Source organism: Hyaena hyaena, unplaced genomic scaffold (genome assembly GCF_003009895.1).
Source record: "Hyaena hyaena isolate Hyena2069 unplaced genomic scaffold, ASM300989v1 scaffold_387, whole genome shotgun sequence".
NCBI classification, from domain to species: domain Eukaryota; kingdom Metazoa; phylum Chordata; class Mammalia; order Carnivora; family Hyaenidae; genus Hyaena; species Hyaena hyaena.
The window spans coordinates 797,306-941,484 of record NW_024081019.1 but is presented as its reverse complement, the minus strand read 5'-3'; the positions used below and the strand labels follow the sequence as shown (position 1 = coordinate 941,484).

Here is a 144,179-nt window from a genome sequence, read left to right as displayed (position 1 = left end):
TGTTCGCTGGCATTGATGAGTCTACATATTCCTCGTGCCCATTTGCTCCACATGCAAGGGGGTAGGGGTGCTCCTTGGAATTGTTTGTTTCATTTCTCTTGGCTGAGACAAGGAAGCAGGGAGATGCACCCTCCAGTCAAAACTCTGCATCGAGTGGTATGACTTGAGTGGGAAAATAAAGGGAAGAGCCAGGATCAGATGGACCTCTTTTCCATCTTTGCTTTCCACTTGCCCCTCTTCCTATTACATACCCCGTCCAGATCACCCTTGCTAATAACTGATATGTATCCTGTACTTTGTCAATGTTCATCTAATCATATGTAAACTTACAGAGAGGGGGATGTATGTGAGTGTATATGTGACAAGAGACGAGAGTGTTTGTTGTCTTAAAAACGGGATCATACAATAACATATTTCTACCCATCTTGCTTTTCTCATTTAAAGTATCTCAGCTAAACATGGGTTGTTTCTTCATAAATATGTACCTACAATTTTAAATGGAGTATTTATTTCAGCAAGACTTTATCTATAGGAGCCCTGTGGGGACTGGGTTGAGGATATTTGTCTCCAGCAAGTGTTTACATTTCCTTTACCTGGGGTTACTACCAGCCTAAGTCTATTTTCTTTTGTGCAATATTGTATATTAGAAAAATGTACGTATTTATATGTTATACATATTGAATATTATAAGCTCTACTTTATAGTGTTCCAGAGTAGACAGGTAACGTGAACTGGGGACTCAAACACAAGCAAAGCAAACCTTCAGAAATGAAGGCTTAAAACAGATTTCTTTTTTTCTCCACCCAAACCCAGGATAATATAGATAACGTTTCGGGGTTTTCTTTCTCCTTGTTGGTAGAGAAAATTTCCTTTGGCACATTCATTCACAAAGGTCCTAGCTTTATACAGGGGTTTTAGTTCCAGTTCTCTAGTGAACCACGCCTGAGGCCTGTCCCCCAGAGTGTTTAAAACCTAGTTACTGAGGGGCACCGGGGTGGCTCAGTTGATTGAGCATCTGACTTCAGCTCAGGTCATGATCTCATGGTTCAAGAGTTTGAGCCCCATGTCAGGCTCTGTGCTGACAGCTCAGAGCCTGGAGCCTGCTTTTCATTCTGTGTCTCCCTTTCTCTCTGCCCCTCCCCAGCTTGTTCTCTCTCTCTCTCTCTCTCTCAAAAATAAATGAAACATTAAAAAATTTTTCAAAATAAAAACCTCGTTACTGAGATCAGCATCCCCACTGCACTTCTTTAGCACCCTAAGAGGTTCCTCTTAATTTCCTGCAAGCTCAGCTCTGCACTTAACTCTTTATCAATTATTTAACTCTTTATTTAACTGCTTTATCAATTATTCCAGGAATTTATAAGATGAGTTTTTCAGGATACCTATTCCACCGTACAGATCAGATGGAAGTCAGAAGCCTATTAGCATAGCTGTGTCCATTAGATGCACACCCATCTTCCGTGCATTGGATGATTAAGTCATCATGCTTGTGCGGCTCTGGATACTTTCCAAAGTGCCTTTCAGGCCCATTATATTCTTTGGTAAACTAAACAACTCCATAAGCTAGATACTACAGGTATTATTATTTTTTCATTTTATAGAAAAGGAATAGATGCCCAGAGAAGTTAAGTGTCTTACCTCACAGGGACCAAAAAGCAAAGTGGAGGCAAACTGGAAGTAGCATCCTGGTTTCACCCACTGTCTTTCCCTGGTACCACCAGGCTCCTATCACAGCCATAGACTGACTGATCCCCTGGCCTCTCATGAATTCTTCCACCACACTTCTTGAGCTCCTACTGTGAGCCATACCCAGGGTCAGGCACTGGGATTAAAAAATGGAAGAAAAGGGGGTGCCTGGGTGGCTCAGTGGGTTAAACGTCTGACTTCGGCTCAGGTCATGATCTCACGGTTCATGGGTTCAAGCCCCACGTTGGGCTCTGTGCTGAAAGCTAGCTCAGAGCCTGGAGCCTGCTTCAGATTCTGTGTCTCCCTCTCTCTGACCCTCCCCTGCTCACGCTGTCTCTCTTTCTCTCTCTCAGAAATAAATAAAACATTTTTAAAAAATTGAAGAAAGGAAAACCCTTCCTAGTGGCTCCTAGGCTGGCAGGAGAAAATAAAGTAAAATCCTCAAATACAATACACTCAGGTACAAACTGTAAAGTTTAAGGAAGAAAACGCAAATTTGCACAGATGCCATTGATGACCTCTTCTTCTAGTGTATGCAAGAGGGGGAAAAATGCTATTCAAAGCTGGCTGCAGACTTCCTCTTGTTCAGCAAAACATATTGATGTTTACACTAAAACCCCTCCATAATGCAAAAAATGGAATCCAGAAATCCAATTGCATGGAATGCTGAAGTTGCATTATTGCAAGGTTAAGAAAAGCAATATTTTTCAGAAGGGTTTCCAGTTACTGTATATCACGCAAGCATGTGGGACTGTGGAAGCACGCTTTAGAGCTGTTTGGTTTTCTTGACCTAGACAGGGAGGCGTGGAGACACACTCTCCAGTCAAAGCTCTGTGTAGGGTGGGTGTGAGCTGGTTGGGAAGAGAGGGAAGAGTCAGACTCTAACTGACCAGCTAGCATAGCCAGAGTCATGGCCTCCTTCCTCTGGAAGACAGGCAGAGCCCTGATGGGAATGCTTTACTTAAACTGATCACAAAAGAGTCACTTCCTCACTCCACCACATCCCCCACCCCCACAAGTGTTGGGATTTAAAGTCCAGCTGGGCAGGAGCACCTGGGTGGCTCAGTTGGTTAAGCGTCCTGGCTTTGGCTCAGGTCACGATCCCAGGGTTTGGGAGTCTGAACCCCATGTTGGGTTCTGTGCTGACAGCCTAAATCCTAGAACCTGCCTTGGATTCTGTATCTCTCTCCCTGCACTCCGCCTCTCTCTCAAAAATAAATAAACATTAAGAAAAAATTTTTAATAAAACCTGGCTGGGCAAAGGGTGGGAAAAATTGTCAGTTGTGCTATATCTGAATTTCATCATTCCAGGGCAACATTATTGCCAGGTTCTATTGTATTTAACTGTGAAAAGGTAAAGCTCCAGCATATCAGCTGGGGCAGAAGGGGGACTGAGGGAACTAGAAAACTCTCCATAAAATGTAAGAAAACTTTTAAGGGGCAGGGACGGTGATAGTAGGTTGGAAAGAGAAAAGAGCAAAGCAACAAGAGGTAGGTCAAGAGACAATGTGAAGAAAACAAGGGAGGAGTTTAATGTATAGTTTTTAAAAAAAAATTTTTAACATTTATTTATGTTTGAGACATAGGGAGAAACAGAGCACAAGCAGGGGAGGGGCAGAGAGAGAGGAAGACACAGAATCTGAAGCAGGCTCCAGGCTCTGAGCTGTCAGCACAGAGCCCGACAGGGGGCTTGAACCCACTGTGAACGAACTGTGAGGTCATGACCTGAGCAGAAGTCGGCGCTTAACCAACTGAGCCACCCAGGCGCCCCTAATGTACAGTTTTAATTTGTTTGCTGTGTTGAGCTCAATGTTGCCCACCTCTTCTGTCTGTAAAACAGTCTGTAAACTGCTCTGCCCACGATGTCAGGTCAGTGGTACTTTGGACAACCATGGAATCAGAGCTGTGTTCAGTGGGGCTGCCGCGGGGTGATGTGCAGGCAACAGCAGGTAGAGGGAAGAAACAGAGAGACAGCACCACAGAATCTGGACACGGGAAACTTGCAGTGGGGGGGAGGAGTGTGCATGGCCCACTAGTTAAACTGATAAGGGGGGCTCAAGCCCATCCGGCTTAAGCATTCAGTAAAATTCAGAGAGACGTAAGAGAACACTCAAGCCTAAATGAATGCATTATAAAATCTGAATGAAAGACAGTTTTCTAGGAAAATGTAATTTGCCTAAAGATTCCTCAGAAGAAACCAAAACTCTTGAGTGGTATCCAGTTTCTTGAGAAAAAAGAGAGCAAGTTGTCAAAAATTGCCCCTCTTACATACACACACCTCAAAAAGCACCAGGCCCAAGGTTTCAAAAAGCAGGTAATTTCAATAGTATTTGAATTTGTCTAGAATATAGAAAGAAAAACTTCTTTTCGTAAATAGAGTATAACATTGGTATCAAAACCTGGTAAATATTTCACACATGGTAAAAACTAAAGACAAATCTAGGGCGCCTGGGTAGCTTAGTCGGTTAAGCGTCCGACTTTTCGCTTGGGTCATGATCTCGCGGTTCGTGGGTTCGAGCCCCGCGTCGGGCTCTGTGCTGACTGCCAGCTCAGAGCCTGGAGCCTGTTTCAGTCTGTGAGTCCCTCTCTCTCTGACCCTCCCCTGCTCACGCTGTCTCTCTCTCTCTCCTAGAAATAAATAAAACATAAAAAAAAAAACCTAAAGACAAATCTCACTTCATATCTATGCAAAAATCCTAAATAAAATATTAACCAACAGAAAGTAACAGCACATCAAAACAATAATATGTCTTATCTAAGTAAAGTTGATTCTAGGAAGGCAGAGATGGTTTCATATTAGGAAATCTATTGATTATTCATATTTATTGATCTAAGGAGAAAAGTCATACTGATTCCTTAGGGGATGAAATGGCATTTGATAAGCCTCTATCCCTAGTCTTGATTTAAAAAAAAAAAAAAAAAAAAAGCCAAATACCCTATGAGCCAGCAGTTGCATTACTAGGCATTTACCCAAAGAATACTGATTCAAAGAGAGACACGCACCCTAATGTTTACAGCAGCACTATCAACAATAGCCAAATTGTGAAAGAGCCCAAATGTCCACTGACTGATAAATGGATGAAGAAGATGTAGTATACACACACACACACACACACACACACACACACAAACAATGGAATGTTATTCAGCCATCAAAAAGAATAAGATCTTGCCATTTGCAATGACATGGATGGAGCTATAGAGTATTATGCTAAGTGAAATAAATTAGAGAAAGAAAAATACAATATGATTTCACTCATATGTAGAATTTAAGAAACAAAACAAATGAACATAGGGAGAAAAAAGAAGCAAAAGAGATTCATAATAGTGAACAAACTGATGGTTACTGGAGGGGAGATGGGCAGAGGGATGACTTAAATGGGTGATGGGTATGAAGGAGGGCACTTGTAATGAGCACTGGGTATTGTATGCAAGTGATGAATCACTAAATTTTACACCAGAAACCAATATTACACTACATGGTAACTAGCTTGTATTTAAATTAAAATTTGGAGAAAAATATATAAATAGATGATAGCTGGAGAGTGAGAAGTAAATTATACTAATAACTTAGGTATCTTTAAATAATTCTGTGGGTGTGTATATATATTTGTATATATGTTACATATAGACATATACACACATACATATATCCTTACTATATTATATTCCTTAATACAATATTATTTTCCATATGTATATATAACATATATACATATATATTATATGTATACATACACTTATTCCAAAGACAGCAATCTAATAAAGTCAGAAATAAGAAAGTTAACTCTATTATAATTTAACCTGGTCCCAGGAGTAGTATGAATATAATTATAACTACACAAGAGAAAAAAATGAGAAGTATAAAAACTGGAAAGAACAACATAAAACTATTACTATGATGTGGTTGTATATCTGAAAACCACGAGAGAATCGACAAAAGAATTGCTATAAGCAACAGGAAAATTCACTAAAACAGGATTGTTGATAATAAAGAAAACCGGAAGTAGCCCCAAAATCCATCAGTTGGAGAGTGAGAGGTAAATTATACTATGTATACAGAAGAACACTGACTAAAAATTATGATGTATAACTATACTGATATAAAAAATGCTGACAAAATATTATTGAGTGGAAAACATTACATTATAAAATAGTATGTATAATACAGTCCCATTTGTATAATATGTATATATGTGTGCATGTGTGTTTGTGTGTGTGTGTGTGTGTGTGTGTACGTGTATGCCTAAATAGATATTTGGAAGGGTGTTTACCAAAATGTTAACAGTAGTTATCTTTGGCTTGTAGTTTGTTGATGATTTATTCTTTGTATTGTTCTACAGTATTTGATATTTTTGCCAAAAGATTGCATTATTTTTATAAAAATAATAAAGTCATTTTCAAATCATAAACGATTTGAGACATTAAAAGAAATTAATAGGGGCGCCTGGCTGGCTCAGTCGGTTCAGCATCTGACTTCGGCTCAGGTCATGATCTCACGGTTCGTGGGTTCGAGCCCCGTGTCGGGCTCTGGGCTGACAGGTAGCTCAGAGCCCGGAGCCTGCTTCAGATTCTGTGTCTCCCTCTCTCTATGACCCTCCGCTGCTCACACTGTCTCTCTCTCTCTCTCTCTCTCTTTCTCTCAGAAATAAATAAAAAACATTAAAAATTTTTTTAATAAAAAAAAGAAATTAATAGCTACTATGAGACCATGTTTTTGGTCCCTTGCAGCTATAGATATTCATTAATACTGCGTATGCCCTAATATCAACCAGGATTTTGTTTCAGTGTTTGTGTATGTACAGAATTAGCCCTCAAAAAAGACAGACTTACTTACACTTGAATTCTCTAATCTCTCCTTTCCAGTGGATTAGAGCTCAGATTTCACAAGAGGAGGAGAAACAAATCTGAATGGCTAAAACCTAAACCTCAGTCAACAGCTGCCTTGTAAAATTTCCAGGGACCACACTATTCACAGTTTCAAAGAGTTCTGTCAGCCAAACTTAGACACAGGGAAGATGATGGCTTTAGTGAAGACCGTGATACTAGTGATAAAAATGCATGTAAAAAGATTAAATAAAATTGTTTTATGAGGGGTGCCTGGATAGTTCAGTCAGTTAAGGCTCCAACTCTTGATCTCCGCTCAGGTCATGATCTCAGGGTTGGAAAGATCAAACCCCTGGTTGTCCTGTGCTGACAGCAGGAAATCTGCTTGGGATTCTCTCTCTCCGCCCCTCCTCCCCTCTCAAAATAAATAAATAAACATTAAAACTTTGTTTTGTGAAATGTAAGAGTGGAAAAAGTAATATTCTAAATTAATAGTTTTCTGCGACTTGAATTTTTTAAGGCTTTTGTTTGTTTGTTTTTGGGGAGGGTGGGGGAGAGAAAACACAAGCAGGGGAGGGGCAGAGAGAGAAAATCTCAAGCAGGCTCTGCACTATCAGCGCAGAGCCCCCCACAGCTGCAACTCACCAACCATGAGATCGTGACCTGAGTCAGATGCTTAAGGGCCTGAGCCACCCAGGTGTCCCGACTTGAGATTTCTTAACAAGTGTAACAAAAGTTAACAAAAAATATACATTAAAAGTACACGTGTGGTGGGGCGCCTGGGTGGCTTAGTCGGTTAAGCGTCCGACTTTCGCTTAGGTCATGATCTCGTGGTTTGTGGGTTCGAGCCCCGCGTCGGGCTCTGTGCTGACTGCCAGCTCAGAACCTGGAGCCTGTTTCAGTCTGTGACACCCTCTCTCTCTGACCCTCCCCTGCTCACGCTGTCTCTCTCTCTCTCTCTCTCTCCTAGAAATAAATAAAAATATTTTTTTTTAAAAAGTACACGTGTGGCTTTTTTTCCTAGTCCCTTTAAAGTGTGTGTGTTCAAGGAGGCCACTTAAAAAAATTTTTTTTTCTGAGAAATTTTCTCCAAGAGGAAAAAGAGTACTCCCCTTGTCATTTCATTATAGGATAGCTAGAGAAGCAGTGTGGGGCTGCAGGCTGAGGCCAAGGGCCCCTACCTAACTGACCCTCCTACCTTCTTTTTCCAGGCCCAGTGAAGCCCGAATCCCAGGACTGATGATAACAAAGCGAAAGTCTGGAGGCTTGGGAGCGGCGAGGGCACCCGAGGACGTGCCTCCTTTCCTTCTCCCCGGGGAACCCACAATTAGTGTGGCTGTGGAAAAAGTGACTGAGCGGAAAGAGCAAAAAGTCTTGATGGCTGATTTACAGGCTAGTCATCTCCAAGGCCACGTGATGAGTGAAAACCCCCGGCAGAACAGCTTTCCCCTGAGTTGGGGAGGGGCAGCTTTTTGGGAAGAGACCTGAGGCTTCTGAAAGAAGGTGGTGGGGAGAAGGGGGAGCGGCCAAAGAGGGGAGCCCAGGGCACCGAACGCCACGTCCGACCCCTACTCCACTCCTGATGCCTTGGGAGGTGATGGGACCTGACTGGAGCCTGGGGTCTTTCAGGCCTTGCACAGATACGCACACTGACAGGCAATGATATGTACAAGGAGCCCTGGGCAGTGCTGGCAAGACACACGGAGCATCTTTGGTCTAAGATCAGAAGATCCTCCCAGAACCCTCCTCCCTTCCTCTTTTCCTTTCCCCCACCTTCTGGGATGCAAAGGCTCAGGGTGTGCTTGGGAATGACTTGGACATTTATATTCAGGGGTAGCGGTGAGAAGAGCCTCTGAGCACTCCCTGGAAGTGGAGAGAGATGGTCTGGAAGGGAGAGAGAGATGGAGACACCCCTGCCCTGCTCCTCTAGGAAACTCCAAATGTGACCAGAGAGGGATAAGGCCGGTTACTCCCTGCTGAGAAACCAGGTGACACTTTGCTGACCATTTTCATGAGGCTGTATTGATGTGGCCCAGTGTTTTTGGAAACTTGGTATTACTAAGAAATATGAACAATTTAGTCAGCTAACCTCATCCCTTGCCCTCCCCCCACCAGATTCCTGACCCCCAGTCAGCCTATATTTTCTTCAAGGGAAAGTGTGAATGGGATGACAGACAGGCTGAAGCTCAGGGACACAATCAGGGACTAGGAAGCATCAAGAGCAAGGTGAGAGATGGGGCGAGGCTCAGGCTTGGAGCGGAGGGCCACATGCATTCTTTGGAAAAACTGGTTTCGGGTGAAATTACGATATGATAGGCTCAGACAACACTTCTCTAAATCAGAACCGGTTTGGGGGGGGGGGGTGGAGTGAGGAGGAACTGGCAACAATGAGGAGCTGTGCAGACAGTGACCCCGAGAGGGGGAGGGGAAACTACCGGCTTTGTGTGAGTTCACAGAGACCCAGAGAACCACCGAGGGGAGCTACCCGGAAACACCCACCCCATCCACGCCTTCTGCTCCCACTCCCAGCCCACAGACTTTGCCCCAGGTCAGAAAGAGACAAGAATGTTTGAAAATCTTGCTGCCCCCCTCAGGGCAGCAAAAGACCCATTATCTGAGCCTCAAAAGAGCTGCAAACACGTTAGGAGTAAAGCCTCACACCCTCCCATCAGGGCCTTTTATTGTTCCACTGAGTCTAAAAGCTTTCTCGGTGAGCTGAGTGGCTCCCAAATGGAATAACCAGTTTTGTGGCACAGGCACCAACATCAAGAAGAGAAGATCCGAGGCACCCAGCAAAGCTGGTACAAAGCAGGAGTTAAGCAGGTACTAGTTCTGACTGGTTTCCTTTAGAAAGTGACATTTTTTTTTAAGCACTGACAACTGCTTAATACCAGTTTTTAAGAAGTTATACTGGGGTGCCTGGGTGGCTCAAGTCCATCGACTTCAGCTCAAGTCAAGATCTCATAGTCCGTGAGTTTGAGCCCCGCTTCAGGCTCTGTGCTGACAGCTCAGAGCCCGAACCTGCTTTGGATTCTGTATCTCCCTCTCTCTCTGACCCTCCCCTGCTCATGCTGTCTCTGTCTCTCTGTCAGAAATAAATTTTTAAAAATTTAAAAAATTTTAAAAAGAGGAGATAACGCAGTACTTACCTCGTGGTGTAATGCTGGTACATAAAGAATGCATGGAATAGTTTCTTAGCACACAGTAAATGATCAATAAGTGTTAGTTCTATTATTCCTATATAATATAATTATTTAATTTTTTCTCTGCACTTTTATAATTACTAACAACGACAACGACAACAACAAAAACCAGCCCACTGCTTACTTTCCAAGCAGCACCATTACATAACAAGATTCAGACATGGGAAGATACAGTAACATACATTTTAAGACTGTGCCCCAGGGAACGCCTGGGTGGCTCAGTTGGTTGAGTGTCTGACTTTGGCTCACGTCATGGTATCATGGTTCATGGCAAGCCCTGCATTAGGCTCTGTGCTGACAGCTCAGAGCCTGGAGCCTACTTAGGATTTTGTGTCTTCCTCTCTCTGCCCTGCCCCTGCTCACTCTCTTTCTCTCTCTCTCTCAAAAATAAATAAACATTTAAAAAATTTAAAGACTACACTTCAGTTTTTCCTACAGAATAGAGGTTTTATTCTTGAAGGGGCGCTCTCAGATTAGTAACATTTCTTCTCTCCATGACTGAAAGAAAATGCTCATTGTTAGGGTGTCAAAGTCCAGAAACTAACTCAACATAAATAGTCAGACAGGCTTGAGAAGTAAAGAAAATCTTTTTCCAAAAGCCCTGCCATGTAATCTTCAAACAGCATGGAAATGAGGTCCACCCAACTCTTGGAGCATTTGGGCTAACGCAAATCTCACCGTTACACAAAGAAGGTTAAGCAAATAGGTTGGGCATGTACTGATCTAACGGTTCCTTTCTTCCCATCGTGTCTTAGTTTTATTGAGGTCTTAGTTTTATTGAGGTCTTTTAGGAAGATGTGATATCAGTAAGGAACCCAGCACTCTAACTGGCAGGAAAAAATGGCAACATGATGGAATCCTTCTGGAATCTGTAAGCTAGGGAGTAGAGAATGCTGAGGAGCAGAACTTGAAGGAGAGAGTCTGTCACAGTATTGGATTTCTAATTTAATTCATATATTGTTCAAATTAATAATTTTCTAGTTCCCTCTGAATGTTTAGTAAGATATATCTTATTAAAAGGATACTCAAAAAATAGATATGGAGAGACAACAACAACTTGACAGAGAACAAGTGAGCAAAAGACCAGCCTCTCTAAGAGCTCCCTTCTAACTCAGGAAGGATCCTTTGGAGGTTAGCTTCTATTCTTTCAGCAAGTACAATTTTGATTAAAAACAAAGCAAAACAGGGGCGCTTGGGTGGCTCAGTCAGTTGAGCGTATGACTTCGACTCAGGTCATGATCTCAGGGTTTGTGAGTTCAAGCCCTGCATCCGGGTTAGGCACTGACCATGTGGAGCCTGCTTGCGATTCTCTCCCTCTCTCTCTGCCCCTCCCCAACTTGTGCTCTCTTCCTCTCTCAAAATAAACAAATAAACTAAAAGACAAGTCTTTATAAACTAAAATCACTAACTGATTAAAGATGACTTTATTTCTTTTATTCAGGTTCAGGGACTTGAAGTGGACATGACATCAGAGAAGGTAAGTTTGAACAAAGCACATATCAGTTTGCTGTGATATTTGCTCATTAGATCCAGTTGCTACCAACTGTGACCCAATATGCACACCCATTTTCCCGGTCTTGGTCATTCCATTAAAACCACATCACATCAAAGTCTGATGTATGCATACTCTTTCAAAGCCCTTGAACATCCATGGTCTCACTTGACCCCAGTTAAACCCTAGTCTGTCTATGAGCAAGTCACCTAGACTCTCAAAAGAATGCCAAGAACAGCACAAGGAGGCAATTTTCAAAGTTAGTATAAATAAGATCCCCCAGGTATGTGTGTAAAAATGCAGACTTCTGCGCCCCACTGTCAGATTCTGATTCAGTAGGCCTAGGAAGGGGCCCAGGAGAATGCATTTTATCAAGAACCCGAATGCTCACAATATTTACAGCTCTCCTCCTCTTCCCAGACATGGAGAAAACTACGGATCCAGCCTCATGCCCATAGATGGAGCTATCTATCAGGAGGACCAGATACAATCCAAGCAAACCCCAAATCTTCTGCTAAGAGGTGAAGTACATATAGAACCAAATCAGAAACCTAGGAGTAAAACCAACTTGACAATAAACTATAAAAGAAAAAAAAAAAAAAAAAAGAAACCTAGGAGTAGGGTGCCACTTGAGCTGGCATACATTTTTGGACTCTCCAGGTCCAGGTTCATATGCCTCATTCATGAAAGGACAGAAGTGCCTGACAATATTTCTTACCAATGAATATTTTTTGACCAATGAAAAATTATTTTTAATTACCTTTATGTTGATTTTAAAATCCCTTAATGGAATCAGTTGGAGCAATTAAAGGAATAGTTGGAGAATGTAGGAATATACTTCTTATTGAGTATTTCTGATCAGGGTGCCAGTGTTAACTGCTCACCCCGAGAAGGCAGATTAAATCTCTCTCTCTCTCTCTCTCTCTCTGTCTCTCTCTCTCTGTCTCTCTCTCTCTGTCTCTCTCTCTCTCTCACACACACACACACACACACATCACTATCTAGGTTGAACAGTGAGTAAATTACAGACAATGTAATGCCAAGGAGAACATAAATATATGTCATCTATGTCCTTACCCCAGAAATGAGTGAGCTAGGATTCCAATCCTCTAACATAGAATGAATTGCTTTGTGTTTTCTTGCTTGCTTCCCCTCTGCCTTCAATCCTTCTCTGGTTCTATACCCTTCCCTTCCCTACCTTCCTCACTACACTTAATTGTTTTATTTCCACAGAAGAATCAACATGGCACTGTGTAAAGAGAACTGCACTAGAAATCGAAAGGTCTCTGTACTAGCTCTGCCAGTCCATTGACTTTGGGACTCCAGGAAAGATACCTACATCTCTGATCTGTTTATAAAGATAACCAACATTTACTAAATGATTATCATGTCCCAAGGCATGTGCTAAGTGCCTTACATAAATTACCTTATAGAGATGAGGTTAATACCATTTCTACTTCCATTTCTACAGAAGGCAGTGGGCTCTGAGAATGTTCAGTTCAGGTATCCAGGAAGTGTCAGAGTCAATGATTAAGATTCCAGGGTCTCTTTCCCTGGTGCCATGCTTCCTAGACATGGGACTACCTAAACAATGGGCTACCTAAAAATGTAACTAACTGCAAGCGATCTAGGATAAGGCATGATATCAATAATAAATAAAAAGTTTATTGATTTCAATTCCCTTTCTTTATTAAAGGGGAACAATAACGCCATCTGTCCCATCTATCTCAGAATACTGTCCTGAAGGTCAAATGATAAAGAGACTCTCTCTCCGGGTTTTCTAAGCTGTAAAGTGATGCACAGATATAAAGCATCCTTCCCCAAGTCTTCCACCCAACAGGAGCAAATACACCACTGGTGGTTCAGGGATAGAGAAGTCTCACTCTGGCCTAAGATGAGACTTTCTGTCTTTAGAAGCAATGCTTCTGGTAACTATCAGGAAAGAAAATGAAGGGAAAGTGGTTTGGAGACTTTTCAGCCTCGATACACTATTGGGACCCTGTTTGCCTCCCTAAGAAGCAGTTTGGCAGAAGAGGGCAGTTCCTGGAGTCAATGCTAAATCCACAATGGCCCAGTACTCTCCCAGCACACCAGTATCCCAAGCTTTTAGAAGGCTGCTTGTGTATGTTTAAATTAACTTGGAACAGGCATATATCCTAAGAGATGCTGTGAGTGTTGAAGGTTAAGACACTAGTGGCTGAGGGGCGCCTGGGTGGCTTGGTTGGTTGAGCGTCCGACTTTCACTTAGGTCATGATCTCACAGTTCATGGGTTCGAGCCCCGCGTCTGGCTCGTGCTAACTGCCAGTTCAGAGCCTGGAGCCTGTTTCGTCTGTGACTCCCTCTCTCTCTGACCCTCCCCTGCTCACGCTGTCTCTCTCTCTCCCCTAGAAATAAATAAAATTAAAAAAAAAAAAAAGACACTAGTGGCTGAATCACCACTTCAACCATCCACCCTCTGATCTTTAAAATAATGAGAGTTTTGTTTTATTTTTTCATTAATCAGTCTGTAGGGGAGCAAAATTTAACACTCCCCAAAATGTGCGTTTTTGGCATAAGGATTAATTTAGCCAATTAGTTTTAAGAAACAACGGACTCAAGAAGTTTTTCTCTTTTGCCTCCCTGCTAACTTTCTAAAAGAATATAGACGAAGGACCTGCTCCAGGAATGGAGCCCTCACCATAAATAACTATAGTATGATATGAACTAGGTATGGTAGACAGGGAGGAACTTAGCAAAGTCTATTTGTCACAATTCCTCTCTATGTCCCATTGTTTCTAGATGGTCCAGTAAACATTTGTTTACCAAACCTTTACTCTTTTCATTTTTCCTGTGAATTGCCTTCCTTTCCTTTGTAACCCCAAATCCTTACCTGCTTCTCCCCTTAGTCATATATGACTATGATTGGTATATAACATATATACATATATATAATATATACCTTATTTTTCTTTCTGTCTTTGGAAACTTTCATGTTTATGTGGATTTCCTGTACATTCATAATTAAATTTGATTTTCTCCTGTTAATCTGTCTCATGTCAACTGAATCTTTAGACTAGCCAAAAGAATCTTAAAAAGTAAAGAAAAATTTTTAATTCAGTCCTTTCAATTCAGCTAAAATTTTCCAAAAAAAATCCCAAATTAAAGCATCACTGTTGGGACACCTATATGGTTCAGTCAGTTAAGCGTCCAACTTCAGCTCAGTTCATTAGCTCACAGTTTGTGGGTTCGAGTCCTACATTTGGCTCTGTGCTGCCAGTTCAGAGCCTGGAGCCTGCTTTAGATTCTGTATCTTCCTCTCTTTTTGCCCCTCCCCAACTTGCACTCTCTGTCTCTCAAAAATAAACATTAAAAATTTATTTTAAATCACTGTTAAAGAATCATAATTATCCTGGTACTTTAGAAATTGACCCTAAGAAAGTGGCCCTAAGGAGCTAAGCAGATGAAGTAGAAAAATTAGGTAAATGAAAGCTACCTTGCATCCAGAGTCTCTCTCCTCTGTAGCATCTGCCAAGGTCCATGATCAAGAACTCAATAATGGCTAATGAAATACATCATTTCATAGAAGCTAGGTGGCTTCTATGCATTGACCAGTGGTTTTCAAAGTGTGATTCCTTGACCAGTAGTATTAGCAGTATCTGGGAACTTGTTAGAAATGGAAATTCTCATATTGTTTGCCAGACTAACTAATCAGAAACTTTGGAGATGGAGCCCAGGATTCATTTTTTTTCTTTTCAATATTTTTTTCATTTATTTTGTAAAGAGAGAAAGAGAGAGTGTGTGTGTGCAAGTGAGGGAAGGGCAAAGAGAGAAGGAGACAGAGGATCTGAAGCAGGTTCTGGGCTGCTTGACATGGCTCAAACTCTTGAACCATGAGATCATGACCTGAGCCAAAGTCAAACGCTGAACCTGAGCTACCCAGGCACCCCCGGCCCTGGAGTCTGTGTTTTACAAGCCTCCAGGCAAGTGTGATACATGTTTTGGTGGTAACAGAATCACCTGGAAATGTGGTTAATGTACTAAGACTCCTGGCCTTATCCCATACCCACAAGCCTGGGCTTCTGGAATTAGCTCTCCAGATGATTATGATAAACACCAAAATTTGAAAACCACTGGTGCTAACATATGAGAGGATTGAGTCATAGGCAAATAATGGTGAAGAGATTATTAGCCCACCAAAGTGATACAAAATTTGCTTTAAACTAAAAACATCTGACCGGCAGCAATAGAAAGAAACATTACCTAAACTTAAGCATAGCCTCCCAAAGTACAGCTGCAAATGACCCTCCCTCTCCTTTGAGGGAGTTTCCAGAATGGGAAAAAACTGACGCTAGTATTGAGAGTTGTGAAAATTCAGCTGCCCATTAAAACCCAGAAAGCATAATAGAACCTTCTATACTTGCCCACTGCAGCCCTGAACTACCCCTCTTTTGTTGTTGTTGTTGTTAAATTGGTGTAAAAACATTTACCTCTGGAGATTCAACAAGTTACTCTTTACTAAATATTCCCTTATGCAAGTGTAAGTAAACCTTGTCCTTTCTCCTTAATCTATCTATTGTCAGTTAATTTGCAGGACCCTTATTTTGAATCTAAGTGGGTAGAGGAAAAGTTTTTCTCCCAACAGTGATATCCTTATCACGAGTCACAGAAGACTTAGATGGAAACCAAGAACAATGAAATTCAGGAAGACAGTGTTCCAAGACCACCATCTGACAAATATTGGTTGCACTTTGAAACTAGCTATTGTAAGACACACGCTTTCCAAATGTTAAAACATCAAGACAAAAGAAAAAAGGGATGGCAACTGAACATTGAAAGAGCTCCAATAATTTTAATACACAGATTAGTAACCAAAAATCACTTTACTCAATAATATCAAAGTTTCTCCCCATCCAGAGGAATTTATTTCTATTTATTTATTTTGAAAGAGAGTGTGTGTGAGTGGGGAAGGGGCAGAGAGGGAAAGAGAGAACCCTAGGCAGGTCAGTGCAGAGCCTGATGCATGACTCGATCTCATGAATGGGGAGATCATGACCTGAACTGAAACCAAGAGTCAGATGCTTAACCGACTGAGCCACCCAGGCACCCAAGAAGAATTTCTAACAAAAGCTAGAAGCCTCAGGTAATCTACTGCAGATTATTACACAATAGATAGCTGTGGAAGGTTTTTTGTTTGTTTGATTATTCATTTATTCTGAGATACCCTTTTACTGAAAATGGATCAAGCTGTTCCTTTTTAGCAATGAGTGGGGTCTCAAAACTTTGAAAAGAAACAAACATACAAAATAGCCTTGCATATATGCACCTGGGGGACTCAGTGGGTTAAGCATCTGACTTTGTTTCAGGTCTTGATCTCACAGTCTGTGAATTTAAGCCCTGTATCTGGCTTGGTGCTGACAACTCAGAGGCTGGAACTTGCTTTGGATCCTCTGTCTCCCTCTCTCTGCCCCTCCCCTGCTTGTCTCTCTCTCGCTCTCAAAAATAAATAAACATTTTTTAATTTAAAAAAATACCCATGCATAATATATGAAGGTCTCCACTTGGGTTTTGATATCATATCTCATTTAATCTTCACAACAGTATGAAGAGAGAGGTAGGGAACCATCAACATCTATAATAAAACAATCTCAGAGACCTAAAGCATTTAATTGTGGATGAAGAGAGACAGCTGGCCTTACTGCCCTGCCTCTACACCCTGAATCTCACTTTCCTCATAAAGTTCTCTGGCTTTAACTATAATATCCAAGATGACTATTTCTTCCTTAATACTCTGACACCTCCCAACCAGGACTAGAGCAATTTCTCTTGGTTCCCCTGACCATAGTTGGGACAAATGACCATATTTCAAAGGACATTACTAAATAATAAACTGAGGACTAACAAATGGGAAATAAACATACAGCACTTAGAACAACTAACATAGAGAAGTGGATAAGAACATATTTCTAGAGCTAGACTACCTGGGTTTAAATTCTGGCTATCATTTACTAGCTGTGTGGCTAGTTTCTTAATTCCTCTGTGTCTTAATATCTTTATCCTACCATCTCATAAAATAGCATCTGGCACATAGCACTCATTTGTATATATACACACACATAGTCAGTTTGGCTTGTAAAGTACAAGTTTTTGTGTAGCATCACAGCTACTTTGCTTCCAGATTCCCAAGTTTGTTGAATGCAACAAATGGCCATCCAGCTTCACAGGTAAGGGCAACTAACCTCATTTTTAAAGATGATAAAACGGAGCCTGATCTCCAATTGCACCTATCTAAACTCATCAGACTGCAAAGATTTAAGCTCAAATACCATTTTTTTAAAGAGCAAAATATAGGGGCGCCTGGGTGGCTTAGTCGGTTAAGCGTCCGACTTTTGCTTAGGTCATGATCTTGTGGTTCGTGGGTTCGGGCCCCGCGTTGGGCTCTGTGCTGACTGCCAGCTCAGAGCCTGGAGCCTGTTTCTGTCTGTGACTCCCTCTCTCTCTGACCCTCCCCTGCTCACGCTGTCTCTCTCTCTCTCTCTCTCCTAGAAATAAATAAAACATTTAAAAAAAATAAAATAAAATAAAGAGCAAAATATAGAAATCAAATAACTTTGCATACATATCCTAGGTGATATAAAACTCAGAATGTCATTTTTAATTGGTGATATTCTTTATGAATAAAATGGAAGGAATGGAAAAAATGATGTATAACATCAAAAAGTTAAAGTTAATAGTATTTAAAGGTATGTTCATCAAATCCAGAACAGAAATTAATTGAATGCAAATTCCTAGATATCAGTCTCCAGGCATTGTTAATGTATGAATTAATCACAACATCCAAATCTTCTGTCCACATCATCAAAAATGTGAGAAATAAATGGTAATATTCTTTCAGATATATAGATAGATACATAGGTGGATACATATATTGGTAATTCAACTAATATCACACATATACACACACAAAAATTAACATTAAAGAGTTTCATAAGGGAAGTCCACATTCCATCCAATGTAACTATAATAGACCATAATAAGATTATTAAAAAACTAAACTTGAATCCTATACATTAGAAAATATTAAGCTTCCAGATACTTTGATAATACCTTACCCTGTACTTACAGTTTACAAACCATTTTTATCACCATAACTTCCTTTGAGCTTCATGGCATAGGAAATGTTACAATTCTATTTGGACTCAGTTTTAAAAAGCAAATAGTACAGTCTTAGAAAATATAGGTCTTCTGCCCTAGGATATAGAGCTTAGCAGAACCCAGGTGCCGTGACTTCAAATCTGGTTCTCTTTCCATTAATACCACAAAGACAGATTCTATGAATGGAAAAAACTAATATAGTTACAGTGATAAGTCCCCTTTCCCCTTGCAAGAGCAATGTGTATGTATCTTCTTTTAATTTTTGTTTAGGAAGGTTGTTTGAATAACACAAGAACAAATAAAAGCTAATGGATAAACTCACAATATTTTTTAAAAGGAAATTCTCAACATAATAGGAATACATGTATCCTTACCTCTCACGAGTCAAAGTGTAAGGCAATCTCCCTCTCCACTAACCTTGTCTTTTTCTGTTTAGGGGACCCAACATTGTGCACTGAATCCACTGACTCCTTTTTGAAAACTCAACAGACAATTGCAGTGGCCATCACAACCTTGCCTGGAATAAAGTGGGGATTCATGTGAAATCAAAAGGCAAGCTGATGTATTTAGTAACTTCTAGTGTGAGAGATTTTTCTTTTAATTATGTGTACCAACTAAAGGACTTTTCTTCCCATTTACACAAAGTAGGACCTGCCCTATGAAATGGAGCCTTTGAATATTTCAAACTAAAAATGTTTTCCCTTCAGTTTCAGCTGAAGAGGTTCAGAGATCAGGTTCAGGCATAATACTGAAAATCTGCATAGCGCTTTACAGTTTCAAAGTTCCTCCATATGTACTGTGTCTGGTTAGATTTTCTTGCTACCTAGTGAGATTCAAGTTATTATCATCCTGATGTCATAGATGATAAAACTGAAGCACAAAGAGAGCATCCTGCTCAAAATCACAATGAAAACATCAGATGGAAACTTAGATCCACCTGACCCCAAATCTTGTGTGCTCTTTTCACTTCTCCCTTGCTGCCTTCCCTAACAATGTCTTCCCCCAACCACACACCCCAAGCCCCTTCAAAAGAGACTAGTTCAAATACTGGTTTCCTACTTCACACATGGAACTGAGGTCTTAGACAAGCAGGGATCTCCTGCCCTTTCCCCATTTCCCCTGGGAGGAGATGGGAAGACGCACCTGGTTTATCCTTATCTTTCCAAGACAACAAGAAAGACTTCTCTGCCTGGTGCAAGTGCCAGTACAAAGCTGGAGAAGAGGATCCATATGGTGTAAACTGCCTTGCCTGCTACTGTTTAAACCCATGTGAAAGATGGTCCTTCTGAAATAACTCCCTATTGACAGAAATGAATCTTAACTTGTGAAAGAAGTTATGGGCAAGAAAACAAGGAAAGCGAAATCCTGCTGAGAAACAGAGCCTTCATTTCTTCCCCTAATGCTAAGAAGCCCCCACCCCCCCACCCCCCCAACGGGTCTCCAGGCAGCAGCTCCCTGCAATTCCTACATCCCTGTGCAAGAGAAGACTCACCGGTGGCGCTACGGCTTTGGGGCATGTAGGGCTGGGACATACTTTCTGCACGCTTCAGCACCGCGGACAGTTCTGGACTCTCTAACTTCGCGCGCGCTTCCGGGCTTCGCGCGGCAGGATGGGCCTCCCAGGCTGCCGGCGGGTCGGGCGACTCGGCACTCTCGGGTCCTAGCCTCCGGGTCTTGGGGAAAGCGAATGGGTCTCTCCGAGCAGCTGGAGCAGCCGGTGGCTCCTCGCGCTGTGGTGGCGACGAGCCCAACTGCACCACAGCGCCGCGGGACCGCACCAGCGCGGAGGAGAAGGAGCCCATCTCAGCGGGCCGGGCTGGGCCCAGGTGAGCGGCCGCGTCCCCCCAGGAGACCGACACTCCTTGCCTGCCAAAGACGTACTCCTTCTTCTCGCCGGAGCGCCCCCAGCCTCTGCTCCGCCTCTGACCCCGCGGGTTGCAGCCCCTCCTGGTGGAAGAAGAGGAAGAAGCTGGAGAAAGGCTGAGCGCCCACCTCAGGTGGACCAGTGACAACCCGGGCCGTCTCCGCGTCTGTCTGACGGTCCTGTGGCTGATGAGGACACTTGGAGGGGTCGATGTACAGAGGTTGTCCAGAGACTACTGGAGGGTGGGGGAAGGAAGAAGTGTGGCATCAAGTGAGGGATACTTTTTTTCTCTACTTTCTGTCCTTGGTTCACCTGGGGCCAAGGGCCTGGCACGTACTTCCTGCTCCTCTCCACACACCTAGGCCTCCTTTGTCCCCCGAGAGAATGGAAGGTTTAGCGAGGGCGGAGGAAAAGCCCACTTTTGTTTCCTTCTCAATTACACTTCTTAGAGGCAATATCAGTACTCTTCTAGGTTGTGTTTTCCCGAGGAGTAGGGCTCAGAACTGTCCCTGAAGAAGACTTGTAAATCTTCCTCCCCAGCGTTCCTCCGCCCATGCCCTCACCCAGTGTTCCTCCCACTTGTGGGAGCCACTACTGCCCACCCCCTTTGGGAGGGGTTAGGCCATAGGTGTGGGTATAGGTGCAAGCTAATTCCCTGCAGGGAGGCAGGCGCCAGCGGGCTCTGGAGGCTCAACTGACGGGAAGCCAGAGCAGCCAGGGGCCCTATTAATAGGCCTATTCTGCCGGCCCCATCCTTTCTCTGACTGCAGTGGGAAGGTGGTAAGGCTAATATGGGCTAGAAGCAGGAAGGGCAGCTTGGTATTGTGTTTCAGTTAAAATCCTGTTGCCCAGATAGGTTTTAGGTCTTGCCCAAGGTTACATAGCCAATTAGTGGTGGTTTGGGTCTTGTGTGTGGGACCCCTTTTTCTAGATCCAGTCTCCTACCACACTGCTCCCCATTCCAAAGGTTTTCAGGCATTAACTTGTGAAGCAAAACAACTGTACCATACACAGCATATCTAAGGTTGGAGTGTGTGAAGAAAGAGGGACTTTATCAGTGATTTCCTCAGCTGGCCTGAGACCCATTCAGTGCCTCTTCCTCATTCCTTCCTCCCCTTCCTCCTCATTCAGTGCCCTTTCTGTGACAGCATGACACTGGACATTATCATCTGTAAAAGGGCATACAAATAAGTATTTGTAAAGTAGTACTATCATGGAAGTGGCTTCTAGATCAACAGGCGCCAAGATGAAAAGAAAAAAAAAAGGTCTTAAAATCCTCAACTGGTATTTAGAGAAGACAAGTCAGAATTAACCTGGACAGGACAGCTGCAGGTCCAATACAGCCCTCTATCTTTGGCATTGTTTCCTGTGAGGAGAGCAGAAGCTGAAATCATAGGTCCTGAGCTAACATTACATGGACCCTCGACCATTTAAGGGAACACAAACTATGATCCACTTAACATATAAGGACGATGCAATGTCCTCACCTCAACCAACATCAGGAACCCATCTTCTCAGAGCAGGCAAAAGGAATGCAACAGGGTCCACCTATCCAGGTATCTGTATGGCTATGTTAATTTTTTAATACTTTTTAATCACTTTTTATAATTTCTTGCTCACCTAATGAATTAATAGAGCCTGGATAAATGCTCACTCTGCGCAAAGGACTTTTTAGAAAGGGAGCTCCCTGGGCAGATATTTCCTATCCTTGCACCTTGACTTGATTTCCTTGCAAACATGACATAGTCATCATTAGGAATAACATAAAGATGGGCACGGAAAGAGGTAAGATGTTCTGAACTTAGACGAACTGACATATTCCACTTGGCTCTACCTATTGTGAAAGCATATAAACATAATATTTCTGAATGGGATGATAAAGAGCTGCTGCCCTAAACCCCCAGAGTCCCCTCTTCCATACTTGCTGATCCAGGCCTTTCCCCAGAAAACACACATGCACGCACACATGCACACGCACATGCACATGCACACCCTTTTCTTGGAGCATGTTCAGATCAACTGAGTTTGGCTGTTGACGCAGCTGCTGATAGCCAGAATCTCCCAGTTCTCTTGTCAGTGGGAAGAAATGAGCCTGGAAAACTGAAATAATCTTCTCTCTTTTTTCACCTGAATTTCAAAAAATGGGACTGTGTATGGTCAGCTAGAGTTTAGTTAGAGTAAACTGTTAGAGAATGTGCTAGCTATAGGTGATGTTCTCATGGCCCTTGCCTTTCTTCTTCGAGGCCTCTGACCTCATCCGTCAAGGACAGGAGAGCTCTCTCCAGATTTTCACCAGTGGGTGCTCAGCAAAGTGTTCACTGAAGGGCATTGGAAAGACCTTTAGACTCACCCATCAATATCCTGCAGAGATGTCACCCACTGGGTGCCTTTGGATCCTGTAGGTTTTACCATTGACAATGTTGGATTTTACATGAGCCCTGCACTCCTGGAAAATCATGAAGGTTGAGAAGTCCCCTGCCCTATGATGTTCTGGAAAACAGCTTACTACAAAAACCACCCTTTATCAAATGACTTAGGTAAGACTCAAGAATGCTCCTTTGTTTATCTATGACAAAGCTAGGACACTGACCCTCCCTCCAAACTTCCCTTTTCAAACATGACTACCATCGTGAAACAATATGGTAACTGAATGCTGCCATTCGACCAGTGTTGTTTCCCGGTGTCCAGCACGCCGCACTTTCTTCAATCGTCTCAGTGTCTGTTTACAGTCCCGAACTACATGGTGAAAGATGACGGTAGTTAAATGAGGGGTTCCCTACTGTGTTCTTTCTCAGAGTTGAGTATATCACTGGGAGATTAGACTTCCATGCAAGTGTTTTCAAACATTACTAACTTAGGGAAACAGTATGTTAACTGAATGCTGCCTTCCGCATAGTGTTGTTTCCTAGGGTCAAGCACCCTGCACTTCCTTCATTGGTCTTAGCATCTGTTTTCAGTCCCTATCTACTTAGTGAAAATTGAAGGTACTTGAATGAGGGTTTCCCCACAGTGTTCTTTCCCAGAGTTGAGTGTATCACACTGAGCTTATAGTTCCATGCATATGTTTTCAAACATTACTCTATTGGTGAAACAATGTGGTAACTGAATGCTGCTTCTTCGCCTCATAAATGATTAGCTGAACTATTTCATCCCCATTGATAAACTCGATAAAATGCTTGTTAACCAAACTTTAGTTAAGCTTACTCCTTCCTCCAGGCCCCTGAACTTTGGCCTCAGCCTCAGCCTGAGCCAGCACAAAGCCCTTCTGAGAACAGACTGGCCTCAGGGTAAAATATTCCCTGATCTTCTATCCAATCCTGTCGCCCCTTCATCCCACCTCATCACCTCCAGTTCTTTTTGGCTTTTTTTACTCCTTTCTATAAAAGGAGACCATTTTTTTCCTAACTCTTTAGGCACTTGCAGATCTCATGGTCTGGGCATTCTCCCAATTACAATAGGCTCTTCCCCCTTGCAACAATCCTTCAAATAAAGCCTCTCCTTACTGAGTTCAGAAATGTTTTCTTTGACACCATCTTTAAGAATCTCTTGTAGAATATAAGTATCCCTATGAGAGTACTCTAAGCCTCAGTTAGCTAAAGTTTTTTGGAGATTAATTCACTCCTGTTTGAGTAAAGGAAAAGAGGAGAGGCAAGAATATTTTGAGAACCCACAGGGCACTAGACACAGCCCTAGATAATATATATGGTTTGTCTCATTTAATCTTTTCAACAATTTTATGATATATTATTATCCTCATTTCACAGATGAGACTACTGAGGCTCAGAAATGTAAAATTATATCCTGAAGACCCTGCAGAGGCCAGACTGGAACCTAGGTCATTAAATTGGAATTAGAGGCTCTACACAGACAATAACCCCCAAGGAACTGTAAAGATCCCTGAGTCCAGCCTCCTTCTTGGTCATACTGGGGAAACTAGACCTAGCAGCTTATTGGTGGCAGCAGAGCCCAAATCTTCCACCCCAGCCACTGTCTCATCCCAACATAACTCAGTTAAACATTTTCACCAGCTTCACAGAAGTCTTGTTGTCAACCTTATTTTAACTGCTCTCTGCTGAAGAGGTCTAAACAATTCCCAAGGAAGTTCAGAGGGCTCCAGAAAAGACTCCAAACTCATGAAATTGAATGATTTCAAGTCAAGGCAGAGCACACAGGAGTAAAGAAGCAATTCAGTCAGGCTCCTTTAACATCAATTGGATACCAACAGCTTTTTATGATCAGCCAAACATAGGATTAAACATGGCTTCTGCCCAGGGCCGGGGACTATGGGAATATAATACAATGCTGGAAACCTGAGCTGTACCAATGGCAAATAAAAGGAAAAATTCATATAACTCAACCTTGAAAAGTCAGAGGATGACCTGCTCCAGGGAAATCTGAGAGCCAGAGAAGGGTTGGGATGTAGAGCCCTGGCACTGTGACGGCATTGCTAAGCCTCTGGGTACAATACAGGAATAAACATGGCAAGTATTGTTCTTAAAAACAATGACACACAGGATGTTTTCCCACTAGGTATTCCATTGTTTCATTTGCTTTTGTCATATCCTGGTAAATTAGAAAGGTTAAAGATATTATCCACCCTATTCTGTATCCAAACAAAATAAAAATTTTAAAGCTGAAATGGATAGCCCAAACCCAAGTGGGATAAGAATAGATACAAGTCTAGTTCTAGCTCTCATGTCTTCTGACTCCAACAAATGTTTGTCTACTGTAAAAATCAAAAAGAAAATTTAAGTTTGATCTTTGGGCCATCTATCATTTCCAACTTACCATCTAGTGTAGGACTTCCTTCTATAAGGCTCTGACCAAAAAAAAGTAAAATTAAAACTTATGACACCTAATTAATGTCTCAGTAATAGAGAGTTCATTACTTTTTATAATATATTCTTTCAGTGATTAGTAAAGTGATACACTTTCATGGGATAAAATTTGGAAACTACAAAAAAGCATAAAGAATAAAATTTAAACCACTCATAAGCCCACCACACTTTATCTTCCTTTCACTGTTAAAACACAAATGAAGTTTATGTTGATTATTTTAGTACTATTACATAGGATAATACCTAAGACATTGTTTATATTATTTTTGGGGTAGTGTCTTCCAATCATAAAAACCCATCTAATCATAAATATCCTGTCCATTATATCCATATTTTACAAAATTAGGATCATATATTATATACTACCTTGAGACCAGATATTTTCCTTTAAGATCTTATCCTCACATTTAATTTACATTTTTCATAAAATGTGACTTGAAATGTCTACAATGTATTTGTTCATTCCTTGACATTACTATAACTTACTTAGCCTCTACCCTAATGTTGGTTATTTACATTGTTGCCATTTTTCACTTTCATAAAAATAACATGGAACAAATATTGATCTACTAACCTGCTCCTGTAAATAGGTTATTCACTGCAACTTTGTAGTAAGTTTTGATAACACTTTCTAAAATCTCCTTGGATTTTCTTATACATATTTTTTTCTAGATTTACCTTTTTAATACATCCTCCTAAAAAGAGAAGATGTTATTTGAAATACAGTCAATGTTACAGATTAGTCAAAGGAGAATTGATAAATTTGCTCTCATAATTGCTTTCTGTGACAGTCTACTTATCAATTAAGCTGCACAAATGTTTTAAAAAGCTGTTCTTACTGGGGTACCTGGACAGCTCAGTCAGTTAAGCCTCTGACTCTTGGTTTCAGCTCAGGTCATGATTTCACAGTTTCATGAGCTCAAGCCCTGCATTGGGCTCCACACTGAAAGTATAGAGGCTTGCTTGGAATTCCCTGTCTCCCTCTCTCTGCCCCTCCCCCACTCATGCTATCTCTCTCAAAATAAATTAATCAACTTAAAAAAAAAAAGCTGTTCTTATCAATGGCTCTGGGCAATAATCTTTAGTGACTCCTAATAACACAACAAAGACAAGACCAACAGATTGTCAATGTCTCCTGGTGTAAGTTCACAGCACCACCTAGAAGTTGTCTTGCCAAAAAATCAAACCTGAATTTGACCAGACCTCTAGATCTGCTACCAATTTATTGGAAATACAAGGTATCGATAGAGGAATATGGTAAATGACAACACAGAGTAACAATCAGCAAAGTCCAGACTGTGAAAATTTACAGGACAAGCAATTAATTTCTTTGACAAATACATTGCAAGTGGAGGTGGGGGAGAATCTTAGACATAAAAACTATTTTAAAACCATATCAGACAATTGTAATGTAAGAACTTTATTTGGATCTTGATTCAAGCAAACTGTTACCAAAAAACTTCAAGTGACAATTGGAAAAATATGAAACTTATCTGGATATTTGATGGTGTTAAGGAACTAATATTAGTTTTTTAGATTAAATAATTTTATGCTTAAATTTTTATGAACAGTCCTCAGCTTTTAAGATGACTTCTGAAATATTCACAGATGAAATGATAGGTCTAGGATTTGTTTCAGAACAACCCAAGTGAAGGCATGAAGAGAATAGAGTTGAAACAAGATTGGCCATAAGTGGGTAATTATTGAATCATGGTAATGGGTCCATGAGAGTTTCTTATCCCATTCTATTTTTATATGTTTTAAACTTTGTATAACAAGGGTTAATTTACACCCAAGTTAGTTAGCATATAGTGCAACAATGATTTCAGGAATAGATTCCTTAATGCCCCTTACCCATTTAGCCCATCCCCCCCCACAACCCCTTCATAACTCTGTTTGCTCTCCATATCTTAGAGTCTTTTATGTTTTGTCTCTCTCTCTCTCTCTCTGTTTTTATATTATTTTTGCTTCCCTTCCCTTATGTTCATCTCTTTTGTATCTTAAAGTTCTCCTATGAGTGAAGTCATATATTTCTCTTTGACCGACTAATTCCACTTAGCATAATACCCCCTAGTTCCATCCATATAGTTGCAAATGGCAAGATTTCATTCTTTTTGATTGCCGAGTAATACTCCATTGTATCTATATACCACATCTTCTTTATCCATTCTTCCATCGATGGACATTTGGGCTCTTTCCATTTTGGCTATTGTGGATAGTGCTGCTATAAACATTGGGGTGCACGTGCCCCTTCAAAACAGCATACCTGTATCCCTTGGATAAATACCTAGTAGTGCAATTGCTGGCTCATAGGGTAGTTCTATTTTTAATTTTTTGAGGGACCTCCATACAGTTTTCCAGAGTGGCCGCACCAGTGTGCATTCCCACTAGCAGTGCAAAAGGGTTCCTCTTCCTCCACATCCTCACCAACATCTATTATTGCCTAAGTTGTTAATTTTAGCCATTCTGATGGGTGTGAGGTGATATCTCATTGTGGTTTTGATTTATATTTCCCTGATGATGAGTGATACTGAGCATTTTTTCATTTGTCATTTGGCCATCTGAATGTCTTCTTTGGAGTAGTGTCTTTTCATGTCTTTAGCTCATTTCTTCTTTGGATTATTTGTTTCTTGGGTTTTGAGTTTGGTAAGTTCTTTATTGATTTTGGATACTAACCCTTTATCTGATATGTCATTTACAAATATCTTCTCCCATCCCATCAGTTGCCTTTTAGTTTTGCTTATTGTTTCCTTTGCTGTGCAGAAGCTTTTTATTTTGATGAGGTCCCAATAGTTCATTTTTGCTTTTGTTTCCCTTGCCTCTGGAGATGTGTTGTGTAAGAAGTTGCTGTGGCCAAAGTCAAAGAGGTTTTTGCCTGCTTTCTCCTCTAGGATTTTGGTGGCTTCCTGTCTTACATTTAGGTCTTTCATCCATTTTGAGTTTATCTTTGTGTATGGTGTAAGAAAGTGGTCCAGGTTCATTTTTATATATGTCACTGTCCAGTTTTCCCAGCACCACTTGCTAAAGAGACTGTCTTTATTCCTTTGGATAGTCTTTCCTGCTTTGTCAAAGATTAGCTGGCCATACGTTTGTGGATCCATTTCTGGGTTCCCTATTCTGTTCCATTGATCTGAGTGTCTGTTTTTGTGCCAGTACCATACTGTCTTGATGATTACAGCTTTGTAATACAGTTTGAAGTCTGGGATTGTGATGCCTCCTGCTTTGGTTTTCTTTTTCAAGATTGCTTTGGCTATTTGGGGTCTTTTCTGGTTCCATACAAATTTTAGGATTGTTGGTTTTCTAGTTCTGTGAAAAATGCTGGTGTTATTTTGATAGGAATTGCATTTAATATATAGATTGCTTTGGGTAGTATTGACATTTTAACAATTTTTGTTCTTCCTATCCAGGAGGATGGCATATTTTTCCTTTGTGTGTGTGTGTGTGTCTTCTTCAATTTGTTTCATAAGCCTTCTATAGTTTTCAGTGTATAGATTTTTCACCTCTTTGGTTAGATTTATTCCTAGGTATTTTATGGTGTTTGGTGCAATTGTAAATGGGACTGATTCCTTGATTTCTCTTTCTATTGCTTCATTGTTGGTGGATAGGAATGCAACCAATTTCTGTGCATTGATTTTATATCCTGCCACTTTGCTGAATTTATGGACCAGTTCTAGCAGTTTTTTGGTGGAATCTTTTGGGTTTTCCACATAGAGTATCATGTCATCTGCAATGAGTGAAAGTTTGACCTCCTCCTGGCCAATTTGGATGCATTTTACTTCTTTGCGTTGTCTGATTGCTGAGGCTAAGACTTCCAATACTATGTTGAGTAAGAGTGGTGAGAGTGGACATCCTTGTCTTGTTCCTGATATTAGGGGGAAAGCTTTCAGTTTTTCCCCATTGAGGATATCTTAGTGTTGGTCTTTCAAATATGACTTTTATGATCTCGAGGTATGATCCTTCTATACCTACTTTATTGAGGGTTTTTATCAAGAAAGGATGCTGTATTTTGGCAAATGTCTTCTCTACATCTATTGAGAAGATCATGTGGTTCTTGCCCTTTCTTTTATTGATGTGATGAATCACATTGATTGTTTTTTTTTTTAATATTTTTTTATTTATTTCTAGGAGAGAGAGAGAGAGACAGCGTGAGCAGGGGAGGGTCAGAGAGACAGGGAGTCACAGACTGAAACAGGCTCCAGGCTCTGAGCTGGCAGTCAGCACAGAGCCTGACGTGGGGCTCGAACCCACGAACTGCGAGATCATGACCTAAGCGAAAGTCGGACGCTTAACCGACTAAGCCACCCAGGCGCCCCTCACATTGATTGTTTTGTGGATATTGAACCAGCCCTACATCCCAGGTATAAATCCCACTTGGTTGTGGTGAATAATTTTTTTATTGTATTGTTGGATCTGGTTGGCTAATATCTTGTTGAGGATTTTCATCAAGGAAATTGGTCTATAGTTCTCCTTTTTAGTGGGGTCTTTGTCTGGTTTTGGAATCAAGGTAATACTGGCTTCATAAAAAGAGTTTGGAAGTTTTCCTTCCATTTCTATTTTTGGAACAGCTTCAAGAGAATAGATATTAAATCTTCCTTAAATGTTTGGTAGAATTCCCCCTGGAAAGCCATCTGGCCCTCGGACTCTTGTTTTTTTTTGAGAGATTTTTGATTACTAATTCGATTTCTTTACTGGTTATGAGTCTCTTCACATTTTCTATTTCTTCTTGTTTCAGTTTTGGTAGTTTATATGTTTCTATGAACTAGTCCATTTATTCCAGTTTGCCCATTTTGTTGGCATGCAATTGCTCATAATATTCTATTATTGTTTTTATTTCTGCTGTGTTGGTTGTGATGTCTCCTCTTTCATTCTTGATTTTATTTATTTGGGTCCTTTACTTTTTCTTTTTGGTCAAATTGGCTAGGGGGTTATCACTTTTGTTAATTCTTTTGAAGAACCAGCTTCTGGTTTCATTGAGCTGTTCTCCTGTTTGTTGTTATTGCTGTTGTTTTGGTTTCGCTAGCATTGACTTCTACTCTAATCTTTATTATTTCCTGTCTTCTGCTGGTTTGGGATTTTATTTGCAATTCTTTTTCTAGCTCTTTAAGGTGTACGGTTAGGTTGTGTATCTGAGAACTTCCTTCCTTCTTTAGGAAGGCCTGGATTGCTGTATACTTCCCTCTTATGACCACCTTTGCTGCATCCCAGAGGTTTGGGGCTGTGGTGTTATCATTTTCATTGGCTCCCATGTACTTTTTAATTTCCTCTTTAACTTCTTGGTTAGCCTATTCATTCTTTAGTAGGATGATCTTTAGTCTCCAAGTATTTGTTACCTTTCCAAATTTTTCCTTCGAAAATTCCTTCGAATTTCATAGTGTTGTGGTCTGACAGTATGCATGGTATGATCTTGATCTTTTTATACTTGTTGAGGGCTGATTTGTGTCCCAGTATGTGATCTATTCTAGAGAACATTCCATGTGCACTGGGGAAAAAAATGTGTATTCTGCTGCTTTAGGATGAAATGTTCTGAGTATGTTTGTTAAGTCCATCTGGTATAGTGTGTCATTCAAAGCCATTGTTTCCTTGTTGATTTTCTGATTAGATGATCTGTCCATTGTTATAAGTGGGGTGTTGAAGTCCCCTACTACTATGGTATTGTTATCAATGAGTTTCTTTATGTTTGTGATTAATTTATTTATATATTTGAGTGTTCTCACATTTAGAGAAAAAATGTTTATAATTGTTAGGTCTTCTTGGTGAGTAGACCCCTTAATTATAATGTAATGCCCTTCTTCATCTCTTGCTCAGTCTTTATTTAAAAATTTTTTAATGTTTTTATTTATTTCTGAGAGAGAGAGCGAGAGAGAGAGAGAGAGAGAGACAGCATGAGCAGGGGAGGGTCAGAGAGAGAGGGAGACACAGAATCTGAAATAGGCTCCAGGCTCTGAGCTGGCTGTCAGCACAGAGCCTGGAGCAAGGCTTGAACCCACGAACCATGAGATCATGGCCTGAGCCGAAGTTGGCCACCCGGGCGCCCCATTGTTCAGTCTTTATTTTAAAGTCTAGATTGTCTAATATAAGTATGGCTACTCCAGCTTTCTTCTGTCCACCACGTGCTATCTATTAGCACGATAGATGGTTCTCCATCCCCTTACTTTCAATCTGAAGGTATCTTTCAGTCTAAAGTGGGTCTCTTGTAAACAGCACATAGATGGATCTTGTTTTCTTATCCATTCTCTTACCCTATGTCTTTTGATTGGAGCATTTAGTCCATTGACATTTAGAGTGAGTAGTGAAAGATATGAATTTATTGCCATTATGTTTCCTGTAGAGTTGGAGTGTCTGGTGGTGTCCTCTGGTCCTTTCTGTCTTCGTTGCTTTTGGTACTTATTTATTTATTCCTCTTTTCTCCCCTCAGAGAGTCTCCCTTAAAATTTCTTGCAAGGCTGGTTTAGTGGTCATGAACTCCTTTAAGTTTTGTTTGTCTGGGGAACTTTTAATTTCTTATTCTATTTTGAAGGACAGCCTTGCTGCATATTTTTCTGATTCAGCACATTGAATGTATCCTGCCACTCCTTTCTGGCCTGCCAGGTTTCTGAGGATAGGTCTGCTGCAAACCTGATCTGTCTTCCTTTGTAGGTGAAGGACTTCTTTTCCCTTGCTGCTTTCATGATTCTTTCCTTGCCTGAGTTTTTTGTGAATTTGACTATGATATGCATTGTTGATGGTTGGTTTTTGTTGAATCTAATGGGAGTCCTATGTACTTCCTGGATTTTGATGTCTGTGTCTTTCCCCAGGTTAGGAAAGTTTTCCACTATGATTTGCTCACATTACCCTACTATCCCTTTTTCTCTCTTTTCATCTTATGGAACCCCTATGATTCTGATGTTGTTCCTTTTTAATGAGTCACTGATATCTCTAATTCTTAAATTGTGCTCTTTTGCTTTAGTCTTCTTCCTTTTTTTTTTTTTTGATTCATTATTCTCCATAAGTTTGTCTTCTATCTCACTGATTCACAGCTCTGCCTCATTCATCCTTGCCACACTGGCATCCTTTCAAGATTGCAGCTCAGTTATAGCATTTTTTATTTCATCCTGACTAAATTTAACTTTTTTCTCCACAGAAAGGGATTCTAATCTATTTTTGACCCCAGCTAGTATTCTTATTATCATGACTCTAAATTCTAGTTCATACATCTTGCTTGTATCAGTGTTCGTTAAGTCTTTGGCTGTCATTTCTTCCTATTCTTTCTTTTGGGGTGAATTCCTTCATTTTGTCATTTTGAAGAAAGAAAAGGAATTAATGAAGTAAAAAAATTAAAATTAAAAAATTAAAAACAACAACACACACACACAAATCAAATAAATGATGCTAGATCCTAGGTGTGTTTTGGTCCTGCTGTTGAAAAAGAGCTTAATAGATTAGGGGGGGAAAGGAGGAAAATACTTGCAAATTTGGAAAAATGAATACAAGGAAATAGAATAAAATAAAATGATGAAAGTAAAATAGAATTTGAAAATTTACAAAAAAGTAAAAAATATAGTAAAAATTTAAATAGAAATATTTATAAACTTTTTTAATGTTTTTATTTATTTCTAAGAGAGAGAGAGAGACAGCGTGAGCAGAGGAGAGTCAGAGAGAGAGGGAGATACAGACTCTGAGACAGGGTCCCAGCTCTGAGCTAGCTGTCAGCACAGAGCCCGATGCAGGGCTCCAACCCACAAACCGTGAGATCATGACCTGAGCCGAAGTCAGATGCTTAACCGACTGAGCCACCCAGGAGCCCTTAAATAAAAATATTTTTAATAAAAATAATTTTTTCTCTGTATTCAAGAAATAGATAAGAAATGAAAAAGAAAAAAAGAAAATTGAATAGATGGACCAGTGAACAGACTGAAATATGGTTGAAATTACATCGTTTTTCCCTAAAAATCAAACTATGAAGCACTTTATAGTTGGTAAACTAATCATGTGGAGAAACTTGTGTTCATGAAGAGTTTGGCTCAGTTGGGGGAGCTTAGTGTAAGGCTCCATTCTCCACTAGATGGCGCTGCTTATCTTACTGGGGTGGATTGTTGTGGCGCTTGTAGGTGTGTATGCGCATGCGTGGGAGGGATGAAAATGGCGTCACCCAGTCTCTATTATTAGAGCTTTATTCTCCTGGATCAACAATCTCACACCTAACCTTTGTCTCCGGCTTCCATTCCCTCTCCGCTTTTATATTGTCCATGACCAAGCCTCAGGTTGCCAGGCGCAAGGTTTTTTTTTGCCAGGCACTGAGTTTTATCTCAGACGCGGCTGTTTTTCTGGAGCCTTTACTTCTGAGAGACTGCGGCTTTGACCCGTTCTGCCCTCTGTGGGAGGGTCTGGTGGAGCAAGGGCGGGTGCCGGCCACACCCAGGAACGTTCCCGGGACTGTGCTGCTGCCGTTCCCCAGAGACTGCGGCTGGGTGCCAGCCCGCCTCAGAAGTCCACACGATCGATCGATCGTGTAGCAGCAGCGTTTCAGGGACTTCACTCTGCTCCTGGGGACCCGCCCTTCTCACCAGAGCACCATCAGGTATGGAGCTGCGGAGGTTCAGACGCTGTGCTCTCGCTGTTCATCGAGCCTTAATGGAATTTAAACCCTCTCCTTTCTCCCTTTTCAGTTCAGTCCCTGCGGCTGTTTCCACTTTTCCACTTTCTCTCTGGCTGCTTTGCAGGGGGGCGGGGGGGGGTGCTTTTCCCGAACTCTCCCTCGTTTCTGTTCTCTCCACAAGCAAAACCAGCTCCCTGCCCTCCGTGGCTCCTCTCTCCCCCTGCTCACTTCTCCGTGCCCATACCTGCTGAGTTCAGTGGTTCAAGTTGTGCAGATTCTTGTGTTAATCCTCAAATCAGTTTTCTAGGTGTGCAGGATGGTTTGGTGTTGGTCTGGCTGTATTTCATGGATGTCACACACACACACACACACACACACACACACCCCAAAAAGGGTTTTTTTAAAAGCTGGTCTTAATACTTTGCTAAAGTCAGTCTCACTTCATTTTGTGCTTTATTTCTGTTATCTAGAGCAGAATTGTTCAAGCTGTGGTTGTAATCCTCCACTGGGTCATGAAGTGAATTCAGTGGGTCTCCATTGGCCTTTGTACATATGGAATGGAATAGAATTAGAGGTCATCACAATAAGTAAATTCAAGAGTTATTTCATGAATCCTTGATTCATTCTGTGTATATGGATGGTATTTGTCCATTTCCCAGATCACAAGATATGTTCTATTTCTTAACTCTAGATTATAGTGCACATTTTAAAAAAAACATTCCTCTAGAGCAGAGGCCAAACTTTTCTGTAAGGAGCCAAATAATAAATATTTATGGCTTTGTAAGCCATAGAGTTGCTGTCACAGTATTCAACTCTGCAGTTTGATCATAAAAGCAGCCATATACAATACAGAAATGTATATGCACGACTATGTCCCAATGAAACCTTATTTATGGATACTAGAATTTGAGTTTCATACAATTTTCATTTGTCACAAAACATTCTTCTGATTTTTCCCACTTCTAACCACTTAAAAATGTAAAAATCATTCTTAGCTCTAGGACTGTACAAAAGCAGAGAGCAGGCTAGATTTGACCTGTGAGCTATAGTATGCCAACCCCTGCTGTAGATTTTCTAATGGAAAGGTTTACTGTGGGAAGGAAGGTCACCGTACTGAGGTTTTAGGAGTCTGTGATTGGTAAAAAGACATTAAAATTTACCATTGCTTAGATTTGTTTTGGGACTAGATATTCAATTTGTTTTGAATGATATTTCAGCTCAGGTCAATATCTTATGTCTGGTGGTGAGATTGAACCCCTCGTTAGGCTCTGGGCTGAGCATGGAGTCTGCTTGGGATTCACTCTGTCCCTCTTTCTCTGTCTCTTTCCCACTCCTACTCCCTCGCTCTCTCTCTCCCAAGATAAATAAACATTAAAAAAAAAACAAAAACAAACAAAACTAAACTAACAGAAAATAACAAGTGCTGATGAGTATGTGAAAAAATTGGAACCCTGTACACTGTTGGTAGGAATGTAAAATGGTATAGCTGCTATAAAAAACAGTATGGCAGCTCCTCAAACAGTTAAACATAGGATTACATTTGATCCAGCAATCCCACTTCTGAGTATATACACAAAATAATTGAAAGCAGGGACTCAAAGAAATATTTGTACACCCATGTTCATAGCATTAATCGCAAGAGCCGAAAGGTGGAAGCAACCTAAATGTCCATCAACAGATGAATAGATTAAAATTTTTTTAAATATGTGGTATGAACAGACAATGCAATATTACTCAGCCTTAAAAGGGAAGGAAATTCTTACATCCGCTATAACATGGATGAACCTTGGGGACACTATGCTAAAGGAAACAAGTTCGTTACAAAAAGACAAATACTGTATAATTTCACTTGTATGAGGAACCTAGAATAGTCAGACTCATAGAACAGAAAGTAGAATGGTAGTTGCCAAGGCCCGGGAGGAAGGAGGCATGGGCAGTTGTTTCAGTTTTGTTAGATAAAAAAGTTCTGGAGATTGGGTGCATAACCATGTGAATGTATTTAATACCATTGAATTGTATACTTATAAATGACTAAGATGGTAAATTTTATGCATATTTTACCACAATTTTTATTAGACTCAGTTATTGAGAAGAAAGAAACAAAGACTTTCAGAGCAATAGAAAATCTGTGCCTTCTTCTAGGTGATAAAATTGTAAATATATGCAGGCAGCCATTGTGCCCCATGAGACTTCCCCTACTCAAGCCAACTGTTTTCTGCTTCATCAGCTCTTCCCCATATGACAGACTGTTCAGGCCCTTTGTTTTCCTACATTGTGCTTCTTCTAATACTTTCTAGATGTTGTTGGGTTTATTTTGTTTAATGTTTTTCTTAAGCTTGAATTCCCAATTCATGAAGACCATGATCCAGATGTGGTCTACTCGGGACAGAATACTTTGGAATTGTCCCTTCCTATGATGTAGCTGACCCTGGAGTTTCAACAACATGTTCTGAGAATATTATGTCTCATACCTCAGGCCTGTTTTGTGGAAGCTGCCCCATGTGGTACATGGGGCTTTGAATCTAAATGCAGAATTTTTAATCTATTCCTATTTAATTTCATATGTTTTGCCTTAGCTGTGTTAAATTAAATTAAATTGAACCACTTCCAAGAATTAAAAAAAAAAAAAAAAGAAAAGAAAACAAACTACAGGGGCACCTGGGTGGTTCAGTCAGTTAAGTGTCTGACTTTGGTCGTGATTTCTCAGTTTGTGAATTTGAGCCCCGCATCGGGCTCCATGCTGACAGCTCAGAGCCTGGAGCCTGCTTCAGATTCCGTGTCTCCCTCTTTCTCTGCCCTTCTCCTGCTTGTGCTCTGTCTCTCTGTCTCTCTCAAAAATAAATAATAAAACATTTTTTTAAAAACCCACAAACAAAAGAACACACTAGATTTCATGATCTGAATAAAAAAGACCAAATCTGTAAAGTCACAAGAATCTTCCTTCCCAGCTTTTTCAACTATTCTTCACATGATAAACTTTAACAACTGAGCTTTTGTTAGATCAAGACTGAGACAAAAATAGGGGCACCTGAGTGGCTCAGTCGGTTAAGCATCTGATTTCAGCTCAGGTCATGATCTCATGGTTCATGGGTTGGAGCTCTGCGTCGGGCTCTGTGCTGACAGCTCAGAGCCTGAAGCCCGCTTCAGATTCTGTGTCTCCTTCTCTTTCTCCCCCTCCCCTGCTTGAGCTCTGTCTTTCTCTCTCTCTCTCTCTCTCTCAAAAATAAATAAACATTTTAAAAAGTTTAAGATTGAGACAAAAATAAAGCAGACATAGCAAGTCAGTTTCATTTAGCATGCCTGCACTTGACTGGTAGTGGCTGCCTGCAGCACTGTGTTTAGCAGGAATCTGGAGCCATATCCATGCAGAGCAGGAAAGAGTGCTATGATAGATTAAAGGTGTCTGTCAAAGTCAGAGATACAGAGAGAGAGGCAAGTACGCCACCAATTTGCCGGCAGGGCCCCGTGGGTTTTACTGTGGTTGAATTTTTGCCAAAGGTCCTTTGATCGAAATCTAAAGACTATTAGCAGGAGTGTTTCAATTGCTCTTATTTGTCACTACCCTATAGTAGGAAATAAAGCTAGAAAAAGAAACCTAATGTCTGTAATTCTCTCAGACTGCAAAAGACATCTGCATGTGGCGGGCTGATGATGCTGTTTCATCCCCACCCACCCAACTGTGAGCCAGAGTCTAAATCAGAAACAGGAAACACAATTCTAAAGGAAACCAAAGGATAGAAGAAAATATTATGATAGTATTTTTAATTATACTTAATATTATGTGAAGCATATGTATGTGAAAATATTTTTTAATTTTATATGAAATGTGTGTATGTATGTAAGTCAGTCTGTACTAAGATAGATACTGTATACCATATACCATAGATAAAGACATATAAAATCATAGTAGGAATACATGAGAAAAGTAATGATTAATCTTAATATCTTCTATATCCTATCAAATTAAAAGAAATTCAGTGTATTTTTATAAGGCAAATAATGGCCCAGAGCCAAATTTGGCCTATCATTTATTTTCATGTGGCCTGTGAGCTAAGAATGTTTTTTATATTTTTTAAATGGTTGGGAAAAAAGTTAAAAGAAAAAGAACATTTCAGCCGGTTAAGTGTCCAACTTCAGCTAAGGTCATGATCTCATAGTTTGTGAGATCAAGCCCCACATTGGACTTTGCGCTGACAGTGCAGAGCATGCTTGGGATTCTCTCTCTCCCTCCCTCTCTCTGCCCCTCCCCTGCTCTCTTGCTCTCTCAAAATAAATCAATAAACTTTAAAAATAAGTATATGAGGGGCACCTGGGTGGCTCAGTTGGTTAGACATCCAATTTCAGCTCAGGTCACAATCTCACGGTTTGTGAGTTTGAGCCCCGCATGGGGCTCTGTGCTGACAACTCAGAGCCTGGAGCCTGCTTCAGATTCTGTGTCTCCTCTCTCTCTGCCCCTCTCCCCCTTGTCTCTCTCTCTCTCTCTCTCTCAAAATTAAATAAATACTTAAAAAGTAAAATAAAATAAAAAATATAAAAAGTATATGAAATTCAAATTTCAGGGTCCACAAATAAAGTTTTATTGGAATAGAACAATACTCATTTACATATTATCTAAAACAGCAGAGTTGAGTCTTTTGACAGAGACTATATGGCCCACAAAGCCAAAAATATTCACTATCTGGCCATTTACAGAAAAAGTTTACTAAAGGGTAATGGCCATCATGTCCAGGATATAGTTTCTTTCACAGATTTAGCATTACAACTTGTATTTTGGACCGAAAAGCAAGTAAGATTTCAAGTGATTGGGGTTTGTTCCTACCCATATACTTCTATTGTAATAGATCTTAATATAAAATAACTTAATAAATGATAAATCAGTCTAAATTTTTTGACAAGGTCACAAAAAACATTGATTATTATACTAAAATTGTTAACTAGTTAACTTTTAATTATTATTTTTAAATTTCTAAATTTTAGAAATTATTAAATAAAAATTATAATAACCATTTTCTTTTTAAACGGGAAACACCTAGCACCTGGCATATACTAGGCATGCAATAAATATTTGTTGCATTTAACTAAAATAGTTTAAATCTTCCTATTTCAATTCATTAAATTCAGCAGTGCTCCAGATGTGTGAAACTACATGAAGAACACCCAAATGAGAAGAGGCAAAGGCTATTAATTCAGGGCTTGCTATAGCAAAGGCATCATTTACCATCACTTACACTTGGAGAGATGAAAGGCAGGCAGAGGAGTGGTAAAGCTTTAGAGTGGAAAAGGGGGAAGGTTGTGGCTGTGCCTTGATTGGAGGCTATTGGCGTGCACAAGCTGTAGGCAGACTAACAAGAAACGGGGTGTCCTGTGTGATGGGCTAGCGCAGCATATTTGTCTTTCTCCAGATGGTCCCAAGTTAAAAGTGGGGGCAAAAAGTAGGCAAGCTGTCAGCTATTAATCAAGTCTGGGTCATTTGGGGCTAATTGCTACAGGAGTTACCATTTGGCTTCCTGAACTGGTTGCTGTAGACAACTGGTCCAAGTTGTATTTGTATATATGGTCTAGCCATTGTCTGCATAGTAGTCTCTCAGATGCAGAAGACTAGAATTCTCTTCAATGCCCCAAACGTTGGACAACCACTAGCTATACGCCAGGAACCACATCAGATGCTAGGAATAAAAGATAAAGAGGACATGGCCACTGCCCTACATTGTGGGAGAGGGAGGCAGTCTATCTTGTCTCTTGTAGAGATGGAATTAAAGCTTCTCTACAAAGAGCTGTTGACACATAACTTTCCAAAAGAGATTTCACCACCTTCAAAGGCAGCGCCAGGCTCTTAGATTTAGGAAATTGTCCTGCTAACATTTAAGACAATGTTCTCAAAGCCTACCCAGCAAAAAGATAAATCCATGGAATTTCTTAATACGTTTTTTAAATGTAAGTCCTGACAATAGGAATTCTTTGATTCACTGTTACTGCTACTCTTACAAACCAGAAGAGTGACTACTCTATAAAAAAATAGATTAAACCAAGATGGAATATCTTCCCAAAACCAGTTGATTTTTTAGAAACATATTCTTGAATATTGAATGGCACCAGCCAAGCAGTGATTATTATGCCCCAGGCAACGAGAACTCCTCTGTCCCAATCCAGTTAGGCAGAACTCCCAATTTTCCACCTGAAGCCTGGTTCTCTCTCCGTACTGTACTTTGGGTTCCTCCACTCATCTGTCTTTCTTGGATCTTACAAGTCCTGCTGAGCTCATAGAGTTTTATCAGTGGTATCCATCACTTCTGATTCATTCTATTGGACAGAGCAAGTCACATGGCCAAACCCAAGTCAAGAAGGCAGGAAAATAGGCCCCCAGCATAGGGAGGAGAAAGAATCAGGGCCAATGACATAGCGTACCTCACAGCATCTGTCCCTGCCTCTGCATACCAGTGTAAAAGCATAAATAATAATGTTCGTGTAACTTGCCCACAGCTCCAGCTTTGAGTCTCCTCAAGCTCGTTAATAAAGCACAGCATAGTAGTAAACTGAGCTTTGAAATAGACAGATGTTGGTTTTTTTTCCCTCGTTCTCATCTTGGACACCACTGAAACCCTGGGCAAGTTACTTAACCTTTCTCTGACCTTCATTATTTTCATCTGCAAAATAGAGATAATAACATTACATGTCTTTCATCAGTTGGGGTACAGCAGGGAGCAGATGGCACTCTCAAACTGGACAATGTAACAAGAGTTAAATAAAAGGTCTCATCTATAAAAGTGTCAATAATCCTATTGTACCCTTTTCCTGTCCTCATTTAGGTTCTGGGCTTCTCAGGCCAGCCTTTATTTCTCTCAGTACTGACTAATGAAAAAGACCATGCACGACTGTGAAAAACAAATGGCCTCCCAGGAGCTGGTGAAAGAAATATCCACAAGACAGGCCACCCTTCCAGATTCAAAAAAGCAATGAAGAGTCTATGTCACAAAACTGCCCTTACAAATGGCTTTTCTAACAAAGGAGTCTTCTAAGACAGCTGGACTGTGAAAGTAAGCTTTCACTTCTTAAAGTCTGTAATTTTACTTTGTCTTCTTTCCTAATAATGTAGTGCCTTGGTAATGGTATCTAAATTGATAGCTTTGTTTTCTGGGAGGTATAAATATTTGTAAATTTTCTTTAAGCCAGGGAAAAAAGTTAATGGCACTTTCCTCTTCTTCCTCATGCACAAGCTATTTAAAACCTGTGACTCTAGCTAGATTATTTTTTTTACTTTAAACAAAGAGTTTGAAGGTCTATATTAAGATTAAAATTAATAATAGTATCTATCTCATTGTGCAAATTAAATGGGCTATTGCCTGGGAAGTAGTTAACAATTACACATAATAAACTCACTTATCTGAGACTGGCTATCAAAATCACAAACTAAGATTCATGCACTTGTGCATTAGAACAGAAACTCCAAGGTGGAACAAACCAAACCAGGTGGGGTGTTACATGCAGCCAGTGGAGGGCAGGCCCTGTGACCATCCCTGGGAGAGAGCAGCCAGGGAGAGAAGCCTGTCACCCCAGGGCCCATCTAGGAGGCTCCATTATGGACATAAGTGGGGCCCAGCAGGAAGGCAAAAATGGTGACACGGTAATAGGAGGCCATGAAAAAGTGGCATACACACCACACAGGCAGGCCACATCTGACCTTAGGAAGTTGGGACTCTCCTCAGTTTATCTAAAATAATTTACAGATGATTACAAATTAAAGGTTTTTTTAATTTTTTTAATGTTTATTTACTTTTGAGAGAGAGAATGCACAAGAAGGGAAGGGACAGAGAGAGAAGGAGATGAGAACCCAAAGCAGACTCCAGGCTCTGAGCTGTCAACACAGAGCCCAATGTGGGGCTTGAACTCACAGCCGCAGTGAGATCGTGACCTGAGCCAAAGTCAGATGCTTAACTGTCTGAGCCACCCAGGTGCCCCACAAATTACATTTTAAACTAACACTAATGTTTAACACTTTTCAGTGTTCATGGAGCTACTAGGTTGCATTATTCTTATTTTTACCATCTTTGGAGCATTTTAAGGACTTTTATTTTATTTTTAATCTGTTTATGATTATTTATTTTTGAGAGAGAGAAAAAGAGACAGAGTGTGAGTGGGCGAGGAGCAGAGTGAGGGGACACAGAATCCAAAGCAGGTTCCAGGCTCCGAGCTGTCAGCACAGAGCCGGTCGTGGGGCTGAAACCCACGAAGTGTGAGATCATGACCTGAGCTAAAGTCGGACACTTAATCGACTGAGCCACCCAGGTGCCTTGCATTTTAAAGAATTTTAAACAAATTCACCCAATGATACTTAAGATGTATGTGCACTTTAAACAATAATAATCAATGGTAGTCTTCCTTCAGCACTTCCTACGTGCTGGGGGATGTTAATGAGGCACTTCATGTAGCGTTTGCAGCAGAACCCCTGGTGACAGGGATCCTAGATTCAAACTCCAGTGCCGTGACTCACCGGCTGCACGATGCTGGGGCATGGTCTCACCTCTACTATGCTTTAGGTTCTTCATTTGTACCATGCTGGCTGTGCATAAGTGCTCGCCCTCAACAAATATTAACATGTTAGCACACGTCATCTCATATCATCACCACAACACAGCAAGGTCAGTACAGTATTAATCTCGTTTTATGGTCAAGGAACAAGTTCAACGAGGTTCAGCTACCTGTCCAAGTTTATGCAGGTTCAAATCTAGGTCTTTCTGACTCAGACCCACGCATGTTCTTAACCACTGTGCTATGCCAAACTCCCACCATTTATCAAATCTGCGGCATTTTGAAAATGACAGAATTGTTTTGGATCTGTGTGCGTTCATTCTATTTTTTTAACTTTTAAAGAGCTTTTTTGCCAGTTTATCGAAAGAGCCATTCATTCAGAATATAACTAGGGTCACAACGGACTATCCAGCTATGGCCTGAGAAACAAAGGATGAGTCACCAGGTAAAGGATATGGGGGGAGGGGGCCCTGGGTCCCAGCAGGGGTCCAGTGGCAACCTAACCTGTACAGGGTGTCAAAATAGGAGAAGCAGCAATGCCCAGCTGAGATCAGGGCATTTCCACTTCGCCTGGTCTCCACAATAACAATTAAATATAGGTATAATTATCTAGCAGTGTGGAAAATGCAGCATAAATATGTTAAATGACTTGCCCTTTAAGTAATGCTATAGCCAGAATTTGCACTGGAGCTTACGGACCTGGCATGGCATGGAGGAAGGGGCGAGATGACACAACAACGGAGCATTCCTCCGAAGTGACCCAAGGCAGTCGCCGGTGGTGCACCACATCTATGCCCATGAGCTACAGGGACTCATAGGCATGAGGCCTTGTCTAAGTTGAAAGGATCCCAGCCACAAAGTGGAACACACCCAAGTCTACCTGGAGCATGAGCTGCTGATTCCGTGTTCTCTCTCTAGGCTCGGAGCCGCTGCCCCCACAGGCAAATGCAGTTCTTGGAGGAAGAAGGGAAGGTGAACATTGGCACAAGCTCTGTAGGGACCAGACCCCAGTGTGCTGCCTAGCAAGCCAACCCCAGGGCACTACCTCAATTCCGCAGCCAGCTTTGGCTACAACTTGGAAACTCCAAGTCTGTATTCAAGATGAGGACACCAAAGCCTCCAATTTCATCTATCCCATTACAAAAGTAGGGGGAAATACTTGGGTCCTGTATGTGATGCACATACCAGAAAACCTGATCAACAGGAGCTTAATCACACGTGTATTTATTCATATCATCTAACAAAATGTCTGGAGGTTTCTCAGCCTCTCTGCCATTGTGGTGACCTTCTTCTTGGGGTCACAAGATGGCTGCCAAAGCTCCAAGTATTGCAACCTCACACAATAACAATCCAAGCAGAAAGGAAGAGGACTAGTGGGAAAGGGCCCTCTCAGTACAGATCTCTCTTTTATTAGGGAGGAAAATTGTACCTTAGGACTCACCCCCCACCTTACATCTCACTAGCCAGAACCAGGTCCTGTGCCCATTTCCCTAAACTGCATCACTCCAAAAAAGAGAGAGAGCCAAAAAAGAGAGAGAGAGATCCCATGATTAGCTTAAGCCAACCTTGGGGCTGCTGGTTGCCTCCCCAAAAAATCAAGTTTCTTTTAAAGATTGTACAAGCAACAGTGGCTCCATCTCTTATGCCCAGCCTACCCAATTTCCCTCCCTCTCTCTTTATTCCCCACTTTCCAAGAACTTGGTCCTTGATTAATCCAATCCCTTTGGCCTGCTCATAGAAAAAAAAGAGGAGAGCTCTTCTCAAAGAGTGTGGATGTACATTGTGTGAGCACCAGTTTCTACTAATTATACCACCAGAGTTCTTGCCACATGCATTATCCGTGGCACCCAGATTATGTGGATCTTCTAGGGCAGTCTCTGCTATACCCTACACTCAGGGACTCAGCTCTTTGGTACACTTCAAAACAGACTGATTCCACAACAAATTTACTAGTCGTCAGTATTTTACTGAAGATTCCATGGAAATGGAAACAGGAGTGGAGAGACTCAGCACATAGCCATCACCCCAACAACTCTCCCCTGCATAACCCTTTAGACCTACTTTGGCAGCTCCTCACTTTCCCTTTGCGCGTACTTCACACATCCTCTACAAAAACTGCCCTAAGTAGTCTGCTCTTGCCTTCAGCCTTCTTTTTCCACTCAGCCAAAGGTTCAACAGCTGTTCATGGATCTGCAACCAAATGTTATTCTTCAAGCAAAACAACTAAAATTGTCATTCGCAATTACAGACGTTGATAAGTAGAGTGAATATGAATAAAGCATGGAAATTAAAATGAGTAATTTCTGATAGGGAATGTTGGAAGGAGAATGTTGATTGTCTTGTCTTTGGACAGACATTCACATTTTAAGTCACCCAAGAGTAGCTAACTTACATTTCACACTCCTGTCTCTGTGAGGTGAAATATATACCCAAAGCAAAAACAAGACAAATCACTTTAAGTTGCCATACCTTATTCTCATTAGTTCTGATGTCATGTTCAAACTGTGTGTGTGTGTGTGTGCGTGTGTGTGTGTGAGACAGAGAGATCAAGAATAATTAGCCAAATTATTGGACCCAATTCCCCAAACACCTCGAGAGTTTGCTATGGTGAAACCAATTTTACAGGCGTCTGTCTGACATAGATGGCCAATTATTGGGATCCCTCTAGAATCTTCTATACCTACGGGCTTGCCATGTTACCTTTCCCTCCAGTGAGATCTAGGCTGAACAGGCTGGGGATCAAGGAAGTGAGGTGTTCAAAGACCCACTGACCTTAACCAGCTGAGGACTGAAGCTTAAAGAGCTCACAAAAGAGATAGGAACAGTGGTTAAACAGAATCACTGAGATCACTGATTTGAGAATTTTCCAGTGAACTTCATTGAGATGTACTCTTCCTGGTTGCCCTCCAAGCAAACTGCTCTCACCCTGTTTCAGTTCTCTATTGCTGGATGAAACACACACACACACACACACACACACACACAAGCGCGCACGTGCGCGCGGTGAGTAAAACTATAACAGTGTATCATTTCTCCTAAGTCTGTGGGAGACTAGCTGGGGTCACTCATGCAGCTTACGTTTAGCAGGAAGCTCATTTAGGGACCCTGGTTCTCCTTCATATGGTCTTTCTTTCTATGTGACATCAACTCTAGCACCTCCTCCTGTGGGTTGTCTCTAACAGGTTAGCCTCGACTTCATTACAGCATGGTAGTTGGGCTGCAAGGGTGGTCCAGAGGACAAGCCCCAGTGTACAACTGTGTATCTAGCCTCTGCCTGTCTTAAGCCCACTAACATCACATTGGGGGGGGAAAAAAGCCACAGAGTCAGTGTGGGAAGAGATTCCACAAGTGGCTCACTGGGTTCCCTGTCTACCACAACCTCAAAGTGCCAGTTTCTTTATTTACCCCTCTGGGGAGCACAATATTCTTCAGGGAGGACAACTGTGAGACCCTATGGGCTGAAGACTCTAAGTCACCAGAAACAATCCCAAAATAGTGAATATAGAATTGAGTTAAAGAGGATTTCAGAATATGTCTTAGGAAGATTTATTATTTGGTGCTACCTTGAAAAATCATATTAAAAAGGGTCAGTGAAAATACAAACCGCCAAATTTAATCAGATGGTTTAAATTATTGAGTCTGGAAGGTAATGAGTGTACCTAATTGAAATTTGTCTTCAGAAATGCTTCCCTGATCTGCCTCTTTTCTAAAGTTAGTACTTAATTTATCCATTTCTTTATTCCTTCGGTAAGTGTTTATGAAGTACCAGGCATGACTCTACATGCTGAGGTTTTGTGCTGAGCCCTATTCCATCTCTCACTGTCTCCTACCTGGATTCTAGCAGTGGCTAGAATTACCTGGTTTCTCCATCCCCATTCCATGTGCTCCTAAGTCCAAAAACGTAAAACTAAACCCATTTTGTTTCAGCTTCAAAAGCTTCTGACAGCATATGAAACCTAAACCTTCAGAGTGGCTTTGAAGATACTTTGAATCTGACTCCCATCTACTTTATACTAAAAAATACTTTTTTATGAAGAATAAAATCATAACTCTCATAGAGATATGAAGTGTACACCTGTGGAAGATTTTATTTAGCCCACTGATTGATTAGTAAGGACCTGGTAAGGTGTTATTAAGATTCCAGTTCAAAGGAATATCCACAGAGCAGACACATATACAGGCACTCAGGAATGCTGAAATGGATTTATTTTTTTAATGTTTATTTATTTATTTTGAAGATGGGGGAGGGATGAAGAGAGGAAGAGAGAATCCCCAGCAGGCTTTGCACTGTCAGCATAAAGCCCGAGGTGGGGCTCAATCTCACAAACTGGTGGATCTTGTCTTGAGCTGAAATTAACAGTCGGATGCTTAACCAACTGAGCTACCCAGGTCCCCCTGAAATGAATTTCTTAACAGAAGCAAAACTGAATGCTCCCTTCCACCTGTAGGGCTTGGGGTTGGAGGAGGTAGGGAATCAACTATACCTCCACCTAACAAAATTCATTTTCATTTCTCTAGACAAGAATCATTCACCTTACTCTTAGAGTTGTATAACTTACAGGTTGTAAATAACTCAGTGAGAGGCACAGACCACTATAGAACCACATAATATGAAAGAGTGTGCTAGGCAATGCCCAGCATTCTATAAGATCCCCAGTAATCTTGTCTCCTTCTTTTCTTCTTTTTTTTTTTCCATTTCAAAGTCTGACCATTTTTTTACACCCTCCGGCCTCATCATCAACCTACGTTTCCTCAGCCTACGTTTCCCTCACCCTATGTTATTGCCATACTATGCTCCTCAGAGTTGCCTAGGAAAGCCCCATGTGCTTCTGGCCAGGTTTCTGGTGCACTTTCTGGACCCTCTGCATGAAATGGACCCACTCTCTATTTGGAGATATACCCATCTTTCTATTTATTCAGCATATACTTCCTTCTACACCAGTAATAAGCCAAGCAGTAATGATTCAAAGTGAAGAAGAAAGACAAGGTCTCAGCCTAGCCTGGGAATAGCACTCTTATGTGTGCTGTCTACCTTGAGTCATCCAGACTTTAGAAAATGCACAAATGTCCAGCCATTGGGTAACTGTGAGTGGCAATGGGACTTCCCTCGGAGTGCCAGGACATTTCCACTGGTGATCATGCTGAATGAAAGAGGAGCCCTCAAAGGAGACTGAGGAGGAACATTCAGAGGAGACAAAAGGACCAGGAGAGACCAAGATAAGACCATCAGAGCAGGAGGAAGGACTGGCCAACAATGCACCCACCATGGAGAGGTCCAGCAAGAATATGAATTAAATATGCCCATGTGTTTTGGAAACCACTTTTTGCAGAGTGTTTTGCAGAGGCAGAAGTCATTTTACTCTGGGCTATAAAATTAAATAGGGGGTATAGAATTGTAGAAACTGGATGTGGTTTTTTCTTTTCAACGAATAGGAACTCTATTTAGAACTAGAAAGGGGAGAAGGGTGGAAAGAGAATGTGTAAGTATAGCTGCTAAGTCATTTCCCAAAGCAAAGCTATCTATATTATGATGTAGAAAGAGCACTGGATTGGGATTCAAACAAGGAAACAAACCTTGCATTCAGATACCTGTTATGAGATTTGGGGTGTTATGCAAGTTATGTTAGTCTTCTAATCTATACAGTGGGCATGGTAATGCCTCAAAATATCATTCAATGACATTATCTTTATAAAAGAACATAGTATAAAGCCTAAGACATACTATTTGTTCAATATGTATTATTTTAAGCCTCAGAGAGACATTCACTGAGGTTTGGTTTGGTTTTTACATCCCATCTGGCTAGGGTTCCAGAAGTGAAGAGTAAAAGTACCCACTATCCAAGGGCTTTAAATTTCTTGATAGTAAGAATTTGCATTTCAGGATCAATTTCTAAATAAGAACCTGGGTGATGATCTTGTTTTGCTTTGCTTTACTGAAGGGCAAAGCCCCCAAAAGTGATCCCAGAACAGACCCAAGAAACCAAGTCTCTGGAGAATGGTACACTGCCTTTTCCTCCTTACTAATTAGACCCCAGAAAGACTCGAAGATGGAAACAAGTGGGAAATGTGAACAGCTCCTTCTTATCGCTGAGGAGACAAAACAACACAGAACTGAAGCAGCTCAAAGCAGAATTGATGCAAACCCTAAGCCTCCTATGGCTAACCTACCACCAATCCCCCTCAAGCCCCCAAATCTGCCACTCCCTCCCCCAGAGGAAGAATTAACTACTTAAACAGATGACTTTAGGTTTCCCTTCTGTTCTAAAGAAAGGAAAACTTCACTTTCTTTCTCTAGACAGCATCCTAATTTGTTTCCACTTAGCTACATAGCTCAGGACAAGAGCTTTTAAAATTAATGATGCTTTTCTGAGTGTAATTGCTTCTGCTCTAATCATATGCTATTTCTTGCTACCCACGGAGCCCAACGTTAAGGCTGTCTAAAGGAATCATCAAATTGCCTGAAATGCACTGCTCTCAAGCCTCCAGGTTGCTTAATAAATGATGATGAGTCACCCTTAGCTAGGTAGTCACCTCACATCCTTTACAACGTGAGCTTGCATGTCAGTATGCTCCCTAGGAGGCAAATCAGAATGTGGGACTGTGAAAGGTCAAGGCTCAGGATTTTTTAGAAATCTTCCCAGCAGTTTGTTGTTTTGTTTTATTATTTGAAGTAAATCACATAGCATACAATTAGCTATTTTATTTTTTTTTAACTATTTTTAAAAATTTATTTATTTTGAAAGAGAGAAGAGACCAGGGGAGAGGCAGAGAGAGAGAGAGAGCAAGAGAGAGAATCCCAAGGAGGCTCTGTGCTGACAGCATAGCCCTATGTAGGGCTCAATCCCACAAACCATGAGATCATGACCTGAGCCGAGATAAAGAGATGGATGCTTACTGACAGAGCCACCCAGGTGCCCCACAATTAGCTGTTTTGAAGTGGACAATCAGTTGTATTCAGTGTATTCACAGTTTTGTGCAACCACAAGCTCTCTGTAGTTTCAAAACTCTTTCATCACCATATTAAAACACATTATACCCATTTAATAGAAGTCATTCTTCACTCACCCTTACCCACAGCCCCTGGTAACCACTAATCTGCTTTCTGTCTCAGTGGATTTGTGCATTCTGGATATATCATATAAAAGGAATCATATGAGACCTTTTATGCTGGCTTCTTTCACCTGGTGTAATGTTTTCAAGATTTATCACTGCTGTAGCATGTATCAGCACCCCATTCCTTTTTATGGCTGAATAGTATTCCATTGTGGATTGGAATTGTGAATTGGAATTCCATTGTGGATATACCACACTTTGTCTGTCCAGTCACCTGTTGGTGGACACCTGGGTTGTTTTCACCTTTTGATTATGAGTAATGCTACTATGAACATTCTTGTACAGATTTCTGTGTGGATCCCAGATGTGTTTGATATCTCTTCACCCCTTCAGCTCATGAAGAACACTTGACTAAAACAACTTCCGTGAAATTCAGTAAGAAGGAACAAGATATTTTTTTGTCATTTTGTTTTTAGTTTGCTATATGATTTTATTGAAAATGTTTAGCATAGTATTGGAAAAACCTCGTACTCCATATAGAGAGCACAGTGTCACGATTCCTGGATACTGCCATCATATAAGATGGTCTAATATGAACGTCTGTAAATTTTTTATGAGTTTGGGATTCAATGACTTTTGCATGTTCTTATTTCCCTGACTCCTTTATTTGACTAGATAGAGACTGAGCCTCTCCTGATTCAACAGAGTTAGACATGATCAGAAAAATGTGGTTGGTCTTCAGGACCAGTGAGGAGCAAGAGCTGGGAGGGCCTGGGATCATTACAGAGAATCTTTATCAACTTGGTTGGATGGCAATCTGCAAATATTAAAATTTGGCTCCTGAGGATGGCCAAATTCATACTAATGAAGTCACAAATGTAAATAAAATACTTTAAAATACAAAAGTGATGTTAAGTAATGGTAGAACAATACATTATCAAGCCAGGGAAAGGCAATGCAAGTTTTTAACTCACGTTTTCTGTCTATGGATCATTATTCTAAAACTAGCTCAATATATTCTTAGACTCCAGATATCTCAAAGCCACATGTTTAAATCAACTGGTTTTAGCCATGCCAGCATGTCCGTATTGGCAACTCAGTATCTTCATAAACAGGTGTAAAACTACATTTCCATTTCTCCAAGGAAAGATATTCAAATGCAGAATTCATATATTTCTCAAAAACAGTAAATACTACATACACAGCTTCAAAACATGGTCCTTTCATCAAGCTAAACCAGTTCCTTCTGGATGGATATACATTCTTACATTGCAATGCTTGTCAGATTTAAATAACGTTCTCACTTGAAAGCTCTACACCATTTCTTCAATAATAACTAAACGCTACTTGCTAGCTTTAATTCTAACCTTTTACTAGATCAGCAATTAAAACTGTAAATGTCATGCAAATCTGTTTGATAACTAGGTTGGGTTTTCTTTTTTTAAATTTTTTAATGTTTTATTTATTTCTGAGAGAGAGAGAGACAGTGTGAGCAGGGGAGGGTCAGAGAGAGAGGGAGACACAGAATCTGAAACAGGCTCCAGGCTCCAAGCTAGCTGTCAGCACAGAGCCTGATGCGGAGCTCGAACCCACGAACCGTGAGATCATGACCTGAGCGGAAGTCGAACTTAACTTACTGAGCCATCCAGGCGCCCCTATCTTGGATTTTCAATTCAGAACTTAGATCAGAGAGTATATTGTCTCCCTTTATTAAATTAGAGCAGAAGGGACGTTCCCAGGCTTTGTCTAGCCAGGCAAATCCCCACCTTTCTTTTTGATCTGAATTATTCAGGTTGGATATTCCAGCCAGTATTTGTCTAAAGTTCAGCTTTTCTCTGTGGCAGCAGAGCATCTCACTTCGGGAACTGTTGTAAATTATCAGCCTATTGGTAACATAATTCTCAGTGAGGTTTTTCTCCACTCTCATTTTTGGCAATTTTTGAACATTATCCTAATGAAACAATTAAAGTTTACTACTAATACTTTTTCTTCACTTTTTCTTACCTATATTTTTCAGACAAAATCTGCAGCTAAAATAATCATTTGCTGGGGCGCCTGGGCAGCCTGGAGCCTGCTTCAGATTCTGTGTCTCCCTCTCTCTTCGCCCCTCCCCCACTCACACTCTGTCTCTCTCTCTCAAAAATAAATAAACATTAAAAAAATTTTACATAATCAATTGCTTAACAGACTTGCTGCTTCAGAATACAAAAAGCAAATAAGTATTTAATATGAATGAAATAAATACAGAAAGAGGATAGTGTTTAGAAGCACTCACAACAAATTTATCTACCTCTTATATCAAAAAGCAAAATAAATGATCAAACTGAGTAAGTGTTAATGGATTTAAGGTAGTCTTTATTTTGAAGGAAATCCACAACATAAAACTATTGAGGAAAAAGTGATGGATATATTCGAGCACATCTCAAAAAACTAGGAAATACTGTACATCTTCCAACTTCAATTTGCAACGCACTAAGGCAGTCAGAAATTGCTCATCAATTTGATGATAAGTTTGAAGAGATTAGCTCTATTGCTGGACAGAACTTTGGAATTTTAAAACTTAGAAGTTCAAGTAAGCGTGGGTAGTTATGTGTTTTTAGAAGTGGTAGTTTTAAAAATTGAGGCAATGTCCCAGTTGGATTAGAGCAGTTCATAAAACTGCATTTATTTATGATTACATTGCCTGATTTGTTTAACTTCTATGAGAAAATAAATGATTCAATGGTATTTCTAGCTAAACATTTGGTTTAAATTAAGCAAAATACCTAACATTCCTGAAAGTCAACATTCAGGGTATTTCCTGATTTTCTAATATACACTTGAAAGGAGGGAGCTAATTTAGGCTTTACTTAAATGTTCATAATATTATTATTACATGGAAACTAGTACACTAAGTGCTTTAACAGGAAACTATCTTTGACAACCTCAGAAATATGTAACATATGAATTTCCTCAAGGAGATTATATTACATAAGGAAATTATACAATTATATGATTGTGGCCTCAGCGTATCATAAGAACAAAGGTAAAAGTTCCCCGTCACAACAGGGCAAAATGGCACTAACACTTCTTTTTTTGTTGCTTTAATGTTTCTTTCTTTATTTTGTGAGAGAGAGCATGTGCACAGGGGAGGGGCAGAGAGAGAGAAAGAGAGACAGAGAGAGAGAATCCCAAGCAGGCTCTGTTCTATCAATGCAGAGCCCAATGTGGGGCTCAATCTCAATGACTGTGAGATCATCTGAGCTGAAATCAAGAGTTGGACACAACCAACTGAGCCTCCCAGGTGCTCTGATGCTTGACATTTCTCATTTCTCATTCAAGACAAGTTCAATTAAAAACAAAACAAATATTCCTGTATCTCTAGCCACTGTCTCCTAAAACCATCAAGGTATGTTCCAAGGTTTAAAACAAAGATCTGATGCTTGAATATTCATCATTCTATATTTTACTGAATTCTAAAGTAAAAACTATTTAGTTCAGAGTATCATGTATGAAATCATAATATTGTGGAGATATGGAGGGCCATGGCTAAACAAGTAGGAGACATGTACTATTGTCTGCTCTTCGGGTTGCCTCGGCCAAAATCACTGAAATACCCATAACTTGAATCTTAGAACAGTGTTTTGTTTTGTTCTCTTATAGAATGGTGTTTGTGATATTGATAGCTCCAGAGGCAGCATCATTAATTCTGGAAATAGCTGGCCCAGAGAAGAAATCAGGGAGTAAAGATGGCATAAACTTTAGTGGCTTTGACATAGAGTAGCTTGACTGCAGTATAGCATATGTCATCCGTGAGGGTGGCTACCTGATCTTTAATTAAGCACCAATCAGAATCATGCTCTCCACCTCCATGCCTCTCCTTCTTTCTCTGTGTTACAAGGCCAGCACCACAGTCTGGCCATGAATGATGCACCCTCCTGCTTTGGGAGAAATGACAACACAGTTCCTCTGGTTGGCAATATTCTCTTGGTTCTCTCTGTGAGTCCCTCACAGGGATAGCAAAGAGGCCCTGGATGTGAGCAGCACATAGGCCCATGGTAGGGATGTGATCTGCCCCAGCTACTGGAAGCACAGAATTATTTGGATACATAGTACTTCTGGAGGTCATCCCAGGAAGCAGGTGGGGGAGCAGACAAGTGTGTGACAGGATGCTGCTAGGACAGCTGGGGCTCCATCCCATTGAGGACCCTCCAAGAGACTGCATAGAACACACTTGAGAATTGCCCCTACTTAGAAGCAAGAGAGCTGGAATTTTTATCCATCAACTCCTCTCCCTATTAGTGGAAAGTCCCTCTTGGGGGCAGTAATTCCCCAGGACTTCCAGGCATAGCATGTGCATGAGGCCAGAGAAAACCTCCAGAGTCATGTGCTTGAGTAGGTCATTGGTGTGACACAGAAACCCACCCAAGTTAAAAGTGACCTCCATGGTGGCCCAAAGAGCTATTGCAGGGGGCACTGACAGCATCCTTTACAGTTTCCGGAACCCGCGCTGCAGGCAGACCCCTCCACTTCCACACTTCAACCACAATCTCCTCTCTCAGATATTCCTGGTGTCTATTTTGACTAGATTTTGTCTGGATTCAAACAGTAACAGGGTGGGGAGTGGCTTCCCCACTAGTGCGCATTGGGCTAGCCCCCAGCTGTAGTTCAGGAAAGCACAAGACCTAACATGTGCTAAATACACACGATAGGCCCGACTCTGTGCATACAAAGAATCATGGTAATGCTCAAAACAGCACTATGACATACACATCCTCCCAATTCTATGTATGTATACATATCCACCCACACATACATATGAAAACCGAGACCTACAGAGACAAGCAACTTACTCCATCTCAAATGGCTAGAAAGTCACACAGCCAACAATCAAACCAAGTGTGGTTAACTCCAGAAACTCCTGCCCTTTCCTCCAAACACATAACGAGAAACCAGTCTCTTCACCTCTCAGGAAAAACATTCCCCCTAGATCAAGAGAGCCAAGTTTAAAGAATTTCTGAAAATGTCAGAAAGCTCCAGTTCTCCCAGAACCTGGGGTCAAATAAACCCAACTACCCAGCAAAACATCTTTTACTAATACTGAAATCGTACCTAAACCCTGAACCACATAAACCACTCCTTAATACACATCCACTCAACACAAAGCCCTTTACATATCAGGCTATTTTTGCTGCTTTGATCTTATATGAGGAACAACTGCTGTGGAACAAGCCACAGGGCAGAAACTACACGTTACCTCCCTTTAGGGGGACACTTTCCCAAGACAGGGATTACAGAAATTCAGCACCTTGTAAGTGGAGAGAATCTGGGTGATGTATGTGGCGGTATTTTCATAGGTCCTTCATACAACTTTTAAAATGCTATGCTCAACATCTTGGTGGCATTTTAGAAAGCTTCAGTGTCAGGGTGCCTGGGTGGCTCAGTCGGTTAAGTGTCTGACATCAGCTCAGGTCATGATCTCACGGTTTGTGAATTTGAGCCCCGCGTCGGGCTCTGTGCTGACAGCTTGGAGCCTGGAGCCTGCTTCAGATTCTTGTCTCCTTCTCTCTCTCTTTCTGCCTCGCCCCTGCTCATGCTGTGTCTCTCTCTCTCTCTAAAAAATAAAAGCATTAAGAAGAAATTAAAAAGAGAGAATGAAAGAAAGCTTCAGTGCATTAGCATAGTCTGTTTCCACTACCTGGAATGCTTTTCCCTTTCCCAGGAAAACAACCACTGAAACTCAGCTTAATGATTGATTACATTTTCTGGAAAGCCTCTCCTGGCCACTCCTTGTGGAGGTGATCACTCTCCCCTTGCCTTTGTGCACCTATGTTCTCCTCTTTCCATTCTACCTCTAGGTGTCCATGAGGGCTCATTTGTGGTCCCCATCATTATGGATAATCCCTTCTGTAATCTTCACCCAATCTGGTGGTAATGTGAGCACCCAATCTGGATATAGAAGAAAATCTGGGCCAAACTGTCCCACTGAGCATATCACTTCTTACCCATCCTTTTCTCACCCCCTTGGTGCCACAGGCTGCCTCTTGCCTGACTCAATTTTCCCCACTAATTAAATGTCACACTTTCAACAGCAATCAGCAAGAGATGCTCTCCAGGCAATTCAGTAGAGGAAAAAATAAGGTCCTTCTCATGTCTTACTACCCTCGTGAGATGCTGATGGTGAGGCTGACTATAACTAATGACAAATAGCAGGGTTGCTATGAGGAAGTGTTAATGTGGCCCATGGCTCAAGGAGCAGCAATTATGAGACAAAATGCCTTCCTTGCTTCCCACTCCCACCTCTCCTCATGCTCCAAAAGGTAATGTATTCCTCATACTGTATCACACTCGGGAGATTCCCTCCTATCTTTCTGGATAAGCAGGGAGTTTCTGAAAGGCAGACACAAAGTAAGTGCTCGATAAATGCTTGCTTTATTAATGAATGATAATCATGAACAAAATTTGAAATCTCCCTGCCTCTTTCATTCCAAAACTTAAAACTAATTGCTTTGTAAGTTCAGCCATTTTCCAGTTAATAAAGGCCATGTTCCCAGTCTCATCCTAAGAATAGAAAAGCTTCCTACTCGGTTGTCACCACTTAATTCAACAAATATCTTTTGAGTCCCTTTGCCCAAGCACTGTGCTTTGTGATAAAAAAAAAAAAAAAAAAAAATCAAAGATAACCAAGGGCTCAGTTCTCGGAGGAAATGTTATAGACTAAGTGGCAGGTAGCTTAAATTGTTGAAATGGAATTGATGTGGTGGAAAAATGATTTTCTCTAAAAAATTGATCCAAGAGTCTCTTTAACTACTGCCATTTATTGAGCACTTACTATATGATTGAAACTATACTGGATGCTTTACATATATTATCTTGGTTAATTTTTACAATTCTAAGAGGTGGTTATTTTTCCCAATTTACAGATGAGAGAATCGAGGCCAGAGACATTAAGTAGCCACCTAAACTCACACAACTAATAAAGGATTGATTGGGATTAGAGTCTGGGTAAGTCTGATTCTGGAGCCCATGTTTTAATTCACATTATACTTACGTTTTTTACAGTAAAAAAGGGAACCTCAAGTAGAAAATGTGAATGAAAACAGATTCCTCTTTGTCAAAAATCAGTGTAAAATAGTAACAATTCAACTCTTTGCCTACCTTTGTGGTGTGATTCAACAGTAAGTACAGCAGAGTGGAAGCCCAGAAACCTCACTTTTTAAAACCGGATTTGGGGAAAACACAGAAGCCTGGGCTTCAGCGACAAGCTGCCTGTTCCACAGTGCCCTCTGGTGGCCACTTGATGTCATTCATGATTATTTTTAAGAATGAAATGGTCAACAACCAAAGATTCAGTCAGGGTTAATCTTGGATAAAGTAGATTAAATCTATCAAAATGTTTCAATATTGAGCCTTTATTCTGTTTTTGATACTTGAAAACAACCACCGTCAAGTAGGTTCCTCTTACTCCCATTAGTCTGACTGCTAGTCAAATACAGGACTTACTTATTAAGTAATCAATTACTAATTCATTTATTTCAGTAAGAAACATTGAGGAATACAAACTTGTGGGTTAAAGTGGGATGATGAACAGCATATTTGCATGGTCTTGGATAGCCACCACACTAAATGTAACTTTACGATGGAAAATCCTCACAAACATCAAAGTTCAAGGTTAACAACCCTAGAAATGGAACTAGTCAACCTTATGGAAAGAGTAGCATTACTCCTGTGATGCACCTGTCAGAAATGCACACTCTGAGCTTACTCATGGGGAGACAATAAACAAATCCAATATGAGGACTCTTTTACAATGGTTAGTCTGCAACCTTCAGAAATGTCAGAGTCCTACAAGTTAAGGAAAAACTGAAGAACTGTTGCAAACTGAAAGACTGGAGAAACATGACAACTGAATACAGCACATGATCCAGGACTAGATCCTTTTGCTATGAATACTACTAGGGCAACTGATAAAACTTGAGTAGGGTCTAAGTTTTTCTGATTCCTGCAACTTTTCTTCAGTAAGTCTAAATGTATATGTTTTACAAAATACAATTTTATCTTACAAAATACAATTTGAAAAATAAAAGGCCCCATGCATAGGCATTCCACTTTTTGGCTTACAATAATTTCTCTGAGATTTTTTTCACCTTCAATCCTAGAAGATCTCATATTCCCTTTACAATAAGCCTCCTCCCCGGGGCACCTGGGTGGCTCAATCAGTTAGGCAGCCTACTTCAGCTCAGGTCATGATCTCACAGTCTGTGGATTCGAGCCCCGCGTCAGGCTCTGTGCTGACAGCTCAGAGTCTGGAGCCTGCCTCAGATTCTGTGTCTCCTTCTCTGTTCTACCCCTGCTCATGATCTGTCTCTCAAAAATAAATAAAATTTTAAAAAAAAAAAGCCTCCCCCCTACCTTTTTTTTTTACTGATAGAAATCTACCACACCTCTGTTGGTGAGGCTGCAGTTTTGTACCCCAAAATCTAAAGATACGATTAGAGCTTGTGTAATTAACAAGTCATCCCTCAAGAATGAAATTGAGACTGCCTGGATGGAAGTGAACCCCAAGCCTATGGACAATTCTTCCTTGGTCCAGACCAAAGTCTGGCATTTGTATGCCATAGCATACATGGAACTTAGCTGCCTTACAGTTTAAATGCAGCAAAAACTGTTCAAAGGCTGTGGGTCTCAAGTTTTAGTGAGGATTAGAATTACCTGGGGAATTTGGGAATTTTATTCATTGTCTAGACACAGTGTTCCTCACCCATGCACCAAACATGAGGGAATTTTAAAGGGCCCAATAAATAATATCTCTATTGTAGAACAGTGCTTCTCAACCATGAGTGATTATTTTGCTCTCAGATGACATTTGGCAACATCTGGAGCCCTTTTTTGTCACAACTGGGGGAAGAGATGAGGAAAGATGCTACTGGGATCCAGTAGGTATAGGCCAGGGATGTTGTTTAACATTCTACAATGCACAGAACAGCCCCTATAACTAAGAGTTACCAGGGGCGCCTGGGTGGCTTAGTCGGTTAAGTGTCCGACTTTCGCTCAGGTCATGATCTCGCAGTTCGTGGGTTTGAGCCCCGCGTCAGGCTCTGCGCTGACTGCCAGCTCAGAGCCTGGAGCCTGTTTCAGTCTGTGACTCCCTCTCTCTCTGACCCTCCCCTGCTCACGCTGTCTCTCTCTCTCTCTCCTAGAAATAAATAAAACATTAAAAAAAAAAAAAAGAGTTACCCAAAAATGTCGAGACCCTTATTTAGAGTAGTACCCATTTTATACGAATTGCAGCGTTAAGACAAAAGTAGAAGCAGATGGGAGTCATACTATCATCTTTATTACTGTTCAGACTAGATTAAGAGGTATCATTTACCTATAGGCTAGTGAACTTCCTGTTACTGAACTCCAGAAATAGACTTATCTCCTTGCCAGACTAAGTAATTGTATGCCTCCCTAAGTGATGTCAGGCTTCTATTAAACTCCTAACATGTTAGAGCTAAGAATAGGTGCTCCTTAAAGGCTAGTTCTTAGGGAAAAAATTAAGAGCGGAGTATGACCACCCATTTCCCATAGGATGGTGAGTAAAAGGGTGAAAAGGGGTCACTATCACATCTGACATCCCACCCCCCACTCCAGAGAGAAAGGAGAAAAGCATCCCCCAAGGGGCAGAAGTGGAGATGGGGGGCGGGGGGGGGGGTTGGCAACAGGCTCCCAGGAGCTCCTGAGAACCAACTGTTAAATCTTTGGGAAGTTGGCAAGCTCATGGTTAAACCCTTGGCAGCTTGAAATCAGCCACAGTAGGAGTGTTAATACCATGGGGAGGGGGAAGAAAGAAAGAAAGAATGAACGAAAAAGAAAAAAACCCCACAAAATAGCGTTTTGTTTTGGAAAATAAATTTGTGTTGAAAAATAAAGAGGGGCCCTGGCTGGCTCAGTCAGTGGAGCATGTGACTCTTGATTGCAGACTTGTAGGTTCGAGCCCTACTTTGGGTGTAGGGACTACTTAAAAATAAAATGTTAAAAAGAAAATTTTTTAAGAAAGAACAAAGAAAGTTGGATCCTGTTTTGTTGTGGAAACACTAAAACCAAAGATGGATGCAAGATTTAAATGAAACAAAAGAACATAAAGTAACAAAAATATATATAATCATAGCAAAGACGGCCTTTCTAATCCACGTGTACTGATGATAAAAATCATAGAGGATGAGATCAACATATGACTACATAAAAATACATTATTTATGTCAAAAATATTACCAATAATAGACAAACTATAAACTAGGGAAATTATCTGTAAAATACATGACTAAGAGCAAACTAACAATTCTTACAGATTAGTAAGAAAGACAGGCATCTCAATGGCAAAAGCCTCATAAGTAATTCACAAACTGGAAAGGAGTTCAAAATTAATAAACTTTAAACATACCAGTTTTTGCCTATCCCAGTGGCAAAGCAAGATGGTAGAACATAGCCAATGACCGTTATGTAAAGAGTACTATGAAAAAAAAATACCATGAAAAACTGCTAGCCAAGTGTAGAATGGTACATACTGAGGAGCCTAAGTAACGTCATTTTGAGATTAAGTCCCCCATTAAGAGCAACCTCGGGCTGCATGCAGCCCCAGTTCCAGGAAAAGCCTCAGATTGCTCAAGGCTGAAGCCACTCTCGGACCACCCTCAGGTCAGCCAATCAAAAGAAGTTAAAAACATTCCTGTGGTTTGAGTCAGGGACTGAGGATTATAGTTACTTTGTACAAACTAGCTAATCACTCACCGCTTGCCTAAAACCCCACATGGGCCCTTTGAACTCACCTTATAATTGGTCATTTTCAAAGGATTCTCAAAGGTGATGATTGGGTCCCGCCAAAAGTAACAAACACCTCACAGATACTGAATGGCCAAAACTGTTACCATGAGTGTTGTGCAATTATGATTGGTGCTTATGTGATGATTCTATACATACAACGCGTGCACTGTAACACCCCTGTCCCTTACCCCATAAAAACCCTGGTCGCTATTGTTCAGGGCTTCACCCTGCTGCCACTGCGCCGGTTGACGGGTGAGCCCCTGCTAGAGCTTGTAATAAAGACCCTTACGTACTTGCATCGGGGTCGGCTCCGTGATGGTCTCTGGGTACTTGTGATTCAGGCACAATACTTTTTGCTGGAAACCTAACTATACTCTTTGAGCTCACATTACAAATTTCTTCTAAGAAAAATAAAAATGTAGGCGCACCTGGGTGGCTCAGTCAGTTGGGCCTCCCAACTTCAGCTCAGGTCACCATCTCACAGCTTCTGAGTTTGAGCCCTGTGTTAGGCTCTGTGCTGACAGCTCAGAACCTGGAGGCTGTTTTGGGTTTTGTGTCTCCCTCTCTCTGTCCCCACCTCACGCCCCCGCCCCCCGCCAACTCACACTCTGTCTCTCTCTAAAAAATAATCATTAAAAATTTTTTAAAAAGAAAAATGTATCAAGATTTAGTCTACTATGGCCGATAATAAAAATCAGCTAAATTAATGGTAAATCCTTTTAATGAAATACAATGAAAACATTGTTGTTACTGAAATGACATGGAAAGATGTGCACGATTTAAATTTTTTTTTAAGTCTTAAATGGGGCTACAAAACAGTATATTCAGGAGTAAGTTTTTGTAAAAATAACATGGAGAGTGTACTGAGAAAGTCTAAGAGGGTATACAGCAAAGTGTAATGAATATTTTTCTTACCTCCATTCCTACAATGTGCATATATTACCTGTATATTTTTTTTATTATCGAAGTATAGCTGATATACAATGTTTTATTAGTTTCAGGTGTACAACATAGTGGTTCAACAATTCTATACTTTACACTATGCTCACCACTGTAAAGGACTACACCATCTGTCATCATGTTATTACAATATTATTGACAATATTCCCTACGCTGTTACTTTTCATCTCAGTAACTTAGTTGTTCTACAACTATAAGTTTGCTTGGGTTTTTTTGGGGGGCTGGGGGGGTGGTTTTTGAGAGTGAGCACATGCACGAGGGGCAGAAAGAGGGAGCAAGAGAGAATCCCAAACAGGCTCCAGCCTACAAGAACAGAGCCTGAGAAAGAGCTTGAACTCATGAACTGTGAGATCATGACCTGAGCCGAAATAAACAGATGGACCCTTAACCGAATGAGCCACCCAGGCGCCCCAGCTTGCATGTTTTTAAAAGGAGTTAACGGAACTTAAGTTCAATACAAAAATCCTCATTTCAAAGCACCAGAGTTTAAATTGAATTCTGTAAGTAATCATTTCAGGTTTTTTAAGCACAACTGCTCAAAATCAAAGTTTGTCATTTTGTTTGGAACAATTTTTGTTTGAGAATCTAACAGTCATGTACGTGAGGAAGAAAATGGACATAAAATAATAGGAAAGCAAGTGACAGAATAACTACAATTTTTGTTACACTGGCTATGGCAGTACAAAAAAATAAAATGACAATTAACCAAAAACATTTTTATTGTCATCTTCAAAGAACAAACTGTTCTTCTTTTTCCAAGATAATAATGATTAACTTACAAAAATGGGCATTTACAATGCATCTCCAAAACATTTCCCTTCAACGGGAAACTTAGCTTTACAGAATCCAAACGTTAAAAGGTTAAAAAAAAAAATTTCTATTTTGTTGTCATTATAAAACTAAACAGAGTTAAATCAAGGAAATCCATTCATACTTCAGGTCCTTCTCCTCCAGGAACTAGCTGCATAGAAGGAAAAAGAGTTTAATAGTAACACAACCACCTGCACCATCTAAAAACCCCTCTTCCACAATCCAACCCACTTGCGCCTCTCCCTACACCTCCCTCACATTCCCATTTTCTCCTGGTCATCACTTCTGTTTACAGTTCCCAACATTATCAACTAATACTCCAAGTCTAACCAATGGTTCTTGGCAAACTAAAAGATTAAAAAGCCCAAACAAACTAATTTTTAAGCTAATGTCATCTTCAGCAGCTCAGCTTTAAAGCCTTGATCACGAGAGCATCTCCTTCCCAACTAAGTGCCACTGGGATATGAACATCTCATCAAGCAAGGTAATCGGTAATCCTTGCCCCCCCAAAATGGGCTAACATCTAAATAAAACAGCTTTACTGTGTCTTACCATTGTTATATTATTTCCATTAAGCAAAATCTGATCTAATTTAGTGATCCTTCTTCCTTCTGGTGTGATTTCACTAAATGAAGAGATAAAATAGAGTCAGGATAAACAATGATAATCAAAGCCAACATTTCGACCCCTAAAAAGGCTATTCCTGAATATAAATGAGGAAATATGAGGTCAAGCAATTACATCCATAGTTTAAGAGGCAATAGTTATTCGACTGAATGATGTACATTCTTCCCCAAAGGCAACACAGTGAACTGACTGGCTTAAGATCCACACTTACCAGGACTGACCTTCATAAAAGCTGAAACTTGGCAAAGAGAGCAAATATGAAATATTTACTAGCCTCACTTTCTTACTATTACTTACCACTAATCCCTATCCATTAAACTGATCTGTAACCAATCAGTTTTAAAAGCAGATACTAGTCATGACCTTTGTAACTAATATAAGAGAGCCAGCATTTACATTTTACGTTATACATAGTTAAATGCTCGTATTATCAGTACCTTGATTTGCCTGAGCCCAAAGATTCCTGGCAGTTTTTAATATCTTTTACTTTAAGGCTCTGTCTCCATTAACTTCCCAACAATTCACTAATAGTTACATTATGGTAATACTGTGTTCCAATTTTACTAACATTCAATTTTATCTGTAGATAAAATTTCAAGGTATTTCTAACAGGCAATGTTTTCTTATAAACCATTTAAAACTCATTAATACTAAAATTACTTTAAAGAAAGATCCCCCCCCCCCAATTCTTTAATTTTTAACACTACTCACAACTCAGTGACATCCTCCAATACCATATCTGAAATTTGGTGTTAAGGAAATAAATGAACCAGGTTGAATTTACTCTGGCTGCTGCCTTTATTCAGTTTTAATTACGATGTTTAACACAATAGCTCAAATGCAAAACACATATAAGTGGTAGGAACTTTATCTGATACACACCTCATAAAACACTATCACATGTTCCTTGAGAATATTATAATAATCAGTAAGAACTGACTGTTGATATTCTTACTTCTTAAATACTGAAGAAAAACCCATACCAACACCACCTTTTAAAAGGATATTGACAAAGTCATCAAATCCCAAAAGTGTGCCAACAATTTCTTTATCACTCTTCATCACAATGTGAATTCTTGATCCTATACATTTGTCCACAAGCTCTATATATTAAAAAAAAAAAAGAAGGGGAAGAGGAAAAAGACTATTTTACCCATTCATTACTTTCAACAAATATTTAACTGTCTACTGGTCCTTGTTACTTGCATACGGTGAAAGGAAAGAAACCAGGAAAGGTATTCATTCAAAAATTGTACGTTTTATACTACGTATCTCTGATTGCATAATCAACAGAAAAAAATTTCTCTATTCACTACTTACCTCTCATTTGCTGAAATTTATCACAGTCGTAGTTTTATGTTACTGTAGGTTATTTGATTAACATATGAGCCTCCTCCCTCTCAGAGTCTAAGCCCCTCATTTTTGCATGACTATTTCCCCAATGGGCAATGTCCAGCATATGCTAAGCATTTAAAATGAGTCTGTCGAATGAAGAAACGAAACTTTTAAATCATGGCCACCTCCGGTAACTCAAATTAACTCTTCAGCTAGAAAATATTGGAAGAGAGAGGCACAGCTGTCTTTACCAGAGATTTCTTCTGGTCACTATGCCTGTGCTCTGAACGCACTTCAGGTTAGCTGATTTTGCCTTATTTGTCATGAGGTTTACTCGTCCAGTTTTCTCTCTCTTCCAGGGCTATGTGCTGTGTTATTTGAAGGCAACGGGTGTGATTTAAATTTGTCGAATAGTGTCCGGCCATTGCGTCTAGTGCACAGAGAGTCAGTAAAACTATTTACTGAAGAACAAAACTAGGTTCCAGATCCCCCTTTTAGACCCAGCCCAGACGCCGGTGCTTCTCTCAATAACCAGCCAGACTAACAACAGGGTCTAATCTGGGCGCTTAAATACCAAGCTGAGGAGTGGGTAGGCTATCCAAGACTGCAGACGCGAACCCACAACAAAGAAAGCTGATGACGCATTCAGTAACTGTGGGCCTTTTTGAGTGACGGTTTGGCTGGGGAGTCACAAGTCCCCGCCTCAAGAACCCCCACCACGTTAAAAAGGCATGAGCGGTCGTGGAAAGCAGAGATTTGGGAGCTCAGGAACCACCCCCCGGAAAAGTAAAGCAGTCCGACACACTGCCCTAACACTCGGCCAAGGGCTACTTCGGCTGCAGATCTTCGGCCCCGAACGATTAGCTTGAGCTCTCCGGGTCCCCCTCCCCACACGACCACGATTACCTAAAGGAAGCAGCTGCGACGGGTTAGTGGTAGCGTTAGCCGCCATGGCTACGCCGGAAGTGGCCTGCACGCTTCGACGTTCGGACGGCGAGTTTGAAAGAGCGCGCTTCCGCTCTCACCCGCATCCCGCGCAGCCCGGGCAGGCTCGACCAATCTGAGGCCGAACGTGCGATCCAGCCAGTCCAAGCGAGTCGCGACCAGTCAGGCCTTTCCCGGCTCCTGAGGTCTCGGGAAGTATTTCTGTCCAATCGACATGGCGTGGCCTCAGCAGATACCTGCATTCCCCAGGCTGTTTCCGACAGACGTTAAAGGAATTGTCTTGGGAATAAATTCCTCCTGAACCTGAAAGGTTTTGCAAAATAGGAAAACCTTTGAGTCGTCGTATTTTATCTTATGAAGTTGCATCTCATCTCAAGTCAGGATCTTTTTTCAAACCAAACCAATTCATTTTTCCCGCCACCAATTCACTGTGTTACAATTTTTGTAAAAACCATTTTCGAAAGAATGTACTGCTTTTAAAAGTCCAGTAAATTGAAATCCCACAACCAGCATTTATTTTTAACTTTTCTAGGGTGGATATTTAAAAATACGTTTTCTTTTTTATTTCTGCTACCTAATTTAATTTATAGGAGTCTAATTTATTTGTCTTGTCTAACAAGCAACCACCAGATGTCACTCTTTGTTAATGTCATCACACTTAGGAACCCTTTATGTTTTTGCACTTGTTTTGAAAAGAATAGAAAGCAAACAAATTCTCTTCCTTAAGTCTGTTTTATGTTTATGTCCCAGGAACTTAAAGCCGAGAAGTCTAAACAGGAGAGAGCAGGAATAACATCATTCATTCGTACAAGAGATAGTTGTAATGTACCCATCACTCATAGTGCGCATTAGTTACACACTATTTGGCATTTCGCTGAGTATAAAACTGTACAAAACAGAACAAGCTCTTCTGCCGTTGTAGGAGCTTAAGGATGAATGGAGGGAAAGACTGCTAACAAACATTATGTACAAGACACAAGAAATTTAATATAAATTAAATTATAGCAATATAATATATAAAATATGTAAAGCAAATCCTAGAGAACTAGAGATCCTTGGTATGGTTTAAGGCAGATATCAACAAGAAGGTTCAGAAGCAGATGGGTCCTTCAGTTCAAAGCTTCCTAGGGTTCAGCCTTCTAAATACCACAACAATTCTGGCTTTTTTGCATTTCATAAATGTTGAGCGGGTACTAGGTGCCAGAAAACTTTCAAATACACTTAATCCTAATTTTTATGATTATCCTGTAAGACAAGTGTTTGAATGGAGATCCTCATACTCAGAGAGATTAAATAACTTCCCCACTTGTCACATAGACAGTTTGGGAAGTTTCACAAAGGAATTGACAGAAGGCTAGCTTTGGGAGATAAATAAGAATTGGATAGGCAGAAAGGGGGCAGGAACAGCATTCTAAACAGAGAGAACACCATGTGCAATTGGTATATGCTCACCACCAAATCTCTCTCCCTACATTTTTATTTAAATCTTACATACTTCCTCTAAGTTTGGCATAACACTCTTACCTTCTCAAATGTTTTCCCTTTTACTTTATTTTACTTTATTGCGCTTAGGATGCTCTGCTACCAAATTCTGGTATAATGCTGCTCATCCTTTAAGACCCTGCTCAAGGGCGCCTGGATGGCTCAGTCAGTTAAGCATCCGACTCCACTTCAGCTCGGGTCATGATATCATGGTTCATGAGTTAGAGCCCCATGTTGGGCTCTGTGCTGACAGCATGGAACCTACTTGGGATTCTCTCTCCCTCTCTATCTCTGCCCTTCCCCAGCTCATGCTCTCTGTCTCTCTCAAAATAAATAACTAAACATTAAAATAAAAAGACCCTGCCCGGGGCGCCTGGGTGGCTTAGTCGGTTAAGCGTCCGACTTTCGCTTGGGTCATGTTCTCGCGGTTCGTGGGTTCGGGCCCCGCGTCGGGCTCTGTGCTGACTGCCAGCTCAGAGCCTGGAGCCTGTTTCAGTCTGTGTCTCTCTCCTAGAAATAAAAAAAAACATTTAAAAAAAAAAAAAAAAAAGACCCTGCCCAAATGTGACCACTTCTGTGAAACTTTTCTGACTTGCAGACTTGGTAGGCTCTTTCATTTTCCCACAACAATTTTAATAATTCTCAGATGCTCTCAATGTATTCTCCTGTAATTATCTTTGCAGGGAGTTACCTCCCTCCCCAAAGACTGAGTTCCTCAATGTCAAGAATTGGGGAAGCAGTAAAGCAATTAAATTCATTGGTTCTGAGGGGCGCCTGGATGACTCAGTCCATTGAGTGTCTGACTCTTGATTTCAGCTCAGGTCATAATCCCAGGGTCGTAGGATTTAGCTCCAAGTCAGTCTCCTCGTGGAGCCTGCTTGGGTTTCTCTCTCTCTCTCTCTCTCTCTCTCTCTTTCTCTTTCTTTCCCTCCCTCCCCCTCTGCCTTTCTCCCCTGCTCTCTTTCTCTCTGTCCCTCAAATAAATAAAATGCAAAAAAATTTTTTAATTCATTGGTTCTGAAGTTCTATGGCTTTTTTGGTTCAAATCCTTTCCCTACCACAATTTCTTCTAGTTATTTGACCTTCAGCAAGTTATTTAACATAAGTGTCAATTTACCCAGTGGAAAAAAGATGAGGCTGATAGTATCTATGTTAGAATTTTTGTGAAGATTAAATGAAACGATCCATAAAAAGTGACTAGCTGAGGATACAGTGCTTATTCATTAAATGTGAGCTACTATTGCTTATCTTTATTTCCTAATACTTGTTAACACGATGGGTGACTTAAAGGGAGTGCTACAAAAGCTAGCATTGCTGGCTGGCTTCACATATATCTTGCTTTTATAACCAGACATAGACAATGGGGGGGGGGGCGCGGCAGAGGAAGAGGGATAGAGAATCCCAAGCAGGCTCTGTGTTATCGGCACAGAGCCCCACTTGGGGCTCGATCCCACAAACTGTGAGATCGTGACCTGCGCCAAAATCAAGAGTTCAACGCTTCACAGACTGAGCCACCCAGGTGGCCCTTAAATTTCTTTTTAAATTTCTTTTCATGCACTGTGCCTACCATAGTTCCAGGTGTGCTGTAGGGTCTAATGAATGTTCTCTAGATTGGTTCCATTTACTCATCCCCATCAATGTCTCCTTAACCTTCATAAGATTCTAAAGACAAAGTAATGCCAAATTTGTTTATGAAGCCCTTTTCTTTCCCTGGTTTTCTTTTCTTGTTTTGCTTACACGATACCATAATGAGAGTAGGGACCAAATTCAAGGCACTGTCACTTCTTGATAAAGTTTAAAATTCAGGAAAAATATGCTTTGAGAAAGTCAATACTTTGTTTTCTATTAGCAATTTTCTTTTTAAAAAAAAATTTATGTCTTTATTTTATTTTGAGAGACAGAGTGAGTGGGGGAGGGGCAGAGAGAGGGAGACACAGAATCTGAAACTGAGTGGTCAGCACAGAGCCCGACGCAGGGCTCAAACCCACGGACTATGAGATCATGACCTGAGCCGAAGTCGGACACTTAACCAACTGAGCCACCCAGGCTCCCCTCTATTAGCAATTTTCAATACTATTGATAAAGAATAAAGAAAGTCTCTTCATACTCTGAAAAAGGAGATATGATTCATTTACACAGTAGAGGTAATGGGGATTGCATTCCAATGGTTTTATATTATCATGTTCTCTCCTGAGGCAAGTTGCAAAAAGAAGCAACAGTCCAATTCCAGATGGAGAATTCATTTTTGATGAACTTAAAAACATGTCATAGCTCTGTGTCTCCAGGGTTTTTCTCCCCTTAGCCCTTACTTACAGCACTAGCATAAAATAGAATCTACAATTCATCATAAAATATATGTAACCAAAAGAGGCTCTTCAATTTATTATGTGTTCAGAAAAACATCTCGAATTTTCCCCCTCTAGATAAATGTCATCATGAAAATACAAACGTAATTTAGATTTATTTAAAAATAATGTTCAGAGGGGCACCTGGGTGGCTCAGTTGGTTAAGCGTCAGGTCAAGATCTCATGGTTTGTGGGTTCGAGCCCCACGTCAGACTTTGTGTTGACAGCTCAGAGCCTGGAGCCTGCTTCGGATTCTGTGTCTCCCTCTCTCTCTGACCCTCCCCTGCTCATGCTGTCTCTCTCAGAAATAAATAAAACATTTTAAAAAATAATAATGTTCAGAAAGTATTGTTATCTCAAATTATTTACAGTCTCAATAATAAACTTTCAAAATATTAAAATAAGAGAAATTTCTATTCTTTTCTCAATAGATACTTGTCCTTAAAGACAATATCTTGTTAGTGAATTCATTCTATATTAATACAACTCATTCAAAACCAATATAAGGGGCTCCTGGGTGGCTCAATTGGTTAAGCCTCTGACTCTTGATTTCAGCTCAAGTCATGATCTCATGGTTGTGAGATCTAACCCCACATCTGGCTCTGTGTTGGGAGTAGAACCTGCTTAAGATTCTCTCACTCCATCTCCCTTTGCCTCTCCTCCATTTGTGTGAGCTACTGCTCTCATTCTCTCTCTAAAAAACACACACACACACAATCTAAAAGTTATTATTCAAAATTTTTAAATTTTATTTTTGAGAGAGAGACAGAGATACTGAGTTTGAGCAGGGGTGGGGCAGAGAGATACAGAATCTGAAACAGGCTCCAGGCTCTGAGCTGTCAGCACAAAGCCTGACAGGGGGCTCAAACTCTTGAACTGTGAAATCATGACCTGAGTGAAAGTCGATGCTCAACCGAGTCACCTAGGCACCCTTAAAAGTTGTTCTAGATGGAACAGTCTGTATATTTGGAGTTGGAAAAAAATTCTGCAAATTCCCTTGCTTACTCTCTCTCTCTCTATGTTAATTTCCCAGTAACATACTTCTTAAACATTTAAGCAACAAAATAGTTAAGAATAAATGATGTAGTTTTAGTTGGAAGGTCTAGGATGCAGAGTGATATTTATAAAGCTGTTACTGGGTCTCTTGAACAATGCATTAAACAATTGGTGTTCGCTGTAAAGTTTTAAGATCTCCTGCCCTTAAATCTTTTTAAAAAGTTTGTTCAATTATGGGTTCCTGGGTGGCTCAGTTGGTTAAGTGTCTGACTTTAGCTCAGGTCATGATCTTGCAGTTGGCTACAGCTCAGAGCCTGGAGCCTGCTTTAGATTCTTTGTCTCTTTCCCTCTCCTGCTCCCTGCTCCCTGCTCCCTGCCCCCTGCCCCTCCCCCACTCATAATCTGTTCCTCTCTCTCAAAAATAAATAAATGTTTAAAAATAAAAAAAGATTGTTCAATTACATTTAATTTTGCTATGCCGATTATGGAAAATATTGAGGAAGATGGAAGAAAACAGTAAGATATTCTGCAAAGAACAATATAGTTTCACACACAGTTCTGAACCAACAGCAAGAATTTTGTAATATAGTTAAGAAATGGTAGCAACACCTTGAAAACTTTATACATATTTTTATTAGCTTTAAAACACTTATACTGAATCATGCAAACAGAACTTAATTACAGGAAGCCTACTGTTTTTCTCAGCTCTACTTCAATTAGAATGCAAGTTCTTTTTTATTATTATTTTATTAAAAAACATTTTTTGTGTTTTTTATTTATTTCTCAGGGAGAGAGAGAGACAGCGTGAGCAGAGAGAGAGGGAGACACAGAATCTGAAACAGGCCCCAGTCTCTGAGCTGGTTGTCAGCAGAGCCCCACGCGGGGCTCGAACCCACAAACCGTGAGATCATGACCTGAGCCGAAGCCAGACGTTTAACCGACTGAGCCACCCAGGCGCCCCTAGAATGCAAGTTCTTAAGTTACAACGCCTGGAGTGTAAAATATCAACTGCCAAGGTTGTCTAAACTAAGGGATAGGGAACTAAAAATGATAAACTTCACAGCCAATCATTGCAGAAATCTCGAATTCTATTTGAAGCAGGCACCTACCTATCCTTTAGTTTTTAAAAATAAAATTGAAATAGTACAAATCAGTAAGGAAATTAGGAATCCTGGTGACAATAGATGATCTATATTTTGTACTGACCAGAGTACTAAACCCAGAAAAAGAGAATGAAAATAATATATGTATTTTTAAGTATCAGGACTGGAATAATCATTTACAGTTCTCCCTATAAACTTCCTTTATTGTTGAGAATCTCTTGCTTCAAGCCTTAAAAGACTCCCAAGTTCCCATACATAATAAAGAGGGGGAAAAAATCTAGAAGGAAACAAAAGAAAAACCCTGGGGTGGGCAAGTAATTTAAAAGTAAAACACACAGGTATAGAGTCCCACGAATATGCCTCCTGTTATCAAGGGGAAGGAAATGAAGGAATTGGATAATGGGGAGAGAACCAAAAAAAGATGGTAAAAACGGAGAATAGCGAAAGAAAGAGGAAGGATAGGGAAGAGACTTTGAGAAGTAAGAAGAAAGGGCAAAGGAGGAGGAAGCAGCTTAACACCGAACTCATGCAGTAGGGGATGGAAAATCCGGGTAACCCCGTAAGGCCCGCCCGCAAGCCGCGCGCCCCTCTAGGGGCGCAACAGCTCCGCCCCTTATCCAAGCCCCGCCCCGTCAGGTTCCCTCCGGGTCCTGCCCCGCCCCGCCTCGCCTCGCCTCGCCTCGCCGGCGGCTGCGGCCGCATCAGGTGACAGCCCGGAAGCAGCGGAAGCGGATGAGGGAAGCGCGGCCCCGGCCCTGGGGGGGCGGCGCGCAACTGCAGGAGCCTCGGCGTCCTCCGGGCGCACCGCGCGGCCCTCATGCGGTGCCCCTGCTGACACCTGAAGTCCGCCGCTCGCCGCCCTCCTGGGGACCGCGGGGTCGCCTGGCCCGCCGCCCTTGGCGGTTGAAGTCGTCGTCTTGCGGGCCCGCGGCGGCCGCCCATGGAGAAGTCCGGACGGGCAGTCGATGGCGCCCCCCGGGGGCCCGTCCTGCACATCGTGGTGGTTGGCTTTCATCACAAGAAGGGCTGCCAGGTGAGGAACGGGCCCGAGTCCGCTCCCCCCGCCCCCGCGCCGTTCGTGCGGTCGCGCGCAGCTGGCGCCCACTTCCCTCAGCCCGGCTGTGTGCTGCCTTAAGTGCACTCGGCGGGTCTGGTCTTGATACCCTTCCTGCGCCTCACACTCGCCCCACCTGAAGCCCATCCCCCACACTATTTCTCCTGCCCCTGAAAATTGTGTTTTGAGCAGCCGAGGAGCTACGTGTTGGGATGGTAGGTGTTTAGGTTCTTTGGTGGCGTGGGAGGAAGGATTCGAAGGTCAGCCCCGCTCAGTTCCTCATTCATTTCTGCCTCCATTGACTTTCTGGATGTACACGTATTATGGGGAGGCTCTAGAAAAATTCAGCACTTGGACTGCGTCTTCAAGGTAATGAGCTCAGTGGGCAAATGCCTCGGCAAATAAAGCCCAGGCGGCGGCGTGGGAAAATCCACTTCCTTTGTTGATCTGTGGAAACCGTAGAATCCGTCGTGTTTGGGTGGTGTATTGACTCCTCCCCCGCTTCCCATTGGGCCTTTCTTTTGCTATTTGATCTTGACCAGATCTTGTCTTTTGGTCTGAGATTGACCCTTCTAGTTCAATCGCAATAAAAGAAGAACGTGTATTTACCGAGCAAAGAAATGTGCAAATATAAAATCATTTTTAAGATTCTTCACTGGAATAGTGAATGGGAACAGTGGAACGTTTGCAGTATATGTTTTGGAGTCAAGGGAACAAAAGAGAAGCAGGTTTATTTAATGAGCCCAAATACTGGAAGGCAATGATGTCATAATGTGCTAGTGAACAGGAAATTGAAGGGCTTTAAGTATTAAAACTCCTGACGGCTGCTCCAAGGTAATGTAGCATTTCTTTTCTTGCGTTTGACAGAAAAATGTAACATTTTAGAAGACCTAATGGCAAAATTTAAATTTGTTAGAAGATGATAACAAGTGGAGTGAAAAGATGGTAGTGTTTGTATGTGTTCTAACGACTACTTGACTTAAGGTATTCTATTCTTTGTTTCTCAGAGAAAAATAGCATAGAAAGATACCGAAGAGTAAGTGGCCTTATTTACTGTGGTGTTAAAAAAAATTCCAAGCAGCAACAGTAGAATATGTTTTTTAATGTGGCTCTGTATTTACAAGGAAAAGGATGGATATTTGAGATTGTACCATGGTACGCAAAGTGTTCATTAGATTTTTTAATGCTTTTTCAAATTTTAATTCCAGTTTAACAGCGTTATATTAGTTTTATATGTACAATGTAATGATTCAATCTCCACTCAGTGCTAATCACCATAGGTATAACCTTAATCCCTTTCACCTGTTTCACCCTTCTCATCCCATCTAAATGTTTGTTTATTTTGAGAGAAATAGAGAGAAAGAGTATCCCAAGCAGTTGCTACGCTATCAGTGCAGTCTGTCGTGGGGCTCAGTCCCATGACTGAGAGATCTTGACCTGAGCTGAAGTCATGAGTAAGATGCTTCACCAACTGAGCCACCCAGGCGCCTCTGTCCTTAAAGATTTTTAACACTTTAAAATTTCACATCTTACCCTCCCTACCCCATGTTTATTTTTTGAGAGAGACAGCGCCAGCAGGGAAGGGGCAGAGAGAGGGAGGGAGGCACTGAATCCAAAGCAGGCTCCAGGCCCTGAACTGTCAGCATAGAGCCCAACACAGGGCTTGAACTCACAAGCTGAGATCATGACCTGAGCCGAAGTCAGATGCTTAACCAGTTGAGCCACCCAGGTGCCTCAGAACTTCACATCTTTGATCTTTTTTTTTTTAAATATATTTTTTTATTTATTTCTAGGAGAGAGAGAGAGAGGCAGACAGACAGACAGCGTGAGCAGGGGAAGGTCAGAGAGAGAGGGAGTCACAGACTCCGAAACAGGCTCCAGGCTCTGAGCTGGCAGTCAGCACAGAGCCCCACGCGGGGCTCGAACCCACAAACTGCGAGATCATGACCTAAGCGAAAGTCGGACGCTTAACCAACTAAGCCACCCAGGCGCCCCTCAAACGTTTATTTTTGAGAGAGAGCATGTACCAGCGTGTGCATACGCTAGTGCAAGCAGGGGAGGGGCAGAGAGAGAGAGAGAGAAAAAGAGAATCGCAAGTGGGCTCCAAGCTGTGGGAACAGAGCCCAGCGTGGGGCTCCAACCCATGAATGGTAGAATCATGACCCGAGCTTAACCAGCTGAGCCACCCAGGAGCCCCAGTCATACCTCTTATGTAACTCTTTTAAGAGCACTTTTAGGTTGTCAGCTCTTAGTAGAAAGGGAACGTACATGCCTTGAATTTTTGTTTTTTAATCTACGTGTTGTTTCACAGACACCAGGGCGATTATTATTATTTTTTAAGAGAGGAAAAAGTGTGAGCTGGGGAGGGGAAGAGAGGGAGGAGAGAGTGAGAATCCTAAGCAGTCAGGCTCTGCAGTGTCCATGCAGAACCCAATTTGGGGTTTAAACCATGAGATTCATGACCTGAGCTGAAGTCCCATGCTTAACCAACTAAGCCATCCAGGTGCCCCAGACTAGGACAGTTATTTTTGAATAAATACACTTGTTGAGTAGTGTCTGTTAATCTGCGTTGCTGATAGAATGGAAAAAAAGCAAGGGATTCTGCCATAGTGCATTGAAAGGTGAGAATCCTAGTACAGGTTATTTTTTTTTTCTTAAGTTTTTTATTTTAATTCCAATATAGTTAACATACAGTGTTCTATTCAATACAGTGAAATATAGTGCAATATAGTGAAATCCCATCACCTATTTTACCTACCCCTCCACCCACCTCTGCTCTAGTCAGCATCAGTTCTCTATAGTTGAGTCTATTTCTTGGTTTGTCTCTTTTTCCCCCTTGTTTTGATTCTTAAATTCCACGTGAGTGAAATCATACAGTATTTGTCTTTCTCAATCTGACTTATTTCGCCTAGCATTATACTCTCTAGCTCCATCCGTGTTTGCAAATGGCAAGATTTCATTCTTTTTTATGGCTGAATAGTATTCCTGTGTGTGTGTGTACCATATTTTCTTTAGTCATCTATCAGTGCTGCTTATATAATTTGGCTATTGTAAATAATGTTGCAGTAAACATAGGTGTGCATATATCCTTTCAAATTAGTGTTTTTGTATTTTGGGGGTTAATGCCCAGTAATGTGATTACTGGATTGTGCGGTAGTTCTATTTTTAATTTTTTGAGAAAGCTCCATACTGTTTTCCATAGTGGCTGAACCAGTTTGTAGTCCCAATGAATTATTTTCTTACTGTTGACTGAAAGAAAGCTTTTAAAAATTACACTTCCCTCTCGTAGCAGAAAATGAAAACCTAAAAACCTGGTTTTGCAAATCCAAACAAGAATTTGCTTTTTTTTTTTTTTTTTTTTTTTTTTTTAGAGGTGCCTCAGTCATTAAGTGTTGACTCTTGATTTCATCTCAGGTCATGATCTCACTGTTGGTGAGTTTGAGCCCTCCGTTGGGCTCTGCACTGTGAGTGCAGAGGGATGCACTCTCTCTCAAAATAAATAAACTTAAAAAAAAAAAAAGTGCTATACTTAGTCAAAGTAAAAATGCAGTGAGCAAAATGATTTTTAGATTTATATGGAATATTCTCTTAACTTTTGCAAGTGTCAAACATTTAATTTTAGAACTTTTACTATTTCTTAGAAAAATTTTGGCTTACTATTAATCTTTTGTTAGTTTTTTATTTCTCTGATGAAGGTTTGTTAGATAGATGGCATTATGATTTCTGGACTCTAGAGAGTTACAGTTGGATGAGTAGATAATCCCAAAAAGCTTCATTGGAAACCCTCTGTGGTGTTAGCTAGGTTGGGTGTAGGGGATGCTACATAGCGAATGCATTCACACAACAGCAAATGAATGAAAAAGTCTCTCCCACTAAGTTGGTTGATGAAATTGACAGGTTATTGTGTCAAAAACCATGAAACTTGTCAGATGTAATTTGCCCAATGGATGTGTTATAGTATTGGAAAAGATAAGAAAGTAGTTTGTTCAACTATATATTTTTTTATTTTTGGTTGCCCTACTTTTTCTCTATTTTGTCTTCGTTTTTATAAGATTTCAAGAAGAATGTTGATTTTTGCCAGATTCTTGAGAGGAATATTAAAACAGTGTACTAAAATTTACAGTGGGTTATATTCTTTTTTTTTTTTAATGTTTTATTTATTTCTGAGAGAGAACAAGAGAGACAGCATGAGCAGGGGAGGGTCAGAGAGAGAGGGAGATACAGAATCTGAAACAAGCTCCAGGCCCTGAGCTGTCAGCACAGAGCCCGACATGGGGCTCGAACCCACAAACCATGAGATTGTGACCTGAGCTGAAGTCGGATGCTCAACCGACTGAGTCACCTAGGAGCCCCTGTTAATATTAGTTCTTAAGGGTCTTCTCACTTCTGCAAATCAGTGTCTTTTTATTTTTTAGTTTCTTAATTTTTATTTACGTTTTATTTTTTTTACATTTCAAATTCTTTTTATTTTTTGTTTTTTCATTTTTTTTTTTTTTTTTTTTTTTTGGTAATCTCTACAGCCAACGTGGGGCTCAAACTCAACAAACCTGGGACCAAGGGTCACATACGCGCTCTTGTAACTGAGCCAGCCAGGTGCTGCTCAATGTCTTTTTAGATGTCCTACAACTCTGCTTTCTTAAGCAGAGTTTCAAAATCCATTTGTTTTGGAAAGTTAGTGTGTTACATGCATTAATTTTTAAGAATGTTTTCGAGACTGCTGTATCTTTAATCAGCATATCGGGTGTTTCAGAGGCCATAATTATGTAAGATTTTCCTCAGGATGGATTAATCAGACACTGTATTCCAGGTGTAAAGGATTAAAAGTGCATAGTTCATTGTGATCCTGACTTCAGATTATTTTAGGCTGTGTGAGGTTATTTTGTTAAACTGCTCTTCCAGTTATTCAAAAACGCTGCTGGTCTTTTGATCACTTCTTTCTGTACACTGAGATTATTCATAGTGAAAATTCCCATGTTCAGTTGTAGTTTGTAATTTTTATTTTACTTATTTACTTCTTAAGTATATTTATTTATTTAGAGAGAGAGAATATCAATCCCAAACAAGCTCTGCACCTCCAGCAGGAGTCCAACTCGCAGCTTGAACGCGGGACCCTCTGACCTGAGGATGCACCCCACTGATCCACCCAGGTGCCCCATGTAGTTTGTAACTTTTAGATTGAAGTGAACTAAAGTAAAACTTTGTTTAGAAGTAATGCCTTTTCAGCAGTTTGCTGGGTTAATAAGCGTGGTAACTTTACGTGGGAGGATGTGCTAAATCTTTGTAGACTCTTTTGTTACAAAGGTGCTCTGTAGTGCTATGATCGAGAAATCAGGTAGTCTCACATGAACCACAGGGTTAAAGCCATCTTCTAATACAGCTGTATTGAAGATCCCAAATTAGACATAGAAGATGGTCATTCATCTTGTTTCCTACATTTTTCCACATTTGCAGCCTTCAGATGTATCTTAAATGAAAAATTCCTTCATTTAATTTAAAATGAACATTTAATTTTATCACTTGATCATTTTTTTCACTTTGTGTAATGAATTCTGTAAGTTAACAGGTTTCTAGTCATGATTATTCTAGTTTATTGATATACTTAACATTTAGATCACTTTAAGCGAAATTACTACCATGACATTTAAAGTAGTCTTGAAATATTTATCCATTCCAACTCTTTCCTTTTGAGAGTGAGAGTGTGAGTGCCCCTGCCAGAGGACCAGAGAGAGAGAATCCCAAGCAGGCTTTGCAGCGCTGTCAGCGCGGGGCCTGAATTCACCAACTGTGAGATCATGATCTGAGCCGAAATCGAAAGTTGGACGCTTAACCCACTGAGCCACCCAGGTGCAGGTATTTGGCAAAAGACCCTTCTTAAAACTGCCCATGCAATACCTGGGGAAAATTGTAAGAGGACAAAACTCTTTGTGACATAACTTACGGACACTTGGTTTGCTTATTATAGATTATGTGTTCTCTAGAATTTTGTTCCTTATTTGTGGCAGTAAATATGTAATCTGTATTTGTCAGATTAGCATGACAATGTAAAACACATTGTAAAACAATCAAATGAATATCAAACTTTCGGTTCTTTCATAAGTAGATAAATTTTTTAAACACTGAAATAGAGAATCATTATTTTCCAAAGTGACGTCATAAAAAGCTGGAATTACTTGATTTTTTTCTTTTACTACTGTTCTTATAGAGTTTATAGTTTTGTATACATAGCTAGCAGTTTTAAGTTCTTGATTAAACTGGTTTTACCAGGCTGTACTTCTTTAAAAAGTAGAATCATGAAAGAACTGGAGCTCATGTTTATGCTAGTTCCAGGGTGAATAAAGTAAATGAAGCACCGAAGAGAAAAAGGCTATTTTCCTCTTGGTCTGGGTGGGCTGATCATGGGGAAATCTGCATTAGTAGCAGAATGTCACATTGCAGAGTCAGGGCTGGGCTGAGGAAATGGGTGGGGTGGTTTTATATTAGGGTGATAGTGTTAAGCCCTGACCCATTCAGGTTATGGTGACATATAGCTGCCTGACAAGCATGTAGTTGTGGCACCTGCTATTGATTGGATCATGTGGTGACTATGGAGTATTGTTTGTGATTCTTGTCAGAATAGAAGCCTTGTGGAACAGAAAGAACAATGTTTTGGGGAGTTAGAGATTAAGGAAGAATAATGTCTAAAGATTCTGTTTTAACTACTCAGAGAAACTGCTCTGTAACAAGATTGTATTTTCTAGCCCTCTACTGGCACTTTCATTTGGTGCAGGTTTTTTTCTAATGTTAGCCATGCTTTTTATATACTGAAATGATGAAAATCTCTGACTTTGCAGGACTGGAATCTTAAGAGAGCAGTGAAATAGTTTTCTTTTAGGCCCTGGCATCACAGCCAAGCAAGATGGGTCAACCTGTATAGTGGAAGTTTAGAAATAACTAGAAGCTTCTTTTGTCCTCCTATAATTCCTCCCAGGTAGCTAGAAAGTACATAATAGTGCCTATTTCTTTGGCTTAAGTTTTTGATTCCCTAGTAAAATGCTTATGTTTTGTAACCTCCTCCTCCATGGTAGAATATAATTCACATCCTTTGCAGATCATGGATTTTGCTAGATAAGGGAAAACTGCAGAAGGGCTCTGGTCTACTGGGGATGGGCACTACAAGAGGAAGATAAAGACATGGAGAGAAGTTTTTGCTTAATTTTGAGAAAGACTGGGCCTATTATATTTATTTGTTTGTTTATTTTTTAAAGAGAGAATCCTAAGCAGGCTCTGGGCTGTCAGCGCAGAGCCTGACCTAATGAACTGAGATCATGACCTAAGCCGAAATCAAGAGTCAGACACTCAGTGGACTGAGTCACTCAGGCACCCCCTAGTTTTATTTTATTTTTTAATGTTTTCTTTATTTCTAGGAGAGAGAGACAGCGTGAGCAGGGGAGGGTCAGAGAGAGAGGGAGTCACAGACTCTGAAACAGGCTCCAGGCTCTGAGCTGGCAGTCAGCACAGAGCCCGACGCGGGGCTCAAACCCAAGAACCGCGAGATCATGACCTAAGCGAAAGTCGGACGCCTAACCAACTAAGCCACCCAGGCACCCCCTAGTTTTAAAAAATAACATTTCTTAATGGTCAGAATATTATGTATTCACTAGTAGAAAACTGAGAAAATATAGGGGGGGAAAAGAAAACTATCACTTAATATCCTGTATCCTAAAGAAATCTCTTAAGACCTTGATGAATAACTCTCCAGTTCTCCTACTTTTTTATTTTGCGAATATGAACACCTTTTTCCAAAAACATATTATATTGTAATAAAGTTTTATGACCTGCCTTTTTGTCTATGCCATTAATAATCTTTCCACATTAATAAATATTGAATTATAACATTTTAAAATAGCTAAACAATATTTTGTGGAAATATTTAATTCATTTTAGAAATTTTGGTACTCCAGGTTTTTGCTATTTTGAATAATGATACAAATAACATCCTTGCGGTGAAATCTTTGCACCTTTTTGCCTATGTATGGAGACTTCGTTTAAGCCATCTTTTTTTTTTTTTCCATGGAGGTTTGGTTAAAATGGATTTTGAAGCAGAACATGCCGAACACAATTTAAGTTAGTCTGGATGATTCTTCCTTCATAGCAGCTGTCACTTGTACAGTGGCATTCTCAATTTATTTTAACACAGATTATTTCTCACATACCTTCTGACTCAGTTGGGCTTTTTGATAGCCAGTTGGAAAGGGAGACAACAGAGCAGTTAGCAGACACTTCATGGTGTTGACCCAAACAGTGTTGTAGTTTTCGGCTTCTCCCTGCTTTACTTTTTTTTTTCTTCCTTAGACTGGGAGACCACATCTTCTAAATATATTAGAAATGTGTATGAAATAAAATGACTTAGAGGTTTTAAAAGAAAACCTAAAGCCTTCTTGGAATGCTGTCAGGGGCTTTATGACAGCTGACTGGCCAATAGATGCTTTTCTTGCTTATCTGGTTCTTGGCAGTGGTCTAGATAATTGTCAGAAGTCTGACCTCTCAATAAACTGTTTGGGTTCGATTTCAGATATGGCCTCTGCACTCAATTTTCTTCATCCAAATGATGCTCATTGTCACAGTGTGTATTGACTATTTATATGTGAGGAAATGACAGACAGAAGAGCTGTTAATGAAATCTGTTCCAGCCCCCATGGCTTTCACTGGTGATGTTAGCAGTTTGTTAGATTCGATGGAGATAGTGCACTACCAGAAATTGGAATCTTTTTTACTATATAAAAAGTTCAGTATTAAAATATTAAAAATAAAACCAAAACATAAAAATGCTAAAAATAAATTTAAATATAAAAGATTGCTACGGTAGAGTTCATTAAAATAGATTCCAATCTTATGTTAGGAAATATCTAATTTTTTTTCCTTCAAGAATAGTTTTTGAAGTTTTGATATCATCTGTGTATATATTTTCAATAACTTAGAGATAAACAATGTTCTGTTTGTACCATTTCATCCAAAAGACCAGTCTCTGTCATTCTACCATGTTTTATACAAATCCTTGTACTGTCTCTTCCATTGTAGAGGAACTTTGTATACAGTATTCATAATATTTCTTTGTACTTGGAGCACTGAGAGATTCTCTTTTACCACTCTCTGCTTGAATAATAGGAAAGGATATCTGGTAACAATATATCTGAGTTTTAGCTTGACCCTAATGGTTATTAGATGTGTAACCTGGGGAAAGTTGCCTAATGTTTATGGATTTTGATTTCTTCATCTGTAAAATGAGGGTTTTTAAATAGGCGTTTGCTAAGATTCCCCTTCACTTTCATGATTATAAGATGAAATCAACAAACATTTGCTAAATACCCATCATTAGAACCTACATTCAGAAACCTACCCTTCAATTCAACAGGCAGAACCTAGTGTTTGTTGGTAGCAGTCTGAACAGAGGAACTTTCTAAGATGATAATTCTGTCTTACGAGACTGGTTGCCTGCAGCTGTATATAAATTATCAAAGCCTATGAACTCTGTACACTTAAGATCTTTGGATTTTATACCTTGTAATAACACCCACGTCTAAATAATTTAAAAGGTTTTTTTTAGGAACATCTGGCTGTCTCAAGTCTGTAAAGCATGTAGCTCTTGAGGTTGTGAGTTGGAGCCCCATGTTGGGTATAGAGATTACTCAAAAATAAAAAAATCTTGGACGCCTGGGTGGCTCAGTTGGTTAAGTGCCCAATTTCCGCTCAGTTCATGATCTCCTGGTTTGTGAGTTCGAGCCCATATCAGACTTTGTGCTAATGGTACAGAGCCTACTTGGGATTCTTTCTCTCTCTCTCTCTCTCTCTCCCCCCTTTTCTCTTACTCTCAAACTTAAAAAAATAAAATAAATCTTAAAGGTTTTTTTTTTAACCTTTCTCCTTGTAACAAATCAAAAAATTCTTTATCCTTCAGTATTTCTGTTTTTTTTTTTTTTTTGAGTTTTTTAATGTTTTATTTATTTCTGACGGAGAGAGAGAGACAGCATGAGCACGGGAGGGTCAGAAAGAGAGGGAGATACAGAATCTGAAGCAGGCTCCAGGCTAGCTGTCAGCACAGGGCCCGACACAGGGCTCGAACCCGCGAACCGTGAGATCATGACCTGAGCTGAAGTCGGACACTTAACCGACTGAGCCACCCAGGTGCCCCTGTTGGGAGATTTTTGATAACTGATTCAATTTCTTCACTAGTTATGGATCTGTTCAGATGATCTATCTCTTCCCGTGTGAATTTTGGTAGTGTGTGTATGTGTTTCTTCTAAGTAGTCCATTTGTTGGCATATAATTTTTCATAGTATTCCTTGATAACTGCTTGTATTTCTGAGGGGTTGGTTGTAATAAGTCCATTTTCATTCATGATTTTGTCTATTTGGGTGCTCTCTCCTTTCTTTTTGAGAAGCCTGGCTAGAGGTTTATGAATTTTTGTTTATTTTTTCAAAAAACCAACTCTTGGGTTTCATTGATCTGTTTTTTGGGGTTTTTTTGGGTTTTCTTTTTTTTTGATTCTATTTTGTTTCTGCCCCGATTTTTATTCTCTTCTTCTGCTGGCTTTGGGGTGCTCTTGTTGCTCTCCTTCTAGTTCCTTTAGGTGCACTGTTAGCTTTTGTACTTGCACTTTTTCTAATTTCTTGAAATAGGCCTGGAGTGCAATGTACTTTCCTCTTAGGACTGCCTTTGCTGCATCCCATAGAGTTTGTATTGTTGTATTTTCATTTTCGTTTGTTTCCATATATTTTTAAATTTCTTCTCTAATTGCCTGATTGGCCCATTCATTCTTTAGTAGGGTGTTCTTTAACCTCCATGTTTTTGGAGGTTTTCCGGACTTTTTCCTGTGACTGATTTCAAGTTTCATAGCATTGTGATCTGAAAGTGTGCATGGTATGATCTCAATCATTTTATATATATTGAGGGCTTCTATCTTGGAGAATGTGCCATGCACACTTGAGAAGAAAGTGAATTCCGTGGCCTCAGGATGTAGAGTTCTAAATCTATCGGACAGATCCATCTGGTCCAATGTGTCATTCAAGTCCATTGTTTCTTTAGTGATTTTCTGTCTAGTTGATCTAGCCATTGCTGTAAGTGGAGTATTAAAGTCCCCTGCTATTAGCACATTCTTATTTATAAGATTATTTCTGTTTGGATTGTTTTATGTATTTGGGTGCTCCTGTATTTGGTGCATAGACATATTATTAGCTCTTCCTGATAGATAGACCCTGTAAATATTACATAATGCCCTTCTTCATCCCTTGTTACTGCCTTTACTTTAAAGTCCAATTTGTCTGATATAAGTATGGCTACCCCAGCTTTCTTTTGACATCCACTAGCATGATAGATATTTCTCCATCCCCTTACTTTCAATCTGACCATCCCCTTACTTTCAATCTGAAGGTGTTCTCAGGTCTAAAATGAGTCTCTTGTAGACAGCAAATAGATGGATTTTGTTTTTTTATCCATTCTACTACCCTATGTCATTTGATTGGAGCATTTAGTCCATTTACATTCAGTGTTATTATTGAAAAATATGGGTTTAGAGTCCTTGTGTTCTTTTTAGGATTCATGCTTGTGGTGGTGTCTCTGCTACCTTGTGTTCCTTGCATCATTTCCCTCATAGAGTCCCCCTTAAGATTTCCTGTAGGGCTAGTTTAGTGGTGATGAATTCTTTCAGTTTTTGTTCATTTGGTAAGACTTATCTCTGTTTCTATTCTGAATGACAGGCTTGCTGGATAGAAGATTCTTGGCTGCATATTTTTTCTGTTCATCACATTGAAGATTTCCTGCCATTCCTTTCTGGCCTGCCACGTTTCAGTAGATAGGTCTGTAACTACTCTGATAGGTACGTTAGGGCCCTTTTATCCCTAGCTGCTTTCAGGATTCTCTTTGTACTTATATTTTGCCAGTTTCACTATATGTTGTGCAGAAGATCGATTCAAGTTACCTCTGAGGGGAGTTCTCTGTGCCTCTTGGATTTCAGTGTCTGTTTCCTTCCCCAGATTGGGGAAGTATCAGCTGTAATTTGTTCAAGTACTCCTTCAGCGCCTTTCCCTCTCTCTTCTCTTCTGGAATTCCTATGATACGGATATTGTTCAGTTTAATTGTATCACTCAGCTCTCGAACTCTCCTTTCCTGCCCGGGATCAATTTATCTCTCTTTTTCTTGGCTTCCTCTCTTTCTATAATTGTGTCTTCTAATTCACCTATTCTCTATGCCTCTTCAATCCATGCATTGGATGCCTCCATTTTATTCACCTCACAGCAATTTTTTATATCATCACAACTATTTTAATCTCCATAGTCTTTGTAGCAATAGCTTTTCTGATGCCTTCCATGCCTTATTCAAGCCCAGCGATTAATTTTGTGACTATTGTTCTAAATTCTTGTTCTGTTATGTTGCTTATATCTGTTTTGAGCAGTTCTTTAGCTGTCATTTCTTCCTGGAATTTCTTTAGAGGAGAGTTCTTCCATTTCTTCATGTTGGCTAGGTTTCTGTCTCTTGTTAGTTTTAAAAGCTTGTTATAAGCTCAGCACATGCGAGTACTGCTATATTAAAGAAAGCTCATTGAGTGTCCAAGGCCTGTGCATTCAGGAAGTGTTCTTTGAATGATGTCTCTTGGTCTCTCTTGTTGAGACTTTGGTTATTTTATTTCCCTACTCGTAGTGGTATTTGGGACTCTGCACCAAGTGTACTTGGGCTTGTTTCTTGAGGTAGCCCTGGAAAAGAAAGCAGACAAACACACAGGGAACAAAGGCACACAAATGCACAAACAAATCCAACAAACAAGCACCCGAAAGGGAAAAAGAAAAAAAGAAAAAACCCAAAAGACAAAGGACAGTTTAAAAGCATAAAACCAGAATTCCCAGCTACAAATAAAAGAGCGGGATGTATGCAGTCCTGATGGAAGAGCATATACAAAGAGAGAAATGACAAGGCAGGGAGAGAGCGAAATTGGACCGTGACCAGGCAGAGAGACTAAGAGGCTTAATTTAGAGAGAGAAAGAGGCAAATATGGTAGGAGGTAAGGAGAAACACAAAGATAACGTCATTCAGAGAAACTATATAGTCTGATTACTCCAGAGAGAGAAAGGTAGTAGTGGAGGTGTAGAATATACATCTGGAGAATGGATTAAATGTGACTGCTTAAGCAAACCGATAACCATAGTGCCCAGTGTAGCAAAGGCGAGAGATGTGAATGAGAGAAGGGAAAATATATCTGAATAGAAAGAGTTGATCTAGAATTAATTATAGCAGTGCATCCGTGTTGGTCTTTCCCTGGGCTCTGGTGTAAAAAAACAAACAAAAAAAACCCCACAGCTCTCTAGTGGTAATGAGTGTGGCATGGTTTGGTGTAGGCAGGTCTTAGCCTCCACTGTGGTCCCACAGGCGGCTCCCTGAGGGCCCACCTTGGTGGTTGTGGGGAGAAAAATGGCAGTGCCCCAGTCCCTTCTTGAACCAAGCTTTGAAAATCACTTATTTGGGTCTCATCTCCCTGTGCCGTGGGCATAGCCAAAATAAGCCATGTTCTCTGTCCCAAGCCCCACATCGTTTCCAGGTCTTAGTCTGAGCGCTTTATTGATACTGCCCGAAATAAAAATCCCGCAGGCGGGACTGTTTCCCATTCTGGGATGAGCGGAGAGAGCAGCAGCGCAGTTTCAGGTCCACTGCTTCCCAGCGGGGGAATCCAGCCTGGAGAGCAGCGGACTCCTGGGGCCGCCTGGGACGGGGCACCCAGCCCAAAGTCAGCACCACAGCTAGAAATAGGATCACTATACTTCCCGAGCCGAGGTTTTTCTCTTCTCCAGGAACAGTTCTATGAGCAGTTTCAGCCGCTTTCTCTTCTGCGCGACTCTCTGCAGCTCCCCGTGAAGGGGGTTCCCTCCCCTCCCTCCATCTCTCTGGGTCCCAGCCGTTTTTATCTTCCCCAGTTTGCATTTGTGAACATAAGAGGTTGTCTTCTAAGTGGACTCTGTCTCTTTTCCTCCCAAACTCCTGCAGTTCAGTGTTCTATGGCTTCAGGCCTTCTCTGTTTGAGAGATGGGGGTGAGCGAAATGTATGGAGCTCCCTACTTCTCTGTCATCTTGCCTCCCCCATTATCAGGTTACCACTATTCTGACCTACATCACCATGTATTTGTGTCTCTTGTGTCTGACTTGTTTCACTCTGTTACATCTGATATTTATCCATGTTGTTGACTATATCATAGTTTCTGTATTACAATTGTATGCCATCATTGACCCATTCTTCTGTTAAGAGACATAAGACTTGTTCCTAGTTTTGGGTTATTACAAATATAACAAAAAACAGTTTACTTAGAAATTTAAGTGGTTTTGTAAAAATTATGTTTAAGTTTATGAAAGTTGGGTTTCCCCCATGTACTTAGCCATATTTGTGCAGTATGACCAAAGTGTTCATTTTACTTGAGACCTAGAATAATATAGGAGTTCTAGGTTTTTTTTTAATGTAAAAGATTCTAGAAAGTTCTATACATTTTAAAGTAAGAATTCATAATTAATAATCACATTTGAAATTATCTTTACCTAGCTTTACATAAAGTAGGGCTACAAAACTAATCTGATGTTACTGGAAATAAATGACACTTTCTTATCTGAAACACAGATCAAACTGCATTGACTCCACAGCTGATGGCATTTCTGATTTGTGAGCTGTAGATCTGCAAATACTGTCCTAATGAATGCCAAATTCTTATAGGGCTATTTATTCTCAGATACCTTTGAGATGATTAGAGATGAATACTTACTGGTGGATTTTATCAATTTTGCTATTCACATGTAGCAGTAAGGATTTTTCCTTCCTGGAAGAAACTGTTTAAAAATGCATGGCTCTATAAAATCTTACAGACCTTTAATTGGTTGTGTATATAGTTTCATGTTAATGAACATGTATGTTTATGTAAAATTTCAGTGGTTTTGAAATAGTAAACCGTGAGATGCCTGGGTGGCTGAGTTGCTTAAGCGTCTGACTTCAGCTCAGGTCATGATCTCACAGCTTGTGAGTTCGAGCCTTGTGTTGAGCTCTGTGCTGACAGCTTAGAGCCTGGAGCCTGCTTCAGATTCTGTGCCTCCTTCTCTCTCTGTCCCTCTCTTGCTTGCACTCTGTGTCTTTCTCTCAAAAATAAGATTAAAAACAAAAAACTTAAAGTAGAAAAACAGGATAGTGAAGTTAAAAAAAATTTTTTTTTTAATTTTGAGAGATTGTGAGAGCGTGGAGGAAGGGCAGAGGCGAGGGAAAGTGAGAATCCCAAGCAGGTTCTGTGCTGTCAGCGCAAGCCTGACACAGGTTTCCAACTCATGAACCATGAGATTGTGGCCTGAGCTGATTTGATTTTTTTTAAAGTTCCTTTATTTAAGTTAATCTCTAAACCCAGCAGGGGTTTCAGACTCACCACCCTGAGATCAAGACTTGCATACTTTTCTGACTTAGCCAGGCGCCACTAAAAAATTATGTATTTAAATTAAAAGAGGGGCGCCTGGGTGGCTCAGTCGGTTGAGCGTCCGACTTTCGCTTAGGTCATGATCTCGCGGTTCGTGGGTTCGAGCCCCGTGTCGGGCTCTGTGCTGACTGCCAGCTCAGAGCCTGGAGCCTGTTTCGGAGTCTGTGTCTCCCTCTCTCTCTGACCCTCCCCTGCTCACGCTGTCTCTCTCTTTCTCTCCTAGAAATAAAAATATTTAAAAAAAAAGTTCTATATAGACAGGCTTGGAGCCATTCTGTCTAGTATATGAACCACAGGAGGAAGGATGCCGCTGGAGCTTGTTGAAAACAAGGCNTTACACTTACCATGCCATGAATTCATAGGGAATGGTGTCCAGCAGTTCCAGGTTCCTTTCCATTAGTTCTTACAAAGTGTGCCTGAGTGGAGCAGCCTGACACTTCAGAAAGTACCTACCTTTCTCTTTGGCCTTCTCCTTTTTCTGATCATTTACCTTTGCACGCTTTTTTGGCTCTTGGAGTGTTTAATATGCTCAATACTTAAATTATCTTCGCAAGGGGCACCTGGGTGGCTTAGTCGGTTAAGCGTCCGACTTTCGCTTAGGTCATGATCTCGCGGTTCGTGGGTTCGGGCCCCGCGTCGGGCTCTGTGCTGACTGCCAGCTCAGAGCCTGGAGCCTGTTTCAGTCTGTGACTCCCTCTCTCTCTGACCCTCCCCTGCTCATGCTGTCTCTCTCTCTCTCTCTCCTAGAAATAAATAAAAAAACATTAAAAAAAAAAATAAAAAAAATAAATTATCTTCGCAAGAATCTTGCCCTTGTTTGTTTACGACAATGCCAACAGCATCCTGGGTAACACTGTAGACTCTTCCAGTTTTGCCATGGGACTATATCTGGGCATTCCGTTTTGAGCACTGCCCATTCCCTTGATGCCTACAATATCACCTTTCTCGTATATTCGCATGTATGTGGCCAAAGGACAAACTCCATGTTTTCCAAAAGGTCTGGAAAATATAGTGGGTGCCTCTCCTCTTTTCACTCTGTGTTGGTCATTTTGATGAATTACTGGAACGTGGTGGTTCCGGCCGAAAGGCACAAGCACGTCATCTTAAATAAAAGGAATGTGGAATAGTAAAATATTTAATTGTAGAAAAAAGAGAACTGGCAGCCTTTATTCAATTAAATATATAAAAGCACGTGTTTTAAACTAAGATACTTCTTTCATTTAATTTTTGTTTTCTTTATTTGCATTTAATTTTAAAAACCATAAATCTTGGTTTTAATTGCTAAGTCTCAATAGTACCATGACACCTTTACAGTACCCACTTTATTTTTTCATGAAACTATAAAATAATATATGGTGCTGCGATAGAGGAGTATTAAACACAGTCTGTTACAGAAATAAACAGCTGACAAATATAGTCATTTGTTGCCAACTTTATAAGAGACTAAAGAGGTAGAGTGCCAGTACTCTTGTAGTGTTGACTATTCTAGAGATTAGGCAGAGCAGACATAACTTTGAGAAGACCTGTCTTTATCCAGGGTTGTCTTTAGAGAGAAAAACATCATGACAGAGCCTTGACTTTCGTCCCTAAAATGCTTTAACTGTTAAGAAAACAAGCACCCATGCTCTGAGTGAAGAGTCAGGGGAATCCCTGAGGGGCCTAGAAAGGGAGCAGAGAGTCAGAGCAGCTGACTCAGCTTCTCCAGGAGGCATACCTCCTATGCCATCTGTGTCTGTGACCACTGTGTTATGTGTTTAATTTCTGTGCTGTTTGGCATGGTGACTTTTATTGTATTGTTCTCTGACAGTGGAATGCATGTTTCATTGTTAGAAAGTGAACAAAGGGTACTTTTGAAGTATAGTACTCAGAGTTTACACCAGGATACTGTTATTATTTTGTGTGTTTTCAACCTTTTGTTTCTGAGGACCAAGTAAATGCAATCTGACTTTTTTTTTTTCTTTTTTTAAAGTAGGCTCCAGGCCCAGTGTGGGTCTTGAACCAATGACATGGAAATGAAGAGTCATATGCTCTGGGGACTGACCCAGGCACCTCTAGGGGGTGCCCCTAGAGGACTCTGCAATTTGATTTCTAATCTCTGAAAATGAGTGGTAATTTTTACCATTTTTTTTTTTTTTACCATTTTTTACCATTACCATTTTTACCATTCACGGCTAACAAACATATGTTACCATTTCTTACATAGTTCATTTAGCTTTTAGAAAAGTTGCATTTTAATTCCTTATAATTAGAGCATCTTTATTCTGCTTTCACATTTTAGAAATCAGCCATTGTTTTTCCCTCCGTGTCTATTGTAATCATGTAAGTATGTATGGAGTACCTGAGTGGCTCATTTGGTTGAGCACCTGACACTTGATTTTGGCTCAGGTCTCAATCCCAGGGTCGTGAATTGAGCCCCACATCAGACTCTGTGCTGAGTGTGGAGCCTGCTTGGGATTCTCTCTCTCTCTCCCCTTCTGCCCCTCTCCCCTACTCACATGTTCTCTCTCTCTCTCTCTCTAAAATAAAAAATAAAAAAATAAAAAATAAGTATGTAAATTACTAGTGCTTATTGGGATCAAAACAGATTCAGTCTTATGAATGTGAGTTAACAAAAAGATGTTTGAAATTTGCAGGATTTAATAACATTACCCTTTGGGGAGGGAGATATTTGTTGTATCTGTCATACATTTTTTGTGCTGATGTCCTATCAGACACTTTTTTTGATCCCTAAATTTAAGTTAGAGTTTGGGCTGTGAACTTTCATTATTTTTTTTCTTTCCTTTTTTGTTAAAAAAAATTTTTTTAGCATTTATTTATTTTTGAGAGAGAGACAAAGTGCAAGCTGGGGAGGGACAGAGAGAGAGAGAGAGAGAGAGAGAGAGAATCCAAAGCAGGCTGAGCTGTCAGCACAGAGCCCAACGCAGGGCTTGAACCCATGAACCATAAGATCATGACCTGAACCTAAATGGGTCTCTTAACCGTGAGCCACCCAGGTGCCCCTACGAACTTTCATTATTTAATAGTAACCCTACTGGATGATAACCATTCTAAGTGTTTCTTTTCTTTTTAATCTTTGGAGATTGACTTTGGTTTTTGCCCACAATTTTTCACATATACTTAGGGCTGCCATGTACAGTTGTACAGACTTTGCACAGTGTGGCTGCAGGAAGAGCCCTTCATGTAAACTGCAGTGTTGGTGGTTCCACTGGAGTTGTGCAGAGGGGCAGCCAACTGTCCCTACCTTTACTTTCTCTAGTACCGCTTAGTTTAGTTGGCATTATTGTCCAAACTGCCTTTTGATTCAGTTGAGTGGTATTTGAGAAACTCTGGTGACTTCTATGATTCCTGTTAAGCCTCTATGCCATGGAATTGTGTCTGTCTGGATTGTTTTGGACATATCCTAAGGAGAGTATGTAGTCAGTATTCACAATAAGAAGAATATACGGCTTAAGGTTTTAAAATTCCATTGATTGGGAAATAACAGAGTTTTGTTTGTTTTGTTTTTCCCCAGACACCAATTGAGTGTCCTGTGAGTCCATTCTGTTCTGCACTAACTACCCAGAGTTAGTGTCAAACTCCGCACGTTTAAGGGCTTAGTCCCACAAGACGCCTTCACATTATTTTTATTTTTTTTTAATTTTAATTTATTTTTAAAATTTACATCCAAGTTAGCATATAGTGCAACAATGATTTCAGGAGTAGATTCTTTAATGACCCTTACCATTTAGCCCACCCCCCTCCCACAGCCCCTCCAGTAACTCTCTGTTTGTTCTCCATATTTAAGAGTCTCTTATGTTTTTGTCCCCCCTCTCTGTTTTTATATTATTTTTGCTTCCCTTCTGTATGTTCATGTTTTGTGTCTTAAAGTTCTCGTATGAGTGAAGTCATACGATACTTGCCTTTCTCTAATTTCATTTAGCATAATACTCTCTAGTTCCATCCACATAGTTGCAAATAGCAACATTTCATTCTTTTTGATTGACGAATAATACTTCATTGTGTGTGTGTGTGTACATACATATGTATATATGTATACATATATACATATTGAGTGTCCTGTACGTATGTTCATATGTATATATTATATGTACATATGTATGTATGTATATATACACACACACACCACATCTTCTTTATCCATTCATCCATCGATGGACATTTGGGTCACTTTCCATACTTGGCTTTTTTTTTTTTGATAGTGCTGCTATAAACATTGGGGTGCATGTGTCCCTTGGAAACAGCATACCTGTATCCCTTAGATAAATACCTAGTAGTGCAATTGCTGGGTCATAAGGTAGTTCTATTTTTAATTTTTTGAGGGACCTCCATACTGTTTTCCAGAGTGGCTGCACCAGTTTGCATTCCCACCAGCAGTGCAAAAGGGTTCCTCTTTCTCCACATCCTTGCCAACATCTGTTGTTGCCTGAGTTGTTAATTTTAGCCATTCTGGTGGGTGTGAGGTGGTATCTCATAGTGGTTTTTTTTTAATGATTTTTATTTATTTCTAGGAGAGAGAGAGAGACAGCATGAGCAGGGGAGGGTCAGAGAGAGAGGGAGACACAGACTCTGAAACAGGCTCCAGGCTCTGAGCTGGCAGTCAGCACAGAGCCCGACGCGGGGCTCGAACCCATGAACTGCGAGATCATGACCCAAGCGAAAGTTGGACGCTTAACTGACTAAGCCACCCAGGCGCTCCTCTCATAGTGGTTTTGATTTGTATTTCCCTGATGATGAGTGATGTTGAGCATTTTTTCATGTATCAGTTGGCCACCTGGATGTCTTCTTTGGAGAAGTAAGACACCTTCATTTTAGATGCCAGTACTGGGTCCCCAGCTACCTGCACTTCTGTCCGATTCAGCCACAAAGTTGGGAGTTCTCATACTTGTCTCAGGTTCTGTAATTTGCTAGAACATCTAGAACTAAGGAAGACACTGCTTACCTTTGTAGGTTTATTATAAAAGATACAACTCTGGAAAATGAAAGAGATGCATAGGACCAGGTACAGTGAAGGACTTCCATGCCCTCAGTGGACACGCTACCCTCCTGGCACCTCATTGTCCTCACTAACCTGGAATTACCCTAAACCCTATCATTTAGGGGATTTTATGGAACTTTCATTACATGGGCATGATTGATTAAGTCATTAGTTATTGATGATTGCACTCAATCTCCAGTCCCTCTACCCTCCAGAGGTCCACTTTTTTGGTGACCAGGCCCCATCCAAATGCTATTTAGTAGCCCCACCACCACCAGGTCTCCTTGTTAAATAACCCAGGTACAGTTGAAATTGTCTTGTAAATAACAAAAAGTGCTCCATTTACTCAGAAAATTCCAGGGCTTTAGGAGCTCTAGACCAGAACTGAGAACAAGGACAAAATATATATTTTATTATACTAGAATAGTACTGAATAGTTTGTAAGGATGTTAGAAACAAAATGCTCAGCAATAGAGGATTGATTAAATAAACAATACCAAATCACCGTTAAAACTGTTGTGTATATATAGACACAGAAAGGAGTTTGTGTGAACTGTTTTGAACTTGGTTAACATCTTCAGTTTCCAAATGCAAGAATTTGTTGGTAGCAAATAACACTAGCAGAAGTAAAGAATTCTAATGCAAGAATTTGTTGGTAGCAAATAACACCAGCAGAAGAAAAGAATTCTAGAGAGCTGCCAACACAGTGCAGGCAGTGTATAATATATGAAAAGGTTGTGTCCCAAAAGTTAGCTGTTTGAAATTTTAAATACATTCTCCCTGTTAAGGAACAAAAATTCAACTGAATAAATGTGAAGATCTAATTTGGCTTTAAGTGATTTATTGAATCAGGTAGCATCCCATTTAGCAAGTAGTGGGGAGCTCTGAGGAGTTGTACAAAAATTTGGAAGGGTTTTAGGGGTGCCTGGGTGGCTCAGTTGGTTAAGCGGCCAACTTTAGCTCAGGTCATAATCTCATGGTTCGTGGGTTCGAGCCCTGTGTCAGGCTCTGTGCTGACAGCTCAGAGCCTGGAGCCTGCTTCAGATTCTCTGTTTCCGTCTCTCTCTGCCCCTCCCCTGCTCACGCTCTGTCTGTCTGTCTCTCTGTCAAAAATTAAAAAAACATTAAAAAAATTTTTTTTAATTTGGGTGGGTTTTATAAGAAGAGGGTGGGGCAAGGAAGTTATTAATAAGCAAAAGAAAAGGAAGGATTGTTCTAGGCATAGTCTCTTTTTCTTCAGAAAAGGGCACGGGGTTCTGTTAGGTGGGTTACCTCATCTTCCTTTGTGGGATAGAGAGGGCCATATGACCGATTACCTCATCAGGTGCCAATCAGAACGTTCCTGACTGACGAGTTAAGACTGTATTTCCTGGGGGGTGGGGTGGTGGGTTGGAACTTCGGTTAGTTTAGGTTAGGTATTAAGCCGTGTTTGGTGACTTGGTCCAAGTGGCTCCATTTTGGGCCTATGGATTTCCTTTTAACACCTCAAAGAAACAATGTAAGTACTCTGGGTCCGCTCAGCCTGAAGCCAACTTAATATTACTCATGGAATTCTTGGATTATATGCAGTATCTACACTTAAAACAGGTTTATGAGTTGATTTCATCTTAAGTTCCAACTAGAGTCCAAAACAGATCTTCATTCAGTAAAATGAGGAGTTGGGAGAATAGATTGAACATAGCAAAGCATCAGATATTAAACTCTGTTGGTAATTTGTTAACTAAATCTTCAGAGAAGGAGATAGATTTCTACATCTCCCTGTGTGTCCAGGAGGATAGGATGGAAATAAGATTTCCTTCGAAAGCCAGGCACTATTTGCCTTTTTTTTTTTTTTACTCTAAAATTAATGCATACCCATTTAAAAATAAATACCAGTTTACTTAAAAGTCAATGATAATCTCCGTTTGTTGTCAAGTAATGCAGAAAAAGTGTGTATTATACACGTGCAACACAGATAAAGCACATGTGACCAAAATATTAGTAGTCTGTGAATATAGATGGTTGTAAGGTTGTTTATGTTCTTTCAACTTTTCTGTAAGTTTAAAATTTTCCAAAAGAAGAAGATGGGGATGAAAAAAATTTAACAGGAATATTCCTTTATCTCCAATCCCCAACCCTATTCACCTCTCCAGAGGTAAACTCTTAACTTGTATCTTTTCAAGTGATGAATTAAATTCATTTACAAAGATACAGAAATAGAATTTTTTGCATAAATGTAATCATAGTATAAGTAGAATTATACTATATTTACTGATATTCTGCTTGCTTTTTATATTTAACAGTATGTATTAGTTTTCTACTGTGCCATAAATTACCACAAACTTAATGACTTAATACATAGAGAGTTCCAGAGGTCAGAACTCAGAAATGGATTTCATTGGGCTAAAATCAAGGAGTGCTGTGTTTCTTCAGGACAGTTAGGGTAAATCAACTTTCTTGCCTTTTCCAGCTTTTAGAGGTCACCTGCAGTCCTTGCCTCTTGGCCTGTTTCTCAAGCTTCAAAGCATCTTAAACCTTAGCATTTTCAGATATTTTTGACTTTTTTTTTTTTTTTTTTTTTTGAGAGAAGAGAAGAGAGAGGATGTAAATGAGCTAGGGACAGAGAGAGTAGAGGGAGGCGGAGGACTCACCCATAGCAGGGCTGTGTTTTACCTGAAGTGGGACTTGAACATACAAACTGTAAGATTATGATCTAAGCCAAAGTCTGATGCTTAAACAACTAAGTTATCCAGGCACCCCCAAGTCTCAGGCATTTAATTCTTCCTTCTCCACAAGTCTTGTTGAAATAACAAAAAGAAATAGAAACAAAGTAAATGCGATAAACTTGGGGAATACCAGAAACCGAAGGTGTATACTAAAAACTTTGTTACTTCTACCAGACAGTGTTGAAGAGATTTCATTCAACTTTTCACTGACCAGTTCTCAATCTTAGAAGAAAATAACCTGAAATGTTGATTAATGCCCACTCCTCCTCCTACCAACCCCCCCAGCAAAAACATAGCTCAAAGCTACATGTATTGTGAGCAAGGGAGCCAGTTGATGAGAAGCAAGCTCAGATCTTGGCTCCTATTTCTCAGCTTCTTTGTTGTACCTCTTCTGCTCAATTCAGTAGGATGTTGGTTTTTCTCAGGGCTTCATGGCTTTAGTTACCATCTCTGATGACAGTTTCTAAATGTAAATATCCAATCTGTTCATCACCACTACTATCCCCTATCCTCCTATGCACATTAAAATCCAAAAACCTTTAAGTCAGAAAGGGGAAAAGTATTCAAAGTCTTTCCTCCTTTTACTCCTTGTTTCCTTATCCTCTCCTGTACCGTAGGTTTGCTGATAATGCCAAGTGGCATCAACAAACGTGCAAAGCTTAAAAGTTTTTGCCTATCAGGATAAAATGCCCCCTTTTGATTAACAACCTTTTGGCTAACATTCCTTACTATTTTAGGTTGAATTCTCTTACCCGCCCCTGATTCCAGGAGATGGACATGATAGCCACATTTTACCTGAAGAATGGAAGTATTTGCCCTTCCTTGCCTTACCAGATGGCGCACACAACTACCAGGAAGGTATGTAAACAATGGAGCAATTAGTTAAGTGCCCCCCCCTTTTTTTCTTAAATTTATCAAGACATCTTAGATTCTAAATATTTTGATAAATGAAAGACCTTTGGCTCCTTGTAACTATTTATAAAACATGTAAGTGCTTGTTTGGAGTTGACTAGTCAGGCACTGGAAGATTTGCAGAGGAGTGCTGGGCTTTATTATGTTGGTAATGTTGTTGAACATTGGCCACTCTTGCCAGGAGCACTGGCTAAATAAATAAAGCGATTAGCCAGATTAGGACATCTGTTACTGGTAGCACTTCCTACATTTATTCTTGAGACTCCTCTCAAAGTAAAGCTAAAGGGCTTACCTGTACTAGCCACTGATTGATTGACTGGGGCTCTAGCTGCAAACTTAACTAGGTTAGTACACTAGTGCCCACCTGGAATTGATTCTCCACCCCTGGAGCCACTGCCATTGCAGTGCTCTGCTTAAAGTTGCATATCGAGGGTACCTGGCTGGCTCATTTGGTAGAGTTTGCGACTCTTTTTTTTTTTTTTTTTTTAACATTATTTATTTTGAGGGAGAGAGAGACAGAGTGCAAGCAGGAGAGGGGCAGAGAGGTTGAGACACAGAATCTGAGCCTGACACAGGGTTCGAGCTCATGAACCATGAGATCATGGCCTGAGCCAAAGTCAGATGCTTAACAGACTGAGCCACCCAGGCAACTCTTGATCTTGGGGTTGTAAGTCTGAACCCCATGTTGGGTTTAGAGATTACTTAAAAATAAAATCTTTAAAAAATAAAATAAAAGTTTATGTGTCAGAGAAGCATGTTAACATCCTCAGAAAACAATGCTATGACTTTAGTACTGAGTCTCCTACCTGTAAATGAGTGTTTTGACTGGCTTCACAAAGAACTAAGTTTTATCATGGCATTAGGGGCTCTACCAAAACTTGGTTTAATTACTTGTTTTCCTAATACTTAATAATTTTCATATGAAACAAAATGTTACTCTGCAGTTTAACAAAATTTAAATACATTATTCTTAATCTTACAAATATTTTTTCCTGGCTTTTTTTTTTTTATCATGAAAGCTCTTAAAAAGAAAAAAAGGTTGAAAAAATAGTATAGCAAATATTCCACAAGTTTTCTTTTTATTTCTGTGTGTACAGTTTTGCTTCCACTATTTGAAAGTCTAACACCATGTTGCAGACATCATGACAGTTGACTTCTAAATACTTCAGCATGCACTCCTATGAATGAGATCATTCCTCAGGATAATTTCTAGTACCATTATCACGGCTAATAGATTTGACACTAATTCGAGAGAATATCATCTAATGTCTAATCTGTGTTCAAATTTCCTCAGTTATTTCAAGAATTTCTTGGATCCATCCAAGATTCATGTGATGATTTCATTTTTATGGTTCTCTACTTTCTGTTAATCTGGAATAAATTATTTTTTGGGATAAGTGATTGTGTAGTTTCAGTTTAATCTGTTATTCAGCCTTTTGGGCTTTTGAGAATGCGTGAATATACACAATAAGGCAATGAGAGTGATGCTAAGAAACCAGTGGTTGTGATGCTAGATGTAAGTATGACATGGGCTCCTTGTTACATTATCGTTTTTGTTTTAATTATTAACTGCATATAGTAACTTCAGTTTACATTATTTATTAATAAGGGTAATTGACTTTGGTATTTACATTTTTCTGTGTGTCTCTTAGATACTGTATTTTTTCACTTGCCACCCAGAAATGGAAATGGAGCTACAGTCTACGGTATCTCCTGCTATCGGCAAATTGAAGCCAAGGTATGGTAGTTACAATGAACAACAACAAAAAACCACTGATGCTGTTTTTTAAATTTTCATAAACAATTTGAAGTTGTTTTCCCAATAGTACCAGTTTATTCACATAAATGTTTTTGTCAGTCGACATGGGCAAGTATAATTATCGTAAAGTATTTTGTCCATTTTTTTAAAGTTTATTTTTGAGAGCGAGAGGGAGAGAGCCAGCATGAGCACATGAACAGAGGAGGGGCAGAGAGAGAGGGGGACAGAGGATCTAAAGTGGGTTCTTTGCTCACAGTGGAGAGCCCGATGTAGAGCTGAACTCACGAACCATGAGATCATGATCTGAGCCAAGGTCAGGTGCTTAATTGACTGAGCCACCTAGGCATCCCTGGTCCATTGTCTTTAGATAGTTATACCTAAATTACTAGGTATAATTTCTGTCTTCAAAATACAGACAAAATACTGTCTTCAAAATGCTGTATTTAAATTTTACAGTGTCCTTGAATTTTCTTTTTTTAATGTTTGGTATGTAATTCAGAAAAATTGATAATGTGTGTTGTATTTTAAGCAGCTGTTTAGAATTAGTGGAAAGTACTTGTAGTAGCTTTGAAATACTTGCATGTTATCTTAATGATCTACAACTAAGATTTTGTTAATTCTTAAATTACCTGCCAGTTTAATGCCTGAATTACTATAATAGCTCTAATTAATACAAATAAGCCAAGATGGGGGTAGGTTCCCCTTTCATGGTTTGCTTCTGAGCAGCACTGGGTTTTTTGTGGTGAGGATACTCTGTGAGTAAAAATCTCTTAACCTTTCAGTAGATCATTAATACTCTAAATCTTTTTTAGATACACATGTGGCCTTCCCTTCTGAATTAGAATCTCTGAGAGTAAAGCCTAGATAACTATGAGTTTTAAAAGGCTTCCTCAGGTGAATAACTAAGTAAACTAAAATTTATATATATATATAATTTTATATTTTTTATAAATCTATAAACATTTTATGTATATTTTTATATATTTATATAAATACATAAAATTTTATATATATAAATTTTTTATGTATATTAAAAGTTTTTTATAATGACCCTTTCAAACATGCAGATAAATTAAAAGAATTGTACTATGAACACCTGTATACCCAATAGTAGTCCGTGTTCTACTACATTTGCTTAGTGTGTGTCTGCATTTTTCCCTGAATCATTTCAAAATGAATTGCAGGTATAAATTCCACCATCCCCAAAGTAGTTAACTACTGTGAAACAGTCCTTCACGTACAGGGCCTGGGATATAGGACACACCCAGTAAATACCTATGGAATGAATAACCGAAGTTAAAGGTAAACCTGAGAGCAGGAGTTAGCCTGGCACTTTTGTGCATTTGATGGCCTCATATACTGTTACCCTTAATCTATGTTTACATGAGATGAACTGAATTGCCCCCCTTTCTTGGAGATTCTTCCTTTTACTCTAGTCCCCTTTAGATTGTGTAAACACTAGTAAAATTATTTCCTCAAGGCCATCAACATTGACAACAGTTCTCATGCTCCACATAGTCTTTAAATGGCATTTCATAACATCTGTCGCCCTCACCCCTGGGTCTGACCCATCTTACAGTATATTGGGATTGCCCCTTTCTCCAAATATTTCTATCCTCACCTGATGACAGATATCAGAAGGACCTAGAGCCTAGAAGAAAGACTGATTCCCTTTGATTGAAGGTGAGACCTGACAGATGAATCCAGTCAAGGCAGAGGTAGAAAACAGATTGAGGGAAGGCTCTATTCTTGACTTAATGACTAGTCATCAGTCATAAGTCAGTTGAAGACACTGAGGTTCATTGGTCCTCAGGACAGGTGCAAGGAGATGTTAGGCTGTATACTACAGAGGGGAAGAGTAGTTCTTAGTTTGCTCACAGAGTTAGCTGATGATCAAGTCAAGGCTTGTTCTTTACTAGCAGAGAATGTAGACATCTCACATGGTCATCCTCAGAATCATCAAGGAATGAGATATGGCTCAAGGCTGGGCTATGATACCAGTTTGCCAGGATAAACTAGCCCCCTCTCACCAGTGACAATAGTCTCAGAGTGCCCATTTTCAAACCAGAACCAAGGACATTTGATTTGCATTATGGATGTGGCAGCTTACACAAAAAGTGTTCTCAGTGAGCTGCTTGAAGGTAGGGATTGTCTCTCACTGTTAATTCCCAGTGCCTACCAGATTCTGGCACATATTTCCTGGCTGACTCATTCAATAAATATTTTCTGAGATTCTCAGTAAACTTGGAATTTAACTAAATGTAAAAATTTTTTCTATCTCACTGCTGTTTTTATATTGAAAGATAGTGATTTTTAAATATTTCTGTGGAATATTTTTAATAAGGACTCTTTGTTTATAATAGGCATTGAAAGTGCGGCAAGCAGATATCACCAGAGAGACGGTTCAGAAAAGTGTCTGTGTTCTAAGCAAGTTGGTAAGAGACCAAGTAACTTGTTAATGTGTTCATTAGAATCTCTTCATGGTAGATTTTTACTTGAAGATGAGGCACTATTAGAATAAGGAGGGGTTATGGAAACAGTTATAGATTAAAATTCATCAGGAGCCCGTTATTTATTCTCTTGCATCTCCTCTTTCTCTTTGCATTTCAGCAGTTTTAGTCTCATTTGCGCCTTTACCCAGCAGTAGATAAGAGGAAGGAAATCTTCTAGATAGGTTTTTGGGAAAGAGGTTGACACTTGACCAAAATGAAGTAGCTGATACATTTCATTTATCCATTTTTATTTTGTTTTTAAGACTTTGGATAAATAGGGGCGCCTGGGTGGCTTAGTCAGTTAAGCGTCCAACTTTCGCTTGGGTCATGATCTCGCAGTTCGTGGGTTCGAGCCCCGCGTCGGGCTCTGTGCTGACTGCCAGCTCAGAGTCTGGAGCCTATTTCAGAGTCTGTCACTCCCTCTCTCTCTGACCCTCCCCTGCTCACGCTGTCTCTCTCTCTCTCCTAGAAATAAATAAAACATTAAAAAAAAATTTTTTAAAAAAAGGACTTTGGATAAATAGTATTTTACTAAAATTCAAAATATAATTTGCTCAGATTGTATTGATATAAAAGTATATGACTCTTGCTATGAAAAATTGTAGCCTTAACTTTTTAAAATTTAAAAGTTTTGAGGAATGGAAATGACATAATTGTACAATAGCAATGCTTTAAAATTGTTTCATCTATGTACAAGTTGATCAGATGCAGGTGTATAATTATTTTAACTTTTTGTTTTTAGTAGGAAATACATAGTACTTATTTTTCATAGTTCCCTGTTAAACCATTTGTAATATTCCATTTTTATTACTAATGGGATATTAACACCTTTACTGATAGGTAACCCCAAACGACTAATTCTGCATATAAAATATTATCCCCCAAGTCCTGTCTGTGGGGAGAAATTCAGATCTCTATCATATTAATTGTCTTACAGTATATATTACTGAATACAATCATTTCTGCATTTAACCTAAATCAAAATGGAAAATATTTCATTTTCCTAGTCACCAAGCGTATATAGGTTTTGTTTCATTATGTCTTCTACATTGTCCAATTTCTTCTATTCAGACAACTTGAATGTAGTTTGCTTAACTACATTGAGTTTTGCAAAATAGGATTTATTTTGGCTTTTCACTATGAAGCTTAAAAAAATCCTGGATAACAATAATAATTTATACTGTGGGCCTTGATAATTAAGATTTTGAGGATCAGATATTTCTTCCAAGATCTTAGTTTTAAATAGAGAGCAAGAATAGTTTCCTTAAAAAAAAAAGGGGGAATGGTTGTAAAAGCCCTTGATATCAGAAAATTAGTAGATTGTACATGGTTTCTAAAATGGTAGCCTGAAAAATAGACATCGATGAATTACTTTTCTATACTGGGCCAGATGACCAAAGCATAGGAGTACCAGACAATATAGTAGACACAACATGTTGAAAGGCTTCCTGAGTAATATTTCTTCAAAGACAATTATAATAACAATAAATGTCATTTATCAGATGGCTGTATGTCAGGTATTAATTCTATACCAGATACTTTTTAGATATAATTGTGATTTGAATCCTCATGTAAAAACAGATCTAAGTATTTATTGCTCTCATTTTACAAAGAAAGATGTATAATAGAGAAAAATGTCTAATTCTCATAGACCTTTAACTACTGAGTGATAAAATTGGGGTGAAGATCCAGTTTTACCTTTCTTTAAATAGGCATAGGGGATAAGGGGAGCTAGTTTACGCAAAAAGGTTTGATGGTTCATAGTACATTGGAGGCTCTATATAAAAATATAATGACTTTATACTTTTCGATGGTAATAATATATTAACAGGGATATTGGTGGTAGGAGGGGACTTTTCCAGTATTTAACTATTTATTGTATATATACAGCATTGGTCACTGCATTCCAGGAAGAACGTAAAAATCAGAAAACATCTAGAAAAGAACATTGAAAATAAAAAGGATGGAAATGGTAGAGGAGGGTCTTAAATAGAAATAAAGAATTAAGGAATAATTTTTTTGAAGTATACAAAAGAATATTTTGGGGTTTTTTTAAATGTTTTTTATTTTATTTATTTCTAGGAGAGACAGCGTGAGCAGGGGAGGGTCAGAGAGAGAGGGAGTCACAGACTGAAACAGGCTCCAGGCTCTGAGCTGGCAGTCAGCACAGAGCCCGATGCGGGGCCCGAACCCACGAACTGTGAGATCATGACCTAAGCGAAAGTCAGACGCTTAACCGACTAAGCCACCCAGGCGCCCCTACAAAAGAATATTTTGATAAAGGACACAGACTAGTTGTTCCAAGCCTCCAACGGAGGACACAAAAGGGAAATTAACTTAAATTTAATCATGAATAGTCAATTAGATATAAGAACCGACTGTTATAAGGATGATTAAATGTCACTACAAACCAGTATAACAGTGTAGAATTAGAATGTTCTACATTTTATAATGACTATTTGCAACAACATGGATGGAACTCTATAGAGTATATCATGCTAAGCAAAATTAGAGAAAGATATCATATGACTTCACTCCTATGCAGAATTTAAGATATAAAACAGATGAACATAAGGGAAGGGAAGCAAAAATAATATAAAAAGAGAGAAGGAAACAAACCATAAGAGACTCTTAAATACGGAGAACACACTGAGGGTTGCTGGGGGAGTGTTGGGTGGAGGGATGGGCTAAATGGGCAAGGGACATTAAGGAAGACGTTAGAATGAAGACTGGTTATATGTAAGGGATGAATCACTGGATTCTTCCCTTGAAATCATTACTACACTATATGCTAACTTGGATATAAATTAAACATAGAGGGGGAATTTTTATAATGGCTAACGTTTAAGTGCCTTTTTTTAAAAGATATTTTTAAATGTTTATTGATTTTTTAATATAATTTATTGTCAAATTGGCTAACATACTGTGTGTAAAGTGTACGTTTGGTTTTGGCGTAGGTTCCCATGGTTCATCGCTTACATATGACAGACACCCACTGCTTATCCCAACAAGTGCCCTCCTCAGTGCCCATCACCCAGTTTCTCCTCCCCACCCCCCCATCAACCCTCAATTTGTTCTCTGTATTTAAGAGTCTCTTATGGTTTGCCTCCCTCCCTCTCTGTTTGTAACTATTTTTTTCCCCTTCCCTTTCCCCATCGTCTTCTGTTAAGTTTCTCAATATCCACATATGAGTGAAAACATGTGATATCTGTCTTTCTCTGATTCACTTATTTCACTCAGGATAATAGCTTCCAGTTCCATCTACGTTGCTACACATGGCCAGATTTCATTCTTTCTCATTGCCAAGTAGTATTCCACTTATATATAAACCACATCTTTATACATTCATCAGTAGATGGACATTTAGGCTCTTTCCATAATTTGACTATTGTTGAAAGTGCTGCTATTGGGGTACATGTGCCCCTATGAATCAGCACTCCAGTATCCTTTGGATAAATTCCCAGTAGTGCTATTGCTGGGTCGTAGGGTAGTTCTATTTTTAATTTTTTGAGAAACCTCCATACTGTTTTCCAGAGTGGCTGCACCAGTTTGTATACCCACCAACAGTGCAAGAGGGTTCTTGTTTCTCCACATCCTCACAAGCATCTGTTGTTTCTTGAGTTGTTAATTTTAGCCACTCTGACCAGTGTGCAGTGGCTTCTCAGTATAGTTTTGATCTGCATTTCCCTGATGATGAGCGACGTTGAGCATCTTCACGTGTCTGTTGGCCATCTGGATGTTGTCTTTATAACAGTGTCTATTCATGTTTTATGCCCATTTCTTCACTGGGTTATTTTTTGGGTGTTGTTTCATAAGTTCTTATAGATTTTGGATACGAACTCTTTATCTGATATGTCATTTGCAAATATCTTTTCCCATTCTGTCGGTTGCCATTTAGTTTTGTTGTTTCCTATGCAGTCCAGAAGCCTTTTATCTTGATGAGGTCCCAGTAGTTCATTTTTGCTTTTAATTCCCTTGCCTTTGGAGATACATAGAGCAAGAATTTGCTGTGCCTGAGGTCAGAAAGGTTGTTGCCTATCTCCTTTAGGGTTTTGATGGTTTCCTGCCTCACATTTAGGTCTTTTATCCTTTTTTGTTTTTATTTTTGTGTATGGTGTAAGAAAGTGGCCTAGTTTCATTTTCTGCATGTTGTCCAGTTCTCCCAGCACCATTTGCTAAAGAGACCATCTTTTTTCCATTGGATACTCCTTCCTGCTTTGTTAAAGATTAGTTGGGCATACATTTGTGGGTCCAATTCTGGGTTCTCTATTCCATTGGTCTGTGTGTCTGTTTTTGTGCCAATACCATACTGTTTTGATGATTACAACTTTGTAGCAGAGGCTAAAGTCTGGGATTGTGATTACTTCTGCTTTAGTTGGCTGTTTGGGGTCTTTTGTGGTTCCATACAATTTTAGGATTGTTTGTTGTAGCTTTGAGAAGAATGCTGGTGCAATTTTGATTGGGATTGCATTGAATGTATAGATTGCTTTGGGTAGTATTGACATTTTAACAATATTTATTCTTCCAGTCCATGAGCACAGATTGTTTTTCCATTTCTTTGTATCTTCTTCAGTTTCCTTCATAAGTTTTGTATAGTTTTCAGCATACAGATCTTTTACATCTTTGGTTAGGTTTATTCCTAGGTATTTTATGGTTCTTGGTACAATTGTGAATGGGATCAATTTCTTGAATTCTCTTTCTGTTACTTCATTATTGGTGTATAGAAATGCAACTGATTTCTGTACATTGATTTTATACCCTGCAACTTTGCTAAATTCATGGATCAGTTCTAGTAGCCTTTTGGTGGAGTCTGTCGGGTTTTCTATGTAGAGTATCATGTCATCTGCAAAAAGTGAAAATATGACTTCTTCTTTGCCAGTTTTGATGCCTTTTATTTCCTTTTGTTGTCTGCTGATGTTAGGACTTCGTTCGAATACTATGTTAAACAACAGTGGTGAGAGTGGACATCCCTGTTATGTTTCTGATCTCGGGGGAGAGCTCTCAGTTTTTCCCCATTGAGGATGGTATTAGCTGTGGGCTTTTCCTATATGGCTTGTATGATGTTTAGGTATGTTCCTTCTATGCTGACTTTCTTGTAGGTTTTTATTAAGAAAGCATGCTGTATTTTGACAAGTGCTTTTTCTGCGTCTATTGACAGGATCATATGGTTCTGATCCTTCTTTCTATTAATGTGATGTATCATTGATTTGCAAATATTGAACCAGCCCTGCAGCCCAGGAATGAATCCCATTTGATCATGGTGAATAATTCTTTTTATATGCAGTTGAATTTGATTTGCTAGTATCTTGTTGAGAATTTTGGTATCCGTGTTCATCTGGGATATTGGCCTATAATTCTCCTTTTTTGTGGGGTCTGTGTCTGGTTTGGGAATCAAGGTAATGCTGGCTTCATTGAATGAGTCTGGAAACTTTCCGTTTATTTCTTCCCATTTGAGTTTTGTTAGTGTGTGTATGTCTAGGAATTTGTCCTTTTCTTCCAGGTTGTCTAGTTTGTTGGCATAATTTTTCATAGTATTCTCTGATAATTGTATTTCTGAGGATTGGTTGTGATAAGTCCATTCATTATTTTATCTGTTTAGGTGCTCTTTTTTTGAGAAGTCTGGCTAGGGGTGTATCAATTTTGTTTATTTTTTCAAACAACAAGCTCTTAGTTTCATTGATCTGTTCTGTTTTTTTGGATTCTATATTATTTCTGCTCTGATCTGTATTATTTTTCTTCTGCTGCTGGCCTTGGGGTTTCTTTGCTTTTCTGCTTCTTATTCCTTTAGGTGTGCTCTTAGATTATGTATTTGGGATTGTTCTTGTTTCTTGAGATAGGCGTGATTGCAATGTATTCTCTTCTTAGGACTGCCTTTGCTACATCTCAAAGGGTTTGGACTATCGTATTTTCATTTTCATTTCTTTCCGTATATTTTTTAATTTCTTCTTTAATTGCCTGGTTGCCCCATTCTTTTTTTTTCTTTTTCTTTTTTTTATGTTTAACTTATTTTTGAGAGAGAGAGACAGCATGAACAGGGAAGGGTCAGAGAGAGAGGGAGACACAGAATCTGAAAACAGTCTCCAGGCTCTGAGCTAGCTGTCAGCACAGAGCCCGATGTGGGGCTCGAACCCACCAACCATGAGATCATGACGTAGGCTGAAGTCAGACGCTTAACCAACTGAGCCACCCAGGCGCCCCTCCATTCAGTTTTTAGTAGGATGTTCTTTAACCTCCATGCATTTGGAGATTTTCCAGCCTTTTTCCTGTAGTTGATTTCAACTTTCATAGCATTGTGATCTGAAAATGTTCATGGTATGATCTCAGTTATTTTATATTTATTGAGGGCTCTTTTGTGACCCACTATGTGATCTGTCTTGGAGAATGTTCCAGGTGCACTCGAGAAGAATGTGTATTCTGTTTTAGGACGAAGTTCTGAATATATCTGTCATGTCCATCTGGTCCAGTGTATCATTCAGGGCCATTGTTTCTTTATTGATTTTTCTTCCTAGACCTGTCCATTGCTGTAAGTGGAGTATTAAAGTCCACTGCAATTACCACATTCTTAGCAATAAGATTGCTTATGTTTGTGATTGTTTTATATATTTGGGTGTTCCAAATTCAGTGCATAAACATTTATAACTGTTAGCTCATCTTGATGGATAGACCCCATAATTATGATATAATGCTCATCTTCATCTCTTATTACAGCCTTTAGTTTAAATTCTAGTTTGTCTGATATAAGTTTAGCTACTCCAGCTTTCTTTTGACTTCCAGCAGCATGACAGATGGTTCTCCATCCCCTCACATTCAATCTGAAGGTGTCCTCAGGTCTAAAATGGGTCTCTTATAGACCACAAATAGATGGGTCTTGTTTTTTTATCCATTCTGATACCCTATGTCTTTTGATTAGAGCATTTATTCCCTTTATATTCAGTGTTATTTAAAGATACAGATTTAGAGTCATTGTGTTATCTGTAGGTTTCATGTTTGATGATGTCTCTGGTCCTTTGTGGTCTTTGTAACATTCCACTCACAGAGTTTCCCTTAGGATCTCGATCTCTCTCTGTCTCTCTGTCTCTCTCTCTAACATTTATTTATTTTTGAGAGACAGAGTGTGAGTTGGGGAGGGGCAGAGAGGGAGACACAGAATCTGAAGCAGACTTGAGGCTCTGAGCCGTCAGCACAGAGCCTGATGTGGGGATTGAACCCATGAACCCATGAGATCATGACCTGAGCTAAAGCTAGAGGCTTAACTGACTGAGCCACCCAGGCACCGCCCCTCCTCTCCTCTACCTTAGGATCTCTTGTAGGGCTGGTTTAGTGGTGATGAACTGCTTCAGTTTTTATTTGGGGAAACCTTTATCACTCCTATTCTGAATGACTGGCTTTCTGGATAAAGGATTCTTGGATGCATATTTTTCCTATTCAGCACGTTGACTATTTCCTGCCACTCCCTTCTGGCCTGCCAAGTTTCAGTAGATAGGTCTGCTTTCTACCTTTATGTGTCTACCTTTGTAGGTTAAAGCCTATTTGTCCCTAACTGCTTTCAGAATTCTCTCTTTATCTTTGTGTTTTGTCAGTTCACTATGATATGTCATGCAGAAGACTGATTCCTGTTATGTCTGAAGGGAGTTCTCTGGATTTCAGTGTCTGTTTCTTTCCCCAGATTGGGGAAGTTCTCAGCTATGATTTGTTCAAATACACCTTCCACCCCTTTATTTCTCTCTTCTTCTGGAACTCCTATGATACAGATATTATTACGTTTCATTGAATCACTTAGTTCTCTAGTTCTCCCTGCGTGGTCTAGAATTTTCTTTTCTTTTTCTCAGCTTCATCTTTTTCCATAATTTTATCTTCTATTTCACTTATTCTCCCTTTTGTCTCTTCAATCCTCACTGTCACTGCCTCTAGTTTATTTTGCACCTCATTTAACAGCATTTTTAAATTCATCATGACTATTTTTTTAGTTTCTTGACCTCTGCAGTAATAAATTCTCTGCTGTTTTCTCTCCTTTTTTCAAGCCCAGCGATTAATCTTAGGACTATTTTTCTAAATTCTTGTTCAGTTGTATTGTTTGTTTCTGTTTTGATCAGTTCTTTAGCTGTCATTTCCTCCTGGAATTTCTTTGGAGACCTCTTCTGTTTCGTTGTTTTGGCTAGTGTTCTGTCCCTTATGTGTTTTAAAAGCTTGTTAATGTGTCCTGTACCTACGAGCACTACTGCATTAAAAAGGGGTCATACACTGTCCAGGGCCTGGCCCTTCAGGAGGTGTTTTTTGGAGTGTGTTACTTGCTCTCTGTTGTTGTGACTCTGGTTGCTTTATCTCCCTACTCGTAGTAATGGTTTGCACCCTCCACCAGGTGTGCTTTGATTTATTCGTTGAAGTAGCCCTGGAAAAGTAGCCCTGGAAAAGAAAACAAACAAAAAACAAAGACCAAAACAAACACTAGCAACAGCAAAATAACAAGGTGGGGGTGGTATTGATGGAAGAGGCCTTATCCCATACAAAGAGAAATGACAGGGGCTAGGAAAAAGAAAAGAAAATTGACCAGGAAAAGAAACTATATGGCTTAATCCAGAAAGGGGGTGGGGTGGAGGAGGGGAGGGAGGGGAGAGAGAGGGAGAAAGGAGCAAAGAGAAAGGGAGACACAGAATCTGAAGCAGGCTCCAGGCTCTGAGCTGTCATCACAGAGCCTGATGCTGGGTTTGAACGCACCAACTGCGAGACCATGACCTGAGATCATGACCTGTGCCGAAGCCAGCCACTTAACTGACTGAGCCATCCAGGTGCCCTCGTTTAAGGCCTTTACTTGTGTTATATTCTAGAAACAACCCCATAAGATGTACTGACTTTTCGTATGCTGATGTTCATATCAGCAGGCAGGTGTGGGTAGATTTGGTGCCCAGCGTCATGTAACTGAGTGTGCACACACTCAACCACTGTACTCCAAGGGTCAGGTGCTTTACAGTGCCAGCCATAGAGCTAGAGCAGTTTATTTAACAGCTTTCAGCTGTGAATCGTAAGATACTAAAGTTGAAGTTACTTTTCTCCCCGTTCTCTTTCAGTTACAAGTTTGTAAGGTGTTTGTTTTTTTTTTTTCTATTGTCAAACTAATAGTAATTTTTTTTTCTTTAAGCCTCTCTATGGCTTACTTCAAGCAAAACTTCAGCTCATTACACATGCATATTTTGAAGAGAAGGATTTTTCCCAAATTTCCATTCTAAAGGTAACTATATCCCTTTAGAGATGTATTTGGCTGAAGACTGTTTCATGAATCAAGTAAATCCTGTAAATAATATTGTGAAGATAATCTTTTGTTAGCTTAAGAAAGACATAAGAATGTCAGTAAGATATACAAATGGCAACAGATTTGCCCAAAATGTACTGATGATATTTATTACATTTAACCATACTGCCTTTTATTAAATAATGACCACAAAGGAGTACAGTTAACATAAAGTGCCTCTGTTGATGGATAGTAGCTCTTTTGCTATGGCATTGCGTTTCTAAATTTGCTTATTTTATTTATATACTGTGTAGTATGTTGATATATTAGTCTTCTGGTTTCTATCTCCCAAAGCAAAAATAAATAAATAAATAATAAAGACTACATGACTATTTTACTAAAGATGGATAACATGTTTTTCTCAGGGCTGCCATGAATGTGTAGAACATGGATCTCTCCTGGATCCTAGTGAGTGTAGGACAATTAGGTGTTTACCAAGGAAGTAGAGGGAACTTAGCCTACAATCCATACCACCATGTGAATGAACTAAGCTCTAAAATGAAGAGGAAGAGAAGGAGGGAGTGCTGGAAACTGGTAAGGTTTCAGAGAGACCTTGATTATTTCTAAATTTAGGGTCTGGCAAAACAAACTGTCTAGGTTAAAGAACCAGTCTTTTTCCTGGTCACTATACTTCTAATTTAGTGTCTGAAATGATTGCAAAATGTTCTGAACTGAATCTATATTTTATAGGAGCTTTATGAACATATGAATAGTTCCTTGGGAGGAACTACATTAGAAGGATCCCAAGTATATCTTGGTAAGTAGCTTTTTACAAATCAGAAGAAATGCCCTTACTTCCTTTTGTTTGGTAAACCAAGTTGCATGTAAAACTTTACAATCAAAATTAATTTTCTATAAGGGATTTAAATTTCTTAGTGTTTGATGTTGCTGTTTCCTTAAATATCTTCCTCATCAGTATTTGTATTGAAAAGAGTTACAATGTAATTGTAGCAATATTTAGAACTATTACTGTATAAAGCAAATATTTACTTTTCAGAGTAAGAGTGGAAATGTTTTCTTTTCCTTATGGTAATGCTGGCCAAGTCATTTCCTTTCATAACAGGGAGAGCAAGTGAGAAATCTGCTCAATTCGTTTCTATCCTAAGATTTTTCCTGTCGGGGGGGTTGTGTTTATGCATGTTATGTGGGGGGGGGGGGTGTTATTGACAGTCCAAAGTATTCATTGGTATCTAACGTGCTCAATAGGCATTCAATAAATATCCTTTTTATGATTAGAAAAAAAGTTAGTGAGAACAAATCACTGTGTGATGCTCAGTGGGTTCCTATTTTAGCATGAAGTAGCCAGACTGTGGTAGTTCCCTTTTACATAATCCTGTGTATAATGTAAGCTGGTCATAAAACTCCTAAGAATATATTTTTCTCTGAATTATTTTCTCATATCCTGTGACAGATGTTGAGAGAATGTTATGATGCAGAAGTAATAGCCATCGCGTGTGGTGACCAGAAACCATGTTTAAATGATTGACTGCCACTGTAGTATAAGCTTCATAATGTCTAAACTTGTATGATTTTTTAAAAATAGTTTATTGTAGAACTTGTATGATTTGTAAGATACTTGTAGAATGGGGAGAAACAGTAGAGTTGCACCGTCCAGAACAGTAGCCATTAGTCTTATGTAACTATTTACATTTAGATTAGAATTAATCAAAGTTAAATAAAGTTAAAAAGTCTGTCAGTACACTTGCTACATTTTTTTAAGAATTTATTTTTAGAGCAGATGTGTGCAAGTAGGGTAGGGGCAGAGAGAGGGAGAGAGAATCCCAAGCAAGCTCTGCACTGACAGTGCCAGGCTCGCACTCATGACCTGAACCGAAACAAAAAGTCAGACACTTCACTGACAGAGCCACCCAGGCACCCCAACTTGGCTACATTTCAAAATTTCATGGGCCCCGTGTGGCTACTATATTGGACAATGCAGATTTAGAACATTTCCATCATTGTAGAAAGTTCCATTGGACCTTGCTGTGTTTGACTGTTAACAGTTGCTTGATAAATTCTTTTTTTTTTTGGTTTTGGGTTGGGGGAGAGCACACACACATGTGCACTTGTGTTGGGAAAGGACAGAGGGAGAGAGAGAATTCCAGTGCAGAACCTGACACAGAGCTCAGTCTCATGAACCATGAGATCATAATCTGAGCTGAAATCAGGAATCCAACATTTAACTGACTGAGCCACCCAGGTGCCCCAGTTATTTGATAAATTTTGAGTATATGTGTACATAATGGGATATTACATAAATATTTTAATATTTGCATATTCTTACTCTTCCTGTTTTTTTTACCCGCCTTTCTTTTGATGGGGAAAAAACTTTCTTTAACAAACACAGATGTTGTCATCACAGATTAGCTTTCTTACTAATATTGTAGGTCTGTCTCCTCGAGATCTTGTGCTTCATTTTCGACATAAGGTATGATACCTTGTTTAACGTATTATGTGTTAAAGTTGTGTTCATTTAACTTAGCAAATGGAGATTGTGGTATACCATGTTTTAGTTCTTGTAAGACAGTTCTCACAAGGATAAAAGTTGAAAATGTTAGTACTGTTAGTGCTTATCAGATAGAAAGTTTTTTAAAGTACTGTATAGGAATACTGTCTATTTCTATGCAGGAGAGGATAATTTTTTCTGTTGCCTTTGTAATTTCAGATATCATGAAGTTAGTGTAGAAAGAAACCTATTTTAATTTTGCAGAACACTTTATATGTTGATCAGAGTGAAACATTTTCCCTTTAAATGTCTATACTTAATGTCTGATCTTTATTATTAAAGCATATATATGTGTGTGTGTGTATATATATATATATATTTTTACAGTTTATTGTTGAGACAGAGACAGAGCATGAGTGGGGAAAGGTCAGAGAGAGGGAGACACAGAATCCGAAACAGGCTCCAGGCTCTGAGCTGCCAGCACAGAACCTGACGTGGGGCTCGAACCCATGAACCACGAGATCATGACCTGAGCCGAAGTCGTACGCTTAACCGACTGAGCCACCCAGGCACCCCTATTAAAGCATATATTAGGACACTTATGGGGATGAGCACTGAGTGTTATGTGGAAACTAATTTCACAATAAACTATTTGAAAAAAAAAAAATCATATATTGACTGGGACATATACACATTGATTATTCATGTAACAAACATTACATTAATTATTCATTTAACAAACATTTATTGAGTATCTGCTATGTGAATGCCCTGGACATACAGAAATAAATGAATAGTCACTGCCCTTTAAGGAGCTTGCAAATATTTCTTTTTTTTTTTTTTTTTTTACAAATAGTTTATTGTCAAATTAGTTTCTACATAACACTCAGTGCTCATCCCCAAAGTGCCCTCCTCCATGCCCATCCCCCCCTCCCCCCCACATCCATCAGTCCTCAGTTTTTGTCAGCATTCAAGAGTCTCTCATGGTTTGCCTCTCTCCCTTCCCCCCACCATTTCCCCCCTTCTTCTCCCCCTTGTTCCTCCGTCAAGTTCCTCCTAATCCTCCTATATGTGCAAACATATGATATTTGTCCTTCTCTGCCTGACTTATTTCGCTCAGCATAACACCCTCAAGGTCCATCCATGTTGCTACACATGGCCAGATTTCATTGTTTCTCATTGCCATGTAGTATTCCATGGTATAGATAAACCACATCTTCTTGATCCATTCGTCTGTTGATGGACACTTAGGCTCTTTCCATGTTTTAGCTATTGTGGAGAGTGCTGCTATGAACATTGGGGTACATGTAAGGAGCTTGCAAATATTTCAAGCAAAACTGTTAACTCTTTCCAAAAAGCACACTTTGTTAGAGATTTAAGTGGTTCTCACATTTTTTAGAAGATGTGATTTTTAATTTTTCAGCATAAGTTCATAATTTTCAGTATATTTTTAAGCATTAAGCATTATTAGTATTATTGATTAAACGGTCTATGGTTATGAGGAAGGGAAAAGGGGAATGAATAAAAAGGGGAAAAAGGAAGGGAAAAGGAGAATGAATAAAAAGCATGAGTTTCTTATTTTAATACAGTATTTTTTTTCTTTAGGTCTTAATCCTGTTTAAACTAATTCTTCTTGAAAAAAAGGTGAGATTTGAAGAAATGGAATATTTAACAGTTACTGACATTTCTTAAATATTATATAAACTTAAAACTAATGGTAAATTATGAATTAAGACCTTTTTTGCCTATCAAATTGTGGTAGACTGAAGCACCTATTCTTGTACACTACCATAGAAGTATAAATTTGTGTAGTCTTTTCTGGGGGCATTTTGACAGTGTCCAATTATCAGAATAGTTTTGACTACAGGGAACACAAAAGCCCAATTTAAACGGACTTAAATATATGGAAATGTATTGGCTTACTGCAGACTTCAGGGATGGATGATTAAATGGTTCTACAGTATAATTAAGTACGTAGATTTTGTTCCATCTCTTTGCTCACAGTCTACAGTGCTAGCTTTATCCCGAGCCTGGTTTTCCTTGTAACGTAGGTTAACTGCCAATGATAATTGGTCTATATGCTTTCTCAGTTATAACTGGTGGTAGAGATAATACCTATTCCCAAACCATTTAGTAAGAATCTTGCTTTCAGTTTGTTTAGACCCATGAGGCCGTGTGCCTGGAGTGAACAAAAAATTGTTGTCACAGTAGTACATATGCTAATTGGTTTTAACTTGGGGTCCAGACCATTCTCTAGTACAAAGAGATGGGATTGCCATGATTTTGGACCAAAGATCAACAAATTAGGCCCCAGGGCCAAATCTGGCCTACCACTTTAAATAGTTTTACTGGAACACAGTTATACCCATTCATCTACTTATCACTTATGGGTATTTTTGCACTACAGTGGCAGAGTTGAATTGTTGTGACAGAAACCATATATATTGCCTGCAAAGGAAGAATACTTACTATTTAACCTCATATAGAAAACATTGGCTTAACCTCTGGTTGAGACTAATCAGGAGCTGCCCTTGGATCTGGGGCCAATATTTTGTTTTTGTTTTAAGTTTATTTTTAGAGAAGTGAGCAAGGCCACCCGGGGGTGGGGACAGAGAGAGAGAATCCTTTTTTTGTTGTTGTTGTTTTTAATGTTTACTTTTTTATTTTTGTGTGAGAGAGAGGCAGAGCACGAGCAGGAGAGGAGTAGAGAGAGGGAGTCACAGAATCTGAAGCAGGCTACAGGCTCTGAGCTCTCAGCACAGAGCCCAATGCAGGGCTTGAACTCCCGAACCGCGAGATTATGACCTGAGCTGAAGTTGGACGCTTTACCGACTGAGCCACTCAGGTGCCCCAAGAGAGAGAATCCCAAGCAGACTCCTAGCTGTCAGTGCAGAGTCTGACATGGGGCTAGTTCTCACAAACTGGGAGATCATGACCTGAGCTGAAATCAAGAGTTGGATGCTTAACTGCTTAAGCCACCCAGGGACCTCTGGGGCTGGTTTTATATGCCATATTACTGTGCTAAGCATAGTAGGGGTGAAACAGTTGTTGAAAGGCAGCCATTTATATTCTGTACTATGGTTTGTTACCTTAAAAATATTTATTCCTGGAGCACCTGGGTAGCTCATTTGGTGCCCCAACATTTTAACTTCTTAACAAAGTTTTTAATTGTTGTAAAATACATGTAAAGTATAATTTACCATCTTAACCATTTTTAGTGTGTAGTTGAGTGGCGTTAAGTACATTCACATTGTTGTGCTATCATCACCATCCACTCAGACTCTTTATTGTCCAAAACTACAACTGTACCCCTTAACTAACTTCCCATTCTCCCATTCCCATATATAAGATTCCTTTTGTAAGTGAAATCACTCAGTATTTATCTTTTTGTGACTGGCTTATTTTACTAAGTATGATGTCCTCAGGGCTGATCCATGTGTCAGAATTTCCTTCCTTTTTAAGGATGAAGAATATCCATTGTATGTACATACCACATTTTGTTTATCCCTTCATCCTTTGATGGACATTTGGGTTGCTTCCACCTTCTGACTCTCCTGAATGGTATGCATACATCTCTTCAAGACCTTGCTTCCAATTCTTTTGTGTATATATCCAGAAGTGGTATTACTGGACCAGATGGTAGTTCTATTTTTAATACTTTAGTTCTATTTTTAATACTTTTGATGAACCACCATACTGTTTTCCACAGTGGCTGCACCATTTTACATTCCTGTGAGTAACGCATAAGGGTTCCGGTGTCTCTGCATCTTTTCCAACACTTGCTGTTTTTGATAGTAACCATCCTAATAGGTATGAGGTAGTATCTCCTGGGTTTGATTTGCATTTCCCTAATGGTTAGTAATGTTGAGCACCTTTTCATGTGCTTATCAGTTTGTATGACTTCATTGAAGTCTCTTTAAGCCCCTCTCCCATTTTTTTTATCAGATTGTTTGTAGGTTTTTTACTTGTTGAGTTGTAGGTTTCAGACTTTGTTATTGTAATTCATAATAAAAATGCTTTACGTTGCAACCCAGAACACATATAGATATATGATCATGTATCTTTATCTAATGTGGCAAATCACAGGTACACTCTTTTCATATTGATTTGATGAAATAAGTCTGTCCTTTAATGCAATATTTGGTTTCTCCATACTTAAAAACACTCCGTAAGGTTATTCTATAAGGAAGGTATAGACAGTTGTGGGTGCTATGCTCTGTCAGATAGCACTTTAGTGTCCCTAAATGATTTGTTTATAACAGAAAAAAAACTCACCTAAGCAAATCTTGGCTTGGTTTTTTTCCCAACTAATTTAATGGTGACCAGTGTGGGGCACCTGGGTGGCTCAGTCAGTTAAGTGGCTGACTTCAGCTCAGGTCATGATCTCACAGTTCGTGAGTTCAAACCCCACATCAGGCTCTGTGCTGACAACTCAGAGCCTGGGAGCCTGCTTCTGATTCTGTATTTCCCTCTCTCTGACCCTGCCCTGCTCACAAACTGTGTCTCTCTCTCTCTCAAAAAATAAATAAGTAAACAAACATTAAAAAAAATTAAAATATATCAATGCATTTAAAAAAAATGACCAGTGTTACATTTAATGCAACTTGTAATTCTGTTTGTAATTTTTTTCTGAAAACTGTCAAACCTACAGAAAAGTTGATAGAATCCTATAATGAATTTTTATACCCTTGATCTGCATTTACCAATTGTTAACATTTTGCCACTTTTGCATTATATTGCTTTTTATATATTCATTTTTCCCCTGAAACCTAATAATTTTAAGGTCACAGTACTTCACCCCTAAATACTTTTGAATATATTTCTTTCTTTTTTTTAACTTTTTAATGTTTGTTTATTTTTGAGAGAGAGGCAGAGTGTGAGCTGGGGAAGGGGCAGAGAGAGAGAGAGAGAGGGAGACACAAAATCCAAAGCAGGCTCCAGGCTCTAAGCTGTCAGCACGGAGCCTGATGCAGGGCTCGAACTCACAAGTCATGAGATCATGACCTGAGCCAAAGTCAGATGCTTAACCAACTGAGTCACCCAGGTACCCCAGGATATATTTCTTTCTTAAGATGGAGTGTATTCCCATATAATGAAGATACCATTTTCTTTTCTTTTATTTTTTTTTAATTTTTTTATTTTTTTTTAAATATTTTTATTTCTAGGAGAGAGAGAGAGAGAGAGACAGCGTGAGCAGGGGAGGGTCAGAGAGAGAGATACAGACTCTGAAATAGGCTCCAGGCTCTGAGCTGGCAGTCAGCACAGAGCCTGACGCAGGACTCAAACCCACGAACCACAAGATCATGACCTAAGCGAAAGTCGGACGCTTAACCGACCAAGCCACCCAGGCGCCCCGAAGATACCATTTTCATAGTCAAGAAATTATAACATTGATATAATAAATGATACCTAATCAGCCCATTTTCAAATTCTTGAGTTGTTATAATGTCCTATAAACTAGTTGCTATTTCCACTCTGGGAACCAAAAATTATATACTGATTTGTAGTCCTCTTTAATCTCAAATAGCTATACCAACTTATTTTTACTTCTTTTTCTTTTTCATGTCATTTTTTTTTTTTTTTAAGAATCCAGACTAGGGGCACCTGGCTGGCTCGGTTGGTTAAGTATCCGACTCTTGATTTAAGCTCAGGTCATTGATCTCACAGTTCATGAGATCGAGCCCTGCATCAGGCTCTGCATTGACAGCATGGAGTATGCCTGGGCTTCTCTTCCTCTTTGTCTGCCCCTCCCCTGCTTGAACTAACTAACTCACTCTCTCTCTCTCTCTCTCTCTCTCTCTCTCAAAAATAAACAGACCCTTAACTCCAGACTAGTTAAAGTTTAAGATTAGGTTTGCCTGATTATTTTCTTGTGGCTAGTTTCAGCTTAAACTTTTTTGACAAGGATACTATACAAGTGGTGGTGTGTCCTACTCAGAGTTGTCACACCAGGAGCCTCATAACTGTTGGTACTATCACTGGTGATGTGAAACTTAATCATTTGATTAAGGTGGTAGTCGCCAGATTTCTTCATAGTGAGGTACTTGTGTTTCTATTTGCAACTAATAGCTAATCTGTGGGATGATAAATTTGAAGCTATGTGAATAGCCCCTTGCCCAGCAACCTTTCACGATAGTTTTTGCTTCATTGATAATTTTTAACTGAATCATGGTGGATGCTTGGTGATTTTTTTTTTTATTCTTTCATTAATGCTATATTTATTAGCTGTTATTCTTCTGTAAAGAATTTTCCCTTCTCCCCCATCTTTTTTTAAAAATATTGTTGACTTCTGGATTTTCTAATTTAATTTTGATTGAATCCATTTCAGGTTCTCTTTTATATTTCTCCAGTGAATAAATTGGTGGGTGCCCTGATGACCGTGTTATCCCTTTTTCCAGGTAAGAGGATAACAGTATCTACTGTTTATTTAACTTGTTCTGGAACTTTCAATGATAAAAGTTTTCAAGGATAAACTTGAATTTAGCATTTAGGATACTTTGGTTTTTTGCTTTTTAAGTTTATTTTAAGAGAGAGAGGGAGCACGAGCAGGGGAGGGACAGAGAGAGGAAACAGATCCTAAGCAGAATCTACAGTCCTTTCAGCGCAGAACCCAATGTGGGGCTCAACTCAGGAACTGCGAGATCATGACCTGAGCTAAAATAAAAAGTCGGCCACCCAACTAACTGAGCCACCCAGGGGCTCCTGAGTATCTCTCTTTTGTATGAGATTTTTCTTGTCTTTTCTTTTTTCTTTAAAATATATGCAAGCCTAACTTCTTAAAGCTTTTATAAGAGAGTTCCACTAGTTCTAGTTAAAATGGAATATGCAACTCTTATTTTCTCCCACCTTATTGTAAGCCTAGATGTTCTTCAATATTGTGTTGTAGGCATGATTGAACATGGTCTCAGTGACTGTTCTCAGTACAGACCCCGAAAGAGTATGTCCGAAGATGCTGGGCTTCATGAAAATAATCCACCTGCGGATGATTTTGTTTCTATGTCTGCTCCTGAGATTTTAAATACCAACTCAGAGACTGTTAAGAAAATCGTGACAGGAAACTATGGAGGAGATGCTGGCATCAAGACCGAAGAACCTTTGCTCCAAGTAGAAGAGGACAGCAGCAAAGGACAGGAACCCAGTCAGTATTTGAAACCTCCTTCTCGCCCATCTCCAGAATCTTCAGAAAGTGACTGGGAGACCTTGGATCCTAGTGTCTTAGAGGACCCCACCTTGAAAGAAAGGGAACAGGTGGGGTCAGAACAGACAAATTCATTTCCAAAGGAGTCTGTGCCCTCAGACAGTCCTCCGATTACTGTACAACCTCAAGCTAATACTGGCCAGATGGTCCTGATACCAGGACTAATTTCCGGTTTGGAAGAGGACCAATATGGCATGCCCTTGGCCATCTTCACAAAGGTAAAGTTTAGTGTTCCTTATTGAAGCCCTTAAAGAAACTGACAGCTTTTTAGAATTTAACTTACAGTGTTGAACACATTTGCAGGTCTGAAAATTTTCCTTGAAAACTGTAAAGATACATATGTATAGTGGTATGGTTATCTCTGACCATAGTGTCACATATGCCAGGTACGATACTAAGTTCTAAGTTCCTATATCCGTGGTCTTGCAGTCTACTGTGAAAGACAGATACATCTTTCTAGTAGCTAGAGCAGAGTTTTATGATTTTTTCCAAATACTACCCTTCATGCATGAAGTAAAACTTTATGTGGAAAAGAAAGATGGGTAGCGTTGACTTGAACATGTGTTTCTTCCTCTATCATAAATTCTTTCTGGGTTAATCCAGCTGTATAGATAAGTATTTGCCCTATGTCAGTAATGCTGCATAGTTAATGGAGAATGGCTTTGTTCATTTTGTGGCCTGCTGGGGGATTCTGAAATTATCTCAATTGATTTTATGATCGAACTAATGCACAGTTTCTTTCTTTTTTTTTTTTTTTTTAACAAATAGTTTATTGTCAAATTAGTTTCCACATAACACTCAGTGCTCATCCCCACAAGTGCCCTCCTCCATGCCCATCGCTCCTCCCCCCCACATCCATCAGTCCTCAGTTTTTGTCAGCATTCAAGAGTCTCTCATGGTTTGCCTCTCTCCCTTCCCCCCACCATTTCCCCCCTTCTTCTCCCCCTTGTTCCTCCGTCAAGTTCCTCCTAATCCTCCTATATGTGCAAACATATGATATTTGTCCTTCTCTGCCTGACTTATTTCGCTCAGCATAACACTCTCAAGGTCCATCCACGTTGCTATACATGGCCAGATTTCTTTGTTTCTCATTGCCATGTAGTATTCCATGGTACAGATAAACCACATCTTCTTGATCCATTCATCTGTTGATGGACACTTAGGCTCTTTCCATGTTTTAGCTATTGTTGAGAGTGCTGCTATGAACATTGGGGTACATGTAATGCACAGTTTCTTAAAGCTATGATTTAGGAACCTGGGGAGAAAACTCAGGGCTCTAACACTACTGGGTATGGTCAGCAGCCACCAGTTGTGGGTTTTCTGAACTCACATGCGGGTTAAGAACTGCCTATACTTTTTGAAGCCCTTATGTGGCTGCACTACTCACTGACCCTCCAATTTTTATCACTGTGGAGATATCAAGAGGATGATTAACTGGGGAGGGATTTTGTTTTTGTCCATGAGGTTGCTGAATTAAAGCAATATAAACATATATTTTGTGGGCTGTCAACAAACCATGTTTGGCAGAATATTCTATTTGTGTGCATCATACCAGTACTAAATATATGATGGGCTTACTGCTATCATCCTGGTAAATTATTTTTTTTTTGGTTTTATGTTTTATTATGTACTGATTAACTTGTTATTTAATCACAATTATAAATGCAAATGCTGATTTCTTTCATGTCAGTAATTTTGGAGTGTGAAATACTCTTTTTTTGAGTTGAAGTATAGTTGACACGATGAGATATTCTTTTAAAAATTTTTTTTTTTTTTTTTACATTTTTATTTATTTCTAGGAGAGAGAGAGACAGTGTGAGCAGGGGAGGGTCAGAGAGAGAGGGAGACACAGATTCTGAAATAGGCTCCCGGCTCTGAGCTGGCAGTCAGCACAGAGTCCGACGCGGGGCTTGAACCCACGAACCTTGAGATCATGACCTGAGCCCAAGTTGGATGCTTAATCAACTAAGCCATCCAGGCGCCCCATGATGAAATATTCTTAAGAGTGAATTGTATTTAGGCTTTTTTCTCTTGAAGTATGAAAGACTTATACAGAAGGAATTAGGTTAGCCAAACCTCTTAAGAGTAATTTTAAAAATAGCTGGAGAGAAGCTTGCATGCTTGGAGAATATTGTTGAAGGTAGGATATTGAGCCTTGAAGAGAATAATAAGCTGACTGGTCCCCTGACTCAGTTAGCATATGAATAAATAGAAACAAATTTCTACGTAATAAAACATTTATGTCTGGAAGAGATTCCTCAGCTCTCCAGCTTTTCAGTCTTGTCTCTGGTACTTGAAATTGCCAGAGAATGATACCTTTCATATCAGTCTTAGAAATGAGGCTTACCAAATCACTGCCATAGATCCCAGATGCTAAAATATGCTTGAACCTGTCCTGAGAGTTGATTTCAAAAGTGTAGAGAAGAAACTTAGGTGCTGATGGAGATGGGATTAGAGGCAACTTTTGGGTACAGTACCCTTAAGGTGAAGAGAAAGGAGGAGGAGGAAAATTAGAGAATTCTCCTATATGAGGTATACACTCTGCTGGACTGTACCACTTTAGAACCAGAGAAGAGTTGAAGAAGAATGAGGGAAGTGGAAAAAGCTAAAGAAGTTGGGGTAGTATTTTCAGATGTGGAAGACTGTCCTGAGGGTTTTTTTTTTTTGTCTTTCCCTGATTTTAAATCTTGCTACTGAAAGATTTAAAGATTTAAATCTTACTCCTGAAAGAGTACTAGAATTGGCTACGTACTGGAGCAAAGCAGTTAGGGTTACAACCAGCCTGAAGGCCTGGAGCCCTGGGAGTTAGGGTTCCCGCTTTTTGTTTTTTTGTCCTTTTGTTTTTGTTTTTGTTTTTAATGTTTATTTTTGAGAGAGAGAGGCAGAGACAGAGCATGAGCAGGGGAGGGGCAGAGAGAGAGGGAGACACAGAATCTGAAGCAGGCTCCATGCTCTGAGCTGTCAGCACAGAGCCCAACGCAGGGCTCGAACTCCTGAACTGTGAGATCATGACCTGAGCCAGAGTCAGATGCTTAACTGACTGAGCCACCCAGGCACCCCAGGTTCCTGCTTGCTTTAATCTCATGAGTCTACTTCCTCCTCTTTTCCAGGTATGAGATCATATTTATTATTTGGTTAAAAAATTAGTTAGGTCTTAGCATAAATGGACCTCAGATGAATAAAAGGGATTTTTATTTTTAGTATCAGAGAGAGAGAAGATAATTTTTAGGCAGCCACTGAATTTGAGTTTTTGTACCTTTTTAAAGAAATGAGTACTTAGGTTTTTAAGTTACATCATCTAGTACCTTTGGGTTTTTAAATATTACCTCCAACAGAAGATGGCTTAATTGTGAATTCCTAATTTGTTTTAACTCTTCCAGTAAAATGATGAACTTATGAAAAAGTTAAAAACATACATAGTTGGAAACCAGATTTTTTTCATCTGCGACCTATATTAACCTCCTTTAAGTATTGCTTCTGAGTTTGTATTTGGTTGCTTGCTTGCAGCTTGTCATTTTCATTCATTCATTCATTCATTCATTCATTCATTCATTTTAGAGAGCATGTGTGAGCAGCATAGAGGTGCAGAGGGAAGGAGAGAGAAAGAGAGACTTAAACAGGCTCCACATTCCGTGCGGAGGACAACATGGGGCTCAATCCCAAGACCCTGGGATCATGACCTGAGCTGAAATCAAGAGTCAGATGCTCAGACAACTGAGCCACCCAGGCACCCTGCTTGTCATTTTCAAATTTAGAGAATCTACAAATACCTTGATTGGCTAGCCAAAAAGCCCTGGATATGTGTTTATAAATTTTTATTTAAGTGGAACCATGCTTTTTTTCTCTCTTGACCTTGTTTTTAGTTTCATCCATGTTTTTGCCTGACATTGCATGTTATTATTTCTATGTAGTTTTCCATTTTCAGCTATTCTGCAACTAATCCAGTGTGTGGATGGACATCTGCATTGTTGCCAGTTTCTGGCTACTATAAGTAATGCTGCTATGAAAATCTTACTCGGGAGTCTTGCTAAACACATGCCAGAATTTCTGTAGCATTCAGTACTTAAAAGCAAGAATTCTTGATTATGTGGAATGAGTTTCTTCAGTTTTACTAGAAGAATTCCAAATTGTTTGCTAAAGTGGTTGTGACAATGTCCTCCATTCCCAAGACAGGATATGAGTTTCCATTGCTCTTCATTCTCGCCAACACTTAATATTGTCAGACTTTTTAATATCTAGTCTATTATTTAGCCAACCTGATAGTATCTTGTGTCTCTTGGTTTGCTTTTTTTCAGTAATTACTATTGGAAAGCATCTTTCCATATCCTTTGTGGTATTTGTTCATACCTTGTCCTTGGGGTGCCTGGGTGGCTCAGTTGGTTAAACGTCTGACTTCGACTTAGGTCATGATCTCGTGGTTCATGGGTTCAAGCCCCACATTGGGCTCTGTGGTGACAGCTCAAAGCCTGGAGCCTGGTTCAGATCTGTGTCTCCTTTTCTCTTTGCCCCCCACCCCACCCTTGCTTGCTTACTCACTCACTCACTCAAAAATAAATAAAAACATTTTAAAAAAATCTTTTAAAAACTTTCTTTGGCACTGATTTGTGGGACTTAATATACTCTGAATACCTTTTCTGTTTATCTTTTTTTTTTACTTTACGGTTGGTGCCTTGGGGATCTTATTTAAGCAGTACCCCCTACTTCAAGGTCATGAAAACAGTCTCCTGGGTTATCTTTTAAAGCTGTATAGTTTTGGGGCACCTGGGTGGCTCAGTCAGTTGAGCATCTGACTTCAGCTCAGGTCATGATCTCACACATGCGAGTTCAGGCCCTGTGTCGAGTCCTGCGCTGCTAGGTCAGAGCCTGGAGCCTACTTCAGATTCTGTGTCTCCCTCTCTCTCTCTCTGCTCTCCCACCACTACCCCTCCCCCAAATAAACATAATTTAAAAATTTAGAGCTGTATAATTTTGACTTGCACAGTTTGGTTATTATTAACTGGAATTAGTTTTTGTGTATTGAGGAAGGAGTTTTCTGGACTCTTTTTCCATTGGTATATTTGTCTATCCTCAGGGCGGTCTCACACTGTATGTACATCCTATCAGGTAGAGAAAAGGCTCCCTCTCTTATTACTGTTCTTCAAGCGTTTCTTAGTGCTTTGCATTTCCACATCAATTTTAGGATTGCCTTTAAACTCTAGATAAGCTGTGGAGAGAATGGACATCCCTATAACAGGAGGCTTCCAATTCATGAACATGTTGATCACCCCTGACCAGAGGAGATGTGAGAAGATGGCATCCAGTCTGGATCATATTGTAGCACTTTCTAAGTCACAAGAGAGAAGACACACTGCTTTTGTAGCTCTTTAGCAGATTATTAGCTCATGACAGTTCTGCTAGATTTACCAAGCAGAGATGTAGGGGTTTTGTTTAATTGTGGTAAAAAAAACTTTTTTGTAAGTATTACCTATTTTTTAGCATTTTTAAGGGTACAGTTTAGTAATGTCAAGTGATATTCACATCCTTGTGCTATAGATCCCCAGAACTTTCTCATCTTGAACTGAAACTCTGTACCCATTAGAGTAACCCCCCCCATTCCTCCTACACCTGCCCCTTAGCAACCATCCTTTCTGTTTCTATGATTTTAACTACTCTAAATATCTTTTTAAGTGGAATCATACATTATTTTTTTGTGATTGGCCTGTTTGACTTAACAGTGTTCTCAAGGTTCATCCATGCTGTAGCATATGTCACGATTTCTGTCCTTTCAAGGCTGAATAATATTCCATTGTATACATATATCATACTTTGTTTATCCATTCATCTGTTAATGGACATTTGAGTTGCTTCCATGCTTTGGCTATTGTGAATAATGCTGGTGTGAACATGGGTGTGCAAATACTGTTAGAATTTTTGAGTTTTTTGTTAAATTTTTTAATGTTTATTTTTGAGAGAGGGGGAGAGAGAGAGAGCGTGCACGAGCAAGTGGGGGAGAGGCAGAGAGACAGGGAGACACAGAATCTGAAGCAGGCTCCAGGCTCTGAGCTGTCAGCACAAGGCCCAACATGAGGCTCAAACCCATGAATTGTGAGATCATGACCTGAGATGAAGCCCAGCTCAGATCAGTTTTAGGAACTTTAAAAGATTTAGGGGAAAAGTAGATCATTTGTTAAAAGTAACTGTGACACAAATTTTAACACTATTTTGAACTATTTTAATTAATTTTATAAATATGTAATACTTTCACATGGTTCAGTATTCAGAAGATTCCAAAGCATGATTACAATGGTAACCAGCATTATTAGTCTTCTGTTTTCTCTGGGGATATTTTATGCATAAATAAGTGTGTAGATACTTTCCCCTCCTTTTTCACACAAATCGTACCCTATTTCCTCCCCCCCCCCGCTTTTTTTTTTTTTTTAATTTCGGAGAGAGACTCTCAGGCAGGCCCAACACTCATCTCAGAGCCCTGATGCAGGGCTTAATCTCACAACCCTGGGATCATTATCTGAGTCGGATGCTCCGCCACCTGAGCCACCCACACATCCCTATACCCCACTTGTATACTTTTGCACCAACTGTTCCTTGAAAGTGACTTGCATGAGTTCATTGCTGCAGGATGTTTGATTGTGTAGACAAACGATTCATTTGGTTCCCTGCCCATGAATAGTTAGGATTCGAATCTTTTGCTGCTATAGTAAATAAGCCTGCAATAAATAACTCTTTACAAATCTCACATGTGAGCAGGTGTATCTATAGGCTAATATAAGAAATAGAATGCTGGTAAGAAGCATACATGTAGTTTTTTAAGGAATATAATTTTTTAATATTTTTAAAGGCTTTGAACTATTGATTTCTTAAAACCTGTTTCTTTGTTTTCGTGCTGTTGTAATATATAAAGAGCACTCAATAGTGTAATATTTTTGTTTAGAAACAGGTATTTGGGGTCAGGGGAGTCTGTTTTTAAATACATAGCTGACAAAGTAAAGCATGAATCCTCAGCCTTACCAGCTGAGTGATTCTGAATGAGGAACAGGGGTCTTTACAGCCTTTAGTCCCAAGAGAGGCATGGGTTGAGAAGCATTGTACTGAGTATCTCTGATGCATAAACGGGAGGGTTATTTCTGCTGTTCCTGTTGGTCAGCATTAAAAAAAAATTTTTTTTTAATGTTTTATTTCTGAGAGAGAGAGAGCGTGAGCAGGGGAGGGTCAGAGAGAGAGAGAGAGAGATACAGAATCTGAAGCAGGCTCCAGGTTCTGAGCTGTCAGCACAGAGCCCAACGCGGGGCTCGAACCCCCGAACCATGAGATCACAACCTGAGCCGAAGTCGGACGCTTAACCGACTGAGCCACCCAGGCGCCCCAGTCAGCATTTTATTGAATGGAGAAAGATAACTGTGACAAAAAAGAATAAAAGTAGGTTACTGGATCTATATTCCAAACTTTTGGAAGTCTTCTCTCCCATATTATTTAACAACAACCTGTTAGGTATAAAGCACATCATAGGACGCAATGAGGAACATGAAGCAAAAAGAGATGCCTCCTGCCCTCAAAAATAAGCCATCACCCAGAGAACGCTCCCTAGTTCGGTATTTGTTTAAAAAGTGATGAGAAGTAAGAAAGTAAAACTGTCACAGGACTTGAGATTGAAAACGAGTCTGCCCTCCTGGCTTCATACGCAAGTTATGCCACTTGGATATCTATTTTGGTTGACAATCTTCCAACAGAAATGCCATATTGTTCTTCATTGCATCATTGCAGCGTTAACACCTTTATTTCTTAGGAAATATGCTGCCTTTTGTACACATAACTGCCTGCTGTGGTTTGGCAATTCGACTATAATTTTCGGGGCTGTATTTTCAAATACAGTTCAAACATAAGTTAATTAAACATACAGCTACTGCGGGGCGCCTGGGTGGCTTAGTCGGTTAAGCGCCCGACTTTCGCTTAGGCCATGATCTCTCGGTTCGTGGGTTCGAGCCCCGCGTCAGGCTCTGTGCTGACTGCCAGCTCAGAGCCTGGAGCCTATTTCAGTCTGTGACTCCCTCTCTCTCTGACTCTCCCCTGCTCACGCTGTCTCTTTCTCTCTCTCTCTCTCTCTCCTAGAAATAAATAAAACATTTAAAAAAAAAATACAGCTACTGCAAGTGTCTTTTTTTTCTTTAAATATGTAGCAAATACCTTGAAACAGTTTTGCATGATTTTTAACAATAGGGCAAAGTAAACAAATGCCAGATGCAGTGCCTTGCTATTCTCATTAACAGTATGTCGCTGGTTATGTATTTTCAAGTTTTCCTGGAAGAACTAACAGCTTTCTACTAAGCAACATACTTTTTTAATGGGCTTAATGTTTCATTTCCTAACTGAAAAGGTCCAGTTCATTAGTTACTGTGGAAGCTTTTAAGTTGAACTGAGAACAAAGTGGTCACGTAAGACAATTTCCATGTTAAACCACTGCACCTGGAAAAGGTTAGCGATTGACTGGACTCCATGCAGTCAAGATCCAAGTCTCCCTGGAATTGTGCTGTAGTGAGTCTGATCAACACTGTGCTAGGGATGGTGTGGCAGTGGGGCAAGTTTGGGAGTTTCTTTTCCTACTGTGGGCTCTCTAGCTTGAAAAGAGGTGGCTACCCCATTACTGATATGATCTATCACTCTTGTAACTCGTAGGGGTATCTGTGTCTGCCTTACATGGCACTGCAGCAGCACCATCTCCTCTCTGATGTCACCGTGCGTGGATTTGTTGCTGGGGCGACTAACATCCTCTTCCGACAACAGAAGCACCTCAGCGATGCCATTGTGGAGGTAGGTAAAAATTCCTGTCCCATGCATTCTGCACACCTTAGGTATATTCACTGATCTAATTCTCATAACAGTCTGTGAGCTGGATATTGTTGTCCAGATCTTAACACGTATGGAAGCTATGGAGCAGAGAAATCAAATGGCTACTAAGTGGGTGACCCAGGATTGTAAGCCAGGCAGTCTGGACCCACTACGATGTCAGAATTAAATGTGTTTATTGTTGAAATAATTAAATATTTCTAGCCTGTTTAATATGTTCCTGATATCGAGGAAGGAGATACAGATAAATATTTGATGTTCACATATGAGAAATTTAAATCATTTGTTCACTTTTATAATTGAAGTAGTTGTGGGGTTTTTTTGGTTTTTTTTGTTTGTTTGTTTGTTTTTAATTTCACCCAGCTTGGATTTTTACAGGTTCTTTTTTTATAAAAACTTTTTTGGAAGGCGCCTGGGTGGCTCAGTCAGTTGAATGTCCAATTCTTGATCTTGTGTCAGGTCATGATTTGTGAGTTCGTGCCCCCCTTTGGGCTCTGTGCTAGCAGTGCAGAGCCTGCTTGAGATTCTCTGCCCCTCCATCTTCCCTCCATGTCTGTCTGTCTGTCTCTCTCTTGCAAAAATAAACATAAACAAATCTTTAAAAATTTTTTTAAAAATAAGACTTTTTTTTTAAATGTATGTTTATTTTGTATGTGAGAAAGAAAAAGTATGAGCAGAGGAGGGGCAGAGAGAGTGAGAGAGAGAATTGCAAGCAGGCTCCATGCCCAGTGCAGAGCCCGACACAGGGCTAGATCTCACAACTGAGAAACTATGACCTGAGCTGAAATCAAGAGTCAGACACTTAACCAACTGAACCACCCAAGCACCCCATATTGTATTTAATACAAAGTACCAAAATGTGCTTTATGGGAAAATGTTTATAGTATAATAAATGAAAAATCGGGGGTCCTAATTTTGAGGGGGAAAAAGAAAATAGGCCCACATCTTCCAAGGCAGAGGGTAAAGATGGAGGGATAGCAGAGTTGCTTCAGCATTGCTGGTTATGTTTTGGTTCTGCAGTTGGTTGCTGGATTCATAGTTATGTGATTTATTATTGTATTTCAGAACTAGCCTGGAAATGGGGCGCCTGGGTGGCTTAGTCGGTTAAACGTCCGACTTTCACTTAGGTCATGATCTCGCGGTTCGTGGGTTCGAGCCCCACGTCGGGCTCTGTGCTGACTGCCAGCTCAGAGCCTGGAGCCTGTTTCAGTCTGTGACTCCCTCTCTCTCTGACCCTCCCCTGCTCACACTGTCTCTCTCTCTCCTAGAAATAAATAATAAAAAAAAAAACATTAAAAAAAAAAAAGAACTAGCCTGGAAGTTATATATATATATGTTTGTATGTCAAATATTATATAATAGGAATATTCCAAAGTATCTGTGTACTTGAAGTATTTCTAGGAACTGTACTTACAAATTATGTTTATTTCTGGTTGTCTGACAAAGGTAATTTTTACCACACATTACCATTTTCTAAGATGTTTAGAATCAACATACATTATTTTTATAACTCAGAATCAAATGTTTATGCATGTGTTTTCTAAAACCACAAAATGAGGATTTTTGAAGTAAAGAAAAAAACTTCAGTGTAAAAATTGTCTCTCAGCCTCACTTTTTGAGACTGCTGTTTTTCGTATTTTCTTATTTCCAGCTTTAGCTAGTTACTCTTTTAAAGTGTGGCATAGGGGCACCTGGGTGGCTCAGTCAGTTAAGTGTCCAACTTCGGCTCAGCTCATGCACTCACAGTTCATGGGTGGGAGCCTCGCATCGGTATCTGTGCTGACAGCCAGCTCAGAGCCTGGAGCCTGTTTCAGATTCTGTGTCTCCCTCTCTCTTCCCCTCCCCTGCTAGCACTCTGTCTCAGAAATAAACATTAAAAAATAAATAAGTGGCATGGATATCTGCGTGAATGCCCAGACTCTGACTTGCACCTGGGTACCCTCTAGGTGGAAGAGGCTCTGATCCAGATCCACGATCCAGAACTCAGGAAACTGCTTAACCCAACCACTGCAGACCTCAGGTTCGCAGATTACCTAGTGAGGCACGTGACGGAGAACCGAGATGACGTCTTCCTGGATGGCACAGGCTGGGAGGGAGGCGATGAATGGATCCGAGCCCAGTTTGCAGTCTACATCCATGCTCTGCTGGCCGCCACACTGCAGTTAGGTAAGGAGCACACAGCCAGTTTTCCCTTTTGTAATCTTTGTGATGTTTTGAATTGCATAAGAAGTACATTTTCATTTTGAAACCTTATCTGTTACTCCCTCATACAGAGATAACTGCTCTCAGCATTTTGAGTACTTTATACCCTCCCAGACCTTTTTCCGTGTATATGTCTTGGGTTTTAGTTTTGTGGTATTTGTGATGATCCTTTTACAAAAGTGGATCCCGTTTCAAATGTTTTTTTGAAACTTAGCTTTTCTTTATTTAAAAAAAAAAAAATTATCAAGACGGTAAATCCAGGTCTTCGTCACTTTCACATGGCTGCTTAGTGCTCTGCCATATGGAAGGAAGGACATGTCAGGATCTGGGGGCTATTTGTAAACGCTGCTTACATGTTTTTAAGATATGTAAAGGGAGTAAAGAAATATAAAAGGTAGAAATCACTGGAAATCATATTCCCAATAGTTAAGCCTCCAAATTTCCCATTCTAAGAAATATTATTCCTACTAAGTGGTTGAGGTGGAACAGGTAAAAGTCTCACTCCTGTGTTCTCATTCCCCATAGAGGAGAAAATCTATAAGAGCAAATGAAGCTCTACAGTGAGCTTTTGCAACGTGATCGCCTACCACCATAGATATGTAGCAAAGATTCGGTAGATTTTTGTTGTTGTTAAAAGAGTGTTGAGCTTTTGTTTTTCCTTTTTTTCTAATCACCTCTGCCACTGTTTAGGGGAAGTTTTTAAAAATGTGGTGAAATACACATAACCTAAAACTTACCATCTTAGCCGTTTATAGGTACCTAGTTCCACAGTAACATTAAGTACATTCACATTGTCCTATCAGTAGATGTTGTAATCAGCTCCACCACTGCCTCCTCTCAGGTTAGTTCTTCATGAAGCATGTGTGGCATTTGAAGCCCAGGGTTTGGGTGTGTTCTTCATTTGTAAAGGAACTCTCTGGAGCAAGTCCTCATTTGTTAATGGGATATTTTTAAATATCTGCCTCTTCTACAGATTTAGTGGCTGAGACACCAAGACTAAATGCTCAAGTTCAGACTCATTCAATAATCTAGTAAGAAAACCCCAGTCTCCACCAGTCATGTTAGCCTCATGAGTAATTTCCATTTTAAAAATATTTGCCCTGATAGCTGTAAGTGCTGAATAATAGTAGTAACCTTAAAATATATATAAAATAAAAATAAAACGAAAGGAGTAGGCTTTTTTTTTTTTTTATTTTTTTTAACATTTTATATGTGCAGAGAACTGTTTTATTGTGAGCACTTTATGTCTACTAACTCATTTCAACCTCAGAACAATCCTGGAGGTAGATACCTTGTCATCTTTTTACAGGGGAGGCAGTGAGGCCCAGAAAGGTTAAATGGCTTGCTTATCCATCTGGTAGAGACTGAGCTATGATTTAAACTCAAATAATCTGGCCCATGCTGCTGTTAAAGGAGATTCAGCCTAGTGAACTATTTGAGGAGTATGTTCTTAAAAGAAGTTCCTTACATTGCATTTGGACCCATGTATGTGTACATGCCTTTCTTTTTTCCCAGCAACAAAACTCATATTTCCCCTTCAAAGCAAGCAACTTATAGTTAGTTTGCGAAGAAAAAGCCATTTGAATCCATTCTCCAAACATTTTCTATTCTAAGCAGCACAAATGCTCTATTAAAGCTTCCTCATGATAATAAAAAAGCCGAGGGCACCTGGATGGCTAAGTCAGTTAAGGTTAAATGTCTGACTTTGGCTCAGGTCATGATCTCACAGTCTGAGTTCGAGCCCCACATTGGGCTCTGTGCTGACAGCTCAGAGCCTGGAACCTGCTTCGGATTCTGATCTCTCTCTCTCTCTCTCTCTCTCTCTCTCTCTCTCTCTCTCTGCCTCTCTCAAAAATAAATACACATTAAAGAAATTTAACTGAAAAGTTTTCAACATTAAATTTGAAAATTCCTTTGTTATTTTAAGTAAAATAACAGTGAAATGCTTCGAGATGAAAGAATTTCACCAAATATTGTGATAAAGTCCAAAGAAGAAATAAGTGACTAAAAGAACCAATTCATGTATTCGTTCTAATTTTTAATAGAAAAATGACAATTTGTGAAAAGACAGATGTTCTAATTGCCTACTCCATATGTATACATCAATACATTTACTGTCTAGCCTACAGTTTTTGTTTAATAAATAATATTGTGTCTCCTCACCTTGGTAAGGAGAACATGGAAATATTTTGGAATTATAAGGAACCTTAGAATATATCTGGCTCAATCCTCTTATTTTCCGGTTAGGAAAATGAAGTTCTGAGTGATTAAGTGACTTGCCAAAGGCCACATAGCTTCTTAACAGGATTTCTGGAACTAGACCCAAGTTTCCTGATATCTGGTAGGCTATCTCCCCTATAAAGCAGGGGGGTGGAGGGGACAACGCCATTCCTTCACCCTTTTTTGGTTGTGAATTTTCACATCCCTGACTGGCTACAGTTCAGCTCAACTTTCAAATATTTACTTGACAGATAATGAAAAGATATTATCGGACTATGGGACAACCTTCGTTACAGCATGGAAGAATACTCACAACTACAGGGTGTGGAACAGCAACAAGCATCCGGCACTTGCGGAAATAAATCCAAAGTAAGCACATCCGAAGATTGATAGTGCATAACGTGGTGGGTTTACTAAGTGTGCCCCAGTGTAAAGAAGGGTTGTATTTTAATTTTGATGACATGGTGAATATCTCCAAAAATCTCCTTTGAGTAAATTATAAAATCCCAGATACAGAGAAGCAGCTGAAAACTGCTTCCCTGTTCTTCTTACACAAAAAGCTGTAGACATTTTTGGAAGGATTTCCATTTCTCCCAGATCTTGGCATAATTCAGAAGAGGAAGCCTTGGCACATGGTGATGCCATGTGATACATGATAGATCTTCCCTCCTTTTCCTTGGATCTGTGCTTTAGCAGAATGGTCAAACCAGGTAGCAACCTTGAAGGAAATACCAAGAGGTTAAAACTGAGAGGTTATTTTAAAACATGAAGTGTGAAAAAGCTAAAGGTGATATTTGAACTCCTTAGGTGTGTGGTCAAACCTAGTTTCCACCACAGATTGATTCTAAAATCCTACAGAATGTAATACCTGTCACAATATTGAATGTTCACAGACTTTATCCATGTAGGCCTAAAAGACATTTAAATATACCTTGGAGTGGGGCCATTATGAAATGATGCTATCTTTGAATGGAACACAGGAGTCTAAGGAGACCTGTTGATAAAATCTGTACGGTAGTACCCCCTTATCTGTGGCTTCACTTTCCAGTTGCAGTTACCCCGGGCCACTCACAATCTGGAAGCAAATGATCTTTTTTGTGATGTATCATCAGGTCAGTAGCAATCAAATGCTACATCACAGTACTTAACATCCTTCACCTCACTTCATCTCATCACGTAGGCATTTTATCAGCTCCCATCAGCACAAGAGAAGGAGGGGTGAGTGCATTGCAAGAAGAGATTTCAGAGAGAGAAAGAGAGACCACGTTCACGTAACTTTGATTACATTGAATAGTTATAACTGTTCTGTTCTATCATTTTTGTTAATTTCTTGCTGTGCCTAATTTATAAATTAAACTTTATCGTAGGTATGTATGAACAGAAAAAACATACGATATGTAGGTTTTGGTACTGTGTTTTCAGGCATCTACTGGGGATCTCAGAGTGTATCCTCTGCAGATAAGGGAGAACTCTGGTATATCCTGAGAACTTCTTTTCTAAATTAAACTATTAAAATGTTTTTGTTTTGATGATCAGACTGTTTATCAAGTATACACTGAACATTTATTTTCATTTGTATTTTAAACTCCTGAGAGTTGGACAAAAATCGACTTTGTACTGACTACCATATTATTTGGGAGGTAGAGTTAACTAGACTGGGAATGTGATTTAAGTGGTGCTGTGAAGAATGTTTCCTCTCCCTCCCCCCAGAATCCAGATATTTATGTCGTAGTAACTTGGGGAAGCGTCTGCAAGGATGAAATGTACCGGGGTTGTGAAGAACATGTCTGTTAACCTTTATATCATCTACCAGGAAAAATCACTAGGTTTAGCAGTGATTTTGGTGAATTTAATCATCACGCTGGGCTGTAGCAGAAACCTGTGTTGCCATTTGAATGTGGTAAAAACAGAATTAAAAGGCAAAAACATCTTAATAGTATTAAATGAAAGAGTTAAGAGTTCAGAGTATTCTTCCTCACTACCCACAAGGCCTATATTTTAAAGAGTGATGAAGGGAAGCATGTAAGTTTGTTTGCCTTGTGGCCCTCACTGTGGTGGAGGTGGGGGGTCCACTGTGACCATCCACAGTGTGGCATGCAGGGCCATCTGGTCTCCTCCTCTGGTGCTGCCTACTTACATCCTGGTCAGATCTTTATCCAGTCTGCATCTGCTGTGGTGTCTCTAATTTGAACCAGCTCTACACATTCTAATGCAACTTCATAAGAGGCTTAGCTGGGTGGGCTTTAAAGGATTCTGAGACTGGGGTGCCTGGGTGGCTCAGTCAGTTAAGCATCTGACTTCAGCTCAGGTCATAATCTCATGGTTCCTGAATTCAAGCCCCTTGTTGGGCTGACAGCTCAGAATCTGGAGCCTGCTGATAAAATCAGATTCTGTGTCTCCCTCTCTCTGCCCCTCCCCTGCTTGCACTCTGTCTTTCTCGCTCTCAAAAATAAATAAAACATTTAAAAATAAATAAAATAAAGGACTCTGAGATCGTAGTTTTAAAACTGTGTAAATAGGGGCGCCTGGATGGTGGCTCAGTTGTCCAACTTTTCATTCAGCTCCAGTCATGATCTCAGTTTGTGAGTTTGAGCCCGCATGGGGATCTTTACTGACAGTGTGAGCCTGCTTGGGGTTCTGTCTTTCCCTCTCTCTGCCTCTTCCCCAATCATGCTGTCTCTGTCTCTCTCAAAAACAAACAAATAAGCATCAGTTTTTTTTTAAGTTTAAGCCCAACCCCAGACCAGATAAATCAGAACATTAGTGTAGCATTAACAAACCTCTTTCTTACCCACCACACTCTAAGAAAAAAAAAAAAAACACCACCTTTTTACAAGTGAGGAAGTAAGCCAGAGAGGCTCCCGAGACTGTAAGTAGAGAGCTATGATCAAAGCCCTCTTGTCACATTTAGAGCACCGCCACCCAGCTGAGTCACCCCTGCAAGGTTTACTGATACTTTCTTGTGACAGCTCTGTTTTGAAGCTTTATTGGTAAAATTAGTCTAATAGACTCAAACTTTGTTTTGCAGTCATCCTTTTCAAGGCCAGTACTCAGTGTCAGACATGAAGTTAAGATTCTCACAGTGAGTATTTAGAGAAAAAAACTAGGAAAATTTTTATGTCTGAGTTTATGCCATGTGTTTCATTGCTAATTAGGAATTGTTTTTCTCCACTTGATAGACTTGTGCTTCAAATAGTAACCAAATATGTGCATAACATTCTTCAGCTCAGCAGTGTGTACGTTTCAGAGTGAAAACACTGCTGTTTCATAGAGAATGGTGTGAACTAATAACAGAGTTGCCATTTTTATTCTGGTAGAGGAACTTTAGCCAATCATAACTGCAGGAAGAATTAACCATGCATCCTTATGTCCTGTTTTTGGTTCATCTGCATGTTATTTTAGTAGTCTCTGAAAATGTACATGCTTAAAAGTTTACTAAATTAATTGATGCACAAATAATGTAGCTTCTTTCCTCAGTTCTTATTTGGGGGATGGTTACAGAGGGCGCTGTGTATGAATTTGTGTAATGTACTTAAAACTTCTTTGCTTTACTCAGTTCTGTTCAAAACAGTGAGCGTGGCAAAAAAATTGGGAACGTCATGGTCACAACCAGCCGAAATGTTGTACAAACAGGAAAAGCTGTTGGTAAGACATGCCCTTCGCCAGAAACAGATTAGAATCCTAACACATCTCTTCTCTATACTCTGGGTGTCACTGATAAAATCATAAGGTTGTAGAAACCTGTGTATCCTGTAATACAAGATTGTTGAATACAAAATTTGTTTTCGTGAAAACATTCACAAAATGTTAAAATTCTTGTGACATCAGGTAATGTCAAAGTTCAGCAAATTTTGCCACACCTGATGGACAGAGACCAATTTTCTGATGAATTCACTGTTCTCTTATAAGAATTCAAGTTTTATTGCAGTTTTGTCCCCATTTTCCTGAGCTGCCTGCATTTTTTTATAAGTAGTAGGACACCATAATAAAGCAGGCATTAGGAATGCCACTTTCTAAGGTATTACATACAATAAAGAAAATCAGTGAAATCATTTTTAAAAGATCAACATTATCCATAAAACCTTTATAGACTAATATGAAGAGAAAAATACAAATTACCAGTATTGGGAATGAAAGAGGGGACACCACTATAGATCTTACAGAAATTAAAAGGATTATAAGGGAATATCATGAATAACTTTATGCCAGTTTTTTGACAGTTTAGATGAATTATGCAGATACTTTCAAAGACTCGGGGTGCCTGGGTGACCCAGTTGGTTAAGCGTCGGACTTCGGCTCAGGTCATGATCTCGCAGTTTGTGGCTTTGAGCCCCGCGTCCAGTTCTGTGCTGGCTGCTCAAAGCCTGGAGCCTGTTTCAGATTCTATGTCTCCCTCTCTCTCTCTGCACCTCCCTCGCTCATGTTCTGCCTCTGTATCAAAAATAAAGTATTTAAAATAAAAAAAAACAAAGACTCAAATTGCCAGGGTGCCTGAGTGGCTCAGTCCGTTAAATGTCTGACTTCAGCTCAGGTCATGATCTCATGAGAGTTCAAGCCCCACATTGGGCTCACTGCTGTCAGCGCAGAACCTGCTTCAGATCCTCTATTCCCTCTCTTTGTCCCTCCACCCCAAAAATAAATAAGCATTTTTAAAAAAACCCTCAAGTTGCCAAAACTGATGCAATAAGTAATCGGGAATTTGAAATAGCCCTGTATCTAGTAAATAAATTGAATTAAAAATAAAAACCATGAAAAAAAATAAAAATAAAAACCATGCCATAAGGTTTTTTATTTAATCCAGGCTAAGATGGTTAGACTTCAGAATTTTATCCAATGCATAAGGAATAATACTAATTTTTAAAAAATTTTTTAGGTTTTATTTATTTTTGAGAGAGACAGGATGAGTGGGGGAAGGGCAGAGAATTCCAAGAACAGAGCCTGATGCAGGGCCCAAACTGATGAAACTATGAGATCGTGACCTGAGTCAAAACCAAGAGTCAGACGCTTAACTGACTGACCCATCCAGGTGCCCCAGGAATAATGCTAACTTTATGCAGACTCTTTCAGAATGTAGTGGGTGAGGTAGGATCCTCCCCAGTTCATCTAATGAGGCCAGTGTTACCTTGAGAACCGAAGCCAAATGGTAGCATGCTGTTCTATACATTCTGGTGCATGTAGCGTTCTTCACTTCAAACACTTTGCAGTTTGTTCCATATCCATTCTGAAAAAAGGTCTCATTCCTTTTCTATATTTTTAACTTTTTTATATCATTTCAGACTTAAATGGTGCAACAGTGTGCATGCTCCAGTCATCTCGGGTTCACCAATTATTTACATTTTGCCATATTTGCTTTGTCATATCAATATGTAGAAATACGTGCCATCTCCTTCCTTAGCTTCTTTGAAAGGTTGAGTGACCCTGTACGCAGTTCCGAAGCCCTGGGTTTATGTGATTTCTGTGTAGGTCTCAGCTGTGTCCCTAGAGTTAGGGTGAACGGCCTCATACGTACTGTGCATACCTGTTCCCTTTAGAAGACAAACATAGAGCACACAGCCCATCAGTGGGTCTGTTTTATTATAGGGGATGGAATGTAATATGTGAGCATTTCCATACAATGGTATGCATTTAACTTATTTTGAATTCTGTTTGAATTTAACTTACTTTTTAATAGAAAAATTCTACTTCATTATAGATACATGATGTCGACTGTTACTTCATTTTTAGTGATGCTGCTGCTAAGACCAGCTCTCTTCCCCACTTGCCTCTCTAAGAATAGCGGGAGTATATGATTCAACTGAAATAATTTCACTTGAACATTGACTTTTGAGATAAGGTTCTTTTAAAACAAAACAGACCTAAGGCAGATGGAGCAGTTGGCATCTTCACTTACGGGCAGCAGCATTTCAGATGAGAAAAGCACATTTCCTGAGAGCAGCCTCACCACTCTTGGCTGGGGAGGTGGTTATCAGTTATCAACTTGGACGTGAGTTCCCAAGAGCACAGAGTTCTTTTTCGGCACTCCCAGGTGATTCTGATGCACAGCCAGAGCTGTGTAGGAAGGAAGGAGCTGCTGACCACCTTCAGAACGAACACTTAGGAGAGTAGGCTCTTACACCCAGAGGTTACCTCGTTTCCTACTAGACATGCCCATGGAAAGGGAGTGTTTTGAAACTCAAAATTTAAATGGTATTTTAGTGGGGCGCGTGTTGGTTCAGTCAGTTAAGCATCGCACTTCGGCTCAGGTCATGGCCTCATGGTTCATGGGTTTGAGCCCCACGTCGGGCTCTGTGCTGACCGCTCAGAGCCTGGAGCCTGCTTCAATTCTGTGTCTCTATCTCTGCCCCTCCCCTGCTCATACTGTGTCTCTCTCTCTTTCAAAAATTTAAAAAAAAAATTTTTTTTTTTAATGTTTTAAATGGTATTTTAGTAACTATTAACATAGTGATGTGTGACAGTAAATGAATATTTATTCATTAGCATTGGTCTTTCAGTGTCTCTTAACAAAAGTGAAGACATTTTTCCTTTTGTTTTTCTTCTCCTCTCCCTCCAGGCCAGTCAGTTGGAGGAGCTTTTTCCAGTGCAAAGACAGCTATGTCTTCCTGGCTTTCCACTTTCACCAGTCCCGCCCCCCAGAGTCTCACTGAGCCGCCCGACGGGAAGCCCTGACAAGGTGTCCAGAGGCCGCTTTCGCTTCCTTAAGTTTAAGTGTTCCCTGTCTGTCTGCTGCTCCCAGACTGTTCCTCTTCATCGACCACAGGTCCACGGCAGGGGACCAGTACGTCGAACTGTTTACATGGACGGTTGCCCTCTGTCTAAACGAATGTCACAGGATGCTGGAAAGATGAAGTCGCAGCCATAGCGGGGATGGCTTTCCAGGTTGGGGGTTAAATTGACTACTTTTATTTCAGTCTGAGCCTGATTAAAACACAGAGTGAACCTTCTAATGAATTTTCAGTTCTGATATTCTACATTTGTTTACTGTAGAAAAGTTTTTACTTATGTAAATTTTGTTCTCTTTTGCTGTTTGAGTATCCAGATGGCCATTGTAATTTATACGTGGTAAAATTAAGTTATCTTCCTATTTTAATTTCTCTCAAGTTGGCCCTTAAAATGTGCTTATAAAGTTAAGGGGCCATATAGTCCAGCCCTTTGTTGTTATTTTGCTGATTGTATGGTGTTTTTTTGTTTGTTAGTTTTTCTACCTGCAAAACACATTTGTCAATTCACTGCCTCCCGGAAACGTGAAAGCCAGAGGCGGTAGTTCTGAGGATGAAGTGGTTTTTTTTACGTTTTTAGCTTATTCTTTCCCAGTCCTAAGCACTTGCTCTGAGGCCTCGAGAATGTCACAGTGGTGCTGGAGCAGTGTAACCAGGATGTGTATTTAGGGCAAGGCTTTAGAAGCCCCGGGTGTGAGTTCTGTCAACTCTAGGTATCTTGCAGTCTTTTACAAGCATTTTTTAACCCGCAGTTTGTGCCTTCTATTTCTTCTTTTGAACCGTTTCCCATTGGCCGTTTACAGACAGACAGGTTTTTTCTTAGTCTTGTTCTTCATTCAGCTTTTCAAGGCACTTGGCCTTTCTACTTCCCTGATGGATAATCCTCCAGTAATCAATCCCTACGCCATTATAAAAGTGCTCATAAAAGAAAAAACGAGATGATCCATAAATATTAAATACAAATCTCATCTTCACTCACATTTAGAAAAGCAAGAAGCAAGAGGAGAAAACCACAGGTGTGATACCAGTGTTGTTTCACAAAGGGTCTCGTTTCACCTAGATCCACACACGTGTGTGCTCTCTGCTGAAGACTTTATACAGCTGCCCCTCACGTGTCTGCCGCACGCAGCTCTCGTTTGCCCTTCAAGGGGACTTTGGATGGCTGTTCTCAGGGGGTACATACAGGGGCAGACTGTTTTCAGTAACAAAGGACACTTGGCAAATACATTATGAGTATGATCTACATATGATAGGGTGTGGGGAAAATAAGGGATCTAATTAAGAAGAACCCATGATTTTATTTGATTTATCCCTTACAAAATGATGTAAGAGGTAAATCCTTATAGGGCCTGTGAAATGGACATAAGGACATGATCTAAAGATCTCTAAAATTTCCTATTTGTGTTTTAACACAAGTCCAGGAAACGTAAAAGCGTGCTTCCTTTTGAGCACAATAACTCAAGAATTCAGTGATGATCAGTGAAAGGGCTTATTGTGAGAACTCTATTAATTCCACTTCTGCTGGGGAAGTTAGCCTTCTCAGGAAATACTATTTGAAGAGAAGAAAGTAATACCAAACAAAACCTTAAAAGGTACTTTAATCAGTGTTGCGCTGAGACTATAAGGAATTCATTCTAATATCCTGTTTCATGTGGCTGCATCATTAGTCGGAGTGTCTAGTGTGAGTGTGCAATTGTGAGCTGTCCACTGCCCAAGCTTCACGGTGCCAAGAGCACCTGCGAGGTGGGCCAGCGCACCGCTGGTCCATCCTGGAGTTTGGGTTGCGGGTTTGGGGTAGATTCTCATCTCTCACTGTTCAGCAGCAGGCCAGTCTGCACTTTGCTGTCCACTGAAGTAAAAATGGTTACATGAAATTAAACTTTGTTTTAGGATCATACCTTATGTGAACTTTCTATTAATTTTTCTAGTTAAGAGTTCAACTCTTGAGATGGTCATTTAACTGACTTTCCACATAAGTGAGTATCTCAAAAGATAGAGCTTTTGTCAGAGGAGTAGCCAAAAGACCATAATTATATATTTCCTTCAGGTTCTGGGAGGCATTAAAGTTTTCAGGGAGCATAAGCTAATACATTGTTGGTAGGGGCCCCCGGGGAAGCCAGCACAGTTGAAGGCAGGAAGCCTGTCCCCTTGTCCTGTGAGCCTGCATGTTTGTGACTTAGATTCCAGGCTTCAGCTGAGTGGCCAGCCCCAGAAGCCGCAGCCTCCCTGGTTTTGTGAGTCACGGGAGCCATCTTTGGACATTTTGCTGGTAAAGGTGGATGTTCTGCTTCGGCCCCGCTTGCTCCAGTGCTCTTGTGTCTAAGAACTGAATATTTGTCAGTAGGCCTGAAGGAGCTAGGGTCAGCCAGGCTTTTCCCGGGTGTGCCAGCCGCACAGACCGCATCTATAGCTTGGTGGTGGCCTTACTGCCATCTAGATAACTTAAAAGTAGTGCTGGGGAAAAGTCCCTGGCATGTAGTTCCTACTAAGTTGTTGAATGACAATTTACAAAGGGAAGGAAAAGAGTTGAGGCTACCAACTGCCCGTCCTGGGTTTAGTGAAGAGAAAAGTTTGCATGTCAGAGTGCGACTTAGAGTTATCTTGCGTGTGTATTTGACTCACATGACCAGGATGAATAGTCTGTCTCCAGTCCACTAGTGATTTACTAGTGCCCAAGCTCTAAAACAATCCTTAAAACTTTTGCTTTAAGAAACAGAACTATCTTCAGGCAGCAAACCAGAGCATAGGACATAATTTCCTCAATCTTATCTTGCTTTCTCAGTTCTATATTAAGCATTGGATTTTTTTTTTAACAATAATAATCCTTTAGAAATGCAAGGAAAAAGCAAATTTGGAAGGGAGAGAAGTTAGAAGTAAAAAAATTGAGGAACAAAGATACTTAAAATCTGAATGAAGGTATTCTGAGGATGTAGTATTTAATGTGCTCTAAAAGTTATAAGAAGTCTTTTACAGAGAAGTTAGAATTTTAATCTACTGGTTACAAATTTGAAAACAAAGTTATAATATTATCTCCCTGGCAGACAGCTTTTGTTCTTACTTTGATTTGTGGAAGTTTACAGCCCTTGTTTCCCTCTGGGCCTGGTGAGGAGTGGGGGAACACTCAGCTCAGTGAGGGGCAGTGGACTGATCTTGAACCGCATGAACTTTTATCTGTGTCAGCGGTTGGGGAAAGTAGCCTGTTAGGACAGTAGCTGCTAAACGTTGCCTAGTACTTTATCAGGGAGTTGGTTGGGACTCTTGAGGTGGTATTGACATTTGTATGCCACCAGAGGTGCCACGGCATTGGTGGCCTTTCCACCCAGGTCAGTGGTAGCCTTGAAAGCTGACAGGGAACACAGCCCCAGTTTCTAGAAGAGGATGGTCATTCTGTGCAACGCAGCGCGCCACTAGAGGAGTATTTCATTCCGAGTCTTTGGACTTCATGACATTGGAATTGTTTTTTCATAATTTCTAGCATTCCATAAATATTTGTCAAGGACAAAGAAAAGGAATGTGGATCTTTATTGTTTTCATATAAATAACTTTGTACACATGACTTCCTGCTTTCATATGAAGGGGAAGAAATTAGCTCCTCCCTTGTATGGTGACTCCAGAATTAAAAAGATTGTGCACGTATAGGGGTTGAGTCTATTTTGTAAAACTCTAATGATTTGTATTTCTGTGCTGTTCTAAAGTTTACCTTTTTACTTCTATTAATTAAAGATATAGAAACTATATATTTAAATCATGTAAATGGGACACAATTTAGGGTTTTTCCCCCAGTCTTTTCATCAGCTTCTCTCTCTCTCTCTCTCTCTCTCTCTCTCTCTCTCTCTCTCTCTCTCACACACACACTATGCTGCTCAAATTTTTTTGTGTGCAATATAAACATCTGAACATTTCAGTCAGGTACTGAGCCAGAAAAGGTAATTGAAGTTTTTTGGAAAGCTTCTGTGCTTAGAAAATATTTTGTTTTCTTGAAATACTAATAATTTATAGCTGGAAAAATAGGATCAAGATTCAACGTGTTTCAGACCACTTGGTCATTGGTTCCTAAATGTAGGAAGCATTTGATTAACAGGTTGGTGAAGGCATTTTAGTGGTCACAAAAATAGTTTAAATATTTGAGATTAAAGGCTTCCCACAAACCCTCTAAGAAAGTTTAGCTAAAGAATCTTAGAAAGTTTTCTCAGGAGTTTTAGCTGTGGCACACATTTCAATCAGAAAGATAGTTTCTCTTTGCTCTGGTAGGTTTATAATTTGTACTAGTTCTTTCTTTCTGTTGTCATTTGTTTAAAAAAAATGTTAAAATTATAAATCCCATCTAATCATAGTGAATTGTGAAAGTTCTGTATTTTTATTTTGAGGAAAAATAAGAATAAAAGTATCCTGTTTGTCCTGCACACAATCGTACTTGGCCTGTCTTTCTAGAAATACCCTTCATGCTGGCGTGTGGTCTCTGGCCTGCTCCACGGTTGGACAACAGTGCCAGCTTCCTGTAAGGAACCAGCGCACAGACTCAACTAGAGGACTCATTACTCCTTTAAACTCTCCTTTCGATATTATTTATGGTGGTGCCTCTATTTTTAAGGCGATGGCCTCTGCAGGAAGAGCCTCTTAGTTTCTGTGTAAGGCTAAGTGCACAAAGTATAACCAGAGACTGGTCGTGTGATATCACATGCTCACTGACAGAAACCTCTAGGGGAATAGAATGTTGTCACGAGCAGCCCGTTTTCCCACCAGGCCGGGTAAGCTCTGGCATAGCCCCTCAGCACTTCCACTGAGAGCTCCTGGCGTATTTGCATACGTATTTCCACATACTGCAGTGTTCTTACAGCTAGTCTACAACAGAGGAGCTTTGTGATGTGCTTCACAGGAGCAGACAGATTTCTTTGCCCCACGGGGATGTGCACTGACTTGAGTGCAGGGTTAATTTAAGGTACCCGTGTTCTCTGACCTGCACCATTAGCACCCTGGAGCTGATGAGGTATCTGGGGACAGTAGAGCTTGGCACCACCAGCATCTCCCCTTTTCCAAGGACCTCTGCCAACTGGGCATCAGGCTCTGCCATGGAGGGTAATGGTTCCCTCTCATCTCCAAGGTCGGAACTGTCTGTTCTTCACTCAGATAACATAGGAGTTGCAGTTACTGAATATGGTAACATCTAGGAGTGTGATTACAGAGCCTGTTTTTTCCCAAGGAACAGCCCTTCCTGAAGGTCCCCTCTGCCTGGGCTTAACCTCCCCGCACTCAGCACACTTTGTACGATGATGGAGTCAGAAGCCAGGGAGCGGCCTGGGGCAGGAGATCAGAATGGTTATGCTCTTT

At 39.9% G+C, this 144,179-nt stretch overlaps 2 protein-coding genes and 1 pseudogene across 4 annotated transcripts; 1 reads left to right on the top strand and 2 right to left on the bottom strand.

The window, feature by feature from the left end:
* Window positions 1–52,672: 52,672 nt before the first annotated feature.
* Window positions 52,673–53,286, bottom strand: LOC120244558 (annotated as a pseudogene).
* A 7,436-nt stretch (window positions 53,287–60,722) lies between these two features.
* LSM5 (LSM5 homolog, U6 small nuclear RNA and mRNA degradation associated) lies at window positions 60,723–64,724 on the bottom strand. The gene is made up of 5 exons (XM_039251145.1): window positions 64,620–64,724; window positions 63,386–63,481; window positions 63,090–63,117; window positions 62,304–62,376; window positions 60,723–61,902 (listed from the first exon to the last, which is right to left on the bottom strand). Exons 1-5 carry the CDS (start codon window positions 64,663–64,665, stop codon window positions 61,870–61,872), a joined length of 276 nt encoding a protein of 91 aa, XP_039107076.1. The 5' UTR covers window positions 64,666–64,724; the 3' UTR covers window positions 60,723–61,869.
* Window positions 64,725–71,324: 6,600 nt separating this feature from the next.
* Window positions 71,325–142,588, top strand: AVL9 (AVL9 cell migration associated). 3 transcript variants are annotated; one of them, XM_039251146.1, is made up of 16 exons: window positions 71,325–71,617; window positions 95,520–95,640; window positions 97,347–97,432; window positions 99,817–99,888; window positions 109,082–109,171; window positions 109,922–109,988; window positions 111,619–111,659; window positions 113,283–113,321; window positions 118,006–118,075; window positions 118,564–119,093; window positions 127,543–127,677; window positions 129,660–129,879; window positions 132,387–132,504; window positions 135,164–135,217; window positions 135,692–135,780; window positions 138,686–142,588. In XM_039251146.1, exons 1-16 carry the CDS (start codon window positions 71,525–71,527, stop codon window positions 138,799–138,801), a joined length of 1,941 nt encoding a protein of 646 aa, XP_039107077.1. In that variant the 5' UTR covers window positions 71,325–71,524; the 3' UTR covers window positions 138,802–142,588. The 3 variants fall into 3 exon arrangements, with proteins under 3 accessions (XP_039107077.1, XP_039107078.1, XP_039107079.1); XM_039251147.1 differs by lacking the exons at window positions 135,164–135,217; window positions 135,692–135,780; XM_039251148.1 differs by lacking the exons at window positions 71,325–71,617; window positions 95,520–95,640; window positions 97,347–97,432; window positions 99,817–99,888 and adding an exon at window positions 109,597–109,765 and having other exon boundaries at window positions 109,097–109,171.
* The last annotated feature ends 1,591 nt before the right edge of the window (window positions 142,589–144,179 follow it).

Excerpts from the sequence above, each read along its gene's own strand:
- AVL9 (XM_039251146.1), top strand. The coding sequence starts at position 71,525 with ATGGAGAAGTCCGGACGGGCAGTCGATGGCGCCCCCCGGGGGCCCGTC. Across the intron at positions 119,094-127,542 it reads CCTTGGCCATCTTCACAAAG|GGGTATCTGTGTCTGCCTTA; the intron begins GTAAAGTTTAGT and ends TGTAACTCGTAG. Across the intron at positions 129,880-132,386 it reads GGCCGCCACACTGCAGTTAG|ATAATGAAAAGATATTATCG; the intron begins GTAAGGAGCACA and ends TTTACTTGACAG.
- LSM5 (XM_039251145.1), bottom strand. The coding sequence starts at position 64,665 with ATGGCGGCTAACGCTACCACTAACCCGTCGCAGCTGCTTCCTTTAG. Across the intron at positions 63,118-63,385 it reads GGGATTTGATGACTTTGTCA|ATATGGTATTGGAGGATGTC; the intron begins ATATCCTTTTAA and ends ACCAAATTTCAG. Across the intron at positions 62,377-63,089 it reads TTGGAGGATGTCACTGAGTT|TGAAATCACACCAGAAGGAA; the intron begins GTGAGTAGTGTT and ends CTCTTCATTTAG.